Genomic DNA, 144,179 nt, shown 5'->3' with positions numbered 1-144,179 from the left:
GCAGTACACAGTTTCTGTTTCAACATTTCCATGACCTTTTCTCCAATCTGTAGCAACTCCCCAGATTGCAGGTGCTTGCCCTAGACTAGCTTTTCCTATTATTTCTGTTCTATGATTGCCACAATTAATTTATTATAACTGATATTTACTCCTCCCTCCACTTTCCCACATGATTCATTACCACCTTTGAGCTCAACCTTACAGATTTGCCAGTGCAGATATGACGAAAAGGCGTGGGCCCAATGCTTCCCACATCACACTTGCTGCACGTGAAGAGCACAACAAATGTGTACACAAGCTGTAAATCTCCATAATCTACTGCTGAATATGTTACTGACAGCAGGTCCTTTCATAGCCAACTCTGTTTAAGGTGACCTCAGCATCTAGACTGGAGAAAATCTGTGTGTTCTTTAGCATAGACATGTTACCTACCTGTGTTTTTTCAGGGCATTTTTGCCCAGTTATTTGGTATCAATTACAGTGTTCTTTCACGTAGCAGGCAGAAGTAGAGAAATTAACCTTTACTATTAACCTTTACTTCATTCTTTGTGTATACTCCTCCAGGCCCTGTAGATATTTGAGTACAGTGTTTTTTCAAAGTATCCTCTTAAAAGTATATTAATAACTCCGTGTAAATTTGTCCTGACTCAGTATGGGTGATGGAGGGTGAAGAAGCAATGGAAACTGCAGTGCTACCAGCCTGGCTAGAAGGACTCCCAAGGGATGTTTACAGGTTTTGTCGCACCAGACCTGCATTTTGTCAACTACATAAGCACAAAAATTACTTCCATCCAGCACTGATTAGCAATAGTATTCATAATTTGTTTCATTACTCTTACTTGTTCTTTGTTAAAGAGGAAACTGTGTCATTTCAATTTCTTTTGCAAAATCAGTCTCTAACTAGAAAGGACTATATCTGACAAAAAAATATCTTGGTTAAAGCTGACTGCCTTCTTCACTCTTTAGCATTTTGTAATTAGCAGTTTACAAAAATGCAGTTGTGGAAGTAGAGCACTACTTTTTCCACTCTTAACAATTTTTCCTAATTACCATGAAACCTACACAAGTGATACTGTAGTTCTCAGTCATACTAGAGTTTTCTCTCTGAACACTCAGGAGCCTTTCCCCAGTGGGGCAGATTAATACAGTTTCCCAGTACCTTTCTGAGTTTTCCTATAGAAGAAAGGAATTATTTTTGCATGTCTCTTTGTGATCAAAATTAAACCTGTCCAAGTCAGAACTCAGAATGACTTAATTTTTTAATTAAGACATTACACACAGGAGAGAGAGCTTTCCGTGGAAACTTGATTCAGTTTGTTACTAGCCCCACAGGGTGCCTGAGATCTAATGAAGTGAAGTAGGCCCTAATTATACAGCCCTGTGACAAAATATCACTCCCTTCAGGGCAGAGGGATGAAAAGGTCATCCTAACCTTTTCATCCCTCTGCTTTGCCCTGAATGGACCTTTCCTGTACGAGTCTTGATAACCTACAAAAAGGAGAGTTGAAGTCTGTATTGCTTCCAAGAGAGACCAAACTGGAGGAAAAGCAGCAACCTTAAATGACCTTTTGCTGAGAAGGAGAAAGGTTATCAAACCAAAAGGTGAGAGTTTATTTACTTTTAGGCTTGAAGCAAAACACATCTAACTGACTCAAATGATACTAAGCATCACATTGTCTCAACAGTTTACTTAAGACACTTTTGATCAGTGTTTAACTGATCAAAGTATTAACTCAAGTATTTAGCTTTGCACTTTCAATGTAAGTTATTTATCTTTGCATTTACAACAAAGGTATATAATTAATTGAAGAGTTTCTTGCTGTATGCAGCTAACATTTCTTTACAAGTCAAATAATTTTTGGTACCTAGGGACGGTGTTTCATATAGGGAATAGTTTTCATAACATATTTAATTAACACTGAATTCCTGCATGCCTTAAGTTTTGGTTGGGGGTAAGATGCAATAGAGGATCTTGCCCGCTTCTAAGAGGGAAGAGGTAGAGAATTTAAGTTCAGCTTGATAAAGTAATAAATGCAGAAATGTTAATTCTTTTTGGTTCCTTCGATATACAATAAAAATATTTCTTCCATGTGTCATCTTTTCTAGAGAGTAGAAAATCAGTCCAGAAACACAATGATTAGGGAGGTGTGCAAAAGCAGACAAAAAGCTTTGTTTTAACTGCAGACCTTTCAATGTGGTAAGTTGTGTGACAGCAAGCAACTTCATGCACTATTTAACTTGTAGAGTTCTTCAAAGAAAATAATTAATCCAAAAGCACCTTTCTGTAGCTTGTCTTTTGCCTTTCTTTTGGTTCATGTACTATTTCAATATGTTAATTTCCATATCTTTTATTCCAACAGCAGTACATCATTAATTAATGGCAACATGGTTTTCAAATTGCAGACTGAGGACAGTTACTCAGAATATGTATAAGACATCCTCCTTCACTGAAATGATGCCTCAGGTATCATATTCAAGAAAGCAAAGGTTGCTTGCTAATTCAGACTTAAGATAACTGTTCAGTAATTGCTGTCCATGTGAGATACAGCAGAAGTTTTATTGGTTTTCTTGTATTAAATTTTCTAATGAGTGTAATTAGGGAATATTTTTTACTAAGTTCTTCATTTATTAAATATACCTGTTCCTTAGAAATGCCAGAGAAGCTTGTTACACAGATAATAGTCTTAAAGTAATTAAAGTTGATAGGAGCCTATCAGAATTCATTTTCTAGTCAGATAGTATTTACTCTGGTCCTAAGGGCTTTCTAGTTCATTTCTGTGTAAGATTTTTGATCTTTGTTCTTATCATCTGGGAACATGTCTGAGCAGTCAGCTAAGAACACCTCTCATCAAAAGACTCACCTCATGTGGAAGCAGAACTGATTAATTTTTTGCTGTTCATTCTATTGCTCAGAAGAAAATATGATGCATGATGTAAAAGATCCACCTCTTCAAGCTTCAACAAATGATCTATGGCATGAGAATAATTCATGTCTTAAATTCCCAGCCATTGGTTTCCACCTCCATTTCTTGATTTTGTTTCAGGAACTTAAGAGTTTGCAGGAGAAAGACCTATCTCTGTCTAGATATTTCCTGATAGGCCCTGCCAGTGGAGAGACTTCGTATGGCAAATGTTTCTGGAGATAAATAGTTTAAACCTAGGGCCTGCACCTATACACAGAAAGGAGGAGAAAGGGAAAAAAATGAGCTGTGTAGCTAAACAAGTATCTCCAACACAAGCTGAGAACATCAGGCCTGTGGCAGCAGCTTGCAGGGGGACTGACTGCAAGCTACCAGCACCTGGAGTGCCAAACAGCCTTTCAGTAAAATTGCTGTCACCTTCCCATGGGGCTGGTGCATTAACAGGCTGTCCTGGGACACCCCTCCACCAGGGCCAGCCAAGAGGTGCCAGCAGCCTTGTGCTTACAGCTGGGTGTTGGCCAGGGGATCTGTAACCCTGCGAAAAACCCATCTCCCCTAGAACATAACCCTGGCAGCTGCCCAAGGGATATGTTCTTCTGCCATCCCTCAGGCTAAAATTATGCTCTGAGCAGCTTGAGGACTGGGCAGGAGGATCAACTGTGCCCAAGTCAGCTTCAGGAGCTCCAGCAGACTTGCTGAAACAATGCCTTTTTGACAAATGTTTCTAAGATTCCATTCCTGAGCAAATCTGTTGCACTTGTGGGCAATGGAGACAGGCTCTCCACAAGGCAGAAACGGCAGTGCGTGCTCACAGGCTGGCAGAGCTGCAGCATCTGTGCCCCTGCTGCTCTGAAAAAGGCTTTCCACTGCCAAACAAGATGAGAAGTGATGTCTGCAGTACATAACTGAGCAGGGCTGGGGCCAAGAATTATGTCTTCACTTCTGAGGCCCTGAGAGAACTCCAATCCTTGCTCATCTCCAGCATTACCAAGAACCTCCATTATGAGAGATTTTTAATTAATTTTAGATAGGGCTGCCAGTGGTTTCTGGTTACCTGACAGAGAATAGAAACTTCACTGCCCTTACAGCTTCCCTACAGCCTACTATACCCCAGGCTTGAAATCTACTTTTGAAAAGCCCTGGGTTTTGTATGCATTTCTTCCATCAGTAACTTCTTGCTGCTGAAAAGAAGAGTGAACTCTTTATTCAAGTTTACTTTGGAAAGACACATACAAGCTAATGGCATTTTTGTTTATCAGTATTTGCTCCTACTCAGACACAAGGTCACTTTGCTCTCTTAGTTTATTGCATGGATCTAGGGTTGCCTCCTGCAAGCTTCTCTAAGATAAAAATAAATCATGGTCCCCATTAGGTTGTGTATTGACAGTATCTCATAGCTATCTACTTGCCTGCCAATACACAAATTCTTAAAGCACCTCTGGCTTGTACAACAGTCATTACAGTAAAAAAAAATCCAGATCTGGAGCCATAATTACATGGGGCTTCCCTCAAACGTTTCACATTCATCTGAATCACTGATGTTGGAAAGTACCTGAGGAAAGTCATGTACCACAGGAAATTTACTGTGGCTTCCATGTTTCCCAAACAAACAAAGTCTCTTCAACACAGTTATTTCTCCTGACAGGAACCAACAAATTACTGAAATCCAAATCTAAAAATGCTACTCCAGGGCACAATTTAGAATAGAGCAGATTTGGGAATCCCTACATAGGCTTTACATATCTACTTCAGTACACTGAATGCATCACCTTTAACTCTTTCAATGACTTATGTGAAACTGAGAAAACACACAGTTTCCATGAGCCTAACCATGGATTTAAAGTCTGCACCCAGTGATGTACAAACTCCACGAGACTTGAGTCAACAGAGGCAAGTCAGGGGACATAAGATCACAGTCATGATAATGGTAATTCAGAGAAAGGGCCGGTTCAGCATCCAGTTCCCAATCGTGACCATATGTGGATACCAAATCAATAAAAATACGAAAGAAGGACAAGAAAAGGGCAAAACAAAGGATCATAACTATTTCATATTTAATTTGCTTCGCTTATCAGTGGGCAGCTGGTGGAAGGAAACCACTTCAGCAATTCCTTGCTGTGAATGTTCCTTAACTTCTACATAGTCCAAAGCTACAAAAGCTACTGTGTGTGCTATATGTTTTTATACACTGCACTTGTTTCACTGTGAGATTATGGGACATAAGGTCTCTGAGACATGATTGTGTTGCAAGAGGTGAATATTTGGCTTCCACCTGGGGCAAAATTTTCATCAAACTGCTCTGTTTTCCTCACTTACTTGTTGAGAAGCATACAGTTAATGACACATCATTTATTCATTTCTTGCTCATGGCAGTAACATCTACTACATGATACTAATTGTAGAAGTGAGCAGCCTTTGTATAAGTCACTTTGTTTCCTTTTCACTCTTTAAGCCCGAATACAAATTTTAGTTTTATCCGATTTGGGGAATTTTTTCTTATTCAACTAGTGCATACCAAGCTTAGCAATTCTTACACTTTATAAATTCCATCAAAACATTTTTCAGGTTAGATTTTCCCTCCATTGATAAGATTCCTTTGCCAAGTGTTTGTGATAAAAGCAGATTTTGAAAAATTACTTTCAAATACTCCAGTTCAAACTTTAATATATTATGTTGCAAATGACAAAGATTTGCTATTGCCATTAGAAAATTACCCTTTGAAGAAAAGGTCTGACACGTTCCTCCTCATTTTGTTTTCCTCTGTGACCTTGCAAAGGAAAGTAAATGGAAAACAAGGACAGACAATTTGAGCACAGTGCATTCAAAAATTAGGCATTGTACACATGTTTTATCTTAACCTTGTGTACCGATACATGTTCAAGACATGGTATTTTAATGGGTTTTAGTTTGTTCCAAAAGTAATCGTACTTTCATATATATAAAATTTAATATGTTTTGTCCAGTTTTAATGTCTTTGGAACTTGAAGACAGTAATTGCAATAATTTCAAGACTTTAGCAAAACTCTACATTACATTCATAGTCATAATTGCAAAATCTCTGAATGTTAGGCTGAGTTTTGAAACTACACTCACCCAGGGCTTTGGAGAGGAAAAAGAGTAGTTGCTGTGTTACAATAGAATGTGTGATTACAGGTTGCTAAGGCTGACTTGAAAGCAACCAGGCCAAAATGTCAGAAATAGCGGTGAACATGCATGAATTATTCCCCAGGTGATTCGCCTATACCTCTTTTCTGTTAGTCTGAATGATTTCCTATTTCTTTAATCTAGAATTGTCCTTTCCTGCAGCTGTTAGAGTAGTATCTTTTTCTAATAAAAAGAACTTTGTATTTGTCAGTTAGAAAAGAGTTTGCTTGTTTAAGTAACATTTTAAAATTGGAATTTTCTGTCAGCCAGCATCTCATTAACACATAGACAAAAGGCACAGTAGTATAATAGGACAAAAATATGAAGAATTTAATTGGTATTTCTCTTCTGTCTTTAGCAACTTTTTGGGGACCTACTTTCCTGTAAAACGGTATTATATTCTCATCAAGGGGTACGATATATTAAACTATGTTGCTATTAAAATTGTCAGACTAAAGACAAAGATCTATCATATAACATGTAATGTTCAGCTGTAGCAAAATAGCAGAATAATTACTAACCTAGTTATGAGATGTACGGACAACTGTGCAACCCAGCTTATTAACTGGCATAGGGAATTGTTTAAAAGGCTTCACATGGATAGTTTATTTCAGGAATAAAGACAGCACCAGAACTTGCATAGCTTCTTCATTTCATTGTCTAGAGAGTATTATACTTGAATGTCAATTGCTGATAGTGGGTTTTTCCACTTAACTACATCAATAAATAATCAAGAGTTAATTAAATCATTGGTTTTTACTCATGGAGTACTGATACTTGAAGTCCTACAAGCATGAAGTTTTCGAGTCACCACAGGATAAGATGATTTTTTCTTGCATCCTGGAGACCTCTTGACTAGTTGCCTTTATCAAAAGGCACGGGGAAGTACTCACCTGGAAAAATATTGCTCCATATCCTGGCATTCAATGCACCCACTCACAGAGCTGGATGAGAAAACTCCTCTGCCCTGTCATTCTCTTATTGTCTGAGATAGCAAGCAGTCAAAACACTTTTCTTCAAAGCTCCTGTTTCTCCAGAAACAATGAATGCCAGTGACATGGGCTTTGCTGGCTACGTTACCCCAGGTAATAAGACACCAGGCAAGCTTAAGACTGTGTTTATTCTTGGACACAAGGGACTGAGTTCTTGATCACAACTTGGAAATATTAGAAAAGTCCCTCAAAGTACTTTTTTGCTCAGCAGTAACCTAAATATATAGCCAGCATTAATCTCCAGCTATTATTTCCATTTGAGACGCCCCTTAGCCATGGGAACAAATGACCAACTCAACTGCAGTCTGTCTTCAGAGGGCTACTTTTAGCATGGGACCCCAGCTCCAGTTTTATGGCTCCCATTTGTCCGGGGTCATAGGTTTTCATTGCTATGGAAGCAAACAGATTTTCAAATGCTGCTTGGCATGTGCTAGTATGCCAAGGGAATACTCTTAAAAGTTTGTCAGAGACTGATTCCCCTTTCATAGAGAGGGATGCTTGGCATTCTGTTACAACTTCCCACATTTACCTTCTTTTAGGAAGACAGCTGACACTACTGCATTGTGGCAATACAACACTGCTGTTATAATTAACAATTTCCAAGCTGCATGGCACATTTCTTATCTTACAGGAGATTCGGTTCTTTTGTCTACTAATTTTCACAGAAGCCAAACATACATACTAATATAATGATGAATAACCGACACTTCATTTTAAAGATTTTTGCATCACAGATCTCATTTTTTGCATTTTCTTTTTTAGCCTTGGCTCCTCTCTGTTTCTCTTAAAATTTCACTTCTTAACTGTATGTTCTCATGGTCTGGGTAATTTTTCTCATTTCCTTTTAAGTTACAGTTGTCTGACGCCTAATGGTTTATTATCTCTCTGAAACCTTGGCTCCTTAATATATTTCTCATCCACCTGAGAGAAAGACTCCGAGCTTAGGGAAGTGCTGTTCAATTAGCCTGTGCCTGAGATAACAGGGGCCAAAGGTAGTGTTCATAATTTGTTTTGCAACGGCTTCCTACAGGTCCACAGCTTACCCTGACCTACCTTGAACTCTTGTCAGCTCCAATCTGGTTATAAATCAGTGTAATCATATCTAAGAAGAGGTTTTGATTGAAAACCTCCTTTTTCAATGGGCAACTGTACAATGTTAAGCCTCCCTGAATTCTGTTTAAATCTTCTAACTAGTAAAGATGAGCCAATTTTTTACAATAAAATTGAAGCCATGTTTTATTAATGGCATGTTTGGGATTGTTTCACTGTTCTTTCAGTTGATCATATCTATGGTAGCTCTCTGGTTTCTAGGTACTGTATTTTAGGTGATTTTAATATGTTCATAAATGTCAATGAATATCTTGGTACTTCTGTAACATTTAGCAACAGGCAGATCAGTTACATTTTTAAGCTAGAAAGCAAAAATTTAATTAATTTGTTTGACTGAAAAATGGCAGCTTTTAGGACACAGTACATAAATAGAGGAACTGTTTTTAAGACATTTGAGTTAACAATAAAAATGTTCAATATTACTTAACATTATTAAAGGTTTTCAACTAAAATAGAAGATGGGCCCAGTTTATAAAAGGCATTAACTTGCATGTGGTTTTTACTGTCTAAAACTTGACATGGTCCCCAAAAATATTTTCTCCTCCTTTCTGGTCATGCTATTTGCCATGGTAGGAAAACAGTAGGGTTTGGGTATGTCTTTTCCATCCTTGCTTGTAGCACCTCCTTGCTGCTAAAGCACCATTATAATTTTTCATTATAGGCTGAAGTTAACATAATACAACAAGACTTTTCTGAAAGTTTACTGGCTTTCTAAAGGGTCACCTTCTTAAAGTCATTCTATGACTCTCTCAAGCGTGAGAAGTACAGAACATAAAGGCTATAATCTGAAGGTAATACTGAAGAGGGAAAAGTACAGAATGGTCTTTTAAAGTAGTATGGTTAGACTAGAATCACTGAACTAAAGGCAGGCTTTCATTCAGAAACGGGCTGATATGAAGATTCTTAACTAAAATTTTCCTATATACTTGCTCTGAGAGAAATTTTCTGTTGCTTATTCTGTAGGAGTTTGAATATCAGTATTTCATTAGCTAGCTTTTGTAAGCGGGCACTGCCTTCAGATGTTAGCATAATTAAGCTAGTTCAGGGGGAAGCAAAAATATGAAATTCAAATGGTCTTTACAGTCTTCACCTATTAAACCTTCCTAAATGACATGCTTTACCTCCTAAATGAGGCAATGCATTTACTTTAATGTGAAGAAGATAAGATACATTTAGAAAGAGCTACCTATTTGCATTGAAATCAACATACCTATAATTTCTGCTTTCCTGAAAGAAGGCATGACTATGGGGAACACAATGAAAATTAATGCAATAAGAATCTGGTAATGCATTCAGAAGGAAAGATAAAAGAAGAATAATCCAGTGAAATTCTAGGTCTCTGGAGATGAGAGTTGTTTCTTCAAAGTGGGAGTAATACGGCAGCAAACCCAAAATGGTTTTTTCTTCAGATTGCAAAGGAATCACATATCTACTGTTAGATGATGGCAATAAAGTAAGTATTTATATGTGCATAGCACTGAGAATTCAAGCTGGAAAAGACAAATTAATAGAGTAAAGACTTGGCAAGATGAAACAACCTGAAGGGATATCCACTTGAGTAAAGCTGGGTAAACAGTTTTTACTCTGAAATTGAGCCAAAACTTACAGGAAAGTGGGAAAGAAGTAGAATGAGATAGCTACATTTTCAAGGCTGGGTTAGCAACTGGCAAACATTTGCTTATTGAAGAGTAAAGGAGAGCTGACACAGCCATGAATCCAACAGACCTGGTCAGTGAGTTCATCTAGGGGTTCTTCGGAAAGGAATCAGAAAAGCAACACAAGATTCTGAATAGGCACACTAGCTGTCTGATTTTATCAGTCTAATGTTTCAATTTTTTAACAAGATGAATGCTTTGGGCAACCTTGAGGTGGAATGCTAATGGAAAAGCTCAGGAAAAAAATTAATAATATTAAGCGTTAATTCTTTATGAAGCCCTTGTAATCCCCAACCTGCAGCTTCAAAAATTCAGCCCTTATAGTCTTTTGACAATTTATGTGCATTGATTAGGATCTTGACTGGTGATTGCAATTAAAGGAGAGACAGAGCCCCAGAAATGTGATTTTCCTTTCAGCTTTTTTAAAATGTCCTTTCTGCTGAATTCTTAAATTGATTTCAATGCCTCCATTTGGCATCTGTCTTCCAAATCAAAACATGCAGGAGTGAAGATTCAACACCATCTTTTCAAACAGGATAAATAGGTTTGCATGATGTCCCCAGATGACTCAGAATTCCAGTGGAAAAGTAGTGGCCTCCAGTTCCTTCTGTGTATTGCTGAGCAATGTAAGTCTGAGTCTGTGAAAAAGGCAGTGATGCAGCTTGTTCAGAACAAGTAGCAAAGAATTTGATTTCTTAGCAGATGCGGGGAAGGCAAAGAAATGCTTAGTCAAATCTATTAAATTTTCCTAACTGGGACAAGGTATTCTTGTTTCCAGTGTCTAAGCAACAGAATATGATAAAAATGTCTGAAAAGAGTGATGGAAAGAAGTCTTAATCTAATTCAAGTGACTGTGTTTATGTACTAAAGAAAAAGACAAGTTAGAGCAGCAGCTGAAATGGAATATCAGGCTCCTGATTTGCAAACAATTAAAATTGGAAATATAGGGCATTTTTGCTCTAGTATCTTGGAAATCTTAGTCAAACCTGTTTAGTTCCACCATCACAGACCTTAAAGAGGCCATTGCTTAGAATTGCACAATTTTAAATAGTTCTTGAATGGAAAATGTGGATTAATATTACTTTTAAGAAAAAATACATCATAAAATTTGAGAGCAAAATGTAGGGAAAATCTGATGTATAAATGAAGCTAATTCAGTGATTTTGACAGGAACATAGAGTATTTTTTTAATTATTTGAATATAATTTTTTTTTTTAATCCAGGTTTTTTTTGCATGTGGGATAGGAAGAAAACCCTAGAAATGTGCATTAGGTCCATCAAATCTTTCAGCATGAAATCATGTAAATCTTTCTTCAGTGGTGATATAGATGGACTACTGCAGGGTATGTACTAGTATGGATTTAAGAAAAACCAAAACCCACTAGGAATTCCAGAATAAAATTACTCTAGTGTGATATTCCAATTAAAATTTCCTTTCTAACAGAAAAATACTCCTTGTAACTGGGCATGGGACGAACATTCAGCCTTTCCCTAGCAAAGGGATTCTGATTCTCTAGATTCTGATTGTCAGATTGAAGTTACGTATATTGCCTTAGAAAGCAATATCTTTATCTCCTCACTCCTTTACTCTTACATGTGCTTTCAGCTGTGGGGCAGGCTCAGGAAAACCAGCCAAATTGGTTGTTTATTTAATGGAACTAACTCTCTTCTAATTTGGGCAACAGAGCTGAGTCATGGCTCACATAACTGCTTAGCCCTATTTCTCTCTGTTATTTACAACTCAGGTAAAAGAAGGCCACATGATGGTGTTTCAAATAATGCTGATATTGAAGATCAGATACCTGATCAGTGGAGTGGAGTGCCCCAGCAGTGGAGATATCTTTAGCTGGAAAATGAAAGTAAGAGATTATACCTGTCACTAACACAGGCTCATAAAAGTATTCTTGTTAAATCTCTCCACAGGACTAAGGAACTAATAAATTAGCTAGCTCCTTAAATGAAAACAACTAAGTATCAAACCCAAGAATCAATCTCACCAGTAAATTCTGAATTGTTTCTCCTGCTTCAACAAAAAGCAAAGAGCCTGAATATTTACTTATCTGTCTAATCCTAATTGTCTGTCAGTTACAGAAGGAAATTCGAGTGTGAAAATGTTATTCTAAGGTTTGCTCAGCCTCAGGCAGGTTATTTGATGTACCACTGCTCATGCAGCCACTGCATATTAAAGACAGGGTAAGGTATGTGGAGCTGGAGGAATGCAATATGCTGTCAGGTGATGCCCAGAAATACCTCCTAGTGTTTTGTCTCAGAATAACAATGCAGTGAAATATCAATAAGTCAGGGTGAACCAGCTTGTTGCAAAGTTTACCTAGAAAATGTGTCTCAAATATTTTCTAGATTTGTAGAGCTGTACAAAAGCTCTGAGGTTATTAGAGTGCTCAAATAGTTGAAAGGAAACAGTTTCAACTTATTACATCTCTTTCAATTTCTTCCCTGAATTCATAAAGGCAGGGACAATTAAAAAAAAAAAAGAAGAAGAAGAAACAACATAATATGAAAGAGTTCTGGATGTGATAGTGTGATAGGCTCCTTTGAGGAAAGTAATGGGACAGTCAGGGAAGTACTGCATCTCTCTGGCAAGATAGTCTCCTGAGCTGCTGCATGTATGGGAAAAAACACACTGGGTTGGGTAAGTGTCAAGTTATCTGCTTTTAAAATCTTTCATGGTTCTCACTGTTGGTGTCATTTTTAATGAGAGTCTTGTATTGTGTCAGGAGAAGAAAAGACAAGAGTGCTCATGCTGTTTAGGATGAGCTAGAAATTAATCAGTATTGCAAATAAAGTTATTACAGCTTAAAGGTGGTGGTAGAGGTGCTGTGTATGTCATACAGGAGGCAGCAGATGGGAAGGGACTCTTGGCTATAAGCAGGCTCCTGACAGTATCCAGCAAGCCATGGCAAGGCTGCTTATTGCTGCGCTGCACTGCAGCACAGAGCTGGCTTCACTCCTGGCTTCGGGGACTGAAGCACTGCGGGAACTCATCGGTGCAGCAACTGCATCTGCAGAACAACCTCTGTACAAAAGAGCGAGCATCCCCTTGTGCTACTGTTTGTTGTTTTCCAGCTTATGCTAACACTTACAGACCTCTAGCACTTTATAGTACTGGCTGGTATTAAGAGCATTGCTAAGGGTCCTGCTGCAATCTTTTGAATGTTAGGAGTAAAAGAAGAGGAAAAGTTGAAAAGTGAGACTAACATGAGAATCTCCTGCTGGTATGCCAGAGGTAAATGACTTCAGTACGGGACCAAGCTTCATTTTCTCCATAGAAATGTGCACATCCCCGAGAGCCCTGAAGGATAGCTGGGTGTCGTGCTCTTGGTTCCGGGGGTTATCAGTCCATGAGTCACCTGCCCCTAGCGGATATTATTAGCCCCTCCTACCACTGAACCCAAGCATGTGAGCAAAATGATCCAAGCACAGGGCGGGTGTAGCTGTGCCTAAATCTATCAGTGCAGGTATGCAGCAGTGCACTGGGGCCATTACACAACGATGGCCAGGAATGTGTAAGAAGATAGCCAGCACCAAATTAGCTGACTGCTCCTCTGAAGACCACTGGACACAGTGGAATGGAGTGCTAAATAAAACACTGAGATACTGACTTGTCATGCACGCCAAGCATGTGGCCACAGAGACCAAAAGTCAGTCAGGTGTGCCTAAATCCCAGGACTCTGCTCAGAAATGCTGGACGCTCTTCTGACACATGGATTAGCAAACAAAAGGCATCAAAGGAGTCAAAAGTTCAAGTGTGTTTCCACACAGCTCTATATTGTGCTTGTCTGTACTCTTAATTGGTTTTGTTCATTACTGCAGCTTCTTTACAAAGAAATTATAAATTAGTAGTGAAGGGCATAGAAACTATTTTGATCCAAGATATCCTTTGATTCGCTTGTATCCTACAGTGATTACTAGCTCCTTTGTTCTCCTTATTGCTTATTCTAATATGGATGAAAACACTCATATTTTGTCTTTATTCTGACTGGGCCAGATTATCACAGCATTGTTAGAGAGAAAAGTACTTTAAACAGCATGTGGCCTTTTAGTTTCACCACCACTATAGCAAAAGAAATGACAGTAATATAGCTCATTTAAAACAATTCACCATTAAAAGGCATATACAGTGAACGGCCTTTCCTGCATGCATGATTTTGCACATTGATTTAACTTCTTTCCTTAAAGACTTGGCAGTATTTTATGTATGTGATATATTGAAACTTCACTATTAAGACAATTAAAACATTTGAATGAAGACCTGTGAGACAATTCTCTGGTTTTTCTTCTCCAAGTTACTCTGTCTCCTTTGTTTTTTAGCCAAATGCAAATGCTGCAGATTGAGAAGACTGGAGGGAGGGACTGAAGTTAACAAAAATTATAACTAGCATAGACACTGACAAGCAGAAACAGAAAATTATTTTAAGGATATTTTCATTAAAAATTTGAGTCAAGCCTGCTTGTATCCTGTAAAAAGATATATAGAGCTGTTGTCAACCCTTTCTTAGTTTCAGTTCTGTGCCTGCTTGCTTGATCTGGAGATTTTTATGTTACATTCCACAAACTGAAGACTCTTTTTCAAATTTTCACGTGCATTATTTTCTTGCTTCCCATACTTTAATACTTTTATTTGTACATTTAACAGTTACAGATTTTTTAATGGAAGATATTAAAATGTCTATTATAAGCATTATCATTTTATCCAATAAGCCCAGTGTAAGTGCAATTCATATTTCCACAAGCTTTTGTAAGTGATCAGGATTAATAGGAAATTCTATGTTGGTTTCTTTTGCTCTTCTTCTATATGAACACATTTTTCTGCAGAATGTTTCTGGCAGCTGGTGCTGTCTGTACTACTAGCACAAGGGAACTTGATCTTGCCCTTGGCTTTCTTAAATGAAGGCTATTCAGGCTTTTCTAAATCCAATCTAGTTGGCTTTGTTTGTATAACAAGATGGACTTCAAGCTTCTTTATTTAAAAAAAGTTACCTATTTATCTTTATTCAACAATATGGACATAAAGTGAAAGCAGATGGAGTTTATTTCAGACACATCCAATATCCAGATTGTTTTCAACTGACAAAGGGAGTTTTTTTGAAAGCCAGAGAGGCTATGAACTACCATGAAAGGCTGCCTAGGCTAAAGGTACAAGTGGCCAAGCATCCATGACTGCAGTGCAAAGTCAAAGCTTCCCAAGTCTCACTTCTATTAACTGTCCCCACTTTGTTTAACAAGTGCTTCATTTTGTATGACCTGCAGTACTTTTTACGAAGAGTACAGATTATAGGCCTAGTTTAAGCTTTTAAGCTTTTAATTGCCAATAAACAACTCTTGGCTCATTTGACTTATTGCCACATTAGCAGACTTTGCTTTACTTCCAAGTTTCACTTGAGCTTACCACTGATTCACAACTGCTGTCAACAGGGTTGTTCTTGACACAGTGGCTCCAGAGAAATAACCTAGGGGTTTACAAGCAAGACTTCTGAAGAGCTGAATCAGGATAATTATCCAAAAGGGTTATAGTGTTGCTGAGATCTGAAGATCGGATTGGGTTGAGGAGGGGACTTCTGTCCACAGGCAGCAGGTCCTTTTAAGATTTATCACAGGAGGTCACTAGAGAACCTGGTGACATCACTGAAATTCAGCACAGGCAAAAGTTTTGTGTAAAACTTTTTATTTTATATTAGAGAAAAATAGCTGTGGAAAAATACCAGTGTCTATCAGGCCAGCAATCAGGGAAAAGGTCAGAAAATGATTCATTTGCTCACCAGACCCAAGGGTGAGCCTCAGGTGATAATTTTACTCAAAATAACAGAAGGACAATATTTTCTAATCTGTGTAATCAAGAATCTAATCCTTTCTCTTTGCTAGTAAAAAATATGAGGTTTTTTCACTGTAACCTTGTGTAAATGTATAAAACAGACTAAAATAAAACTGACAGGAAGTAAGCATTCTCTGTTTTTCCAACACTACAAAATGCAAACCCTAAAGGACTGGACACTCCGAACAAATTAGATGCTCTCCTTGTTTGGTCTGTCTCTCCAGAAAGGGACAAGAATAATTTTGAAAAAAAATCTCATTAATAACTCTGATCTTCAGTTCAACTACTTAGCTGTCACTTGGGCAAAATCTCAAAAAGTAAATGCTACTGTTTCTTCATGAGAAACATATCCTGCTCTTTTTAAAAACTTTTACACTATTAACTGTTAAAATATAGACTTTTAAGTTTTGCACCTCATTTCTGTACTACCTAAAGTACTGCCCATTAGTACTAACCATGAACATGCTTGCTGTGTAGTTAGAAGCATGGCTAAAAACAGTCTAAGGTTCTCCTCTGCTTAGGTATCAAGACCATATTTGTGCATCTCATCTGAGGTAGCTAAATGCTTTAAACTCTTTCAGGAAGGCTGTATTTTAGGAGTCAGATTCCACCTCTCAGATCTTTCTGGACAGTTTTGTGACCCGATATCTTTTTGTTCAGTTGATTCTTCATTAAAATCTTGGGATTCCTACTGAATGAGGAGGGCAGAAAGGGTTACTGGTGTCTGCTAGTGTAGTTACAGGTAGAATTTTCTTCCAAAATCTGGGAGAAGAGGAACAGATGTGTAGAGGAGGAACGTGTTCTTAAGAATTTCACTGTATTCACGGATGACTAGACTTGGTGGCTCCACCTTATAGTGCCAGAAGCTATTTTTGATGACACACCTCCCTTCAGCTCCATGCTAATAAACCCTCCTAGCTCAAGCATGGTTTTGTTAAGCTTAGTGTATGGGCTCAAGTAACTTCCACCAACTCAACAGAAGCTTGAAACTAGTGAGACACTGAGGATTTTCCAGCTACTAGCCTTATGGGCTTTATTTCTTCTGAAGAGTCCAACCTGGAATTCAGCTTCAGCGCCTTACACTCTGTTGGAGTGAATGAAGATGAAGAAAGACATCATTTAGAGCCTGGATTTTGTTGTTTTATTTTTTCTTTAACCGAAAGAAGCATCTGATGCTCAAGGAAAGAAAAACACTAGTCAGGACTGACTACTTTTTATCATTTTTTTTATCATTTTAGGGAGTTAAGGTGTTAATTTATGCTACTGTCACTACCTATAAATTTGCCTTGTATTCATATACATATCCTTCTCACATTAAATTATGAGACCAGCTGTCCTCTTTCTAAAATCCAGTTCACCTCATTATATGACCTTACTTCCCCAGGTAGGTGCTTCTCGTATACCTGTCAGCAAGGTCTCCCTTGGGCCTTCAGCTTGTCTCTCTCTCTCCATCATCCACTGTGGCTTTGCAGCATAAAGGCATCCCTGGAAAGGCATGGGGAGCAGCTCACCAGATCCCAAAAACACATCCTTGTTTTTACCACCCAATTGAAAAATCTGGTCACGAAATTGAACACTTATGCCAGGAAACCTGCAGGCAGCCTCTGCTGTGACAAAATCCAAAGATATCCCTCCTCCTCCCTGCTCTGAATAGGCAGAACACAAATAAAGAGTGGTGGGCTGCTCCTTACAGATCTGTCCCTGCCCTTCACCAGCCTGCTTCATTGGAGCTACAAAGTCGATCCTCAGAGTGATTTCATACAGTGGGGTCGGGGAGAAACAGAGATGTATTCCTAACATGCATGCAGTAAGTAACACCCCTTTTGCCAACTTCACCAGTTTACATTACATATTTATGGTAAAAGCCCTAAGGAATACCCAGGAAGCTACCTGTCGTTCTGACAAGTTGTATTTCATCAATAAGCAGAGATCTCTCTTCCACTCAAAGTGTTCTTGGGAGGTAGAGCCATGCATGAGGCCATTAGCAAGCATTCTGCAGCCTTAAGTGTTTGCACTAGTGAACTTCGAAACCAAGATCATCATAATTCTTATGCCTTTAAAAAGAGCTGTAATTTCTGTATTAAGTCATGATCTTTTCAGCATAGAAATCCTAAGTTTGCTTAGTTATCTGAATTTCCCACTAATTTTCACAGTATTTGCCCAGCCCTCATGTTTCAAGCTGAGTTTTGTTCTGAGCCTTAAGTAATACCTGCCTGAAGAAGGCTGGAGTCAGAGGCCTGGTCTATTGAACATGAGCAGAAGTGTGGTAGCATTACCTAAGATACTTTTATTTTCCTTATGCGTTTCAGTAGCAGAAAGGAATCACCAGAGCAAAAATTTCTTTTTACTGTGGCAAATGCTAGGCAGCAACATCAACGTACTCTTTAAGACAGTTAGGCAGATGGGTGCACCCTTGGAGATCCCTACAGAATCTTCTTACCATTTCATTCCAAGTAGTCTTTTTTTTTTTAATACTTACTTTCTAATGAGAGATAGTGTGTAGCACTGTTAAGCTTGATTACACAAATTTAATTGGCTATAGTTAATGTATTTGTGCAAAAGAAGTATTCATCTTAAGCGTGGTTCTTAATCTTTCAGTAATTTAGAATAATTTTAAAAACCACAAATTCTTTAACTTGTAATGGAATGCATTTCAAGTAACTTCCTCTATTGTCTCTTCAACTGTCCCTTAAACATTGCATACTTCCATTTCCGACATTGGCGTTCCTCAGTGTCCACGTCTCAGATAGACACAGCCATATCCCTTTCCTCTACCTTGATGGTTTGGGCTCATTTCCTGTATACTCTGTATGAAGAACACATTTTATGACTATTTGGCATTCTCCAGTTTAGAGTTTTACCATTCCCGATTGCAGACACCAGATGTAATTTGTTTCTCAGCACACCAGCAGTGCTTGCCCTGAAATTTATCTCCTTCATCTTCCTGTTCATTAAGCTGCTGCATTCCCAGAGCTCCTTCCACCATAAGGGTCTGCAAGAACATGGAAATCAGAACAATTGAACCTTATACCATAGAGCTACATCAGTATAACAGATTTGCTTGAGGAGTATTTCTAATCATCACTTTCCCTCCAGGAACTTATCTTCCTTTTCCCTAAATTTGCTCTGCTTCGTTTTCAGTTTGGCAATGCTCAGCAGAGAGGTGGCAATACAGCCGGACACTCAACATTTAAATAGTCAGCTACAAGAAACTGCAAAAGAACAATCCTCCTTAAAAGCAATTGTTTGCATGACTGTTGTTTCATACTTCCATCCAACTGTTTTGACGCACCTCAATACAGATCTGCTCTGGCTACTCAATTCTAGTTATTATCTCCTCTCAACAAATAATATTCTTGTTCTGTTCATGGTTCTCCTGTTTCTATCTTATAGGCTTGTGTTAATTCTCACTTAATGGGTAAAGGTGTTGAAATGTCTTCTGATGCCTGTGACTTAATTTTCTTTTGTACTTTATCAAATGAACACTTCAATCAGTAAACTTAAACCTCATATTACTTGAAGCATGCAGCGTGGATACTAGAGAACAAACAGCTGACTGAAAAGTGTATCACTGCTTCTACATATTCTGTATAGTTCATCCCTAATCACAGCCTAATTGAAACCAAATTGAAACAAAATTTAAGCAGAATTTTGTTTCATTGCTGTTTGAATGCTATGTCCATGCCTATTGGACTCCAGAGTACATCTCTAGTACTTGCAACTAAACAAGCCAAAGTTGACAGTTGCAAGGGGCTGAAGGTTTCAGTTTGCTAGATGTGTCCTCCTGCCTTCAAAACAGAGCACCAGCCTGACATTGCCAAAGGGCAAAAGTCCTCTAAATTTCCACTGGTACCAATAACACAGTTTTAATACCAACCATGTTAGGTATTTTCTTCCTTTCTTTTACAATTAAATAAGGAATAAGCAGGACCAATGCCCCTTTAGTGATCAGAGTGACATCCAGGTTATTACATGATCTACCATTACTGATATATCTTCTGTGGTCCCATTATTTTATAACCTGCTTCCTGTAAATGATGTAGAAATACATGTTCTTGTCTTGGGGTGGCTTTATGACGCTGTATCCCCTATTGCCTGCTCTATGCCCAGACATGAATCCTGTGCCTTTCTGTGTCTTTAAACCGGGTTCAGGAGAGGGGGGAGAGAAGCCAGGCAAATTCTTCAGTGTTTTGTGCTCAAGAACACATACACTCCCCTGTGTTCTCACTGCAGCAGAGCCAAGGAAAGAACTTTCCTTCTTTTCCCCGACTTTTGGCTCCTTTTCTCAAGAAAGAGACAGAGAACTAAAATTCTTTGCTTTTTAGCCAGCCTGCTAGTTGAGGCAAGATCTTTTGCTGGGACTTTGTTTTTGTCTTTTTTTTTCTCTTCTCCTGGGACTGTTTGCTCTGGTCCAGAACACATCACCAGGCGGTCCCACACCGAGGCCCGGAGGGGCCCACGCCGCACCCCAGCTCCGGACAGAGAGAGCCACACCCACAGAAGGGACTCTGAATCTTCCCAGGTCTTCTCCACAGCGAGAGGTTTTATTATTTAACATTGTTCATTCTCTTTTTTTGGTGCCTGCGAGCACCCTGCTTGTTAAATAAATAGGTTTCTTTCACTTTTCTCCGAGAAAAATTCTTTCCAAACCTGGTGGGGGAGGGGCTGCTGAAACCTGCCTTCTATCAGAGAACATTCATCTCGGACATTTTCCTCCAAATTTGTCTCAAACAGGGACAGGTCCACACCATGTTCTTCATAAGAAAACCCTCCAGGCATCAAATTCAGCTTATGCTATCATGGACGCAGTACAGAAAACATCCAATTCTCCCTTCTCATTTCTATTCTCTCCTGTGGTATACTTTTAAATGTACCTGTACATTAGAGACACATAATCCTATTATTTCTGCAAGGTTTCATTAGTATATGAAATAAAACTCCCAGGTATTATGCTGGTCATCCCTATCCTTATGTAAACGAACAATCTTTTGAAGCAACAGTGCATAAGTTTCTCTAAATGAGGTTGAAGTCTCCTAACTGCAATATACAGTGTCATTATTGCTTCATTCTCTACAAAGAACACCTCTGGCAACTTCTAGAACTGTCTATAATAACCTTTGCTACAGCCAAGCTTTTCTCTCTTTGTGCTGTAATAGACTGAGACTACCAGCTTACATTAGCCCCTATCACACAAGTACAAGACCTTGTCTTTTGTGCTGCGAAATTTTTTCCATTTTTGCTATATCGATTTTTTGCAAAATATTCCACTTCTGGTTTCTGTTAAAGATGCCCCCAAGCTTTTTCTTAGTGCATTTTATCACCATGCTCTTACTAGTTTTGCCTATCTTATTCAATATACGTATTTACTAAAGGTCCCATGACAGATCTTTGCTAAACTCCCTCTGAAATTTCTAACATCCTCTATTTTTTCTCATTAATAAAGATTGCTTATTTAATATTTCTTCTGCTAATTTCTGTCTTTCTCTGCTCTGCATCATTTTGATTTCCTTGATTTGTCTTCTTGCATACTGACAACTGCCCTGTGCTTGCAATAACCCATATTCACTCCTTTGCTACTGCAGCACAAAAATGGCCTGAAAAAACTTCCTTTCAAGTGTTCAGCTTCACCATCTAATTTCTTACACAGTTTGGAAAGACAGTGAGTTTTTCAGTAAGATTTGGAGGGGTTTTATCTCTACTGTTTCTTTAGAAAGAATCGAAGACTTTTTTTGATAACAACACTCAAATTTATGATAGAAGTTCTCTCTAAAACATGATTTGTATATTATATTCCTTTCATACAAGACTTCACAAAATAAGTGCTTCATTAAGGGTCTTTGATGCCTGTGAAGAAAAACCTCTATGCAACTCAGCAACATCAAGGTGCTATAAAAAAGCAAATCCTCCAAGTAAGGATTACATGTTTCCCAAGAGGAATAAAGAACATCCAATGATTCCTTTTCAAACAGAGCAAGAAATTGTTTTGTGTCCTGTTTAGAGAGTTAATGGGAACTCAGTAAATCAATTTAAAACTTCTGATGTGGATTACTGTTTCAGTCTTTTAAGAGAAGTATTCAGAGGAAAAATGTTTTTATATTCCTGTTGGTGTCACTGCATGGCCTATTGCTTGAAATTTTAATGCTTTCCATAGTCTAAGGCTATATGAAGGTCACTGCCAGGCTACTCTTCCATTTGCCTTCTTCTTTGTATCTTTAGTAATGCACTATATTGCAAACTAGTTTAAATCACGAAGCTGCTTCTTTTTAAATAACTATTGATTCTGTCAACCCATTAAATTTAACACCTTGTCAAAGCAAGTGATGCTCAGTCAATCAAATTATGTAAGTTTATATGTCAGTGTACAGTTTCTTAAAAGTCTAATACAAGTTGTTTTTCTGGTATCAAATATTTTGTTGTTGTCAAGCATTTTTCCCTTAAGTTTCCTGTTTAATCCCAACCTGCAGCATGAGTTACCTTGCCTATTTCCACTAATTGTGGTAAAGTTTTGTGTACAACTGGTTCTCATTATAACATCAGTTCTAGATATGTCTCAGACAAATAGGCCTCACCCACGATGTAGACACTTGTTAAGCAAAACAGTGTTCTGAACAAGTTAACTACTGAAGTGCTACACACAAGTCAAATGAGTCAGTCCCAGTGAAGACCTGTCACAAGTTTATCAGGATACCATAAGTGCAGATACTGTTTTAGAACCTCATGCTGTGATTTGTAACCTCCTTTTCAAAGTTTCCCTACCTGTCCCTTTGTAATCTCCAATTAATGGAAATAGCCCGCCTTTGAGCAACAAGTTCCTTGTTCTTGGCAGGAAACATACCATGTGTGTGTTTGAACTCATTCAACAGAAGTGGGTTTTGCATTAATCTGACAGAACTATATATTCAGCATTTTATATGAAGGATGAACGTGGAGCCACGTGCAACCAACAGAAAGCACGAAACAAAAAAAGAAATCTTACACTTATTGGTAGACTCATTTCAATTTTTACAGAATTTCCAAACACTATATGGTGGAACTGACTAAGTGGCCCTCATCTGGCAGTTCCTGTTCTGTAACTCCTTCATCTGAGGATCATGGCAGGCTGAGGTCTCTGCAGGATATATAAACTCTTGTTCACTGTTGCACACAACCAGAACTGAAACTGCAATGCCAGCTCTCTGTGCCATGGATGACCACACAGTAGTAAAGGGTGCATTTTCTCATTCTTCCTGGCACAGGTTGCAGGTGGAACTCCCTTCTAACTCTGGCTCATCTTGTCTCCCTCCCTTATAACCCTGGGCAGCACTCTAGGAAAACATTACTGATGCTCTCTGCCAGGTTCCTTCTCCCTGCCTGGCATGCCAGGTGCATCTATGTACTTTGTGCACAAATATTATAGTTTCTGGGTTGAATATCTTACTGAAAATCATGCAGTCTCTGTGTGATTAACACTGGAGGTTTTCATTTTCAGTTCTTTTGTCCTTCCCACTCCCAGGACAGGTCTTCTATTTATTGTTGCTTTTCTTGGTTTACAGTGTGCCCCAGAAAACCTGTTCAGCTAGTTTTTCAGTTTCTTTGATTGATTAACTTTTCTGTTACTAAGCCGGGATCAAGCCTGCTTTCTGGCAGTACTATTCTGTCTCCTTGTGCTAAACTTTGCAATAGGATCAGTGAACTGGAGAATAATAGTGGAATATGCATTGTTTGGTGGTCTAATACCTGACCATTACTTTTTTTTACATCAAATTCCCTACAATCATGTAAGTTTTCCTAGAACAAAGAATTTAGTATTCAATTTGAAATAAATGGCTATATCTCTTTGCAGAACATAGATCTGTAGTTTTTAGTGGCAATCTTAACATATCACCTTAGAACTTGCCTAATTTTCTCTTTTGCTGTAGCCCACAGCTTTCATGCCAAGTATCGAATGACAATAATTGGCAAATTCTGGAAACCTGAAAGATACTAGATCGTTCCATAGGCATCCTGACTCCTTTTTTTTGGTTTTTTTCTTAACAGGTGTCTATCCAGGCCATGTTGCTCTCCAAGCCAGAGGGCAGAGACTGGGAGGGACTTGGATCTGTGCCGTAGCACAGGAATTTTGCCCTAGCAGCTAACAAGTGACACAGAAGACTGCAGCTGAAGTTAGGACACTGGAGCTGCATAAAGGTGCTCCCACTATGCTCAAAGCAGAAGACAGTGTGGCGATCACTCTGAGAGGCAATGTGGAGAGCCCTCTGAGCTCTTTTGCCTCTGGATCCTGGCAGTCCTGTTTTCTCAGAAGCCTGGGGTAGCACTTACACAGGAGGATCCACAATTTAAATTGTGTCATCTCTTCCATTTCAGTGCTTCTAGACACTGATGTTCCCAAAGATGGTCAGCTACCTACCCCAATTAGTATTCAGCCTTCATTAATTTTCCTTATAGATTTCTTATCACACTCTGAGCCATGTTAAGGAAGTTGTTATTCATATGCAACAATGTTTATACTGAAGGGTTTTGTTTTAGTTTTGCTATTGGCATAAAATCTAGGACCATGTTTTTTTCCCCCTGTACAGCCTTTGGGGCTGTTAGCAGCTTTCAAGTGCTCCAGGTATGTCATTTTCAAGAGTTAAAATTGGGCAATTTAACTTTGACAAAAATTCCTCTTTTGTATCCTGAAACTCAAAATGTTTGCCCTCTCCTTTTCAATCCTGCTCTTTAGTACACAGTCAATTTGTTTCGCTTTTGTGTTACTTACACACACAAAGCTCTATTCTTAACCTCTCCCAGAATTTGCCTACACAAACAGTCACATTTAAATTTCATAGCTCCATGGTATGGGAGGGCAATGAAAGTTAAACTTCCAGTTTAACCTCTTTTACAGAATTATGACATATTTTTTGTGACATTTTGTTGGGCATTAAAGCATACAATTTTCTTCTCTCACTGCAGCAGCAGCAGCAGTCATTTTTTTGCTCTTATTAAGTAACAGAAAAGCCAAACCATATGGTTCTTCTATTACTTTTAGAGATGCAAGAATATAGGAAAAAAATCTGTTTTTTCATACACTTCAGGGAAGGGAAATACTAATTTTTTTCTGATATTTATTTTGTGGTGACACTGTGGCATATTAGAATATTCTCTCAAAGTATACTGGAAATACTAAGTTTCAAAAGTCTTCAAGTCACAAAAATCATAATGAACATGGTAAATCCAGGTTTCAGTTAGTTCAGGTGTGACCAAAATAGAATTTGAATACTGCTCATTCATTGCAGCACAGACGCAGAATTTTCAATAAAATTTAAATATTTGCTGATGCTTTTAGTTACTCTTTAATACAGTGCTGTGCAAACTAGACCACAATATGCCTAAAATGTCTTGATCATTTCACAGGCTTTATCTTTGAAAAGAATTTTTTTGTCATGTGCATGACCATTCTGCTGATACTTACATACCATTTCTAAGTCCTACAGTAATGACATCTCTTTGTCTAATAGTCAAAAGTATCAATATCTCCTCCTCCACCCCCCAACATTGTTTTTCTATTTCTTTAAAGATCAAAATCACTCAAAACGAGCAAACCATACATTAAGTATCTTGGCATTCGGTATTGCTCCATCTTTGGTAGCCACATAATGACACACTGTATTTGTCACTATGACAATGCAAGCTCAGGGTATTTATTTCAGAAATCTGTTTTTCGCATGTGAAATATAGGGAATTATCTGTAGTGTTTGGGGGGGTTTAAGTCATTATTGCACAAATTTTCCTTCCTGTTCCAGCAAAATTCTTTCAGTGCTTCAGGACTTCTGGAAACCACCTGCAGTTCAGGTTATGGCTCTACCATGGTCCATCTAAGTCACTATGATAGACACACCAAAGCTTTCTTAGTTACAGCCACTTACCATATTTACACAATACAATCAAATATTTGCATCAGCTTTCTGCAACATTTCTGGTCAGAGTAACTCAGAGAGTATTTCCACATTTTAGCTTTGCTAGAGGCAAGTCAGGTTCAATGGCTGCAATGATATAGCCATTTTGTTGCCTTTTTTGCTCCTATGCTGGGAATTTAGAAGTTATCTTCCATGCCCTGTCACCATCCCCATCCCATAAGCTGCTTTTCTTCCCTGTAGAGATTTTTCACATCTTGGAAGAGACTGAGTGTCACACAATATTTAAAGGTAGTATATGCAGACCACTAATTTCTGGCTCTTTGTTTGTGCCCCAAGGTTGCTTCCTAGACATCTAGGATGTTGGGTCCAAACTTTTCTAGTGCATGTTTTTCAAGCTTACAGTGCAAAGTGAATGCAGAGTTTGGCATCCTCCTCGTCTCCACGGGTGGAATCAAACTCTCACAGGAAACAGACATCACGTACTGTGTGAATAGAATGGCTTCACAAAGTCACCAGCAAGATGACATGCCCCAAAACTGGGGACAACCCATCCTAATATGGGATTAAAAGCCCAAGATGAATACCTCACACGATGCTGACAAATCGAAAACATCAAGGGAAAGAGCACAGTAAAAGGCAGATTTTAGACGACTATCCTGATATCCCTAGTGTGCAAACTAGGGTTTGACACATACTGGAGGGCAAAATATCCTCAAAAGGAAGAGCATGTAATGGTCCACTTTTTCAATACAAAAGTAATAGTTACACCGGAAAAAAAACAAGCAAAAAACCCCAAATGACCAAATTTTATTTTTGGGCTTCCCAGAGAACAAAAGTTGTAACAAAAGTTGTAACAAAAGTCGTCTAAGCTCATTTATGAAGATGAACAACTGGACTTATTAACATTGGCTTTTCCTCACAGTGGTAATATCTGTTTGCAGTTAGATATTTTTCCTTTGTCAAAGTTGCTGTTATGGTAGTTATCAAAATTAAAAGATGTACTCATGTCTTGAAACCACCCATTCTGTTTTTTATTGGCTCTCGTGCTTGCCCACGCAATGCATTCCTTGTTTTTAACTGGCTTTACTACCAGCAGATGATAGTGCTCTATTTCTGAGTTTTCAGCTCTCAAGGACAAGCTGGCATTTAAGGGCTGGTGACTCCTTTTTATGCTGCTTTGTGCCAGCCCTAGAAAGGCCTGTGAGCAAAGGAAAGCCAAGCTGCTCCCTAACCAATGATCCTTTAACTTATAGCAAAAGTGACTTTCATCACATGCAGGAAGAGAGTTGTAACTTGTCAAAATTTAGCAGGGCTTGCATTTTAATCTGCATGCATGAAAATAATTTGAATCTCTGTTTTATGTTAAGACACAGTGCTACGTATGGTTTTCTATGCTTGTTTTATTGTGTGGATTTGAGCAGATCTTAGGCAGCCACTATCTCTGTCCCCTTTGTGCCTCAGGCTTTATTAATTGTGAACAATAGGTCACTGTCTCTGAGAATGAAGAGAGGCTAATGCTTCCTAAGTACATTATTGCCTATTCATTTGCCCTTAAAATCGTTTGGCTGAATTTCATCTGTTCTTCCATCTGTGAAATCATCATTTAGCTGAATGGTGATTATGCAGAGTTGCTTTTCAGTTCTTCATTACTGTTTAATAGCTGTGCTGTCTTTAAAAGATTGTCTTATTTATACCATAGCTCAAATGCTTCAAACAGCTGTGCCTTCATATATGATGAACCCTCTCCTTTTCCCATCACTGAGTTCACTGGTGGGAACACTAGGGTAGCTCTAATACTGGGAAGCACTAGGGATTTTTTCGGTCTCCCTCTATTCAAACTGGAAGTTTAAGTTTGTTTCTCTACACTGAAGCCACCACTGCAGAGATTGAACTCTAAGCAAATCTGAGCTAGGGTTGAACAGGGTTTTAAGTAACAACAATTTTAAATAATTTTAATGTAATTTGCCCATCATTCTATTTCTTCTTTAATCACAGGGACCTTTTCTGGCCCTAGAAAGCCTTAGATTAGAGGAAATTAACTCCTATCTAGTGCTATCTTTTAATGCTTGCAGGCAGTACCAAGACCACACTGTGAAGTTTATTTTTTCACTGCCTGTTTTAAAATCTCATCTGTACAGAATACTTTATTGTGTTCATATTTGCAATGTATCATCATATTACCATGCTTTTGTCATCTATTGAAGCTAGTTTAAATTTGTTCTATCTTCTTTTGCTGAAGTTAGCGAAAAATTACATTCCTCTATTAATACAACTAATCTATTTTAGAGCTGATTTCCTGGGAAGAGACAAACATAAAAAGCAAGTGAAGGCTGTATTGCCCTGCTTGTCCTAGGGCAGGCAGTTTCAGGTTATTAAGCTGTTAGCCACCAGCAGCTTGTGACAGGTACACTGCACTCCAAAGACACAGCTCAACCGGAGCCAACAATCCCTCCCCCATCCTTGACTATCACTTGTCTCATGGCTCAGTTCCATCAGCAGCTTCAGGGTACCTTTTCTGCACAGACAAACACAAGTACTGTCTTCTAAAGCTCTTTTGCCACTGGCAAGCAGATCTCTATTTTCCAGATGTATGGTATTAATAATTAAGAAAAAGTCAGAAAACTTTTACTTCAAGTATAGATTCTACATTCTACCTTGTCACAACTTACTTGCATATTTGAGAAGCATGATAAGAAGCCAAGTGTTTTCAATGTCTTTCAAACAAATGAGCCACAGTCCTCAAACCAAGAAAAAAAGTCTCCATTTGGGGAGGAAGAAAGAGTCACTTTGTTCCCTGCCACAGGCTTTCCTACCCAAATGGAATTTAGGTCTACACAGCAAAATCAAAGAAAATTGGATTGCAGGAAAATAAGGCACATCTTATGCAGCATCAGTAGATGTCTCATGTCAGGCTTATAGCTCACTGAGGATCCTGGGCACTTGGTCTGGGAGCAGGCTCTGGTACCTGCATTTCACAGTGAAGTTACACAGAGCTGGCAAAGCCCCTTACAATGACCACAGTCCCTCTTTCTGCTCTTTAGTGGGTTCTTCAAGGAGGTTTAAATACAGGTATTAACTTAACTGAGGTTTTGCTCAGTGGGTATAACCCTAGAATATATATATTTGTGTGCGTATAAATTATGCTAAACTTCATAATTTGAAGATCATTAAGCTTTTGGTAGAGAATAATGAGATCTACTTCAGGTCACAGATAAACTATCTCAAAATAATTTCAAGTTGTTACGTTAATGTAGATTTTCATAAACCAACTTTGAGCTAAGCTATATTTTGAAATTTGTCTTGAATTTCAGACAGTCACATCAATGGTCAACTACATTCAAAACTACTTGTATATATCTCATATGACAAAGTAGAAAAGGGAAATATTTTTCTTTTTTTCCCACAGTCCATGGTGGGCCTGTGCAAAGTTGTTTCTTTTTAAATGCAAACATCCATATTGGTGGGACTGACTACTGCTATAAAAGACAGCTAATTTTAGGGAGATTATTAAGGCGCACTACAAGCCTACTAATGGAAGTTCATTTGTATTGCTTGTTGATCACACTCCTAGGATGCATAGAGATAAATGCAATATGCCCTGTACTTATAGCAGTATGAGCTTGTATTTTCATAGGCACAGACATTCCGAGGCCAACCCCCATTTGGCTCTGACCAAGTCAGGTCTCTAAGCAATCTGTCTTGACAACTCAACAGCAAGAGGCTAAACAGGTTAAGTATACATTTTATCTTTATTGGCTGCTAGGAAAATTAACATCAAGCTTTACTTTATGGGATCAAAACTTCGGCCCATAAAGAGGGTAAGGAAAAACTGAAAGTGATAATGCTGCATATCTATTAATCAGTCAGAGTAATAGTCAGCAAACACCGGTGAGATCACAGGAGTCCTCTTCATATTTCCAGCTCTAAATGGGTGTAATCAAAGTGTAATCCTAACTGGTTTACTCTACAACACATCCTTCCCTTTCCCTACCTCCAATAAATGTAATGATAAGGCTTCTCTTGATGATATAACTCTGTTTGTCTTTACAGAGGTAAATTTATACGTTGAAGTTCAAGTTTCCTTAAAATAACAGACAAAGGCCACTGTCTTTCATTAAGGCTTGTTCTTTTCATAAAAAAAGGGCCACTATGAACAATTCTACAGGTTCAGTATAGTTTTTTCATTCATTTTGGCTTTGTGACTTTTAGTGAACATTCAGCTGTTTCTGCTAACCACACTTTATTCAAACCTAGCTATCAACATCATGTACGCTACAGATGAACAATGTGAACTGAAATGACCATTGAAAGCATCCATGTCAATGTAATTATTTTTGCATCAAATATCTCTGGGCCAGCTGATAGCTATGCTTATACCATGTCTGCAGTCTTGTGAAAAAACTGTAAGTATTGATAGTCCAGCTCTCACCATTGACAAACAAACTTCTCACCCACTTCAAAAGAAGAAATGGGGACTTTAGAGAGCTTAACAGGAAGGGATTTTTATTAAGAGTGAAATCTCTTTTGGGCTACAAGATTGTTATAAAGTGTATCAATTCTTCATTTTGTGTCACAGTACAGCTCAGCAGAAATACAGAGGTTGGTAAGCTAATTATTTAGCAAGATCTTTGTTCCAACCACCAACAATCAGCCTCTCTTCATCCACTCAAACAAGTTTATCAGGGCTCCTTGTGCTTTTTAAATAGACATAAATTGTTTTGTCCTTGGGACATCTTGCTTAAGACTAAAGCAGGCTGGAAAGCATCTGGTTACCCTTGTTTCAGAAAGGGTTTGGCAGTCTGTAGTTAACTTCTGTCTGCAGGTGTTTTTTTACCACTTGTCAGTTTACCTGCAATGCTGCTTCTGTTGTCCATGGAGGAGCCAGTAGGATGCATCCACTACAACAGACATTGCTCCAACAGACTTCCAGGTGAGCAGTGCAAATTGGCATATCCTGCCTGACTTCTGTACCTCTTGATTTTGTCTCTTTTGGGGCTTACTCTTTATCAGGTCCCATATCACACATTAGTGAGAGCTTGAAAGTATTCAATTGTCAGGCTTCAGAAAAAAGCACCCTTTAAGAAGGGAACTACGTTATTCCAGAGTTACCAAGATAACCGACTGAAAAATACCTGAGTTTGTAAAAGTCATGCCTGTAATATGTGGCACTGTGGAGCAAGCATTGTGGAACAGATTAGAAAATTTTAAAAAATTGGTGTTAGAAAAACATAGAAGGGAATCTATGACGAAGCACTTTTTTTCTCTAAGATTTTTTAACCTGGTCATTTGAAGAGGTCTGCTCATCGCCCACACTTCTCATCAATAGCCAAGTAATGACATCTCTTATTGAATATTTATATATTATAATAAATCTCTAGTACATTTTACTTATAGGAGGCACTTAAATTTTGAGGAAGGTTCAAGAAAAATCCGTAATTAAAATTTTCAGTTAAAAGTCAGCCATGGCACCAAGTACGATAGTCAACTTTCAAATAAAAGTAGCATTTTATCAACACTGTTGCAATATTTATTTCCAGTCATTTCATGATAAAGTCTTGAAGTTTGAGGTATTATGTCAGCACTTTTGAAACAACTATCAATTAAATGGCAATAGATAATTCCCTGCCAAAGGCAGAAAAAAACCACACACTCAAAATATGAAGGCTTTAGGAAGCTGAAAGGACTGGAGCAATGTTCTTTCTGTTACCTCAGCAGAGTTCCAAGGAGCACGAGATAAGTTTACACATGAGACTCACATCAAGCACCTAATCCCTCATCCCAAGAGAACTACTGCATGGGTTTATATTTTACTAGTATTTGCTCACATGAAGCAATAAAAATTAACAGATAACTATTCTTCTTTTTCTAAAAGAAATATTTCACTTCGCTCTTTGCATTACAATATTGGTATGAGAATCTTTGGCTTGCAGATCATGCCAGAAAAAAGAGAAAATGGAAGAAAAACATTTGGTAGGAGAGGAAAAGAAACTGCCATCTTTTCAAGGCCAGTCACCATGCAAACCCTCCCAGAAATAAAGAAATCCCATCACAAATCTGTGCACTGGAGCTTTAATTTTAACACTGAGGCTTTGAAAATTCTAGCAATGGGAAGTGAAGAAATTGATTATTTTTAAGGAAAAGAACAAGAAGTCATCAGTGGTTTTCTCCCTGTTATATCCAAACACGATTTTTGCACCTGTTCTCACTGAAAAAGTGTTATTCATTTTGTGTCTAATTTTCAGTGATACAGGCGCATTTTTGCAGAGGGCATGCTGGGATAGACTTTGTAACTCTAATGTCAGCTAACTTCTAATGAGAATTAGGCAATATTTTCAGAATGAAGTATGCACATATGTTTTTCCTTTCTAACTCCAGAGAAAGAAAATGCTTTTTTTTTTTTAATAAACTTTTATGTTTGAGCAAGCAGCTATCTCGCTAGAAGCTTTATTGTTCTTATAGTATAATTTACAGTGCATGAGAAAATATTTTAAGCATATTAGAAGGAAATTAATTATAATGTCCTTGTGTCAGTCTTTGAAATATACACACATCCATGCCCAAACACATGTTTAAGTTGGGACTAAAATCTACAGATGTTTCTGTTTATGGTAACATTTCTGTCTTTTTGAAGGATGTATTTCCCAAACTAGAACATACCTTCCAAACAAACTCAGACTGAGAGCATAGATTCTCATCACAGAATTTTGAAATGTTTACATCTGGGAACGCAGATCATGGAGCCAACTAATTCACCTCCAGTTTATGTTACATGACTGTATAACAAATAAGTCAGAAAACTGGGTTGCATTCCTGATTAATGCAGCAATTAAAATAATTCTGCAAATATAGCATCACTGAATTCTCTCCCAGTCATTTACATTTTAGCTGATCTGGTTTTCTAGGGAAAACAGTGATTTCATGGTGTCTCCATCAGCCACCTCAGATGTGTCCCTCATTGGTGAGTGTTAGCTATCCACTACAGCCCCAAGCTCCAGGGGTGTTGATAGTACAAGAAAGTACCTCACTATTGTGTTAGCCTTAATCTTTTCTTATAAATGCTGACTTACATATTAACTGAAATAAATTATAAAGGCATTTTTAATAAAGAAAATGGAAATTTATCTAAAATTTTTATAAGCCAACATTTTAGTAATGTAATTTGGTTTGGTTTATTTTTTCATGCAAATACCTCAAAGTGAGTCCCAGGAGAACACAGATCTTCTTTATCCATAGTTATATCCATAGTTATATCCACAGTTTGTGTGTATATATATATTTAAGTTGGAAAATTGTATAACAAACTGACATTGGATTCTGTTTTTCACATAGTAAGCCAGTAGCACTATACCAGTGATTTTCAGGTGTGGAAGAAAGGGTCATACACAGTTACCTCTCAAAAGCCAATGTATCAAATATCCATAAGTAAAACACTTTACCTGTTGAAGGTTCTGTCCCTCTAATTTTGCTGGAGTTAAACAGGTGTAGCTGGAGGAGAATGTCAGCTGAGCACAAGTATAGCAGGCAGCACGTCCTTTCCTAGGAGAGAAACACAAATACTCTCAACCAGTGCACATGCATTCGTTGACAGGACTGAAGGAAAAAATGAAGAAATTGAAAGAAGACTCTTTCATCACAATATAATTCAGACGGGAGGAGAATACCTCATTCAAACAAAAACTAGAACACTCTTGGAGAATGAGAGGTTGAATACATTCTTTTTAACCAACTTAAGTGTTCTGGCTCCCTTTTTAATACCTGGGAGCATAGCAATGTTCTATTTTGCTTGTAGGAAGGACCTCGCGCAGACCTCACGCAAAGCACATGTATGTCTGCTTTCCAATGCAGTGAGGTGTGGAAAGTCCACCTTCCACTACTGAACCCAGTCATATTGTTTTAATGTCCTGGATTAACAATGTGAAGAACAAAAGTTATACAAACAAAATGTCCTTCCCAAAGTAGCAGGAGCAGAGCTCCCCAAATTCACAAGACTTATACAGACCAAGCAGGTAACTCAACTCAGAAAAGAAGTTTTAATGTAATTTATGTTGTCAGCAATGTCCAAGTCCATTTTAAAAAGATTTTGACATATTAAATGGGCCTGTCAGAATGCACTGACAAGTGAAAATCTCACATAATTGAATATCTCCGTTTGGACTTGAGCTGTTTGCTCTTATCAGAACTGATTTATCAGTTCACATCAGAGGAGTCTCTAGGACTCCTGGAATAATGTGTTTTCTCATATTATCTGCATGAGCACATATGGTATCTCACAAAACACAAGATGAGAAAAGTATTTTGCTACTGTACATCACCAGTAATCCATCTGTTTTCAGCATGGCTGCAGCAGAGAGACTGCTACTCAAAGCCCTCAGCTCTTCTAAAAAGACTTCATTTGAAATGTTGTTTAATGTAAAACATAACAAAGCAACTGGCAGACCAGGAAAATGCCTAATACAGTGGTCAGCACCATCATCTGCCACTCAGTGATGAAGTGTATGACAGAGCATGCTAATTTCCACTAAAAGGGATAAAATAAGAACTCCTTGTAGGATTACTCACAAGGTATGGGAAGAGAATTTTGTTCTGGGAGAACATGGAAAGAAAATGTTCATGCTAGCAGAACCTCTGTTATTCTTTGCTTTCTTCCTTAGGTCTCCCCAGAGCCAATAAGAATCTTTGTCATCTTTCAGACTTTCTGTCTTCCCACTTTCAACTATTTAGGGTCATTTTTTTGCTGATGACTATGACAACTTTGGAAAACAGCATCACCAGGCTGAGAACCCTTCAGGTAGGCACAGGTTGAAACTTCAAACCCATGATAAAAACTCGCAGGACTATAGATTGACTTGCCAGCACAGTACAGACATACATGCATGGATTTTCACTTCATTTGTTAACACAGTGAAAAAGGCATGCCTTGTTTTTATGCAGTCCTGTAATTCATCTTCAGTAGAACTACAGCTTCATTTTTGCACATGAACGAGTGCCAGGCACTGGCATTTTAACATAATCATTTCTATCTAGCTGTGATTCTAGCAAGACTGGTAAATGTGTACACATTTTACACATAAGCAAAGAAACACTGTCAAGAGTTTATGAACACAGTGATGAATTTGTAATCTAAAGCCAAGCCATGGTGTACTAGTGTAACAAGAGTTCATAATTCTTTATGCAGGCTAAGGAATGTCAATAGGCTGCTTCATAAAATAATGAATGTTTGTAGTAATAATTTCATGGGCTTACTCCAATTTGATAGCCTTTATTTCCAATATAAGTTCATGAAGGATATCATTGGTAAACAGGTTCTTATGAAATACTTTTATCAGAATTACCATTAAGCTCTTGTTGGTGTATTTGGTGCAGTTTTTACATGCTGTCACTGTTTATGTGATGATTCTGTTTCATAAAATTTTATGTGCCAATTAAAAGCTGGACATTTGCAATGGCTTTACTGAATATTCTTATTGATCAGCTAGGAGCTGGCATGACTCTGTGTTGCATCAGTTTTATGCTTGTCCAATACAAATTACTTCTGAGTGGCTTTTGATTTATGGAGCGCGAATCCATAGACACTTTGCATCCTTTCCCTCCATCTGCCTGAATCTGTGGTGTCAGAGGGTGTCACATTCACTACCCAAGGGATTAATTTTCTCATTATTCAACAGGGACAAAGCAAGCAGCAGACCTGCCAATGTGCTCAGCCTTGACCTGCCTCTAGGACAGAGTGGGTAATGCATTCCCTCTGCTCTTGCCTCTTTAATAAGGGAACTAAGAGCAAAAATCAGTGCTATTAGAACTCCTCTGCTATGAAATGGACCTCAGATCTTTTACTTGTAGTTTGAACTAGAGACCTGAAGATAAAGACTTTGTATGTTTTTCATTGAACCTTTGCAATACCTAGGTTCCACGTTTAAAATACATACTTGTTTTCTATTCACCATGTCCAGGACACAGCTAATTCTCTGAAATATTCATGTATTTTTTATGACTAGCAAAGCTGGAGAGGGCAGTTCTCACTGCCCATTGCCCGTCCCTCCCCGCATACCACTCTCTCTGTTGTGAATCAACAACTGTTTGTGCAGTGAATCAGATTTAAAAATGGAGCACCATGAAAAAGTTATACAAGAGAACAAAGTGAGAGCTACGTAAGCCAGTGCTGATGCCAAAAGAAAAATATGTGCTACAAAGTTCTTTGTTCTTCCTTGACTAGTTCTGATAAAATTGGCCCTAATTAATTGTAAATTACAATGGATAGTACAGAAATTATTTTTACATTCCAAAGCTTGCAGAACAAATCCATATAATGAAATAGCAAATCATTCCACAACTGCTGTAAACTTATCCTCTGTATGCAAACAGCAAAGAAACTCAAACAATAAACTATTAAATTGGTAGTGAGGAGGATGCAGCAACATATGACAATGACAGCAAGAGGCTGGCCAGAGTTATGACTCAACTCTGTGCAAGTAATTTCCAAGTGCTTCATTTCTTCCTTTAAAATATAAGTAAAGAAAAACATCACTTTCACTGTTAAGAAGTTCTGAGCTCTGGAGGACATGAAAGGAGTTATATAAGTGCAAATTACTGTGCTTACTCATTTATATTAAGAAAACATCAGTTTTTCATTAAACATTTTTCTTTGTTCAGAAGTCCGTATCTTGATATAAGAAACCTTAGCCCACTCAAATAACCAGAATCTGTGATTCATTCACTGTGTGCAGCAACACTAAAGCTTTGCACAGCTTTGTCAGTGCCCCATAGTGAGATGGGCTACGATGTCAAAGTCTGGCAGCCTAGGGCATGATGTGAGCTTGGATGGGAGATCTTTAAGAATCCACGTTATACACTTTAACATTTACTATATCCTTCAACAAATGTCATATTTTCTTGAGTCCACACTGAATTAAGACCTCACTTTGCAGTGTGCCTTTGGAGGTGTTCCTTACTCAATAATAAAGCAATGCCAGAAACCCAGCTGGATAGGTCATTTTCCGTGGTGCTGTTATAACAGGGATACTTGTAGGGCTCAGGACCCTTATTAGCTGCAAAGAAACATCATATACTTGCTCTCTCTTAGAGAAACACCAAATATTACAAGGTCTTATCTTAACTGCTTTATCTTATCTTAATCCCCGTGTGAAAAACAGGGTTTCTATACCTCCCAGCTGATTCTTACAGTGTGCTCGGCCAGCCTGTTGCTCAGTGGTTCAGAGGTTGACATTCATTCTTTTCTGATCTATTCCATTTTTATTACTGTTTCTCATCTCAATTCTATCAGCAACCTTGGATTTGCTCCTCTTTAATCCACTTTGATGTAAGACCAGCCACTAACTGACTCACAGTTAACAACCACTGTCAGGTAAGATCCTGTTTTCAGGGCAGCTGTTTCCAGCTCTCTGTAGCAGGATTATATGTAGTGCTTGTCCAGAACCATTTATGAACTGTGCATTCCAAATATTTGCATATGCGTGTTTTATTTTTTTAGTTACATTTTATTTTGGCTACTACATCTTAATAATCAGTATCCTCCAATGTGATGTATAGCAATATTGCCAACAGTAAAAATGAGCTGTGCCCACTAGAATGGTCTCAAAAGGTTGAACTACTGAGGTGAGAACTCCTCAGAAGCAGTTACAAAGTGCTACAGACAGAACAGCAGGGAGGGGAAAACAGTCTCAACTTGCTTGAAGCGTGTTTGACCCTACCTTGTGACCTGACCCATCAGATGTTGATCTCAACCCTCGTGCATCAGACTAGCCTCAGAGATGCTAACGTGAGCCGCTCATAGCTGGGTGGAGTGAATCTACCCTCCCTGGAGACATCCTGTTATTTTACAATGTGTCCACTGGGCTGGCAACAGAAAAACAAGCTAGAAGGAGGGTGGCAGCTCTGGAAAAACTGGGAATTCAGCAGGGGAGGGAGAGGTTCTAAGCGGACAGACGCACCACACAGGGGAGTCAGGAGTAGAAGGTTGTAAAGCAACCTGTACCGCTTACAAATCTCTAATGCAAGAGGTATTTCAGGAAAAAAGTTCTATAAATGCAATGTATTGTCAGGTTTCATCTAGCGTTACTTAATTTCTCATTTTTCTGATGTTTATCTTGTAAAAAGTAGTAGATGTGCTCAGTATGCTAAGAGTAATTAATGCCTACTTTTCATCTACAGAGACTGCTGTTGGTATCCAAAAGCACATCCAGTCCCAGGAGTTCTAGCAAGTGTATGCACTACTAAAGGCTTCCATATAGAAACCTTGCTTATCCGAGCAAATAACCCTTAGCTGCTTAACACTTGCTATGCAAGTAGTTGAGCTTGCTAGTTCTTTCACACCAAGCTCAAGAGAGACCTAAAATCCAGCCTTAACAAAGTTCAAACACCTGCGAAATTGTCAGTGTCTCTTAAAGCAGTGGTTGAGTGATGCAGTTCCCTGGGGATCTATTGGTGAGACTTCTGCAAAGGCATCAGAAAGATGGCGCTCCTCACTTTTCCTTCCTTAGGATTGCAAAGTATGTATATGCTTAGAGCTGGTGGCTTCCTTGATAAAAAAAATTAACAAAACCGTGACACGATTTTCTACATGTTGTGCAGAAAACCCATACTCCCATATGTAAGATATGTCTCACTTCTGAGGTTGAAGAGGGGGTTTATACTTGAGCTTTGAACTCAAATATGGAAATTTTGTTTGGGTGTGTCAGTGATGATGTATGTCATCACGAAAGATTTTGAACATGAATGTCATCAATGGTGAATGCAAACAAATAATTCAAAATGGTAAATGGAGATCAATACACAAAGAAATCTTTCCGTGCACCTTAGATGAATAGAAACCCAAGTTTGGAGTTATAAATAAAGGTCTGTATCAGTTGAAATCTGAAATAGATTTTGAACTGAATCCAAGTCTGAAAGTTTCATCTTGCCCTTCCCCACATCTCCTTTTGTGTCTGAAGTTTTGTGAAGTCAAAAAGTAGGTCTCAGCATTGTTGAAGCCAAGACTATTTCCTGTACAGGCTCCAGAGTTGGACTCCTTACCCCAGAACATCAGATGTATAAATGCTGTCTCTGTGTGCCAGAAATACCACCAGGGATGGGAATAAATGGCATTGCTTCTATCAGCCAGAGGGCTCATTTAAACTGATCATGACATTACAGAATTTTCCCAAATTTGGTCTTCAGAATCTGTAAAGTGAAATAATCATATTGCATGAATCAGTTAAATGGTTTGGTAATGATTTAAAAGTTGAGCTTTGGGCCTAGACAATAAGTTTTTTGTTAAGAAGTTAACATGTTTCAGTTTAGCAGAGCAAAACAGGTATGAGTGAAAACACATAAATTAGACCCTTAAACAGGCCTGTGACATCCCAGGGCAGGACTTGTAAGTCTTCACAGGTCGAGTGACCAAAAAAGCAAGAGGTCTGAGGATCTCCTATCTATGCCTGAAGCTGCTGAAGATGTTGCCAGTTGTTGAGAGTTATGAAGCCATCAAGTTGATCCCTTCTGCCAAACATTTTGGGTACATTTTGACTTAAAAAAATCATCCTTACATGAGTAGCCTGAGGCCATCTCATGTAGTTAAAAATTGGTTTGTAAGCATACGCACATGCCACTTTGCTGACTTCTTCATTCTTACTGCTTGCAGGAATTTGTCAAATCAATAAGATCCAAATGTATCAGGCCATACACTTGTGGTGTTTATATTTTTATTAGGAATACATATATGCACTCTTTTGTCCTCTCCTTCGTTCATTTTTTCCACAGCAGGAAATCTCAGCATATTTGGCATGCAGGCACATCAGCACAGTACCACCTCCAGTGAGCACCAAGAGGCTTTCCAACTTGAAGCTGATGAATCCACAGAACTGGAAAAAGAAATATGAGAGGGGAAGCTCGGTTCAGTTTGATCACACTGCTCACTCGGGAGATCATTGCCAGGCTGCTGTTTCCCAAAGGCCCATCTCCCTGCTGCTGGAGCTCCTGTGCCAAGCTGGCTCTGCAGCTCCCACAGCACCACTCCCCTGTCAGGGTGTCACAGGGCCTGTGACAGCAGGCTGGGGCAGTCATGGGGGACAGGGATAATTATTCATCAGCAGTAAGGGAAATCCCCACAGAGAGGACTCTTTACAGCAGTTCTTTGCCTTGCGGATGACCTCTATCAGTCACTGCACTGGAGGCCTAATTTATTGCAGCCCTTAGGGTAAGTATTTCTACTATATTATTAAAATATTTCTACTTGTTCTAGCGGCATTTGCTCTCCTCAGGTCCCAAGAGAAAATAGAGAAGACAGTCACTGGCTTTATCTTTTAGTTTCCTCATGTGTCACCATGCTCAATGTTTCTCTGCTGAAAGAGTCCTTGGGCACTTCTGAACATTCCAGTCAGTCACTTCCCCGTGCTTTGCTGGGTGTTCCTGTTTGCCTTCAGGTATTGCTGCCTCATTCTTTGTATTGTTTTCCGCAGTGAGTGGAAAAGGCACATTACCCTGCAAGCTAAAGGTGGTGCAGACTCTTCTCAAAAGCATCACCTTAACATAAACTTGTACAGGTTGAGATTTTGGTATTTTGGTTTGATCTGCACAGAACTTTCCCTGTTTTGCTGCTGCTGTTACAAAGTGTGCAGCTCTCTGAAATGGCTGTCTGCCTGCTAAAGGCTTGCTTTCAGCAGACAGGAACTAGCATTTATCATTCATTCCTGCACAAGGCTTTAAAGGAAAAGGTGCTTTTTGACTCATTTTGACATGTAGTTTTTATTTGTTCTTCCAGACTGAAGAAATGTTAAAATTAGACAACTGCAAGACCAACATGCCACTTGACCTTCATAAATGCTGTACTTAAACCAGATATTTTTCTGCTAACCACGTCTCATGAAGACCTACTAGAAAATAAATTACTGGCTTTTTAAAATGAAAATGTTTGTCTTTTTTTTTCCTTTTTGCTTCTGTTTTTCTCTTTTTACGGAAAGGAAGATAGAAAGAGGGAAATAAAATTGAGTCAGAAAATGATGAACGATGTCTAAATGAGTTGCATGGGAAAGTTAGAAAGCTCCAAAAATAAGGGCACTGAATTAGGATCATATGTGTTAAGAAGAAAATGTAATAGAATTACAGCAAGATGTAGATTAGAAGTTCACATTTCTGGGGTATTTTGAGGAGGCAGCAATGCATATTAAAGTTAATATGGTTTGAAGAGAGAGAAAATTAACAGCTAGGATGAAGTTTTTTTGATGGGGTGAAGAAAGAGAAAGAAAGAAGGAAAGAAGGAAGGAAAGAAAGAAGGAAAGAAGAAAGAAAGAAAGAAAAGAAAGAAAGAAAAAGAAGGAAAAGAAAGAAAGAAAGAAAGAAAGAAAGAAAGAAAGAAAGAAAGAAAGAAAGAAAGAAAGAAAGAAAGAAAGAAAGAAAGAAAGAAAGAAAGAAAGAAAGAAAGAAAGAAAGAAAGAAAGAAAGAAAGAAAGAAAGGAAAGAAAGGAAAAGAAAGAAAGGAAAGAAAGGAAAAGAAAGAAAGGAAAGAAAGGAAAAGAAAGGAAAAGAAAAGAAAGAAAGAGGTGCCTGATTGTGGTATGCCTTCCACATGAATGAGACAATTGAAGATCTGAAAAAGCTGCTACACTGATGATAAGGCAGGAGGATTAAAAAGAAAATTGCTGTATTCTACTTGCCTGTCTTTGCCGCTGAGTGCATAAGCTCTGGCTGATTCTTTGATGGCACAGCTTCAATGTGGCTGTGAAAGGGGCAAGAGGAGAACAAGCCTGGGCTCTGAAAACACATGAACTGCTCAGGGAGCACATGCCAAACAAGGAATCAGATCTTTTTTAGGTGAGAAAAAGCAACTTTGGTCAGGGCAGGGAACGACTTTATTTTATTGCGGGCTGAGAGTTCTAGTTAATTTATGGTCATTGTAAAATCTTTAGACAATATTTTCAATTCTAGGTGGTTAAATGAATGATTTTAGTCCATTTTCACCACACAAATGAAGTAGGCCTGGTTTTCAAAAGCCATGACTTCAGTGGAGCTTACTGGTGCTCTGTCAGTTCCCAGCTAACTGCCAAAGTATGAATTTAGGAGCCCTGCCATAGTCAGCCAATACAAAAAGACCGGCCACAAAATATACTGCTGAGCTCTGTGTGAGAGCCTTAACAGCTCAGAGCAAAGCTTTGGAGAAAAAGACCCTACATATAACAGCTTTTATTTCTTGTTAAACTATCTGGGCTGTCTTAGATGATTATTTTATGTGTTACACTACTTTTAACAGTATGTGGATGTTGTCCCTTCGAACAGGTGGATTTTCTCTCACCCCCTTTAAGTCATCTTAAAACTTTGGCTTATTAAAACCTCATGGTGCATCTACTGCAAGAGAAATTAGTCACTACCATGGCCTGGTCCAACCCCATCAGCTGGATTCAGGTAGGGGGATGAGTGCGGGTTCCTGAGCAATGATGGGTGGAGATGGCAAGCCTTGGACCATTGTTCCCCAGCACAGGGCTCCATCCCCAGCCCAACCTGCTCCTCACACAGCTCTCGTTTCCCTATCCTCATGTGAAGCCTGTTGAGCTGTGTCAGCAGCACAGAGAGAGACTCACCTGTAGAATGGACAGTGCCTTCTCCCTTGAGAGAGGGTCACAACGACTCCCTCACCGCCCTTGCTCTGTGTGTGCCCAGCGCAGACAAACCAGAGGTGGGGACAAGGGAGGACAGCAGAGGGGAGAGGGGTGGAGCAAAGCAATTGGTACAGTTGTTACCTGTTTGAATTTTGTGCTCCTGGGAAAAAAATACATGACAAATCCTAGGATTGCATATGTTGCTTTTTTTCCAAATGTATTCCCTTAAATATTCTTATGTTTCTCTATACACATGCAAGGAACAAGCAGCTCAAGAAAGAAATTAAATTTTTATTTTTTTCCTGAATTTTATTTGCACTTCTCTGTGTAGAATGAAAGTTCCTGTAGGCTTCCCCTCTAATCAAAAGGCCGAAATATTTTACAATATGGAATGATTAACAAATTAAGAGAAAAATATTAAAAACCACACCCAACCAAACAGGATAGAGGAAGTACCATTTAATTTACCTAAGACAACTGTAATTAATTTATTCTACCTCGGGTTGTTAAAAACCTAAGATGCAGCTATTTGCGAGAAAGATTAGATTATCACTCCTTGTTGTCTCATGAGTTTTCACATCATTAGAACACACCCTCAGTTAAAAAAAAAATTAAAACTTTTTTTTAAGGAATTTCTAAGGTTTACCCGAAAGCAGCTTCCAGCTCAACACTTTTTAATATTGATCTGTCTGAAAATCACTGAGAAACACTCAGCTACCTGAAGTCAACAATAGGTAAACTGAGGGATCAAAAAAAAATGTTGGTCCTTGCTAGACAAGGAGCATTGAGCACCCAGTTATTCTTTTGTCAAATTAGGAGAAGATATGTGACTTACAGGCTCCTGGAAACACTATAAAGGAGCTCAGGGGAGTTATGAAGCTGCAGGAGCGCCTTGTTGAGCATGATGCATTTGATCAATGAAGAGCTGGCAGCATTCACACTGCAGATTACACTGGTGTTGCTGCATCTGTGCACATCTTCTGCCATCCTTTAAAGGTCCAAGTTAACATTTTACATATCAGGATTTGAACATCTCCTTGTGAAAGGGGCTGGAGAAAATGAAGACCACCAGAACAAAGGAGTCTGAAGTGCAGTTATAACTGTCCTGTAAATAGCTGAAAGAGGTTTTTGATAGAGACATTATCCACACAACTGCGTTAAAAGCCACACTGAAAATCCTTCAGTGAAACTGGCTGCAAGATGAATTTGAGCACCAGTTGAATAGACAGTTAGTCAGGACACGATATCCACGTTTGAATCCCTGGATTAGTCTCACAGTTTACATAACGCAATCCCTGAGGTCCACTTTGTAACAGTTCCTCATCATCCAAGGATTTCCTTTGGATTAATGAAAAGATTAATGTCTGGAAATCCTTCGAATTTCCTTTCAGCAGCATAAGCAAGCAGTGAAGTTATTTGCCCAATTAAACATCTCTGTTTGACTTCCCACCCTTATTTTAAAAGTGGTGATTTGGCAACATAGATAAATGAATATTAAGGACAGTTGTCCACCCTTCCTTGGCTTATCTGTGCTTCATCCTCAGCTGTTGCTAAGATGATTTGCGATTTTATTTGTATTTAAATGTATGTAAATAGAGGTGTAAATTGGAGTTGCAGTTTCTGACAAGGCCTATAAAAACCTCATTCCAGAGATGTTTCTTTTTAAATGCACACATGTGAACATGAGGATTTTTCACAAAGTCCTCCCTAGACAGTGAACTGCTGCTCTCCCTCACAGATTTCTATCAGAGGATCTTTCAAACAGCTGACCACTTTCAAATCCGGCTATTGTCCCTACCTGCTACAAATAGCTTAGCCAACTTTGAACCAAAACCAGTCTTTTCACTGGATTATGCATTGCAAAAGGCTTTGGATTATTTTATATGACTGGACTCCTTATTTATAACAAGAAGATTATGGTTTTAAACAACAAAGAATTTTTGGACTCATGAGGATCCAGATCTTTTAATTAATTTGCTAAACACTTCAGGACAGAAGGCTCTTGGTAATCTTCTAGTGCAATTGATACCATAGGAATTCCTACTTTTATGTGCACTTTGAAAATTAGTATGTGCAGCCCCTCTGATACCCGAGGTGGCAAAACAAATCCCGCTGACTTATGCTGTGTAGATACTGACTGCAGCACTCAGGCTTGTTAACTTGGCTATGAGTTTAAAAAAAAAAAAAACACTTGAGAACTGATAAATTCTAGCATTAGTTATTATTCTGTTGTTATAACACATGGCTGTCTCACAGCTTTTCCATTTATTCATGGTTATTTACCCATGGGATTTGTAAATCAGATGAAATTCACAGTGGTAGAAGAAGGTCCCCAGCGAAAAGTCCATTGCACAGGAGGTTCCACAAGCACCAGACTGATGAGGCTTCATTTTCTGTGAAGTGTTGTCTCATGGTTGACTGTCTCTGGCTTTTTCATTCTGAGACCAAAGTGAAATTTCTGCCATGGACAGATATTTATCACACCCTTTAATGTCTGCCTTTTCATGTCCATATTGAGATTGGATTTTAAATGCTAGCATTTACGATAAAAAATGCAAAAACAGGTCTTGTTCACCTCTGTGACCCCTTATTTTCATTACATTTGTTGGAATTGGACTACCTTTTAAGCTTGTATCTCTGTATTCAAGATTATTGAAACTGGCCAGCCTAGTTCCAGTGGCAGGAAAGGATTTTTTTCAGGTGGAATAAGTGCAGGTGCCCACTAAGAATGCGAACTACTTTATTTACACCACCATTGAAATCAGTTCATGACCCACTGCCTTGTAGGAGTTTTGGTCCAGCCTTTGCTTTAATGAATGCAGCCCCATAGGGCAGTAACCTGGAGAAATGTCCTGCTGCTGCACCGTGCAAACTGCACTGCCTCACAATCTCTTCTCTTCCTATAATAGCCAGCAACCTTGGAATGATTTGAACTGTAAATAACTTCTGGGGCTTATCAGACAAGGAACAGTGTGGAGAATGATAAAATTGTTACTGTACATAATAGTCTGAGAACTCCAGGTCAGCCTCACCTCCAGTGAGGCAACTACCTACCTTCTCATGAAAAACAACAGCAGCTCCCTTCCCTGAGACAAGGATTCATGCTTTGAGAACAGATGGTGCTACTTTTTATGCCAAGCATTCTGCACTTCACTGTTTATTAAATTGTAAGACCAGCTCTCAAACAACACACATGAGCCATGATGTCTGCACAGTGCACACTGAACCCCCAGTCACTCTGAGGACCTTTTACACTGTTAAGACATGGAATATGCACGAGTGGAAATGAGGCCCTCTAGGACTTTTCCACCAGATGATTTGTTTTTAACTCTGTTTCTATTTTATTCATAGACTTTTATTTTTTTCCATTTAAATAATTTCTGGAAGATCACAGCAACTGCTTTATAATGCCACCAGTGCAGATGGTGTCACTGTCTAAAGCTGGTGGAGAGGAAGCACTACTGCTTTGACTTCACATCTTTCTGGCTCCCCTTTGAATCCCTCCTGCGACTTAGTTCTTAGTGACAGAGTTCTTCATGACTGCTCTACTTCTTCCTAAAATAAGTGTCAAAACTCCCATGTCTTCAACATTATCATGCCCATAATTTCTAGCAGAGCAGAAAGAAAACCTCCTAGCTTTCCCTCTGCTCATCTCTCCAGCAGTGACCCAGTGTGCTGAAGTTTGGGATACCCATACAGTTTACTGATATTTGCTGTTCTAGAGGTAGTAATTGAGATATTTACACAATTGGCATACCTCAGGATTCAGCTTGGTTAGCGTACTCATCATCTCAATTTCAGTTGCCTTTACAGCACTGTAATATACCACAGTTTTATGATCCAAACCAAAAAAAAAAAAAGAGAGGCCAAACATTTAATTTCTGTGAAGCAGAAGTTTCTGGAAAGAACAATTCATGTTATTGATTTTGACTATTTGGTTTTTTGTGTTTTTAGAGATTGTACTGAAAAGAAAGTATGACCCTGAAATAGGAGTTTATAGCCCTTCACAACAGCCTCAAGTACTTGACAAATGCAGTTATGCATAGCCTGTAATCATCATCTACAGAGGGGTCTACTCTGCCCTCAACTGTGAAAAATTACACAGCATTTCTTTAGGAATGCCTGGCAGTAGTAAGGTTCCTGGGAGAGGCTCTGGACTTTCAGCCTGTGCGTGTTGACTGCTGAAAGATGAAAGTTGTTTAACAGGGCCTATGCCCTCTGATCACTTCTGCATTCACTGCTTTGGCCTCCCTTCCTTTTCCTTTTTTTATTTAAATTTTTAAAAAAATATGCCTTGTGATGCATTAAATACCATATTTATGTTTTCAGTTTGAGGTCTGAAAATGGATGTCATTACAAATAGACATATTTCTGGACAACCTATCTCTTCAAGTAAAGGTTTTCCAAGTCTATGAAGATCAAAGTAGCTAAGAACATACTAAGTTGGGGAAGTTGTTTAGTGGTCAAAGTTAAGATTTACAGGCCAGTGGATCCTGCATAATCAAATCAGGTCTCTTACAGTTGGTTCCAAAGTCACACCAGCAGGCAAGTTGGAGGATCTGCAGGATGGGTTTATTGAAACCCAGCAGTCTCTGGAAAAGCAAGCAACAGTGAGAGGGGAGGGAGAATGGAACCAGCTGAGCCAGCAGGGAAGCAGCAGAGGAACTCTGACCTAAGATTGCTCACTTTGTTCCATATGGCTGGAAGCCATTCTTATTTCAGGTTTATTATTCTTCACTGGCCAGAGGACTTCAGGAAATCAGCTTTTTTCTTCTTTAGTCAGTTCCTGGCTAATGCACAAGCAGAGCTTTTCTTGCTAAAAAGAAAAATTATTTACTGGGACTTTGGCGTAAGGCTGGGTTTGCATGGGCAATCAAATCTACCAAGCAGGAAAATCAGTCACTGGCCAGTGGCAAGGGGGGTGTCTGTTGCAAGGGTTCTTGCAGTGTCATCTTTCTCTGGGTCAGGACAGACCCCTAAACCCACAGTTTTGCTTAGTTCTTATAATCCAGCAGGCCATGGCGCTGCATGACCAGCACAGCACATGCATAAGTCATTGCTATTTATACACCCTACATATAAAACATTTCTTAAATATCATAGCTACAGACACAAGATATTTCCTAATGGCCATTTCTGGAGGAATGGTTTCTATTGTCTATTTACAAATGTTTTATCTATGTACAATTCAATCACTTCAGCAACAGGGATGTATTGGTACACTGCAGCCAGGATGTCAATTAACATATTTAGGCACAGAAATTAGACTAGACATGAGCAGGAGTTTCATCAGTGAACATTTCTAGATCAGTCCACAATTCCCGCCAGGTGGGCTCTGGTAACAGTCAACTATTGCATTATGAAGGTCCAGTTAATCACTTAGTTTCAGTCTGGTCCATTGTCTCAAGCTTGTCCATTATCTCATCCATGCGGAGACAGTTGGGATATTCCTGAACCCCTCAAGAAATCCATGATTTGGTGTGCACACAGGCACCCTGTTACCCAGCTGCACCATGATTATAACTAAAGAACAAGCTTGCTTTACCTATTTATAACTCACAAATTAAGTCTCATAGCTCTTGTCACACCTAGTTGTCCTGTATGGGAGGGAAAAATGTGGAATAATTTACCTGCTCTTGATGATAAACAATTGTCTGTATTAGAATGTCTCACTTGCAAAGAATTTTATCAGCCAAAGTGAATCACTCAGATATTCGCCTGCCCCCCTTCTAGGTAGCTGTGGGGAACTGAACTTTGAGCTGTAAGTTGGAATGTGGTTTCTGACTTTTGCAGTTTGAAGGGAAGACAGCAGTTCTAGCACACCTGTTATTTCCTCTGCTCTGAGAAAAGAAAGAATTGAGAGCACAATCTGGACTTTGATTAGGGTGCTTTAATTAAAACATACTGAATCTTTCAACTCTCAGCCAGGCTGAAAGAAAGCTCAGATTCAGTCTTCATTCTTCTACTGGAGATATAATTTATTAGTATGAAGTTAGCTTCTTCATATTTGAGAATTACAATGTCCTATAAAGTCTATTACTCTTGATACTCGTATTTCATAATGAATACATTTCTAAAAAGTGAACCAGAAAATGGTCTGAGGGGGTGAGAGGGAGAGGGAGAGGGAGAAGGAGAGCAAGGAAAGGAAGGGAAGGGAAAAGGAAGGAAATGTTAAAGAAGGGAAGAGGAAATAGGGATGGAGGGAGAAGGGATGGCAGATGAGGGGAAGGGAGGAGAGAAGGCATTTTCTATATATTTCAATGTAGTATCATTTATTCTAGCAAAACTGCCCTGTTTTATACTAAATGAGAATCTAAATTGAGGTGACTAAATTGGTATATGAGCCCAAATCAAACAAAAACAAAAAAAAAAACACCAAAAAAACCCTAAAACAAAAACAAAAACCAAAAAAAAAACCAACCTGAGCGCCTACTGATCCTGACACTTTTGCTTTTGATATGCATTTATGTAAAACAATCATTAAAGGTTTTTATGGGAATGCATTTACTTCTTTCTCTCCAAATAATGACATTCCCATGGTAATCTTTCTTATCTTCAAAGCTTTTATCCTAGCTTTAGAGGATTTTTACTTACAACAGCAATGTTCACTGAAAGCTATCAGCAACGATATAATTCATCTAGTAGATATTCCAGTAAATGTTCTTTGGGATAGTCATCTTCTAACATGAGAGGAAAGATGTAGTGAGAGGGAAAATAATATGAACCTCTCTCCTTAGAACCACATTCTGCAAATCCTTGAACATTCTCAATATTAATTGATCGACACATGAATGTACAATATTCAGTTCCTCAGTGGAAATGATCTGCAGCTCACAGAATCAGATACCTTGTTTTAATGTTAAAGTGGCTCATGTAAATTACATGTTGCCAAAAACCACTCCCTATTCAAAATTATATGATTGATTTGCATCAAAATAGCAAAGTCTTAACCATAGGTATTCAGACAGCTGTGTCTTTTTACATGAATGTAAATATTCATTAGAATGTCCAATAGCTTCCCAGGAAGATTAGTGATATTTTACTCTGGGGGTAGCTAAAAAAATAAATTGTTGAAAGCAAAAAAAAAAAAAGCAAGAATAATTGTCACAGGAATTGGATAGAATTATTCCTGATGTAGTTATTGGGGAATAACTCCATTCCTTCCTCTTTCAGCAATCACCTCCTGAACAGTACATTAGTCTGAGTACAATGTCATGTGTGATTTCACAGAGCTTGACATCAGCTTCTTGTTTCTACTAATTGCCAGCACCATATGATGGCATTTACTTAAATTACAAACCTATTGGAAGTGATTCTTAGCTCAACCTATCAACAACATAGTCACAGAAGAAGTCACTTGAAGTGTCAATATTTTACTTTCTACATATCTGCATTTGTCCAGCTATAAAGAAATTATATTTGTCATTTATTAAATCACCTCAAGTAACCAGATGAAGTTTGCTGGAATGAACAAATATAATATCAGGAAAACACCAATGACTTTAAGGTGTATGCTATTATTATTTTAGTGTTTGTATTCTATGAATAAAAGTATTTTCTTATTAAAAGTTTTATACTCACAATTGCTATAAGCCAAGGAGATCAGAGTCCTAGCTAGCCAGTTGTCTTAACTAAAATTCTTTCACTAAGCTTTTGGTTTCTGCTTTTCTGTCCTCATTACAACAAAGATCTTCAGATTTGAAGTAATAAAATGCCGTGCATTCCCATGGACAAAAACAGAGCTTAAAAAAGCTCAGAAAAGATTTTGCACAGTTCACATGTCAGACAAACTTGTACAGGCTCATGTCGCAACAGAAGACAAAGATCAGAAATTCCTAGCAGCTTGTACGTATGCATTCACTGAAGTTGTCCGTAATTCTCGAGTGATATTGGCACAATGTTGCACAGGCACAGAAGAAACCATGAGCAGTTTACAAAAATCTCGTTTACTAGGAGTCTGAGAAGACAAAAGCAAGCAAAGACAATGAGAAGCCTGCATGCAGGTTCCAAAGCTATTTCAGTCATGGAAATGCAAACATGGGTCAGTCCTGTTTTTCAGTAAGATGTAATGAAGTGACTCAGAGACCGAGTACAAATTAGCATGGTATTACAATGGCGTGGATACTGAAAATGTGAGAATTACATACAAATATTACTAGGTGAAAGAGAAATCTCAAGTTACATCATTATTTGCATAAATAAATGTGAGTATGTACACCATATGCAGACTCCCTCTCCCTGACATCTATCTAGTACAGAAAAACTTAAAGAGAAATTGTTTTTTCTTATACTCTTATACTTTCTCTTGTGTGTTGGGCCACTTTGTTCTCCCTTCAATCCTGTTTCCTACAGATAGGTGGAAAAGGAGGTTCCATCAAGAAAATCCAGTCACAGTACACTGAATGGTGAACAGAAGTGACTTTCATCTAGCAGATAATTTACCTATGAGGTTTACTTTCTTTAGGTACCAGTTCTGTAACAAACATCATTCAAATGATAATCAGAAAGGGTGGGGGGCACTGTCTTTTCTTTGACTATATAAATCTGTCAGACTGCTTCAAAAACATGGTCTGTTATAGGGCTCACATCCTAGATTTTTGATGCTTTGCTTGGCTACCAACTTTATGTCCCCCAGGAGAATTTCGAAGGATGGCACATGCTTCCATGATGCCGGAAACATTGCCAATATTATCACTGCTGCACACTATATAAGCTGCATTGTACATCTCTGGGGTCTCAGTGAATGGCAAGATTATAGAATATTTTATATAGAGTGCTTGAGTGTGCACTTATATTTCCTAAACTTATTCTGAAGTCCTGGACATACCTGTGGTATAACTGATAGTAATGGCAATGTAAATTACAGTCTGGATAGGACTTATTATATCTGAGGCAGAGATCATGTTTAGTACTGATGTGGCTTCAGAGTTATATCAATTTGGTTTCAGAGGTCTGAACATCCAGAGTAACTCTAATACTGAAAGTCTAGTGACTACAATGGCTGTTTTGCACAAGAATTGCAAAAGGAACATAAACTGTACTCTTGGAGTACAATTCTTTCTCTAATACATATGAGTATTAAGCAGGAGTAGACACTGAATTTCATTTTTCAAACTGGTCATTTTGTAATTTTGCCACACATTTCTTCATAATGAGAAACACAAATAAGACTCAGTTTTTACAGAGGTATTCACCATAATATTTATGACTAGAATACTTTCTTATTTTCACTTAGCATCCCTGTGTGGCAGATTGCAGTTCTTTACCATCATTACCCTGAACAGTAAGAAGTATTTTAAAAAATGTTTCTATTTAAAGTGAATATCACTTAGACAATAAAGATTTTTACCTGTTATATGTGAGAAGTAATGACCCAAATGGAAATAATGAAAACAAGCATTTGTGGGTGATGAACATAACATTTTAATGCACCTTGTCAAGATACTGATTTAGCTTGAACTCTGGAGGGACTACAGCATCTTTTTATACATCAGTATTCTCTATGTTTTTTAATTGGCCTATCTTTTAGGTTCCTGAGTGACCCGTGACCATAAGTAGTAACAGGATAAAACATGTTAGAGCACATTTAGGTAATTATAAGATGTTCAACCAAGACATCTTTCTGAGACAGTATTTAATTAACTCTATCATGGCAACAGGAGATCATCTCTGCTTAACTTGCTATGTTTTCCAGACAAGCTTATCCAAAGAAATCAAGCTTCTGGTCATTAATAATCATAAAAGTGCTTAATGAATAAGTTACACTTATAAATTTCAATATTCTGGTCAAACCCTATTTTAGAAAAATATGTTTCCATTAACTCCTCTCAAATTTTCCATTGGGGTATTAATTTTCACTCCTTTAAAATATTTCAGCCACGGTACCCCTTCCAAACACCCCCACCTTCACTTGTTTAAGTTGACATCATAATTTTGACGTCTCGTGATCACCTGTGAAACATCACCATGTTTGATTGTAGCTTGGTAATATTTCTTAATTATTATTTTGCTTCCTGTTATTTATTTTGGTAGGTAGTTTTGCTTCTTCAACAGAAAGTATCTGCACTCTATCAAAATATCAAGACATATCATTGGCCATCTCAATATTAATCTTATTTGTGGTAAAATGGTGAAAATGTTTCCTCTGGAAAGTACAGAAAAGATGTTAAAACAGCCAGTGGAGTCAGTTGACACTGAACCGCTATTGTTTGATATGGGTAAGAAATTGTCATAAAAACCTGACAAGTCTTACATGGCTCAGGTTCAGAAGATAAACTCAGTGTCATGACTGAAGTTTTAGTGCATGGCACTAAGCTGGAAAAGAAATCAGTAGGAGGTCAATAAAAAATTACTTTGATTGTATGTCAGTGTGCATAGGTCTCCAAAATGTTAATCTCTCCCGAACTTTATCCTTCAGTGGAACTAAAGGGTTTGTCATGTGGATTAAAAATGTAATAGTATATTTTGCAAATTACTTCCTTACTGGGGTGCCAGAAAACAGAGAAAATACCATCCAGATTTCCCATTTGAGATGGATGCCTCTGAAGGGAGAAGTCTTACAGTGGAAAATGGGTTTGTAGCACCATTTTTTATAATTAGTCAAGGGTAAATCTCAGAAAAGAGTGCTTTCAGACGTGAACTCATGTGCACGTGTATGCTTATGTCCTCATACACATGGAGAGAAGAGTAACAGCACACAACATTATACCAACATCCAAACGAGCCCCTGTGTCCTTTAGAGGCTGACACCCCTGAATATGTGTCACACTAAAAGAGGCATATACTAGACCTGCATATGTATAGTTATGCTTGGGATTCATGTCAGAAAAAACCTCAGTATGGAAAGAAGGCTGATGGAACTAGAGCCTCCAAGGTTTCAACACAGGCTCTTCCTCACTTCTTGTGTATGCCTTGAAATTGTTGCTCTCAATATTTTCCCTGTATGCTAATAGTGTTTGTGTTCTTATGGGATAGTAAAAAATAAGAAAAAATCTGACAGGAATAAGACAACTTCAGATAAGCAGAAATAAGTAAGGAGATCCAGAACTTCCAAAAGGTAGAGCTACTGTATTGCTCATGCATGTGGGAAAACAGGAGTTGCTTCTGGCAATTAGTGGAGTACTCCACTAAGGAGTGGATCAAAGATTCAGCACTGGGACACAGATGGCAAGAAATCCTGCACCTTCTCTTCTGCAGCTGTTCTGAGTCTGGGCTGGTTACAGCGTGCTGCCAACAACTGGCATTACAGCGCCGCAGACAATGCACGGACCCAGCAGTGACGAGAGAGGGCTGTAACAGGTAGTCAGACAGGGTGCAGCATCTCTTCCCTTTGTCCTGTAAACTGCAGCCCATTTCTGGTTAAAGGATGCCCACACACTTTTCAATTTCCTTTTCATGCCTGTGCAGAGGACATTGAGGTTGTCTCCAGTCACATAAAGTCTACTCAGGTGCAAACTTCACATTTAAATGACTTGCACAAATTACGATGAATATATTCATAAGACTTCCCTTTCCCTAATTTACTTGTCTATCATGCCAATGTCTGCACCTCAGCTAGTTAGTTCTGGTTTTCTAATTGTTCAAAGTTAGAAGCAGACACTTTTAAAGGTATGTTCATCTACTTTATTGTCCACTTTAGGATGAGATGCACTGCACCACAAAGATGTGTTTTCGTCTACACCATCTTTGAAGGAAATCCAGAATGGAAATAATAAACTTACTTTTCATCAGATTAATCCCTCTATGTTTTTCAAGTCAAAGAACACCTTGTAAAAGACAGGTCCTCTAGGTGCCCACAGGTTCATCCTGAGGCTCAGTCTTTATGTACAATCCATGTGACAGTTTAATCACCTTAGCCGAGTTTTCCCTATCCTGATGTAAAATTTTTATTCTGGAGGATTATGCCAGGAGAAGGGGGGCACTCCTTGTTAAATTACTAAACTTTTAAAGAAGTTATCAATTGTTACATGACTTCCACAAAGCCATGTAATATACCTTCAAGGGAGGCTGTTGTAACCATCTGACAGGCAATTAGCCATAAACTGCGGCTGCATTGCCAAGCACCTTTACAAGCTTTCCTAGTGGCAGCTGGATGTGCTATAGAGATGCAGTCCATGGGTGGGCAAGTGCAGTTTCCCTAGCTCTGTGCTGTGCTTCTCTCCAGGAAGAAGAATCTGTCTCAGCCATTCAGAGGCTGAAACTAGATCTGTTGTGTTGCTGGGGCTCCATCCAGTAATTACCCTGAGGATTATGTTTAAAGCCTTCAGCTGACTTTGGAAATGGTTTGGAGCCAAAAGGAGGAGAGTGGCATGAACCTCTCTTCTGCAAATGTCTGAAGCTAGTCAGCAGAAGGTGCTACACTTTACAACGCGTGAATTTGTCATCTTCACCTACAGCTGCAAATTCTGTGAATTATAGTTACTCTACATGGAGGCAAACAATATAGGAATCATTGTTCTATTTTTTTAATTACTCCCATGAATTTTTGCTCATATAAAATATCAGAAAGTTACACATTTGCACCTACTTGGGTATTTTAATATCATTAGTTGTCTATTCTGAATGAATCTGATTAACTTTCAGCTGAATTTTCCATAGAGAGCAACAAAGTTCTTTTTGTTAGCAGGAGAGTTGGTTTTGAATGCTCACATTCCTGTTTGGAGTGATCTATGGGTAGTCTGGAATCCTATAACAGGGAGGATTTTGTAGAAAATAGCTGGCTGCCTGATAGAGTCAAGAAGTAGCTGCTGCAGCAGTAAATCTCTGCCATAGTTTAGCATAAAGGCAAATCTAAGTGTGGAAACAGAGCCTTGCATTTTAGAAGTGTATATGAGAAATGAAAGTGTCATAGGTGACAAAAAATGGCTATTTCACCTGGGAAGGGATATATATAAAATCAAAACGTGCCATGAAATTGGATTCTATGATACATTTCAAAATGAGGGAAAAACCAGCAGATTAATGTGGTTTGTACATTTTCAGCAGTCCTGCAGTCACCTTGTACTTAACATTGGCTATGAAATGATGGCAGAATCAAACTCAGTAAATATTTATTTAGCTCTAAGGTATTAAGACTAATCCCTTCAGTTTTCCCCTCTGTTGTTCTTTCACACAAATGTAAAAAAGCTGGCACATGCAAACTTTAATTCACTAGTGGTAAGCTAAGGGGATATAGAGCCATTTTAACTTACAGAGGTACTTGCATAAGCAGTTACAAAATCACTACAGTGTTGCTGTAATATAGGAGAAAAGGTTTAAACTTTGTAGTGTGGTGGCTCTTAACTGACTGGTGGATCACAGGTCTTGTGTACAAAGGCCTGAACCCCATCATTTCATGAGGAGAATTTTGTACTGAGGATTTCTGTGCTGCACCCAGGAGCTGACAGATGCTTGGTGGGGTTTTACTGGATCAGCCTTACATCAGTTCAGAAAAAAATAAGTGAAAGAACATGGTCCAAATCCTTTTTGTCTTTTGCATCAGCTCAGCTCTTTTAATAGTTAACACTTGTACACTCTGGAATTGTGCCACGTGTCTTAACTCTTCTCTGCCCATTTTATGAGCCCTGCGTGTTCCACTTCCATGCCAAAGCTCTGAAGTTGGCGTCTGGTGTGTTCCAAACACGTCTTCCAGATATCCACTTCTGAGTGCCATGAGCTCTCTGCTCCTGTAGCTGTCCCATTCTGCTTCTTCAGCAGATCTCTAAGACTTCAGGAAATAAAGCATGCCTCCCCTTATATCTGTCTATGCAGGATGGCCCTAAGTCAGTCTTTCAATGAATTATGTGGGCTCTTGATGAGCTTCTTACCATGGCAGGTTTTTTCTGCAAAGCTGCCTGGTCATACCCTGTACATCTTTCAAAGGACAGTTTGAATTAAGCCAGGACTATTTGCAGTCCTGGCCTCATTCCTTGCTCTAACATACTTCGGTTCTGAGGACCTGGTTAGTCTGGTCATACATTCACCCATGGTCTAGCCACCTTTAGTCCATTATGTTACCTGTGAACATTGAAAAAACAAATTAATTGCATTGTCACACATTTATGAGGTGTTTTTTTTCTTCCAAAATATAATTGGGTCTAAATTGCTGTGCATACATTGGGTTATTGACACCTACAATTATTACTAATATAGCAGAGCAAATCATGATTATATTTAGTTCAATAATTTCAATAAAAATATAGAAAAAATCTTCTACATTGAAACAGGAATGGACTTATTCTGTGTATTCTACATTGAAACAGAAATGGACTTATTCTGCCTTTTGTTCTCAGATTATGTACCTCTAATTATTTTGTCTTTAAAAAATATAGACCACTTGCCAATAAAAAAATGTTGTTTGAAAGAAGAAACCCAAAATGATTCATTAAAATATGTCAAAATAAGCAGTTGGTGATTTTAAAATGAAACATTTCAGATCTTTTTACACTGCTTCCATATTTTTCAGCTGTAATTATTTGCCAAATTACATTCATTGGTGTGAACAATTTTGGTCATTTTAAAACTGTACTTTCAGTGACTTTCACGGTAATTGAAAAAAAAAATTACCTCTCCCTGCTGTTATAACAATAAAGGATGTAAAAATATTCTCTGCAAAATGGAGCAGGAACAATAGACATAGTCATAACAGCTGAATAAGAAACAATATTTCTGTTTCATGAAAGTAATCCAGTAGGCATTTTCCAACCTGTCTGCATTTAACAGTTGTGAGTGGTCTATAGCTATATCTAAAAGCTTTCTAGCACCTCATGTAAAACAATTTTTCATCTCCCAGGCTAAAGTTCCTCTCTTGCCTAAGTTACAGTCTGCATTTGAGTCTCAAATACATATCCCTGCATACGTACTTTAGTGACTTCTTTCTTTATCAGGGCCCACGCTGTCTTCTCTGTCTACTGAAGATGTTTAACGTAGTAAGTATGATTTGGTAAATAAGGGTTTACATGTTTCAGATAACTTTTAGTCCTGGAGATTCTGACTGTCACCAGAAATTCCAGCCTTTTTGGAAATAGTATATACTCCCTTGTGAGAAAATCTGATTTCAATTCACCTACATTTTCTGAATATAAAAAGTGGTTTTGGTGTAATTTTCCAACTCACTGTAATCAAGTCAGATCAGCGCTTCTGTACTTGCTAAGGTTGACACACACACTGAATTCTACATGTGCCAGAGACGTTGTCTTGGTCATATCAGGCATAAAAAATAAAGCACAGGATCAGGTTACTCATAAGACAAGTTGCATCTAACACACCTATTTAGATAAATATATTTATACACAGGTAGAAAGATGCAACATATGAGAATGATGACTGGATTGCAACTATAATTCTATTTTGCTTAGAACACAAGAAATGTTCCTCTGGTAACATATAACTAGAAAACCATAAATTACTGTCTGTCTTCTACCTCTGTGACCTTAACTTTTAAAAGACATACTTATGTATTACTGGTCAGGGACATATAAATATTTAATGGCATAGAGCTCTGCTCATAATACACCAAAATTAAGAACTCCAGCATTTTTTTCTCCTGGAAAGGAGTTGCACAGTACATAATTTATCCTATTTTCCACACATACAGGGGAGGGCACAATGTCTTCTGTTTATTGACTGAACAGTGCACCAAAATCACCTTTTTGGCCAGAGTTCTAACACCTCAGTTCTCATGCAGGGTTCACATCCTTACAAGAGAAGTTATTGATTAGTGCCTCACTTAAGTTGTTTTCTCTCCTCATGGGTTCCTTATGGGTACAAGTTACTCCTGATTACACACAGAGGAAAATTTTTCACAAAGAGAATAATCAGCCACTGCAATCCCGCCAGGGAATCCCCAACACTGGACACTTCTAAGATTCAGCTGGGCCATCTTTTCCACACCATGCTTTTGCCAGAAAAGATTGGACCATATGATCCTTGATGTCCTTTCCAAGCTGGAATTCTATGATTCTATGAATCTCATTTCTAAGATTATTAATAAGAATATTATCAATCATAATACAAGTCAGTCTGACTTTGGAGAAACTTTTTTATTCATTTGCCTTTCTGAGAACTTATGACCTTGATGGAGGGGCCTCACGGGAAATTAAAGTGATACAACCAACAAACAATGCAGCTAAAGATGGCTGTCAGGGTTTAGACTGAGTATTTTAGATCAGAGTCAGCCAGGAATCCTTGGAAATTTGATGACAATCATCTATACTTTTGTGCTATCAAAATATGAAACTCTTCTGTCCTGGTGAAAATGTGCTTGGTTTCTCATTGAATATCTACATGATTTTGGGGGCTGTTGGCATTTATGCTTGAACACCGCCTCTCCCCAACAAGATCTGTTAGAATCATTCCGTTACTGATATAACCACAACTATTTATGTAGTTTATTTAAACCCCATGCTAATAAAAGCATTGCACCATTATACAGCTCATGACAAGCCATCCGTTTCTGATACGTTCAAAAGAGTCAGACTTGAGGTGTCAGGGGTTCAGGATGACCAGGACTATCTGTTACTTCTCTGTACTTCCCATTTTATTTACTGTGAGTTTCACTCAATTGATTGCCAGCAGAGGAAGAACATAACTGATTAAAAATAAAGAATTGCTAGAAGTAACATAAAATAATAATTGCAGTTTGAAATGGATAAGTTAAATATCCAGCCCACTCAAGCCTAGTGGCAGTAGTCTATAGTGGAACATGCAATCTTCCCTGAAAATGCAGTTCATGAACCGGATGCTGCCCTTCCTGAATCACATGAAATCATTTACACAACAGAACTGTAAATATTAAAAGTTTTTGTGATCATATAATCATAAACAGGTAAAAGATAAACTATCAGAAAAAAACCCATGAAATCCCATGCCCTGCAAAGCCATGAGGTAATGGCTTTTCTCAGATTTGTCATTCTAGATGTCTCTGCCCATGGCAGGGGGATTGGAACTAGATGATCTGTAAGATTTTTTACAACTCAAACCTTTCTGTGATTCTATGATCCCATGGTTCTGTGATTCCGTGATTCGATGATAGCAGGGCTGACAGCTCTCATTGCCCCAAAAATGAATATGGCCACCATCGTGGTGTTTCACAATCAAGTAACTTCAGGAGAAAAATCTGAAAAACAGGATTTGTCAGGTTGGCATCGTTTTTCATGCTCATCAAACTGTTTAGAGAGCTTAGCCGAAGTAAAAAGTGAAACAGCATAGCAGCTGGTGCAAAAAAGATTCTTAAACATTTGATAGACGATGTATGTGAGAGAAAGCATTGCTCTGGCTGGGAGAGGGAGAATTGCAACAAAGACCCCAATTTATTTTTGCCATTCTGCCCATTATACCTAGGATTACAGCAGAAAACAAAGAAATAATGGCGTTATTCCTTTCAAGTGCAAAGCATGACTGACTGCATTTCATTCTGCTCCATCCCTTCCGCAGATTAAAGCCCAAGAGTGACGACTATGTTTTCACATCAAAATATAGATACATAAATAAATCACTAAATAAAACTGATCATCTGCTGCAGGACAGATGTTAACAAAACACTTGTGGTGTAGAAGTGAAATTGATGTTAAAAACATTTGCAAATAACTCTGTGACTGGAAAACATCAAAAACCAAGAGATTCATATTAAATGTTGGTACTTTTCTCTAATTCAGATGTATGAAAAAAAGAGACACCATATGCTCAGGGGTGGGAACAGGGTGGATATACCAAAGTGACATTATATAGAAATTATAATAAAATCACTGTTGAAGAATTGATCCCATATGACATGCTGTTGAATGTGCTTGGATGTAAAGGAACTGAGAAAACATAGATAATTAAATATATAATTCGGCCTTAAAACTTGCTGCTGAAGGTTAGTATTGAGGATGCAACTAATTTTATGAGGCATTAGTAGGTGTGAGTTTGTGGGCAGGAGAAATATGTTTTACAGCCTGTGTTTCTCAAGGTATTTACATCTACATGTCACTTAGAGCGAGTTCTCTTTTAACAGGGTTCTTCTCATTCCTAAAGTCACATATGACTGTGTTTTACCAGACAAGCCTCTATTCCTTCTTGATCATGTCTGATAAAGGATGACATTTGAAGAATGTCAGGTGTTTCAGTTACTATACACCTCATATAGAATATTCCTTTAAACTGATATATTTCATGTAAGTTGAAAAAAGGACTTTTGTATTTCTGTTACAGGATGGGCTGATTTGGATTATTTAATCCTTTCTGAGTGGATTGCTATAAATTAAGGGAAAAAAAGCTAAGGCCTTGTGAACACTTAAATAAGGTGTAGTTGTACCCTTACTCCACCCTCCACCCCCACCAGCTAAAATATTGCAAATCCAAACCTCATTTTTGCAGAATCTGAAAACATTTGTGAATTTGGGACAGCTTCCAGAAACTTGCAGAATGTCTCATTCTGGAGGACTGCAACAAGGAAACAGTAAATATTTCTGAAATGAAACACTGATACTTCACATTTAAATTATGCTTTTGTTTAAAAACTGACCTAATTTGGAGGGGTCAGAAATGTGCATAAAAGCCAAAAAATTGAGCAATTTTTTTTTTTGGCACAACTGAAATTACACTTTTCCCTGGACGACCAAAGAAAAAATCCACTATTATGTGCTCTTAACCTACACAGATTTTGTCCTTGTTACATAACAATTTTGATCGGGAGGTGATTTCTATGTAAAACAGTTAGATAATTGAAATTCAGGTCTGGTTATTATCAATAAAGGCACTTTTTTTTCCTTACAGGTATAAGGCTTTTTGCTTCTTCATAAATGCAGCTTTCTCTTGTATATGGGAATAATTGAAGAGGTGCAAGATATTTAAGTAGATGAAGACTTCAGCCTCAGTCATACCTTCATGTGCACCAGTGTTGCTTCTCTTGGTGTAAAGACACACCTTGGGATGGATCTCAGGTTAAAGCAGAGCTTTTGAGGCTTTCAGTGTGCTTCTAACAGTCTATTAAAAAGACGTGTAGAAATTAAGAACTCATTGTGCACAGAGAATTGCTTTTAAAGTTTTATAAGGTTCCTTCAGGGTTTTTTTTTCTCAAAGGATCAAAAAGTTTGTAGGTGCATTCTGGGCTACCTTTTTCAGGCTGAAAGTAGAAGGGGGAATTCAGAATTCAATTACATATGTAAAAGTGCAAAAGTAAAGTCTAAAAGCTGTCTAAAATTAATATGCACTCCTCTTTGCCACTCAAAGTTTTAAAATACTTGATCTGTGAGATAAAATGTGCTCAAAAATCATTCAGAGACTGAAACCTTCATTTAGTTTCAGGACAAGACCAATTTTTAGCAATACTCATAAAAGGCAGAATAGAAAATGCAATGTACACAGGCTTCATAACAGTAGAAACCTACAGGAAAACAATGTGAGCTTTTATGACTGAACCATGCTATGTTTCAATCTTATGCTGGTTTTTGAATTCACAGAAGTTAAGATGGTTTCAAGTATCAAACATGGATGTAAGCAGCAGGAATACAGCATGTTACTGCAGTTACCTTGTGACTTTACCTTGATGCATCTTTCATACACCACATCTCCAAGCTGTATCCATAAGGCACAGGCAGGCATAACCTTTGGGTTCATGCACTCCACTCATCACACTGTGGAAAACCTGCTGCATTTAGCTATCAACCCACAGAGGAAAAGATGAGGGAAGAGAAGAAAAACAAAGTTTACACCATTTTTAGTAGTTAATGTCTTGCCAAGATGTGCTCATTTCTAAGGATAAGAATAAGCACTCTCAAGGAAAATGAAAAGACTAAGGGAGGAGCAGTTGAGAAGATGAAGAGAGTAAGTCTAAGAAGAAAAAAGAGCAAGCTCCTCCAGGGAATTCTAAACCTGCTTCTACTCCCATAATTAAGTGAAGCTAGTGTAACAGCACAGATACTAAAAATGAATAAATGTTCGCATTAAAATGAATGTTAAAACTGCCTTTTCCTTTTTCTTGAATCAGAAACTAACCTCCTGCTGGGGCTGAGATCATGTCAGTGAATTGGCATAATGAAAATATCATTGCAAAATGTAGGTATGCACTATAAAATTGTGAGCTCATTGAGAGATATATTTCTTTTTTTGGAAGTCATATTTCTTCTTTTTGACACTGTAGAAAAGAAGACTGATTTTGGTTATCTTTAGTTGTGAGAGAAACCTCTTTGAAGACAGCAATAATCCTTTTACAGAGCTGGACCAGGACCATCTTGGAGAACCATCCCTCCTCCACACTATACCACGCAGGGGCTGGATGAAGCGGCAGGTCAGTGTCTCTCCCTGGTGCAGGGAAGTCAGCCAGACTGTGGAGGTGTGCCTGGAGGCGTGTTTGGCCTCTGGAGAGACCAGTGCCAAGGGCAGAGAACTGCAGTATAGGGATGTCCAACTGGCACCAAGCAGACTGGCAACACCCTCAGCTTCTGGCTAATAGTTTTGGCCAGGGAGCAGCCCCAGGGTGAGTGACACCATTTAGTGCTGCACCAGCTACTCCCCAGCTACAGACCAGGGTATGGTCCTTTGGGTTTCTTCCCCTCTTTCTAACTTCTAACCACACTCCTGCTTTTAAAATGTCATAGTACCATAACAAGCCCTCACTCGCTCATTCTCTCTTTTTCCTCTCTTCTCCACCCATTCCCTTCACTTTTCTCTTTCTTGCCTTCTTGTGCTCTTTCTGGTCATCTTAGGTACCTAATGCTTGTGCCTAGAAAGGCTGTAGTTTTAGAAAAAGGTATGCAAATTGTGCATCTGTCCAAACAGACACGTATGAATCAAGGATGCTTTGTATTTATTAGTATAAAATATCACACTTCAATAAAAATGTAAACAAATAGTTAAAGAGGAAGAAAGAAAGGCAAGAAAACAAGCATACAGAAGGAGAGCAAGAGACTACAGTAAAGGGAAGCAGAGCAGAAAGAAAACAGGGAAGCATTGTCTTGCAAATATGAGTCTGAGAGGAATCCTGAAGTTTTCTGTTCTCTTTGTCAATGAGGTAAGTGGAGAGAGATCTAATTGGAAAGTCTACCATTTCCTCACCTATTATTTTCTGTCTGCCAGAAATGCACGAGGAATTTACTTAGTTGGCTGTGAGTTTTAAATCTCTTGGCTAAGACAACAGGAATCACAGTTGCACTGCAGACTGGATGATATGTACTCCTGATCATGGGTATAAAACACAGTGCTGGAGAGTGATTATTGTCAGTAACTGCATTATTCTTTTGTGACAAAAAGCCTGAGGTCTGGAACTTTTCTGAGACACATCGAGAGCTTGACCACTCTGTGAGCAAGAGAACCAATTTTCTAGTTGTACTTTGCAATGCAGAAGGAGTCAGACAATCATATTTCTCTTTAAAGGGATAGTCTTTGATTGAAACAAGATTTAAGTATGTCATCTTTAATAGGATTGGCAAATAGATTTTAAAAATAGCATATACCATGCAACTGTATGTATGTTATTCTTGGCTAAGCTTGTTTACAATTGGAATCAAAATATTATGATAGATATTTTATGAGATGACAACGCAGATTGTTTTTCATTATACTGTATGCAAAGAGTGGGAAACATGAGAATAATCCAGTCTTACAATATATTCCTAATTTTAATCATTTCTTGATAATAGTCATGGTTATAAAGCATCCTTCCCCCAAAAATTCCTAAGAGTATCCAACAGTATTAAAAACATACTCTACCATTGGTAAGCCAAACTGTGTGCTGTGGGGTGTTGCCTGAGCCCTTCCCAAACACATCCATGGATGATCAGAGCAAGGAGTCCACCACTGGGTCAGGAAATGCATGCATATAAATATGCAGACCATGTCCTTTGGTCTTGCTGGCACCATTGTCAGTCATGCCTACTGCACAGCCTTCAGAAATGCTTTTCCATCGTTTTCTAGACAAGGAATTGGACAGGCACCTTTCTCTACACAGCACAGAAAATAGTCCCTCAGGCAGCAGTTTTGCTGAGGCACACCCAGAGACACAATTACTCTGACTTCAGCTGGAGGGACGATGCAGAAGCACAACCACCTGTTAGCAAATTGCAGAAACTCCGTGCAATAACAAGCTAAATATCTCACCCAGCTGGAAGCACATGAAAAAGAGGCGGGTTTTGTTTGAGGTTGGTTTGGTGTGGTTTTATTTGAAAGGGTCATAACGGGTGGTGGTGTGCAAGGATCGCCAGGGAGGCCCTGTCCCATCCATTGGAATGGAGGCGAGAGTGTTGAGAAAAGCACATTGTTCTGCCACAAATCTATTTGCCCATTCCCACTGAAGTGAATAGCCCTTCATTCCAGCGGGAATTTGTGCCGTCACTTCAAATGTTATGCACATAAGTTAATTTCACACTGCTTCAGGACTTTGTTTTCAAACTACCAAAAGGGTTAAGAACTGAAAAAGAAACGCTTGCCAAACTCCCCAGTCTAAACCAAGGGTGAGGGATTTTTTTTTTGCATGGGGGGAAGGGCAGGTGGATGGACAATGGCCAGAAAGTGAGGGAAATAGGGACTGGAAATAAAGTACAGTCTTTTGTATTTCTACAGCTCAAAGATGCTTTTGAAGAGGACTGCTGCCAACCATGGAAAACCATCTTTTTATGGAAAAAATATGCTAGTAACAATGGATTTACAAGAACTGAACCAGTGTGTCCTATATGCATTTATTCCATATTATGCAAGATTAATTGTTTGGAGCATCATGCCTTCAGGAGTGTTCTAAGCATCAGGGAGCCAAATTTAGACTTGATATCATGAAGTCAAATTTCCTTTTGTACCACAAAGTCCCCAGGATGCCTGATTACAACAGTGCTGAATCTGGCACTGGAAGATGTTACCTACAGACTGGGCACAGTTCTGCTTAAATATGACAAATTGCATTTGCTTCCTTAGCCTGCATGAATCGATGTACATAATTTGGTGCTAGACCTTCAAAACATTTTATTTTAAACAGACTTAATGTTTTTTGTTGTTTTGAAATGAGAAGGAATAAAAATATTATAGCAGATGGCAATTTGAATATAGTTGTCACAAATAGGATTTTAAGGTTGCACTCTCAATTACACTATGGCCCCATTATACTTCCTACCCATCCTAAGAATGCCTTAAACTTGGTGTAAATGTAATTATAAAATGTAATTTGTTTCAACTGCTAACTATAAAATGGGATTTATCTGTATGGGACTCGTCTATACAGGGAAATGGAGTAATTACACCCAATTAATACATCTACCTGGGATGTTACATCAGCAAAGCCATAGCAGTATAAATTATTCTGCTACAATTATGCTCATTAGTTTTCCTGTGTAAAAAGGCTCTTATCATAAATAAAAATGGGTCTCTAATGATTAATTCAGTATTATATTTATCCAGGTTTATTGGCATGGAGGAATATATTGGTTACCATGGAATCAAAAGGCAGAGTCTAACAGCAGAGTAAAGGACCAGGCATCAAAAGTATCAGCAGAGTGAGAAAACCTCTTTTAAACAAAAAGGTTTGCCATATGAACCTATCTATGAACCTTTGGACAGCATCCTGTGTATCACCTGAGCGACCCCACAGCTCTACTGCAAATTGGAACGAGAACAGTTTTGCACTAGCTGAAAATTAGACTGGCAAAATTACACTGATTTCATAAAACTTTAGGCCCTTTCAGTTATGTTGGTTTTCAAAGCAGAATGTTGAGGAATGTCCAACATCCGTCATAGCCAGCAATTTGCTTGTAGTAACTCTTCGCCTGAATTCTGTTTTGTTTCAGTTACAAATTAATGAGGCCAGTTAATTGGCAAACAGTGTGGCTGAAGACAGAATGAACATACTATTGTAAGCATCTGATAAACTTAGCCATGTGTATCCTTGAGAGAAACTGCTCATGTCCACTGTTGAAAGAAATCATCAAATATTACACTGTTTTGGGGAATATGTGGTGCTTACATGGAACCCATTCGCCATGGACATTTCAGCAGCAAGTATTTATAGCTATTCAGTATTTTCCTTGAGGTTTTGCAGGATAGTGCATCAAAAATGAAAAAACCACACCTAGATTGTAAAGGGGCAAGACTCTCAAACCAATTCTTTTAAGGTTCTGTATTTTGCTGTTGAAAATCTCATTTGGGGATACATCCATTGACGTTGTACCCACCAAACTGACGATCAGCGCCGAGATGCAGCAAAGGAACTGCATTTCTTACAAAAGTCACCTTTAGTTTTGTGACCTTGTTACAGACTGCTCTAATTCTGAGACGCCCTTAGCTGGACTCCTGGGACCTAGGGCAAAGGCACGAATTCCCTCTTCACCTCGAGCGGCCACTTTGCTCTGGCAATACTCGGGAGCATTGGTCTCCGCCCGCGGCTGGGGCACCATCGCTCCCTGCGGAGCAGCTCTGCCCTCCTCTGTGACAGCCTTTCCCAGAGCAAAGTTATGTGCTGTGCCACAGCCAAGAATCCCTGCAGGCATTAGCGTTACAGAAACGCTGCCTGCTGCCCCCGGACCCCTGCAGGCCCCTCTGCGCGGGCTGCACACGGCCGTATTTGGTATTCCTCAGTGAGCGCTGCACAGGGCTCGCTCTGCTCCCAGATGGTTTCAGACCTTCGGACCCTGCCACCTCTCGCGGGCTGGGGATGGAGTCCGCACCGCCTCGTAGCCGTGCGCTCCACGCTCCCCGTGCGCCGCCCCGCTGCCCGCACAAGCCCCGTTGGGAGGTGCTGCGGGAACGGAGCCCCTGCCCGGCACCTCGCTGCCCGGCTCACACTGCGCGTCCCGCACGGGGCTTCGCCAAGGGCAGCGTAAGCGACGCGAGGACAACGCCGGGAAAGTTTACTGTCGGCAAAACCACGGGGCACGGGCTGCGCGCCCGCGGCCAGCGGCCCCAGCGCGGGGTTCCAGCCCAGCGGGCAGCCGCTCCCGCCGAGAGGAACCGGCCTGGCCCCTCCGCGGAGGTCCGGGAGCGGCCACGGCCGGATCTCCCGGCTCCCGGGAATGCCCGCACCCAGCGCCCGGCAGAAACGGCGGCGGTCGGTCCCTCGCCGCTCCCCGGGGCTCCCCGCCCGGGACGAGCGCTGCTGGCCGGTCCCCAGCCCACGGGACAGTGGCCGCCCAGGCCACCCCGGCCCGCAGGCGGCGGCAGGGAGCGGGGGCGGGAGCGGGAGCGGGGCGCAAGTGCCGAGTCCGGCCGAGTGCCCCCGACCGCGCTCGGGGCGGCGGCGAGAGGGACGGGGCGGGGCGGGACGTACCAACAGCCCCCCGGGGAGGACACCGTGGCGCCCCCTCCCACCAGCCTCCCGCGGCGCTGATGCCAACGGGAACCCCCCGATGCGCGGGGCGCGTCTGCGAGTCCCACAGAGCGGACCGGGAAAGACGGGGGCGAGGCGACTCGCCACGGGGCGGGGGGGAGGTGGTGGGGGTCGCGGTGGAGGCGCACGACACACGCGTCCCTCCTTCCCCCGGATCCCCCTCCCTGCGGCGGGTGGTGCGGCCCGCTCTGAGAGGGCGGGAGCGGCGCGCCCCGCCCCATTCAGTGACACAGGCATCGTGTGGGGAGGCGCCGGCGGCGCGGGCAGCGGGACCGGGCGGGACTGACCGGGCGTCGTAGCGGCGGCGACTGCGAGCTGAGCCCGGAGCATGGCAGGGGCTGGAGCCGCTGTGGAGGCTGCTGCTGGTTTCCCCCCTTCGCCGCCTCCTCCCTCCCGCCGGGAACTTTTCCTAGCGGCTGGTGGCGGTGCCTCCCCCCGGTGGTGGCAGCGGCGGCGGCGGCTGCTACGTTCGGCGGTGCCTCCCGGGCCGGGGCTGGGGCTGCTGGGGCTGGTTTTCTCTCGTTTCTGCTGCAGTAAGTGGAACTTTTCTCCTTGGCGGACGGGCGAGGGGGCGGGTGGAGGAAGAGGAGGAGAGAAACCCGAGCCCCGGCAGCGCTGGGGGACGCGGCCGAGTTGAGGGAAACTTTGTGTGGCGCCCGGCGGCGGGGAGGGGTGGCGGGGGCTGCCGGCCGCCCTGCGCTGGGGGAACCGGGAGGGACGTGGCCGGGATGGCGCAGAAGGGGGGGATATGAGGCGGGGTCCAAGCTCGAGCCCTCACCGCGGAGACCCACAGGCGCTTTCTCCCGGGAGCACCCGCTGCGGCCGCCGCCGGGAGAGCGGGTGTCCCGGGAGGCCAAGTTTCCCTGGCGGTCGGGCTGGTGTGACCGCGGCCCGGGTGGGGCAGCAGTGTAAGTTTATTCGCAGTGGCTGGGGCTTCCCCCGGCGGACGGCAGGTTATCCGCTGTAATTCCCGTCCTAAGCGGCGGGATTTCGCTTGTTTGCGGGAATTCACGGGTTCTTCCCTCCCTTCTCCTTTCCCATCCTGTGGGAAGGACAGAAGGATCTTGGTGTTACCCGGGTGCGCCTCGGGGGAGGACTAGTACGCACTTTGCCTCTGGCGGTGTGGGCTCGTGTCATTGTTCCTTCTCACTGAGAGTGAAACCCGTGCTAGTTTCGGTGTTGGGTCGCTCGCCGCTGCTGCCGAGGTGGGATTGTTTGCTTGCTCTACATCACCCGCATCCTGAGCAGCTGCTGCCGGGGGCACTGCGGTGCGGGGCCCCGCCGGGCTTGGCGTGACCACTTCTGGCAGGAAAATGCCATCACCGACACCCCCTTCCCGTTCATCTTCCTGTGGGGAACAAACAAGCGACGTAGCAGTTGGAAACTGAGCAGGAATTTATTTATTTATTTATTTGTGTTGTACTGCATGCGGTGTAGTGTGCGTAGTGTCATTTTTTTACAGCAGTGGAAGATGAGAGGGGATAAAAGTAGACTTGGACAAGAGCAAATCGAAAACCATCATCCTGCCGTTGTATTCCCAACGCAGTAATGAATAGTTGGCAAGGATATTTTTATTATAGGAGACGCTGTGTCCCTTCCCTCTTTAATGAAGGAGGAATAAGTTAGAGGAGGTAGTCTCTGGAGGTTCATGTGATAAAAATACCCAGGAACGAGCAAGCCATGCCACCGTAAAACACTTGTGTAGTATCTGAGAAATGCTTTCTCAGGGAGGGAGTTGAGGCGCTGCTGCTGTAGGATTGTGCTCGTGTATGTAATAGTCTCCCCCCTCTGGCAATGATGTAGATTTCAAAAAAGATGATTGTTACTAAGTTTGTAAATATTGAGAAGGCATCACATTTCAAACTTTAAGGCTTGAATACTTAGTTTTCATATAGTTGGCAAACTTTTTGCACTAGTACTTTTCTCCCTTTCCTTTGTTCAGGGTTATTTCTGCTCTTTTGCAATTAGAAGAGTGAAGCTGCAGACTTGACATAACCTTGACAAGCTATTTTTACATCTAAATGTGAAGATAATAGTAACAATGAAGTTAAGAGCATCCGTGCCTAGTGTCATACAGCGACTCAACCATTTTAGTCTTGATGAGTGTAATTCGGATGCCAGTCTTCCCGGTTTCTTTTTTTTTTTGCATACGTGAACTTGACTGATAACACTTCAGAACATCCGCCAGAAGTGGCAATGTTGTGTTGAAATAATTTTGTTCTTCAAGCACAAAGTTTTGAAGTATAATCTCTGGATAAAAGCGAAAACTTAAAAAACCGCTAATGACTTCTGGACTTGGAGGTTATCAGCAGGGCAAGGGGTTTTTTGTCAGTATCTTAGGTTTTAGTTTTCTTTTCACCTTGAAATTTCCCACAGTTGTTTTCAATATCTCTGTAACTGTAACATGTGACTATGAAGGAAAAATATTATTGCTGTGGCTTTTAAGAGTTCTCCTAAATATATTTTGAGCATGTTTACATGTTGATGGAACCCAAAACTTACTTTTGGTTGTCTTTTGTCCTACTACTCAGCCAATTCTGATAATGCTAGCAGAAGGAAGATTTGAAAATGGTACCACAAAAAAATCCAAACCCTAGTAGAATAAAGTCACTACAAGACCAAATCAATTTTTATCCAGTCATTTCAATTGACAGTTAGAAACAATGATTTGAGCTGTAATTCCTCAGAGAAATATTGCCAAAAATATCTTAACACTCATGCCAAAAAACTGAATGGGGGAAGAGAAAATATATCAGGACTCTGAAATAACAGCAACTTTTCTATTTTTGAGTAAAAATAGACCTGCTTTAATAAATGCTGCTGCTTTTTTGAGAGCAAGACTGTTGGATTCAGGTTGTATGTACAGGTGCTTCTTCCACTTCTCAGTCAAACAGTGCACAAGACAGTAAAGTGCATACTAAAGGTACATGATCGAACTAGGTGCTAGATCAAACTACATCCTTGAACTAGGAGAGATGTATACCATCCATAGGAAGCATCATCATAATCTTTAATTTATGAAGTAACTTATTTTGCATTGCAGCAGATATTTTTCAGCTAGGCTGTAAATGAGGACCTGTGTGCTACTAAGTAACAAAGTCCTCCGAATTCCAGTGCCTCGTTAGTTTGCACACAGTGAAAAGTTCTTTGCAAAGTTTTTTTGATGTAAGTATGAATTAAAAATAAGCAAAACTGTAAAGTGACGTGAATAGAAAGATGTACAAGATGCATTTTTCAGGTATTTTGCTGAAGAAATAATTATTTTTTTTCAATTTGAAGTGCTGGTTATGTTAAGCTTCTCAGTAAGGCTAGAAAAAGAAGTGTACCTATGTCTTCTAAGATCCCAGTGATTTTTTTTTTCTTAAAGCAGCCTGGAATTCAGAACTCCAGACTAGTAGTAGAGCTGGAAGGATTTGATTATAAAGATGTAGATAATATAGGTGTGCAGTGTACCATATACAAAAATTAAAAAAAAAAAAAGAAAAAAGAAAATTCCCAAGTAATTATCGATCAGAACAAGCTGACTATAAACCTTTTTTCTCATTTTTCGGGTTAAGTCATGGGAAATCAGAATGTCAAGCAAAGCAGATTACTGACTTGGAAATGGGAAGGTGTAGTAGAGTGTTCAGAAAGACAACAGAAGGTGTTTTTTCCTTGTTGTATGTTAAATGTAATTATAATAGTTTAGAAATCCATGTCTAAATATGCTTTTTTTTTTTTTTTGAAAACTATATGGAAATAAATGCACATTTGAACAGGTGTTCAGTGAAGCAATGTCATAGCAGTGAAAGAAGGAATGGGAATGCTATAAAGGTATTTGAAAAGTTGGAATGAAATAGTGGTGAACCATGTAGTAGGCTGGGTGGTGTATGAAACTGCTGTGTGAAGAAACAGAGCAGGTGCACTGGTAGGAACAACAGATAGGAGAATTTAAATCTGGATTGTTTGATAATTAGCAAAAAGTTTTAAAAATCTGCCAGAAGTTTGTCCAGCCTGTACTTGAGGATAACTTGTTGGAATATAAGGTGTGATCTTTTGAAAGAATTTTTAGCTCTGTTTCGTTGTGGTAGATCTGTTGTTTTCAATGTTACTGTTACACTGTGATGCTTCTGGCGTGCAAGAACTCCCATATATATGGAAATGAAGTACAGTGTTATTTGAGTTAAGATCTGAACACTTGGAGTATCATAAAAGAATTGTAGTGATTTAGCCACTTGTGCTACATAAAAGTTGAATTTGATTTAAACAGTATTTCTCTCTTGCCTTTCTAACTTAATTTTATGTCATGGAATATGAATGTTATTTGACAGTGAACAAGAGGTGGCTCTATCAGGATTTTCTTTTTGCGAGATTAGAGAGAGAAATATGGTCAAATCTAGGTTGTTTTCTTTTTGATCCCTTTTATATAGTATTGCTGGCAGGACGATATTGAGAAACAAAGGACTGTTCTGTAGCAGGAGAAGCAAAAATGTGTTGCCTTTATAGAGCACCTGTACCAGCTGATTACTGTTCAGGTGCTGGTAGTAGAGCTTTTAAGGTAGGCACAATGAGATGTAAATTGCATCTGATGTGAGAAGGGAAAAGGAGTTGGGAGTGTGTTGCTTCAGAAAGCAGTGTGTGGGGCTGGTGAGTGTAGCATTTGTGGAGTTCAAAGGAAAAAGAAGTTGGAAACTCTAGAATCAAAAGTCTGAATTTCAATTTGTAGAAACAAAATCCAGAGTAAATGAAATTAGGGTAAGAGAAATAAAAAACCTGGTACACAGAAGATAATCTTGTTAAGTGTCAGCTACCTGCAGTGTTGTTGGTAACTGTTGTCTTTTTTTAGTGTTGATTTGGTTATCTGTTGAAAAGCAGTAAGCTTTCATCTGGTGTTACAGCAGCCTGTTGCTGTGGAGGTGGCCTGCTCTGCTGTTCTGTGGCTGAATTCAGCTTTGTCCAAACAGCTCTTTATCAGAAGGTACGGCTGCAGACTGGTTGGATACGTCTGCAAAGAAGTGAGAGTGCTGAGATTGTGTTGTCTGCTTGCTCGGGAGCCCCCATACACTGCCTCTTAAAGGTGGCTGTGTGATGACAGATTACTTTGCTCTAGCACTATTTGTATTTGTACTTCCTATTTCCAGCTTTGAATGAATGTGTTGTATTGAATGAGGATTATTGGAACTTTTGTTGTTTGGTTGGTTGTTTCTTTTACCCTGATGACTTCTGTTCTGAGTGGTATGTGGATTGTAATGCAGAAGTTTCTGTCAGGAATTTTCTAAGGCACCTGATAGTTGGAACTGAGTGACCAGGTTTGCTAAGTGAAAAATAGGTATAGGTGCAATTATTTAATTATTATTATTTTGTTATGCCCCATGTTGTTGTGTTTTATTGTCATTAGAGGTGGAGGTCTTTAAAGGTACCTTTAACCAAAACTCTTCTGTGTTTCTATGGTTTGGTTTTGGTAGGGTTAGCCTGTCTAAAACAACATTTTTGAACAGTACTTATTTGAAGGGCAGTTGTATTCAGTGCCTCAGAGTTCACTGGTATCTGAAATGCAGTAATGGATTTTTATTGAGAGGATGAAGATGAGGAATTCTTTGATTAGGCATGAAATAGGTTGATCAAGCTTTCTTGTTAAAGGTAAAGGGATTATTCTTTATTCCTGGTTAGAAAGCAGAAGGATTGCCTAGAAAAGAGTATCATCTGAGTACAGGAAGAAATCACAAGAGCTAAGAAGGAACAGGTGGGAATAGCTGAATGTGGAAAAAATACAAGGAAATCTATGAGAAGCAAATAAAGAGCAACATGTGCAGTAAAGGAAAAAAATGTGTCAAGGAAAATAATTATTGTGTTTCTGTCTCTGTTGTGGGGAGAGATGATAAAGCTGTTGGGTGAAAGCTTGTCTTACTCCCCTGGATGTCCTAGATGGTGAAGGTGTAAAACAGTGTGTTAAAAGGAGGTGGAGTGAGGTATGAGTTAAGCTCCTGACGGGGCTCATGGCCAGTATTTACACTGACTCTAGAAAAGCTGACCTGTGGTTGCTTATTACACAACTTAGTACATAAGTTTGTGATGAAGAGCTTCAAGGTGTAGCACAACTTCCAAGTCAGTGAGAGCACCAAACCAGCTTTTTTGTGTTATCCAATACATGAATACTTCAGGAGTTACTTTTGAGGTAATTAACTTTCAGACTTTGGAGTGATTCAAATGTGAACCCAAAAATTGGTCATTCTGTCCAAAAGTTAGCAATAGAAGAAAATTAGCAGCAGGAATGGAAAAAATGTTAAAGTCTTAAAACTTCTGTTGATGTCCTCTATCCTTTTACCTTGCTTTTCCCAAGTGTATGGGAAGGTAAAGGTATGTAAAGCTTAGCATGCTATCAAGAAGGTCACTTTTAGTTCAGGTAATGAAAAGCAGTAACAAGCTTCCAGACAATCCTCTTATATCATAACTGCATTCTTCTGTTCCGTTTTTTTTTGCTTCTTTTCAGTTGTTTTTCAAGTAGTGTACAGGAGTAAAAGCAATTTTAATTTTTTAATAGTGTAAAATATTATCCACTTTATTCTCAATATGAAGGCTAGTTGAGTGTAACTCGCCTTGAGTTGACAGGGATACTAAGATTATCTGCAGCAGTAGACAGCTCTTGCCCATTCCCCTTCCCCAACCCCCCTCCCACATCAGATTTTCATTATCTGGCATTTAAGATAACTTTTTATGTCTACAGGGATTTGTTGTTTTCTCCTTTTCCATTAGTCAGGGTTTGTATAACATGATAGCTCTTAAACTAGTCCTGGGATTAGTTTGTACAGAGCAGAATGTTTTCCGAAAGTGACCGTTGTTTTGAATACTTGGCAGGTGTTAGTGCTATCAGCGTAATGCAGTGGCATGTGCAAAATTTGTAGGCATTGAGATGGCAATCTCCTGCTAAAGGTGAATAAAGACTAGTCAAACAGGTCTCCGTAGCTGGTATGTGTAGAGATGAGTGGAAAAAAACAACTGAGCTAGCTTGATGAATTTATTGGTTACTTTTGAATTTATTTTTATTAGCCCCTCAGAAGATTAAAGATTAGTGTTGGATTTAACTTTTTCTTATTCCTGTGTTGTGTGGGCACTCTTTGCCCACTTATGTTGCTTTTTTTACTTGAAATACCACCCATGCTGCATGTGGTTAAGCTGAAAACTAATTATTACTGGGACAAGCATACCTTAAACTAGCCTGTTGGATGAAGAGATGCTGAAGAAAGAATATGAAGAAGTTGAGATCATGTTCAAGATCGGTAACTTAATTTCTTTTCAGTGTACATAATTTGGTAGAAAAATAGTCACTTTAGTTAAGTATAAGTTAAATTACATCAAATACCAAGTAACTTCTTAATAGCAACAGAGTAAGTGAGGGAGCAAGACTTCTAACTCATACACAACTTGGGGGTAATTTCTTTCCCCAAATTCCTTTAATTTCTCCAACATCATCTGTTGGCCCTTGCCACGATGAATAACTAACTCTGCTAAGATTTGTTACTAAGGGTTGGAGAACTGAAGTCAAGAGCTGTTAAGCTTAATATGATTTTAAATTTATTTGTGAAGATTCATAATTGCATTATAAAAACCCAGTTCCCAGCCCTTTACCAGTGCTTCTGTTTCTGTGTTTTAAACACTTCAATGTGCTTTTGATTTCAACAGATAAACTTTCTTGAAAGAGAAGTAATGTTATTATGACTTCATTAATCACTGTATCATTTAAAAAGACACTGTAGTTCTAAAGATATCAACGATGAGAAATTGATGGTTGTGACCATACCATTAATCACTTTGTGGGAAATTTAAATGCATCCTGTTGAAAGCTTCAATGTGTTATTGATAGCCAAGGTAGCATAAAACAATCTACCTCTGGTAGCTAGCAAATGTGTAAATAGCCATTTATCCTATGGTGTATGGTGTACAGGAAGAAGCATAATAAATTCTGTGTAGCTGTTCCAGCAGTTTGAGGTATCAGAGGTAGTTCAGGCTTCTACATGTGGCTTATATGGTCTAGTTCCAATCTTTAAGGTCCTGTCCAAACCAAACTATTCTATGATTCTATATGTCTAACACAACTGTCATGTTCAACAGCTGTAAAACAGTAAGGTATTTTACTATAACCAGATTATCACAGTTGATGTATCAGTGTTTTCACCTGAATATTTAATAACTTATGCTACCTCCTGATAAATCAGAATGGAAACTATTGTGGAGAAGCAGATTTGTGTAAGCTTCATGGAAGATCTTTAAATGATTCTGCAGAGAGTGTTCTGCCTTACAGACAGAGGTGAGGACTATGTGACTCTTTAGAACTGTTAGTGAAAGTTCTTGTGATGAATTTCCAGAGCTACTCTATAGCTGTGTCTTTTGAGTCTCAAGAGATATGGTTTAGGTGTAATAAATTGATGTGGCTACATATGGGTGAAAACTGAAGTGAAATGAAGAGCAGTTATGGTGGTGTCTCCACAACTGAGACTGCTGTGAAAAGAGGTCCTGAATTGATTGCTGTAAGTAAGTAGGACAAGGCACTGGACAAAGGAAGAACAGTGAGTGTTACTAACCTGAAACTTGTCACTGGTGGCACCAGTGCAGGGGCAGTTCGTCTGCATTCTGACCTCTTTTCCAGATTGTAAGGCACTTAAAGCAAGTTTGTGGATACTGTGGATGACTGTGAGGGTCAGTTCATCTGCTGGAGACTGGGGCTAATTGAGTGGCATGTCCGCAGGTCAGAAATGACTGTTGGAAACCTTGTGAAATTCTAAAGCAAGTGCCAAGCCAAGTCTCTCTGGGGAGGAATGACCCCATGCAGCAGCAGAGGTGTAGGCCAGACTGGTGACAAGTACCTTTACAGGAAAGAACATAAGGGTCCTTATGGGACAGTATGTGCCTTTGCGGTGCAAAAGCTGAAGAGCACACTGGGTGTGGTCAGCCAGTTGAAAGAAGCAATTATTCTCTACTATTTGGAGCTTGTGAGACTGCATCAGAAGTATCGTGCACAGTTTTGCGCTCCCAAATGAGGTAGGTGCTGAGGTGCCTGTGAAAGGCCACTAAGGTAGGGAGTCAGCACATGATGTATGAAGAGGACAGGAGAAGTGAGTTTGTTCAGCTTTGAGAAATGTCTGAAGTGGGGGATCCTAATTGCTGCTGGCTCTGTTTAATAGGCAGTGAGAGGGAAAATGAAGACAGACTCTCCTTCGCTATGCACAGGGAAAGGATAAGAGACAGCAGACACAAGCTACAACAAGGGAAATCACTATAATGTGTTAGCAGTATGTTTTCCCACGCAGAATGAAGCACTGAAACAGGTTGTGGAATCTCTGTCCCTAAAAATATTCAGAACCTGACTATGGTATGACCTCTGAGCAATTTGATCTGTCTTCAAAGTTGGCCTTGCTTTCAGTTGGAGATGGGATTGGATAACCTCCAGAAGTCCCTTTCAGTCTAAATGAACCTCATACTGTGCATGGGCAGGCAGGAGCTAGTATACTATAGTTGCTAGCCCTGGAAGAAAAGTAGAAGTAGTTGGGAGTCTTCTATTTAGATTAAAATGTCAAAGTAAAGTCTGAAACAAGTTTTTCCTACAAATCAATTTGACTTCTAAATACTTACTTTAAAATTGGATCCCGTTGTTACTTCCTAATGTAAGTTTTAACTGTTAGAGAATTTGTTAAATAAAGATCTGCCTACATCTTTTTTGCTACTTCAGTAAGTAGCCAGTAAGACCAATCTTGTACAGCACAGAGCTGGGTGACAGTGTGAGACATACTGAAAAATGTAGCTCAGCAGTAAATTGAGCAGCTATTAAACAGCATTCCCTAGGCTTACTGTCAGGATGCAGTTCCTGGACAAAAAAGGGTTAACTTTCTGGAATGGCCTGCAGCGAGCTGGCCTTAGGAGCTAAAAAAAGCCAGCAGTGTCAGCAATGCAGGGGGCAGCAGGCATCCCATAACTTTGTAATGTAACTGGTAACGCATCAGATTTTGTTATGGACAGTTGAGATTTGCTGCTCCTGACAAAATAAGTTTATTTCATATTTCATTGTATGACCACAGTTGTTCAGTATTGGCAGATAACACTAAAACTTTACAGGTAATCAAAAATGTGAAGTTAATATTTAGCTGCCTTTCTGAGGTTATTTGAGACTTTGCTACATTACATAGTGCAGAGTACAGCTTCCCTTTTTACACAGTGCAAAGTACAACCTCCCTTCTCTTCCCTCAGACCTCAGTTCTCCCGAGAGTAGGTGGTATGTGGAAAGACAACATATAAAAAGTGAAGGAGGGATCTGCTTAAGGCAGTCAGGGCTTTCCTAGGGATTGAAGGTCTTGTTCCTTCCTCTAGAAGGACATCACACACACATCAGTGTTCCTGACCAGTTTTTAATGGCTTTCTGGTTTCAGTGTGGGAAGTACAGTGCTGGGGGCAGGGAAATGCTGCATGTTTACAGCTGTTACTGAACGCTTAAAATTTCAGGTACTACTTACTAATTTCACAGAAAAACAGAAACTCCCCAGAACCCAAAATCCTGATAACGGAGTGTTTATTTAAAGCAATTCAGAAATTTTGCTTGTGCAGAAGTTTTTGGTAGCCTTTGGTAGCTATGTGGACCACGTACACTCATACCACTAAATGCAGTGGGTGGTCTCTCTGATTCTGCCATGTCCATTTCTCCATTTCAAGTTGAAGTGATGTTCAGTTCCATGTGACTTGAATTTTTGCCTTATTGTTCCTACATAAAAATAATATCCTACTAAAGACAAAGATGGTAATACAACAGTATTTTTTCATTTACCTTGTTCTCCCCAAAATGGCTGAAATGCCCTAGATAGTTGGTTTTGTGGGTGTTTTTTTTTGTTTTAAATTATCCCAAGTCAGGAGGTTTGTGCTTAAAACTTCTGTCTTGGTTAAGTTAGGAATTTCAAAGACCTTGCTTTTTCATCTTGGTTAGGTTAGGAATTTCATAGACCTTGCTTTTCATCTTGGTTAGGTTAGGAATTTCATAGACCTTGCTTTTCAGTATGGCACACCTTTAAATGTCGATAGTTTTGGTTTGTCAAAACCAGCCAGCATTTCTGGTGGTGTATGTCAGAGTTATTTGGGGGTTTTTGTTCATTTGTTAAACTGCTTTGTGCTGATACTGAATGAACCAAGACAAAGGAAAGCAACCTGTGTACTCTTTGCTTTGGCTTTGTTGTCTGTTATTAACTGAACAGCTCAGAAATCCTTCTCCTTTTGACCCCTACCTTTGAGTAGGTAAAATATAGCACAGTTCTAGGACATGTAGCTTGAATGTGATCACATTTGTATTAAACTTTGTCTGAACATAAAGTTAAACAGTAATTGTGAAATGCAGAAATTGACAGTTAATCGGTTCTCTGCATTGACTTAGGTTTGCCTTGATAATGAATGAAGAGGTGGAGTCTGACAAGTGCAGTGTAGTATGGGAAGAACAGAAAGTATAGAGGTATGGAAAATTAAGTTACTGAATAACAAAATAATTAAGTACTGATATAGCACTGCACAAGTCTATAAATACAAGCCCAGAGATATGCTAATTCTTGATTTGTATCTTCATTGCTTCTCCTAGCCAGCTGGGCTGTCATTTCAGCTTGTGTGCTGTGCAGTTTTATAATTAATATGTAGATTCTGGCTGACCATTACACCTTTCCTGTGCTGCCTGGTGTAAATACTATGAAATGCATGAAAGATCAGGTATTAATTAATTTGACTTCCCTAGTCACTGAACTTTCCCTGAGGAACAAGGGCTACTGAACCAGAGGCAGGGTCTGTCTGATGAAGTAAGGCGGAGGGTTCTTTTCCAAAAGCATTCCTGACTTGTGAGGAGGGTTTTAAGCTATACATGTTGAGATGGCCTCTGATTTTTCTCTAATCTGAAGAGAAGCAAAGATGCAAGGAGCAATCAACAAGTGTCCAAGGGGGCTATGATGGAAGTTGGTTTTATCCCTTCCATTGTGAAGGCAGCACAAATGAGCACAACTGTGAACTTAGGATCTCATTGGAATTCCAGCAATGTTGTGGAATAGCTTGTATGACTGGAGTCATGCAATTTGCTGGATTTGTACCTTTCAGGGAAGGCAGGCTGGCAAGGTGAGGAAGAGTGTCTAGAATGCTTGGAGCTAGACTGGTGTGGCTAAACAGAGACCTGGAATTCAGGAAAAGGAGAGTTTATGAGCTTTGGAAGAAGGGGCAGGCGGCTCAGGAGGATTACAAGGATGTTGTGATGTTTGCAGGTAGAAAATTAGAAGAGCCAAAGCCCAATGGGAACTTAATCTGGCTACTGCTGTAAAAGAAAGTAAAAAATGATTTTTATGAATACATGAGCAACAAAAGGAAGGCTAAGGAAAATCTCCATCCTTTATTGAATGTGGGGTAAGGGTGACGTATATAATGAATTCTTTGCTGCAGTATTTAATGTTAAGACTAGTTGTTCTCTGGGTACCCAAACCTCTGAGCTTGGAAGACAGGGATGGGGAGCAGGATGAAGCCCCCATAATCCAAGGATAAATGGTCAGTGACCTGCTGTGCCACTTAGAGACACACACAAGTCTGTGGGGCCAGATGGCATCCACCCAAGACTACTGAGAAGTCTGTCAAAAGTGCTCACTAAGCCACTTTGAATCATTTACCAGCAGTCCTTGTTCTAGTTCACTGGAAGTTAGCAAATGTGATGTCCAGCTACAAGAAGGGCTGGAAGGAGGATTTAGGGGACTTACAGGCCTGCCAGCCTGACCTCAGTGCCAGGGAAAGTTATGGAGCAGATCATACTGAATGCCATCACTCTGCAGGTGTAGATATGGCACTTAGGGACTTAGTTTAGTGGCAGTCTTAGCTTAATGGTTGGACTCGGTGATCTTAAAGGTCTTTTCCAGCCTCAGCAATTCTGTGATTTTTAAATCCCACGTCTGGACTGAGAGAACTCCATTCAATATAGGCTGTGGTCCAAGGGACTGGAAGACAGCTTGGGAGGCACAGGTACAGGGCCCTGGTGAACAACAGATTGAGCAGTATCTGCAGTTTGTCCTCACAGCAAGGAAAGGTGACCTCATCCTGGCTCTGCTAAGCATGACAGCAGATTGAGGGAAGGGATCCTTTACCTCTCTTTGTCACTGTAGCACTGTGTCCAGTTTGGGGCTCACGGTACCAGAGGGACACTGAGCTACCAGAGTGGACAGCGGGTCACTGTTGACTGGAGCACAAGGGTGTGTGAGGAGAGACTGCAAGAGCTGCGCCTGATCAACCTGGAGAAGGGAAAGCTGAGAAAAAGGAACCCTTACTTTGCTGCCTGATGAGAACATATCAAGAAGGTAGATCTACACTTTCTTCAGAAATGCCCCCCAGAAGGGAATAGGAGCAAGCTGAAGTGTGGGAAATTCTGAGCCAATGTAAGGAAGTAAAACTTCTCTGTGAGGGAGCAGGTGCCCAAAATATTTGAGGAATCAATCTTCTGTGGTAATATTCCAAACTTGACTGGATGAATTTCCAAGCGGTCTGATATAACTCGACCTAGTTTGAGCAGGACTGAGTGGCCTTTTGAGGTCCCTTGCCGCTTTACCTGCATGAAATCATTATTCTCTACATCAATATTAGAGCTTGTTTGCCTTTGCCAATGATAAATGCATTATGAAGAAACCTGTGCCTAGGAGTTCACTTGTGTTTGTGGGTAATTGCTAGGTGACCTAGTTGGAAATGATCACTATAGCTTACATCTGTGTTTGACATGATCTGTTGAACACTTTGGAGACATCACAGGATTTCTTTGGAAGTTTGGTTGGTTGGTTTTTTCCCTCCCCTCTACAGGCTGGTACTGATGAATTCCTGGGACTTGAGTCTGAATGCTTCTGTCTGACAAATGAAGTCAGAGTGATTAAGTCAAGAATATCTTAATAATGCTCATAAGTTAGACTCTGGGATAGACATGAGCTTTTTGGGTAATCTAGCAAGATGCGCATTATAGCTATCCTCATGGTTAGGATGGCAGCTTATGTAAATACTGCTGTGTAGCAGAAAAGTGACTTGCTACTTTATAATGAAAGAGAACAAACAGCAGTGACAAGAATCCTATAGTGAACATTTTGTATTGTATTTTTGGGTTCTGATTGAGTTGCCTTGTTTTATTTCTGTTAGTCTGTGAAATGGCAAGTTTATTATGTGGTAGTATTGAAACAACAACCATTTAACTTGGAAGGAAAGCTGTGTTTTGGACTGGGTTGGCATCTGGAACACCAACCCATGTTTTTGCAAGTTTGTGGCTAGGTGGAAGAGAACATGTTGCTGTGTTACTGGTAAGTTCCACATTTTGAAATGAAGCAGAAATGATGGGCAGTAACTCCTCATACTTCTATGATATTTAGTGCCCAATCCCTCACCCCCAATTTCTCTTCCCCTTGAAAAAAAAAGAAAAGGTGGATATTGTGATAGCATTCAATAGCATTAAATTGCCTCTCCAAATAAGGAGTGGAGAGGTCTGGAGTTTGGAAGGAAGTGGCAGGGTATTTATCTGACCAGACCGTTTAGCAGTCACTGTGATCTGGGAAGTTTTTCTGGAAGAATTCATGTGCTGGAAGCTATAGTTGTAGGTGGTGCTGGAGGATAGTAGGATCTTGTCTATTGCATTTCCTGGAGTATGAGGTGCCTTTATTATCACAACTACTAGTTGCTGGTAACAAGTTGGAATGAAGATGAGTTACGGAGTTTTGAAGTACCTTAAGAAACTGAGTGATTGAACAGTTAAGCAAGCTGAAGTGTAGATGGATGTTCAGTGATGCCCATAAGGCATCCTTTGTGGAGGAGAGTATTAAGCTTTATGTGTATGAATTATTATAATACATAGTATTTGTATAATTGCAGAGAAGGCCTTGAGTATGTGGTGGTCGGTTCTGTGAACTTTGCCAGAGGTCTGTTTTGAAGGCAGCTGCCTGTACAAGGTCTGAACTAGGCAGTGCACTGTTGCGAAGCGCGTCCTCTGTCATGATGTTGTATTGGCATCCTCTTTGAACTTTAAGTGTAGTAACACCAGCTTTGACATTTCCTAGCCTTGAAGAGTATACTAGAATTGAAACCTTTTAAGAATAAACTGATGTCCAGAAAGTGTTAATTTTTGTGTAATGTGTGACATTGTCTGTATCATGAAAGGCAGTTTATATATAGAAGTCAGAAAAGCTGAAGGACTAGCTGACTAAAACTTTGTGATTAGGTGTTCCTGTATATTTCCTGAATGGAATTCCTGTCATCACCTTAAACTCACAGCCCTGCAAATAAATGAAGAAATTGAGCTTTTAAAATAAATTTTAAGCAAGGAACATTAAAGTTATGTCTAAGCATAAGGTTATAACTCAACGTATTATTGAGCGTGCTCAGAAGGAGTTACTTTTCTCAAAGCAGAAGGCTGTAATTTTTCTTAAATCTTACTTGTTGCTGAGAATAAGACTTGCTTGTAAGGAGTGATTTGAGGATGCCACAGTGACTTAACTAAGGACAAACTGAGGTTAACAGAGATTTCATGGGCACTTAAATATACAACTTTGAAGAGTTAAAAGCTTTTTACAAAACACATGATTAAAGATGAATATCTGCTTGTGGATCAGAAGACAAAAAATTAAGTCACAGAGGAGACTGGTCACCTGCTGTGAGCTGGCTGTTGTTCTGATGAAGAGGAGAACCTTTACTGAAAAAAGTAACTAAAGGATACAAACAGAAGGAAATGAGAAATATATTTGATAAGAAAGTAGGTATTTATTTGAACAAGTTGCAATATTCAAGCTAAACCCAAATACAGCTGACCTGAGGATGAAAAAAGTAGCTGAAAGTGCTCTGTTTTAGGTAAGTATGTGTTAGCTGAAAGCACTGGTGATCTGTTTCGTAATGTATTTTAAGTTGTACTAACAGAGCATTAAAAATGAAATTAATTTGCCATTCCAGATATCTTCAGAGTTAATGTCTGTTTTGTGTTTTTGTTATTTCCTTCATGCGTCACTGGGTTGGTTTCTTGATTTGCAAAGCAAGTGGAGGATAGTTTTAAACACAGGTGAAGAAACAGCAGGTTGCTAGGAAGAGGACTCAGAATGAGGCTTGTAAAAGCAGTGTATTCTGAAATCTTCTCACAGTAGTAAAGTCTGGGTGAACCCAATGGTCATGCTAGAGCAAGTGGTATAAGTGTAGGGAATGGAATGTTGCAAGTAAGTTCCTGAAACAAGAACTTTTCGTTAAGTCCTTCAGCATGTGTGTCATATTGGCTAACAAGAACTTGAAGGAAGACTGGATTATTACTTTACTAAAAATGTCTGTTAATCTTACAGTAATGAAGCCAGTAAAATCCTTGCTCATGTGCAGGATCATCTTAGGTTAGTTTGGGAGTTTGTTTTGGGTTTTTTTAATTACTAAATATCAAACCTTTCTAAAGGTTGGGGAGGTTTGTCATTTTGGCCAGGGTGTTCATATGAGAAATTCATGTTCTGTAGCTCCAAAGGTTTTCTTTATTTCGTTGGACTTGGTTGCTTGTTTTTTGTGCTTCTGCTTTTGTTTTATTTATTGCTTTACTGGTTTATCTCCTTCCTAATCTTCACAGGCATTCTCAGTATTGCAGGCATTCTCTTTTTGCAGTGTAAGTACTTCAGGACCTTTATCAGGTTACTTTTTATGAGAATAATAATCAGTTGTTCCAGTCCTTTCTTGTAGGTCATGTTTTCTAGGCCTTTGAGCACACTTTGCTTTCAGACTCTCTGGATGGCTAATATATGATGTGTTCTGTTCAAGCTGAACAACTCCAGATGGAGCCTCATTGATGTTGGCTGGAGCAAAGTATACTTCTAGATTAGCATATTCTATAGTGTCACTTTCAATTCTTGAAATGTAATCACCGTACACTTGCTGTAGCTTTCAGAACACTCTTTGCTCTCTAACCAGTTATTTAACATCCTGTATGTGTTACTTAGACCTATTCCTGCTGGCTGCTAGTCTAATTTGGACCCACTACCGCTTGAAGGGTTTTGTCTGCCTGACTGGGAGAGGTTTGTTATGTGTAACTTCACTTGTTTCTCTGTATATAATGCATTAGTCAGCAGCCCCACCAAGATTCAGATGTACAACTGTCCTTCTGACCTCCAGTTATCTGTTACGTATTTTGGTTGTGTGTTTAAACTGGATGCTATATAGGAGGACTTCAACCTTTCCCACCAGATCAGTTTGTCAGAACTATTGACTCATCTTTTGTGTTTCAGAAGATTTGTAAGATCATCTGGAACTCTTTAACGAACTTTCCAGTCAGAGGTTTGTGTTACATTAAGGACTGCTTGTTTCAATCTCTTTTGCATATTTATGCCTACAGCTCTGATGCTCAGGGATTTGAGTTTATTTAAATGGCAGTGTGAAGCATTCTGTGGTGGTTAGGAAGTAGTGGTGTGTATATGGATAACTTTTGAGCTACTTCTTTACTCTTACTACTAGTTTTTTGAAGGCGTGGGACTTAGAATGAGATGTTCTCCTCCAGTCCTGCTTTTGAGCCTGGCTCATTTGTTGGAAAAAGAGTACCTCATTGTCTCACTTTTTTCCTTTTAAATGAGGTGGGATTGGAAGATTTGGTTAAACAGAGTTGGAAATATTCATTACAGAAGAACTTCCAGCTGCCTCATAGCATGCCTTAACTATTAGTTCAACATGTTTTGTAAACATCTGAAAGCTTAGTATCAGGATAAACATGTATGTCTTAATTTGCTATGTGTTAATATGTATAGAAGATTACAATGTAAGAACATGTAGAATGGACATTGATGTTAATATGGTTTAAGTCAAAATTCCAGACGAAGTTTTAAAGTTCATGGGACTTTGTAAACATTCTTAGTGAGTAGTTACATTTAAAATTTCAACCCTATAAAATTGGCTAAGAGTATCCTTCCCAACCCCATTTGAATCACGAGCCTTACATTCTTTAGCTTCCTATAGTGTCATAGATTATCCTGCTGCTTGATACTAAAGGTCTGTGCAGCGTGGTGGGAAGCAGAGTAGGCAGGGGCACAGGTGCTGTCTTATGTGGAGTTAAACTAGAACAGAAGGACCAGTTCACATATGAAAATGGCATTCTGAAATAAGAATGGTGGGTAACAGCCATGTCTGACTTCAAGGGCAGAGCTTTTTTTGAAGCTCCAACTCATGCCTGTATGAGTTGTGCTCAAGCTGATAAACTCTGAGTTGCAACTACTTTTTCGTTGACTTTGTGTTGCATTTGAAAGGAATAAGATGAATGTGTCTTTACAAACAGACCTGCAAATCTGCTTGTAGATAGGGCTAGGAGCTTAGAGATAGGGAAGTAACAGAAGAAAACTCTCAGTTCTAGAAGATGTTACTAATCAACATAGACTGTTGCTCAGCCAAGGCCATGTTACATTCCTGAACCTAGAGAAAAAGAACAAAGACTTAATAGAATTATGAATAGGTTTTTTTCTTTTATATAACAAAAGGGGGAGGGGGTGGAATGCATGTTAGAGGGGAGCGTAGAATAGGCGATTCGAGAAGTCTGTACCTTCTGAGTACCTCAGCCAGTGCAGAAAGGAAGAGGGTGTTGTGGCCAGGAATTAGGATAAAAAGGGGGTTGCATCCCCCAACAATTCAAGAGACCCCAGGAGAATGCCCCATGGCCTCTCCCTTTATTCGAATAAATTTACAGGACTTCTCTGTCTCTTTTTTGGACATAAACCTCTGGTGTTTGTGAATTAATTTTCCTGACACATTTAATTTTCCTGACTCCTTTACATTGGAGTAAAGTGTCTCTTTGAAATCTGTTCCTTTGCTCTGTGTTGCAAATGTCAGTCTTGTTGATGGTTGTTTATTGTGGAGCTGAAGAGGTTTGCATACTTTGTCATCTTTGACCCCTTTGTGCTAGGATGACAGTACTTCATCCAGTATTGCAGTACCTGGCCTTTTAACAGGCAGTGTGAGTCCTCTCTCTGGGCTCTGCTCTGGTTGCTGTCTTGCAAATAGTAGCTGTAGCCTTCCCAACAATTATTACTATTCCCTGCTCTTTCTATGTAGATACATATGTTGATTCAGCAACTAGAGAGAGTTGAGAGAAGAGCTGATGGAAGAACTGGCAGTCTCTTCCATCAGCTGTGGGGAATAAAGGAGCAGAGTGACACAAGCCTCCTGGCTCAATGGTGTGATATCTTGTCAGCTGTACCCTTAGGAGCAGCCAGATGGAGGTTCAGAGTATTTCAGAATTCTGCAGAACATCCTGTGATAGCACTTAACTGAGAATCCGTCTGTCTTGAGCTTGATGTTAGTAAAACCCTTCAGCAACAGTTAACTTTTGAGACAGCACTGAAATTAAGAGACTGACCTCTTCATGCATTCCCATGCTCAAGCAGTTCTCGTTGCCAGTCTCTTTGATTTTTAGGTGTACTTGGAAAAGATACAACTTTATGTAACTTTATTTTATAATTTTCAACTAGAAATTATGTTCCTGTTACTGTGGTTTTTTTGTAAGATGTCAGGCTAAAGTCACCTAGAGGAGAGCTGCTCATACCACTAACAAAGTTAAGACTGGATTCTCATTTTGGGTTATTTGCAGGTGTAAAAAGGTAACATTCAGAAGTTAATAGAACCATTTCCAAGTGGTGGGTTTGCATGAGCTACATCATAATGTTCTTCATTTCCTGTTGGTATTAGATAAAGCTGACCTCTGATTCAAAAGATAGAATCCCTTGAACTTCAGTAAAATGAAAGAATTACCTGAGAGCGCCTGAGAGTTCCAGCGGTCTAGGCTTCAGACTACTGAATTGCTATGCCTCATTTCACCAAAATTTTTGCATTCTGGTAGGCTTTTGTATGCGTGTTATATTGTGTGCTAAACACTGAACAGGGTTTTAAGATTTGCTCTCTGAGGTGGAAGTAATACATCCCTAGTTTTCTTATTTAAAAAAATGAGGCAAGTACTGTAGAAAAAAGGGAACTTGAGCTGAGTCCTGTAAATGCAATGCTTATGGTTGCTAATCTTGCACTGTTTTTTAATCCCAGCTCGCTTTCCCCCAAAAAACTTGTTGACAAACTAGCGCTCCAAGCAAGGGTTGTGACAAAGCAGATCCTTAGGTAAGAGTAACACTGGGTTGTAATACTATCTCTTTGATGTAAGTGCAGTTTTTTCCTAAGTCCTTTCTTAGCACTTCTAATTGGAAGCTACTGTTGAGGCATTTTGTACTACTTAATCTTGAATCTCTTCCATTTCTTGGTTCTGATCTTTTTTTGACACAGTAATTTGATTGTGCCCTGGTGGTCAAAAGACACACTGACTTCGTCCCAGTCATTTAAGCATATATTTTTATAAAGCCTCAAGTTGAGGTTTCAGCTTGTTTTCTGCAGTCTCTTAAAGCTATTTGCTTTTCCAGCTAAGCAAATCTCAAAATGCCACTAGATTTGTGCTCATTGCATCTGTTACATTGCCACTTGTGATTGACTGAGCTAATTCAGAAGGTTAAAACAGGAAGAGAACAAGTGAGGTTTTGTAGGTAGGGGTCTTTTAGGTACCTGATGAGTGCTGACACAGGAGGAGGAGGACTGCAAGAATAAGCTTTCTGATGTCAGCTGAAGTTAAACGGACATAACGATAATGCTTAGCCTGATCTTAAGAGTGTTCCATGGGAAGGTCTACTGACATGGCAACTTGCTGTCACCAAAATGGGATGTTCTTATTCTGAGCCATTCTTGATTGGAACTCAGAGGAGTTCCCTGCCACTAGTGTATGCTAAGGCCACATATCCATGAGCTGAATAACTTGCGGATAGAGGGCAAAAAATTCAGTTTTCTGCTCTTCTGTAGTTTGGCCATGTTGTCTTGTGGAAATAGTTGGCAGGTTATGGGAAATCAGTGGCTAGAAAGTGTCAGTATGGTCACCTTGTCTTGCCAGAAGTGTGCTGTTAAGTGGGTAACAAAATGCATTTCTTTTATAATTAGACTTGCGCATGGCTGCTTCATATAGAAAATCTAAATCTGTTTATTGCAAAATATAACAAGCCTGTAAATCTGGAAAGTATTCTGTCATTTCATAGCATGAATACTTTGTTGTTTTAAGAAGGTTGTTTATATAATTCATCAGTATCTTTTCTTCAGTTAGTGGTAGAAGCTTAATTAAGAATTGATATTGAACAGATTGTTATCATGGTCAGCATTTGATAGATAGCACCTAGTTCTGTGGCTTTTAATGCTAGAAGTGAGCCTTAGGGATTTGTTTGGTTTTGTTTACTCTTCAAACTTTTTGTCAAGTTATATGAGTAGAGTCAGCGCCTTGCTGTTTCAGGTAAGATCCTTGACTTTATTGCCGGCATGGCATTGGATCACTGTGATCAAAAATCAGTTGGTGCATAGGGACTTAGCTAAAATTGAATCATGTAAAGGCACCTAGGATGGCGATCTCATCAGGCTGCATGTGAAACAGTACAGAACAATCTTACGTCTTCCAAGGGAGCAAAAAGGAAAGGGAAGGCAGATCTGTAAAAACTTGGAAAAATATAAAGAAAAAAGTAAGAAAACCTTGTGATGCTGTGTTTACCTTGAGAAGTTACAAAACATCTTAATTACTGATTGAATACAAAGTGTATCCATACGGTTTGTTGAGGATGACAGACTTAAATACTGTGAACGTGAAGCAGAGAAGGTCAGATTTCAGTATTAGATTTCAAGAGGAAGAGGGCTAGGCCTCATTAAAACCAGAAATGTATGTCCTATGTGCTAGTACTTTGGATCAGTTAAGGACCTGAATAGGGTGGTCTTGAAGTGTCTTGTTCTTCAGAACCTTGTGCATTGTAAGCCTCTAAATGTGTTATTTTGGAGGAGACATGTAGCTCATTATTCAACTACAATCTGTGAGCAAAATACTGACTCTTGAGTGGAAGTCTTTATATCAAAGGAAATACTTACCTTAGAGTCTTGAGTCTTGGAGAGCCCTGAATATCTGCACGGTAATTAGCTTGCTAGTTTGAACTATTAGCTTGATTGCTCTGCAGCTAAAGCTAGTTAAAGAATAACTGGATGGAGATTAAAACAAGAGATACTGTTCCAAATTAAATATGTTACATTGCATTGGCACTTCAGATTTAAGCTGTTTCTAGAGCTTTAAACACTTTGGAGTCTATATGCTGTTGTGTGAGCTGTATGTAAGTTCAAGTAAAATGATCCTCATAGATAAGCTAATTTTTTTTTTTTGGTCTTTGTAGTGTGAACATATGTCAGAAGATGGGATAAATGTAAAATTGTAAAATTTGGAGTAGTGATCTGTTAGCTCTACCTCCCTTGCTGGAAGTGAAGGAAAAAGATCTAACTGATCAACTAAAAGTATGTTTATGTCTATAAATATATATGGGTCCTGCTCAGTTCACTCTGTAAATCTTGAAAATAGCAGCAATGAAGAAGTTTGACTTCTGAAAATATTCATGTAATTCATGTGAGAACACAATGTTCTCATTGCACAAATGAGCTGTTAGAAGTATTCCTTGGTGGGAAAATTGTGGAGTGTTGACTTTTTAAATGTACTATGGTCATTTTGATGTTAAAGCCTCCAATTACTGGGAGCAGAGTTGTCAAAAAAAAAAAAGGAAACATAAAAGCTTGTGTTCAATTAACTGGGATGTTTTTCCAGTTCAGTTTGTTACGTTCCCCAGAAGTCTGAGCAGTTTTTTTAAGTTCACTTGTGGGGGCTTTTCTATACTAAGTTGTTTGGGGTTATATATAGCTAATCACTATGTTAAAGCTTAATACAGGTTAATTCAGTAGATTTAAATGTTGCAAAAAGCTGATTTCTGCATGAAGGTGTGTTTTTAATTACATTACTTAAAATACATTACAGGATATACATATCCTGTACATTCTGAAATACATTTCAGAAATGTAACTTGTGAGCCTTACTTATAAGGTAGAAAGCAATAGTCAAATACTTTTTAAGGAGCACTCCACCTTATGCTTAAATGTAGCAATGGCAAGTGGAGACAGTTTGGGCAGAACTCTGCACATGCCAGTTTGCAAAAAGTTTCCCTCTTTCCAGTGTCTGTTACCATAATGTGTTAGATAAGAGGCATGAGGAGAATAGCCAGAATGTTCTTCCTCTACTTGTCATGGCAGATATTCTCTACATGAAACATATTAGGAGTTTTCTTACTTGCTATTTTTTGTCCCCTCACAAGCCCCACTTAGCCACTCATGCATCAACAATATTGATCTAAAGTTCTGGCTTAGTTTGATTTATTTGTGTAACTTAAGGTGTTCATCCTATTGATGTTAGGCAGTAGTTTTATACTGAAGAAATCCATAGCTAAATCACTTTTTTGGGTGACTTCATTGACTCAGAAATGGTTTGAACAATGAAAAATCAATTGATGGGAAGCAGAGAGCTATTAACAATGGACTTGTACGTAAAGGTGTATAGAGATATTTTGCCTGAACACATGGCTTGCCTTTTGTGTGAACTTGGTGAGTGAAAAGGCAGCTCATGTCTCAAGTTGAATGACTTCTTCATGCTTAGGAGAACGGGGCTACTAAAATTTATACTTGGCTTTTGCTTCATGGGTGAACTTCCCCAGTAACATCCTGGATATTGATTTGGTATCTGAGGAGTGAATCAGCATTTGAAATAGCTCTGTTAAAATCTGAGCGCAGGAAAAAGAAATACACTGTGAACTAAGAGTTTGGTTCTTTTTCATCAGGTTAGTTTGCTCTGAGAGAGCTAATGAGTGAAGTTTCTGGAGCATCTGTTTGGCAGAAGAAATTGTGAACCTGTGTTATATTGAACTGCTTTGTCCTAGTGGATTTCAGTTTTTGAAAGGAGGGTGGTGTAAAATGCTGAGTTCAGAATGTAGTTGCTACTGTGGAAGGCATTTTAGGTATTAAACAGAAATACATTGAATCCTAAGCAAGTGCTTGACTATGCCTACTCTTGCATATTTACTGTGTGAGAGAAGATCTTGTGTAAAGACACCCCACCAGAGTGTAGCAGAAAGATTGCATATGTATGATGGTAAATGTCTTCATTAGGAAGTAGAGTAGGAAAGTTCAAGTTGAGTTCTTTGAGTGACTATCATTGTAAACATGGAGGTTTGTGGGATTTTGATAGGGGCTTTTTTGTTTGTTTTTTTAATTGTTGCTTTGCTTTTGAAGTATTTACTGGTATGGTAAGTGCTAGAAGTTTCACTTATTTCTACTTACAAAAGATACGACTTAATAAAGATTATTTAAGGAGAAACGCAAGTGTAGAAGTTTAACTTAAATTTTTGCTTGATGCTCTGTATCAGTAATCAGACTGCTAAAAAGTAACATGTCTTGTTACTGGTTTTTTGATAAATGTGAATCAACAAAATGTTCATGTCTAGTTAAATTCCCAAAAGACTGTTACGCAATTGTCAGGTCATTTTTCTATGAAGTTGTGTATTAGTGGTAGTATTCTCTGAAAAATGGTTGATCTGTGCCTAGCTTTGATGGTTTTGCTTGAAATATGTTTCTGAAGTATTTCCATGCTATTGTGAATCAGTTATTCAGAAAAAAGTGGGAATTCTCTTCTAAAAAGGTAAGCTAATTACTGAAGAAGGCTTCCTGTGAAAAGCAAAAGACATAACTTTCTTCTGTAGCAACTAACAATTGCTTTGTTTTTAGGTGCCTTAGCTGGACCAGTTGTTGATCCACATGTGACAGCAGTTTGGGGGAAGAAGGTTGCACTGAAATGCATAATTGATGTAAATGAAACAATAACACAAGTTTCTTGGGAGAAGATAGATGGTAAAATTTCACAGACTATTGCTGTTCATCACCCTGAATATGGAATATCTGTTCAAGGAGAATACCAAGGAAGAGTGGCATTTAAAAACTACTCACTTACTGATGCAACAATCATCTTAAAAAATGTAAGCTTTTCTGATGCAGGAGAATATATTTGCAAGGCAGTTACATTCCCACTTGGAAATACACAGGCATCAACAACTTTAACAGTACTAGGTAAGTCAGCTGCTTTTTGAAATGAGAAAAATTCTTAACTTACTAGTAAGTTGTATTTTACCATTTAACTTAATGCAAAATATGTGTTTGCTGGTCTTTCATTACAGGTGTGTTATTTTTACTAATGTCATAGAGGAGACTTCTTTTGGGTCTTGCTTCTTTAGAACTTGACTAGTTATTAAAAAATAAATATTTTTTTAATAAATTAAAAAAAGCTCCTTTTTAGGCATTGTGCTTATACAGACATTTAGTTTGTATTAGCACAGTGCTTTAGAACTTTGAGAGACAATGTTGATACCAGGGACTTGTGTGTATGTGCTGAGAAGCTGCTAAACATGGCTTTAGCTACCACCTTGGCTGAATTCCCTCACAAATTCCCTCAGTTAGTACTAAGTAGTCACTGGTCTTCAGAAAAAGCAGGTATTTCTGAACCCTGCTGATGACTGGTTGTCTCAGTGAAATAACCCATCATCTGTAATTAGGTTAGAGTTCCTAGTGAGGTGGTAGATGTCCCATGCCTGGAAACATTCAGACGGGACTCTGAGCAGCCTGGTGTAGTTGAAGATGTCCCTGCTTATTGCTAGGGGATTGGACTGGATGACCTTCAAAAAGTCCCTTCCAACTCAATTGCATGATTTTATAGATGTGTTGCTAACATGATAGTTTAATATAGCTGCTTGGGACTGGTGGTGTAAACTGTTCTTTGCACAGTGTAAATGTAAAGCAAAACTGTCTAGATGACTGCTGGGAGTTGTGGGAAGAGTCACTTTAAGCTCTTGACTGCTTGTGGATAGTCATAATGTGAAGCTTTTATAAACTTGGGGGTTTGTTTACACTAATTTTGTCCCTCTTGTTGAGGGTTGAGTATTGCTGTCATAAGGAATTAGTGCTGAAGTGCTAGTAACTCAGGTGTTACTGCAGTGTAACGTAATATAATTACTCTGGAACTTGAAAGCCTGTTACCAAATTGCCCTCTCCTTAGAGTAGTATCCCTCTTGTACTAGTGTAAGGTACTTCTGTATCTACTTCCAGGAGTCCAGTGATATTTTCTGTAGCTGAGGTGGTCATCAATACCTACTTCTGTAAGCAGAAATGCTTTTTAGGATCATCTCTTAGTCTTCAATACCTGCTTTTCATAGTAGTAGAATATTCAATGGGGTTAATCAGACAGCTTTAGCACAGGATATAAACTGGTTTTCACCACAAGGGGGAGCAAAATAAATGCATCAAAGCAACTGGCTTAATCCAACTTGAAACCAAAATTCTACGTGATGCACAAAGCATGTGGTCTTATGGCTCTCTTTTTCATCTGCCTTCCATCTGTACTGCAAGTGGCTGTCTGTGGTTATTGTAGCAGTCTTTTGACTTCAGGTTTCAGCTATTGTGCTTTACCAGTTAGCAGTGGGAAGTTCTTACTGTCTTGCCTCATCTTTTCTAGTCAGTTCCTCTTTCTAAGATTATTTCTTTTTTTCAGATAAATTAGTAGTTGTGTCCATTTTGCACTTGTAATCTCAGGTATTTGGAGGAACTTGGAAAGCACATGTATGTCCTGTGTGCTTATTATTCTACATTTGAAAGTGTAGAGGGACCACAACTGGTTTCATTAGATATGTGTTATGAAAAATTGCAGTTGAAATAGGCAAAGTGTTGGTCAGGCGTACAATGGTTCTGATCATAGCTTTTTTCATCATTGATGTAGATGGTTGCCAATTGCTATAAGTCTCTCAGGATTTGGTATCAACTTCTAAATGGCAAAACTCAGCTGTTACTTGGCGAAGATGCCTTTCCATCCTAGCTAGCATCAGCTTCACTTGCATGTACCGCTAGGTAGCCAGCCCTCTGTTGGACTTAAGCTCTTTGGTCTTACAGTTTTCTTCCGTCCTTCTAGAAACTTTTTGCTGCACTGACATGCAGGCTTAAACAGTCAAAATACTGGAAGTAATGATTTTCAGAATATGCTGTAAATTGTGAACTTTGCTGGCCTGAACTCAGCAATTCAAGCTCATCAGAATCTTAGGGCATGCAATAGCTCTAATTTAAATCTTAATGTGACTTAAAAAATCTTCAATCTGACTGCATTCTTCCACTGGTCTAAAAAACTTTCCCTTAAGTAAGGAAAGAAGTTCCTGTCCTAATGCTGAGGCTGTTTCCAGTTGAAGCAGGACTGCCTTTTTTCCTAGTCCCTGTCTGTTCTTATTTAGCAAAGAGTTTGTTTCCTTCCCATGTGTAGTGGACATAGTTAATCATGTAGTAGATGCTTTTACACTGTAAGGTAGAGACACTGAAGACAAATGGAAGGAAAAATTAAGTCCAAGGTAAAATGCCCTGTGTTTTGCCACAGTGCACTGATCATTTAAGACCATATTTAGAACCTCTTCTGCACCCTGAGTTTAACAGACTTGCCATGTTTCGTGACTTTACCCACTCGCAGTTTGCTTTGCTTAGTGCTTCATGTTGTCTTAAGGAAATGCACTGTAAAGAAGAGGTTAACACAGTGAAAATATGAAAATGCTTTTAAGGTCAAACAGATATATTGAACTTTGCTAAAACTTTGGTTTGTCAAACTTACCTTGTTAAACTTGTGCAAAAAATGGCAAATAATTTTTGTGTCAAGCTGTTGGTTTCCCAAGTTGCTGACCAAATGAGGCAAACTGAAGTCTCAAGGCAGAAGAGATGCCTTGTCACAGGGTAGCTTGCGGAGCTGACATAATTTTTATGTTCCTGACTTGAGTGCTGTCCACGACTATTTTAAGTACTTGGTTTGGTTTGACTCTGTCTTGCTAAGTTGGATTTCTCATCATGGGTATTGATAAAGTAGGTCGTCTTCTTCTGCAGTCTAGCTCTTACCAATGCTACAAGTGAAGGATGAGTGTCAAGGGTGTAGGTCTATCACGATGTGAATTAGATCCCAGACACTCTAATGCAGAAATTCTTCCAGTTAGGAATTAAAAGATGATGTGTGTCAGGCAGTATAGACACTGGATCCTCTCAGACAATTCTAATGAAGTAATGGTGTTCGAGAAGTGCTAGTTGATGAGATGTACATGTTCTTCTTAAGTACTACAGAATAAATACTCTGGGCCAAGAAAAAAAATCAAGTAGATGACAAATTAGTGAACTGACTGGCCTTAAGACAAAAAAGCAAACCCCCCCCCAAAACTACTAAAACAAGAAAACAACCTTAGTAAGTTAATAATTAAGCATTAATTAGCAAACAGGATAAGGTACACAGAAAGATAGAGCTGCTGGTTTTGAGGCAAGAGAAAATAAGAACTTGAAATATTCTTTTAGAAAGAGGTTAATCAAGTACATGTCAGTTGTGATGAAGGGGATGACAATTCCCAGTGTCATGCTGTTGCCAAGGAACTAGTGAATTTAATGACAGGAAGAAATAATCTTTTTTGTGTTGTAATCATGCCAATTTCATCCAGACCTCCTGTGCCCAGTATGTGCAGAAGCAATTGAAAAAGGCTTATGAAGTACATGAAAACCAAGAAGCAGCTTTTTTGCTTCAAAACGTAATGCAGTAGAATTTAAGGCTCTTGTCTGTATGCTGTATTATGTTATTTTTTTTGTAAAGAAGTGTCAGGACTTAAGCAGTGAGAGATTTCTGATTTGTCCATGTTGAACATAAGGTAAAGGTAGAATAAGCAGGGTTAAATTAGGTGGTGGTCATGAATCAGTGAAAGGGCAAGCACAGATTGGCAAATGAGTTGAGACCTTTTGAACAGCTGCACAACTAGCTTCCATGCTTCAGCCATCATGTCTTTAATATTCAAATGCAATTCATGCCATAATGTTGCTTTAGATGGAACTCTTACACTGTGGAAGCAGGTCCTGCTTTTGGCTCTAAGGGGGTTAGTCTCTTCCTTTGCCAGACATTGTCCTCACCATATTTTTCATTTGACCTGAATAGAGCATAATGTTCCTACTGAGTGGCTGTAGTAGCTTCTCTAATGCTCTTCCAGCTGCCTCATGTGTCCTCCACCAACACTGTGAGGAGTGAAAGTCACTGAAAATCACATGATTGTGTGATTCATGTGGCACGCTGAATGGTCCTGGGATAAGAGGACTGCATATAGAAGTTACACTTTCAAAAAAAAAAAAAAAAAAAAAAACAAAACCACAAAAAAAACTTCCAAAGCCCATACTTTTTGGGTGATCTCTTTTCCAAACTGAAAATGGTAAAACTGTTTCACACTGTGAGGGATGAGATGCCAATGGCCCCTTGTAATTATGGATTCATTCACCAGATACTTCTCTTAATCCATGGCTGAAACATCTAGAAAGGCCATAGAATAAGTAGCTGGGCTTCTGCTGGTTTTGCTTCAGTTGCTGGGACAAAGTAGTCCTAAATGATAAACTATAGAAATAAGTATCCTAACAGCAGCTGCTTTCCATTTTTCAGTATGCAGCTATTTAGTTATCTTGCAGTTGGTGTGTAGTACAAGAATCACAATTTATGGGAAGATGTGACAGTAGAAGCCTTTTATACATTTGTGATGTATAAAAAAACTAGAGCACGGAAACACATAGGACTGGGAATAAGTATATTTTATGAGGCTGAGTAGTTTTGAATAGTTCACCTTTGTCTCTGGTTGACAAGTGTAAAACTAAGTATTACACAATGAACTCTAACAAATCTCTGGTATCACTTGAGAAAGTAGGTTTTTTCCTTATAATGATAATTATATATATAAATAGGAGAAAGTAGGCATTTTAAATTAGTCTATCATGCTTTCTGGCTAGTTGAAGACTTTAAGAGTCCAGTACTGACTAGTCTACTTTGGGTCTGGAGATGTCTGCAACTAAGAGTTCTTGTTTACTTACGTATCCTTTCACAAAGAGGTGGAGGAAAAATTATGTAGTTGCATACTTTTTTTAAAAAGAAAAATCAAAGGAATAGAACATATCAAGCTTTTATTCCTATTAGTTGAAATTATTGGAGTCTACAGTTTTGGCATGAAATGCTAATGATAGCTGCTAATTTAGTTGATTTTACTGTTACGGAAATCTTGGGAAGGAATACAGCAAAAATTAGAATCTTCATGCATGTAAAACTCTAAATATAAATTTGGGTGTTTACTTCTGCATTTTAGTAATACTACAGAAGCTATTGAAGAAGTCACTACCAGTGAACGAGGCAGTAGTGTTCATGTTAAATCAGGAAAACCAAATTGTGGGTCAAATAACAAAGCTATGTAAAGGCTTTTATCCAGATGATACAATGCCTCATATGTACATCAGTTCAGATATCCAAGCTTATTGCAGAAGGCGCTAGCTGTTGCTGGTGTCGGAGAGCAGGGAATCAGATTTTTAAAGAAGCTCTATTAGAAATGCTTCAGATCTAGAAGAGTGAGTGTGGAACTTGGCAGAAAAAAACTGTTATTGGTTTACTTTCAGTAACAAATCTCAGAGGGCAGCCATTCAGAGAAACAAAGTAGAAAATAATTTGCTCTCAGTATCTGCCCGAACAATCTTCAGTTTCATAACAATTTCTATTCTTCAAGCATGTCTAAGCATAGAACAGAAAACTCATTTTATAAGGTTATCCATTTAATAGTTGCCTTTCCCTTTAGCATAGTTGAGAAATAATAAACCACCTTGTTCAGACATGAGCAGTGTTAGACTGAGCAGAAAACAATCAAAAACTGATCTTGGCACTGAAGGGGCTCAAGCTGAAAATATTTAGTAGCCAGTTATCTTTGGAAGGTGTAGGTAGTTGGAGAACTTGCCAGGTACTGTGAACTTTGCTCTACTCTGTTACAAGATGTATGTGTGGGTCAGCTTCAATTTATTGGAAAGAAATTCCATGATCTAACTTTTCTCCTTCTTCTTGGATGCTGAAAGGCACAGAAGTTGCAAGACTTGTCTCTGCTTTGTGATTAGTGAGGGCTGATCCACTGAGGTGGATTCTGAAGCATTATGGTGAGTAGCAATGACTTCCCTTCAGAGGACTTCGGTAGCCAGATTAGAGTGAAGGACCAGGATTGTGGAATAGGCTGGTGCACTACTGCAAACCTGTCCCTTACAGAACTGGTAACACAAATGGGCCAGTCTAAAACAGCCCAACTATGGTTTGTATCTGAAGCACCAGGTAGTTTTTCTGACTTGGGCTGCAACTGGTGGGTGGCTCATACAGGGCTGAAACAGATTTGCTAAATCAGAAGGAAATTTTTTAAAAGCTTTTTAGTCTATGGCTTTCAACAGTAGACTCGTACATGAGGAACTCAACTTCCTTCTAGAAAAAGGTGTGTTCCCCAAGTCTCTAGACTTTTGGGGTGAGCAGTGGCTTTACAAAAAGGAGATCACATCCTTCCACGTGCAGATTTCTTTAGACTTAGACTTAGTATTGAGTTCCATTTTTTAAACTTTTATAGGGATTCATTCACAAGAACATGCGTGTGTGTGTATATATATATATAGGCAAAATTTTATTTTATATAGAAACAATTACTTTGTATATTGAAAACTTAGATAAATTTTATATACAATTATGTGTATTTGTACATATTACGTCCTTTATTTGATGTGCAGTATGTATATATAATGAAGATGCAGCATGGAAGTAATTTGTATTGTACTGATCAATAAAAGCTTAAACTCTTAATGTTGGGTGTTAGAACTCTGAAGTAGCTTTCAAGTGGCACAAACTGACAGATTAATTCTTGAATGCTTGAAAATGCAGCAGAATCTAAGCTTTTTGAAAAAGAACCTGTGGTGTAATTTCAGTCTAATACCTTAAGCTCTCTGTTGTCAGACACTGCAACTGGAGCACTGCAATTGGTATTTTGGACCTAACCACTCTGGAATTCCCTGACAGTGCATTAAATGTAGTGAATGAACAACACTGAACTTGAATGAGTTGGACAAGGGGGGATAGTGTCATTAGGCCAAAGCCTTGTAGAGCTATAATCTCTTGAGATATGCATGGTCTTATGTCTAGGATGTCTGATTAACATGAGCATTTGCAAATGGATTAGATTTTGTCTAACTTTTACATAGTGACAGTTTCAAAGATGTGGAGTCTTTCTTGTTTAAATCTACTTTTTCTCCTTCTTCTTAGTTGAACCTGTTGTGAGCTTAACGAAAGGACCAAACCCTCTAATAGATGGTGCAAATAGGACAATAGCAGCCACTTGTACAGCAGCCACTGGAAAACCTGCTGCACAGATTGACTGGGAAGGAGGCCTTGGTGAAATGGAATCCACCTCTACTTTGTTTCCAAATGAAACAGTGACAGTTGTAAGTCAGTATGTGATTGTCCCGACACGATTTGCAAGAGGAAGACACATAACTTGCATTGTGAGGCACCCTGCCTTTGAAAAGGAGATACGATACCCTTACATGCTGGACATACAGTGTAAGTATTCTGTGAGGTAATTACTGCCTGGTACATATCTTGCAACCACCCCCTTAATCAGTGTATACCTTGCACAGAAAGGAGATGAGCACTTTCTGCTTCAGGAAAATAAAGGAAGTGAAAACCATATAGAAAATCTGTGATAAGGGGCAGGTCAGGCAGGAGTAAAAGCCTAGGGTCTCTGTATTGAAAATAAAGTCATGAAGCTAGAATACTGTTACATTTCTACTGTTTTGGATATTGAATCATGGGTAAACATGGGGGTTGATCCATAAGCTGTTTATAGTGTCTTACAATTTCAGCAGAATTAAAAAAGAATGCTAATGAAGATTCATGTTTGAGATGTTAAGTTGAAAATAGATCTTGTGGTGGTCAATAAGTTATTTTCAGGTTATTCACCAAACTTTGTCCACTCTAACTAGTGTAAGGAAACAAGAACATAGTACATACGTGCCTAGCGTTTGTTATTCTGCTTCCGATGGCTCATATAATTCAAATCTGTACCGGCCTTCTTTAAAAAATTTATGGCTTTTAAAACACATGAATGCAAAGCAAGGTGGCTTACAATGTTGCTTAATTAAAACCAGTTAAGACAAATAAGCTTTAGGCATGTGGTCCATTTGTTAGACACTGCATATATGAACAAAACCAACTATTTTCACGTTGTTCCTTGGTGTTCTGTCTTGGCTGTGTGCTGCTTTAAAGTTCCTAAATCACAGAAGTCTGTCAGTTCAAGCAGAACAAATGTAGTGGCTGGAAAAAGTAGATTTGGCTGTTTTGATTTGACTAGAATTTGATTTTGCTTTGGTTTTGTTCTGTTTGGTAAAGAATCACTTATTTTGGCATAAAATAATGATTAGCACTGCTTTATTTTATTGATCTTGAAATGAAGTTCTAGGTTGGAGGGCCATTGATACAGAAATAAAACTAAAGAGGATTTGTTCCCATCATTGTCTCAAACAGTGAATTAAGAGAATTGTTTCCTGTTGAAAGTAAAGTGAGGATGCAAGTTGGTCTTAATATTTTTAGCTGAGATTAGCGTTAATGCATGTTTCAGAATTTCTAACAAAATTGTATAGTAAGGTACACAGCAGCAAATGAGAAGCAGTGTGTGCTCTTCAGTCTTCCCTGACACATAGTAGCTTTGCAACTGCTCCTCCATCTCCGCTTCAGAGCTTGTCCCAAATCATACTGGTTCATCTGTTCCTTGGCTTTTGAATATTTTGCCAAGGCCTCTCTAAAATCACCTCCTGGCTTCTTAGAGCCATAAAATAATTCTACATTTTGATGCCAATGGATAATTTAATCTTTATAGTTGGCGTCTGTGAATTTCTTGGTGATTTCCTAATTACCTGCTTTCTCCCAAGGTTGTTTCTGATCCTTTGCTGTATCTTTTTAGTGAAAAGTAGTTCTAACTTACCATTCCTCATGTCCCAAAAACATGAAACTGATTCTTTTTTTCCTGAAGTCCTCTCACTTCCCCAGGGTACTGTGTGGTTGCTGAAAACACAATAGGAAAGTTGCACTTTAAAACAATTTGTTCACTGCTGCATATTAATGCTGTAGCTTGGAGCTGCATCATGTTCTCTGTATATTTTGGTGGTGGTATTTAAATTAAAAACAAAAGGGCAACCAACAGCTAAAGCACATATCCTTCTCAAAAAACCGTCCCAAAAAGTACCCTTCTGTTCTATTGATCTTAAATGCAATTCACTTTTAATGTAAAAATTGTGGTTGTTGATAGATGAAGTCTTTTTTTTGTTAGATGCCCCAGAAGTTTCAGTAACTGGCTATGATGGAAACTGGTTCATTGGAAGAGGGAATGTTCAGCTCAAATGCAATGCTGACGCAAACCCATTACCTATGGAATTTATGTGGACCAGGTAAATATTTATGAAAAGGGACTTCCCACACGATTCAAGTGATATAATAACTTCGCTTACAGTAAATGCATGTTTTGAAAACAAAGATTATATGATTTGTATTGGTCATAATGGTTTTATTCAGCTTTTTAAAAGGAGAATACAAGATGTGTGTTTGTATGAATACAAGTGAGTGGATATCTTGAAAATTTGTGTCTGAACAGTTTGTCATTACTCTCAGGGTAAAGTCTCTTTAGTTACTCAAGGTGGACTAAGCTCTGTGTGTTACATGTAGAGCAAAGACCAGTAAATCCAGAATGGATCCAACTGTTATTTATATATGCCTCTTATGAAAAAATTAAAAAGCTTACAAGGCATCCACATTTTTTGAATTTATGGACTGCCATCCCCATCCCAGGCTTAGAAATTTCAGCACATAAAAATTCTTATGTTTAAAAAAAGCTTTAGCAGCAGTACCATTTGCTTCTTCAGATGCACTGGGTTCTCAGTTCTCTCATCTGAATTTCAAACATATGTAAGAACTAATCAATACAACCACTGTTTACAATTCTAGAAGAAATAAACCTATTTAAATACATTTAAAGCCATTCAAGCTTCAGAGGTGAATATTAGATTTCCTAAACTTAAAATGGAACAAACTTGTATAGGAAATCTAAATTTTCTGGAATAAACCTGGTGTGCCTTTTTGAGCAAAACCCATCCAAAAAGCTGTAGCACTGGTGAATGAGGAACTTCATGTGTAGGGGGTGAAATCTATGTAAAAGAAGGGAACCTTGAGTTTGAAGAAATGAGAAGTGCTGTGTTGAGCTGTGTGCTGTATTACTGTTGTCAGATTACAATAGGTTGTAGAACTACCTTACTACCTTGTACTACCTTGATACTACCTTGTATCCCTTGGAATCCAAGATGACATTGTATTTACTGGGATAGTGATATTTTCATGGCTAGTAATATTTTAAAATGTTGCATGTATGAGAATTTTATTATAATAGACCTTTCAAACCAATTGACTGTTTTATGTATCTTGAAACAAATACTTCTGGTACTGTGAATTACAGAGTATGTGCCTGATGGCTTTTATCAGCTTTATGTGGCTGAAGCAATTCTGGGCAATAATCACAGCAAAGGAGTAGGAATGTTGTGTTGAACCACATTTTTTGAAGATTGCATTTAGCGTTAACTTTTTGTTCAATACTACTTAAAAATAACTTACCAAATGCTTTCAAGATAGTCATCTAGTGATCTAGTTGGAATATTGATTTAGGCCTGCTTAGATATTAATAGGTCCTTAGATAAATCAAAATGGGTTTCAATGGCATGAAGTTAGACAGGTGTTTAATGGGCAGTTGGCAGCTCTGTTAAAATAGTTCCAAGGCCTTTGCCCTTTCCCCTTTTTCTGTTGTGTTTACACAATTGTTACTGCAATCTCAGGCAGAATTGTACAAGGAAATGATAGACTTTAAAAAGTCAGCTGATAAAAAATAAATTTTTTAAACCAGTTGTTTCCCCAGGTGTATCACCAAGTACCATATTCCATTTCAGTGCTGTAATTTAGACAGAAAAGTGGTGGGAGATGAGAAAAGGCAGCTCAGGAGAGGAGAAACTGCTTGAATTCTTGCACAGAAGTTCTAGTCAAAATGTCCTCTAAATTAAGCAAGTATGGACAGAAAGATTTACTGTGATAGCTCAGCTGGATGCAAATGAACAGGCAGATAATCCTGACAGCGCAAGTGCTTCTTAGTTAGATTGTTCGTTTTCAGAGCTTGCCTTGTCTTGTTCTTCCAAGTTCTTTTGAGGTGCATTTTTCTTAGCTGTAGTAGTGCTGGTTTTAGACAGCTTGCTAGATCCAGCAGATCTGGCATTTAAAGGATTTGTCCCAGAAATTAAATACTAAATAAATCTTCAGGTGTACACTGAGAATATTGAAGGAAAGCCCATGGGAAGTGTCAGAGCACAGTGAAAAATTCATTCTATAGATTACTGGAAAGATTATTTTAAACTTCTATTTAAACTAGTTGTAAATATACGCATTTGAAGTATAACTGTTCTTTTAGGTTGGATGGACAATGGCCTGAAGGACTATTGGCTGTTAACAATACTCTGCAGTTCAGCAGCCCTTTGACTTACAACTACACTGGGACTTACGTCTGTAAGGTGACTAATGCTCTTGGTCAGAGAAGTGATCAGAAGACTATCTACATATTAGGTAAGTCTTACTTCTCAACAAAGACAGTATGTTAACTTGGAACTTTTTTTTTGTCAGTGATTGAATTAGAAAACTGAAGAGCCAGTTGCTGCATGAAGTATATGAAATATATATGGTTTTTGTGTGAAAAGCTGTTGAAAGTGTGGATTTAAAAGCTGTAGCACAATTTGGGATTAAACTGACTCTTGAACAGCAACATACAGTGGAAATTCTCAAGGTTAAGGTGCTTCTGAGATGATTATTTTCTCTTGATAGTTAAACTGATGGTTTTTTGCAGTGTTAACCTGTGTTTGACAAGACTTACTGACTGCAATAAACAGTACTTCGTAAAAAATTGAAAAAACAGCTGTTGGTGGAAGGGGAACAACTACATTTAGAAAAGCTAAAGATGCTCTGTTTTAAGGAAGTTGGGGTTATGTTCTGAGTATCTCTGTTGTACTCCAGTTACTTGTGTCATTTTCTCAGGATGCAGATACCCAGTAATCATCAAGTTAAATACCTCATGCAGAACTCTTGCTGATCTACTTAGTATCATCTAGCAAATTTGTGTGTCTGTTCAGTGCTACTGCTGTTCGAACATGCATCCTTTTATCATTAACACAATGTAATTAATGTTTTACCATGGCACCTTTTTTGTGGAAGAACAGCATGACTTATCGTACACATGAATAGTTCTGTGCAAGTGTGGAAAAGCTGTTCAGATTTCCATAAGGCATTAGCTAAATTAATTTAATATTTAGCTTGAGCAATAAATGCTCCTATAAATATTAAAGGATTTTTTGAGGAAGATAATAGACATGAAAATTAAAACTTCATTCTGTTGTATTATGTTGCTGCTTTTCAGTAAGTTCTTGACATTAGTTATTTCATTAAGCAACATGTCAGAGTGCATGTTGGCCTGTTAGATGATACAAAGATGACTGATACAAACATAAATGACTTCTTTGTTAAAACTCCGTATGAACACTTAAGGGTTAAAATGAGAATGAGAATTTAAGTACTGACCACATCAGTCAGAATTCACTTTTGACAGTTGTCTGCATCTTTAGAATGAATGATGGTGTTGCAGTCAGTGCCGTAACTACACTGTAGGCTACTGTGGAAAGCTAGTAAATTCTAATTAACTGTAGTCAATGAGCTAGTTAACTGGAAACTTATAAATAGTTTGAGACAGTGGAATCACTTGTAAACAACTTAATGGCTAGAATTTTATGTAATTTAAAAGACTTCAAGTGCTGCCAGTTGTTATGAAAGTTATTTCTGTGAGTGTTACTTTTGAATGTTTTGGTTCTAATGCCTCTTCTGTGGAGGAGACTTCATGGCTGCATAGCAGTCTCAAAGCAATTACAAAAACTGGCACGTTTTAAGAAATATTAATTTAAAAAATCATAATATCTTTAAATAGGGTGAAACATTTGACTAGAATATAACTTTCAAATACACTTGCTCAAAAAATAACAGTGCAGTTTATAGCTCTGTTCTCAGCCCTATTCTAACTAAGCAGTGGGGAGAAGTTTTTAAAGTCCCCTATTATTCAAATTGTCAGTTTTGTGAATATCATCTGCTGTAAGTAGACCTTACACTTTTTACTGTGACTGTCATGAATGGAAACAGAAGGCTGTCATTCAAATTATGTTTTCAGCTAACAGACTAAAACAGGCCAACTAGGAAGTCATAGATAATATTTCCTAAAATGAATCAAGATTTTGAAAAGCAGAGTAGGCATACAGGTTAGTCAGGCAGTGGTGATGGTTTATGTTCTAGCCTAATGCAAATGTTAGACCATTTAAACCAGCTCAGTGCAGAGATAGATAAGCTGCAGTCGTTGGTCTTTGCTGTGAACTGATGGACACTGTTTACATGTGTGTGGCTTTTCAGCTGTGCTCAGCAACTTTGTCGTACTGTAGTAATTTAACTGCAATTAGCAAACCTTAGCTGTTTTCAGGGAGCGACAAAACTGAGCCTCACTTAGTGAGGAATCATACAGGGTCATGGTTCTGCCAGTTAGGTGCACCAGTAACAACAAAGGGTTTAGCTGACAGTAAATTTCAGTCTTTTGAAGTGTTATGTGGATCATGCTGACAAACTGGTTTAAAGTACTGCATATAAACTTTTCATATATAGGAGACTTGATAAAAATGGGAGAGGTGAAGCAATTATTAGTGTAACACCTGTATTGTTTTCAGAAACAAATACTAAGCACAATTTATTGTAACTGTTCAGAATAACTTCTCAGCATGATTGGTTCTTTAAATAACTGAAATGCCCTTAAATGATGCAGATTGGGCAAGTGATTAATAATCAAACCACTTACCACCTTTAATATTTGACTTAACTCACCAGGTATCTATTAATGGCAAACATGGCAGTGATAGAGCATTATATTGCAGTGTAGAGCAGATATTGCAGTGTAGAGCAATAAGCTGAAATAATCAGTTAGTTTATTTTTCTATCTTTGCTCTTAGCCACTGTATAAAGCTTGGCATAAAATGTGAAGTGAAACATGAAAGTTAAGGGACAAAGCTGTATGATCACACCATCTTTCAAATTTTAATTATGACGCTGTCAAAAAGGATTTATGAAGTTAATGTTTCTGAACAGTCACGATGCTGGTAGTTGTCAAGCTTTTTAACTGCTAGAAAAGAAGTTGAAATGTGTTTTAGAATTGGAATGCAAGCTGAGCAAAAACTTGCTTTTGGTCCTGATATTCATTGTTAAAAAAGTCAAAGCTATATTCTTAATAAGTTCTGTTGTTCCTAAACTTGGTTAATATTCTTGGAGTACAGAAATGAAAGACAAGTAGTTGACCGGAACTAAATGGTAAATTCATCAGCTTTTAGTTTCAGGAGATGATACATCCTTGTAGGAATAGAGAAATACTGAAATGGCACTTGAAGCCTGATACTTCTTTTTATATTGCTTTTAAGGCACAGCTATCTTTGGTATTTTTATTAATTTGATGATGTAAAGTTAAACCTTTTCCATAGCTGTCCAGCAAAAGCAAGTTGTGCTCCTCGTGGAGTTCAGGTGTTGAAGTAACAGTTTACCAAAACAAGCTGTCAGCTTGATATATAAAGCACTTCCTCATACAGTATTGATTTACTCAGTTTTCTTACACAAGGAATTGAACTTTGTTTTCTTGGCTCTGTGTTTCTTCACCTTCATGCTGTTTACTGAGGCTTTCCCTTTCTCCCCTTGCAAGGGAGAGGTGACCTGTGAGACTTGCCTTAAGGTAGGGCCATACTTCCTCTGTCATGACAGCCTTTGGAAGAGATTACTTTTGTTAAAAGTAAAGCCAGCCTTTGTTAGGCAGCAGTCCTAGGAAGGTGTTGTTTTTAAGTACAGGGTCACCTTCTTGTAGAGTGGGCATTGTCAGGATTAACAGCAGAAGCTGATCGTTGGTTTTACTTTTTGCTGCTTCATATATAAACCTCTGTTCTGAGAGTGCACTGTGAATACAGGCACTCTTTTATTTTCTAAATTACATATTGGAAGGGATGTTGACAAACTGCTCTTTAGCAAAGGGCTTTTGCTTCCTGGTCTAGCAGGCTTTGAAATTTCAGTGGTCTTCCTGAATATTCTTCCATGCTGGAGGTTAAGTTAATAAAAAGTTTCTCTTGTGTCCCAAAAAAACCGCCAAAATCTTTTATTTGGTGCATGAAAATCCCAGCTAGAAACCACAGAAGCACACTGAACTTTGAAAGTGGATGATTGATGAGAGAAATCTTCGTATTATGCTGCCAAAATAGATGTGGGGGGACACACACTGAAAATAATCCTAAGGCAAATGTTTAGCTCCAGTGTGGAACCTTTGTAGGCAAGACACTGTGGGGAGGGGGTTATGCAGTGTCCTCACCTGTTACCTAACATTAGAGTAGCAATGGTTGGAGAAAGAATGATAAATTTCAAAATCATTTATTCTTAGACATTTAGAGTCTTCTAACATGGAAAGCTGACTTTCCCTGCTGTCATAAAGGAGTTACTACATAAGCTTTCCAGAAGTTGAAATAAAGGGGCAGTTTTTAAGACCCAGCTGCACAGAATTATTATTTAATTTTTAAGTACTTAACATCTAAGGGTAATTTAGAAAGAACAGTAAGACACAGTAGTAAGTATGTATGTATCTCTGCAAACATACAAGTAATACATATACAGGCAGATACTTGACACTCAATAAAATGACAGGTACAAAGAGAGATCTTGTAATTTGTGCAAAGCCAACTCACTTTTGGATTAGAAGTAATTGATAGATCCTTGTTTTGTAGGAGGCAAAAAAAGGGGACATTTGTATCTTGAATGTTGTGGGGTTGTTTTTTTTTCAAATAGGGAGAGCTATTTTTGGCCACTCTGTTGTGGCTTTTGCGACCAGGCGGACTTTGACTGTATGTTAATACACAACAACTCTCCAAGGAACCTTTCCTTCCAAAACTTTATTTCTGTAATGTTTAAATGACAAATTTAAACCCAAGGAAATTGTGCCAATATTGAATTATTTTATCTGTTACAGAGCTGGTCACTTTACCTCTCAAATACTTCATAGTGGGCTAAATCCAAAATGGTTTATGGTTTAAGAATATTGTGTTCTCTAGTTGATTTTTTTACAATGATAAGCTGATAATACCAAGACAGGACTTAAACGTAAGACTTTGAAGATAGCGACGTGGTTTTAAGGATGATTCATCCATCTCTTTCTACTTTCATCTCACTGACATTTTGCTTATTGTTGGCTTTGAATTGGTGCAGAGGCAGAGGTGAGTCCCAGACATTTGAAGGATGTGGTACTGCAGGAGGATTGAAGCGGGAAGATGTAGTGTTTGGGACACGAAACATGTCATGTTAGTTGGAGGCCTGTACTAAACTTAGTTGTAGAAACTCACCTGCTGAAGATAAGGTGTTGGAATTGCAAGAGCTGAGAAAACTATATCAAGAGTAGGCATTTCAGGGAAAAATAAAAATATCAAACTTACACTTGTGGATACAATATTGCTGCTAGCAAGAATTTTTCTTTCTAAGCCTGTGAGACTTTTCTCTCACGCAAAGATATTTGCAGAGTTCTGTAAACCATGAACACCTGCGACCTTGTAGAACTATGTTTATGGTGCAGTAGAAAAATATTTTGACAATGGATGTTTTAGGATTCTAGCCAATCACCCCCAAGGGGTGGCTGATCCTTTGTTCAATTAGACTATGAAGAAAAAAGTCTATAAAAGAGTTTGTAAAATAATTAAATCAATCTTGCTGCACAATTCCTGTCTGCTGGATCTTCTCTTCTCTCCTTCCTACAGCTGTAGGATACAGTAATAGACACTGTTGAAAGTTGGTACTGACTTCCATGGGAAACATCTGGAAAATAATTATTAGAGTGAAAACTAAGCAGTGCACAGGGAACATGGTCCTTTAATTTGAGGTGGTATCAGGGCTTCATTTGAAGTCAAGAGTAAGTCTTGCTTTTATTGGCAGAAAACTGTGTTAAAGGCTTTGAAACCAACTAGGGAAGCTTGGCTTCTTTATGTGTATGGAAGGAGCCAGCTGACTTGCTATGTTCATACCAGAAAATTGGTTTTTGCTTTCTTCAGTTATGTCTCTTATTTTAGTGGGGGTGGTAGCTATGTAAAAGTAGAAGAAATTCTGAGGTCTTTGCTTGTCCTCATCATTATTACAGGGTGCATGTACTAAGGATTTGAACAGGGACCAGAACATAGTAAGAGACAAAAATTGAAATCAAGATGCATTTAAACTAAACCCAAATATTTTTCCAGAATTTCTTCTACTTTTAGCTCCCTGGCCTGCATGGATATTTTAATATGTTGTTGTGCTTTGTGCGATGACAGAAGCCTATATCAATGAAAGAGACAAGAGCTGTTAAACATTGGGTCCCAAGTAAAATGTTAAAGGAAATCATCAGGAGGAAATTGATGCTTTTCAATAAAGTGTCATATGAAACAAAATTTAAATTATGCCCTTAATGTTTTGTGGAAAGCATTAAAAACTCAAACATGTCATTGATTATGTGAAATATTATAGTTAAAGAACTTGCTGATATGAAATGATATTGTCTTCCATAGCCACAGATAAGAGTGGCATTTTCTTGATTTGGAGATGGCATTTGAGATATGATTTGCAAGCAAAATGTTATGGGGTAGGCATCAAACTTTGGCATTCCTGATCTTAATGTTGTTCTCTATTTGGGAAATTTGCTTGGTACAGGAAGTAAAAAAAAAAAAAGTTAGCTTTACATTTAGAAAGCCCTGGGTGACATGAGAAGCTAACTCAAATATTCTTAGTTGTAATTGGCCTTATAAACAAGAAGGGACGGTTTTAATTTTGTCATTCTTCAACAATAAAAGGTACCAAAACAAATAGACCTTAGAGGTATCATGTTGCAGGAATACATATAAACAAATGCTTAATTGATCCTATGTTTGCAATTGATTTAATGTTAATTAGTTCTTGTCTGTAATGCAGCTGGACAATCTGACAAATTGTAGATGAATGGGAAGTTTTGAAGGGAAAACTTTCTGTAAAATGCTGACTTTCTAATATATTAATAAAGTTGTAATTGCTACTGTGCTTATTTCACATATGCTATGGTTAAATTTGCCAGGATGCAAATACTACATTCTTGTGGATGTGGAGGATAGGACTTAAGACCTCAGTATCAGAGGCAAAACAATTATGAATCCAGTTAATTAAAATCAAACAAGTATATATAGCCTGGAAGGATTTTGCTGTTACTGTTTGAAATTGTATTTTAAGCTCACAAATCTTTTGTCTAAAGCAAATACCTTTTCAAGGAAGAGAGATTTGAACTTCTTGACCTAGGGATGTGTGGGACATAGAACCCTGGTAAACTTTATTCTTTAATCTCTACTTCTTTGTTAAATTGTCAAACTCACTTCAAATCAATTTTTACTAAAATCATAATCTGAATTCTTCTTATTCATTTTGGTAGTGCATCTTTCTCGTTCCATTTCTTGTCTTCTGTCAAATTAATTCCATTTACGTATAGTTCCCTAATGAACCATCACTTTTTACATAGCTAAGGAATATAATTATGCCCTCTGAAAATCTGTGTAAAACTTTACTTATGTGATGCTTAAAATGTTGCATTCAGCAGCAAGGTGTGTACTGATCGTGACAAATGTGAGAATTCTGTCTAGTATGAGAAAATTTTATGTCGTTCTCTCAGTAGCAAGGTTAAAAATCATATTTATGGCTATATAATTGTGATTTGTCAAATAACTGAAAGCTTGACAGAGCTCTAGTTCTATCTGGTTTACTCTTTGTGGTGGTAAATTTAGGGTGCCTCTAATGTGGTGGTAGTACTGCTTTCATGAATCTTGCTTATGGGCATTTAACTAAATAACATGATACAATGAGCTACTTGGCTGTCCATGTAATATTCTCTCTGAAAGGTTCAAGCTATAATAACATGTTTAGTATTGCTTTATTGGTTTTAAAATAATTAGCTTGCATTGGGCAAGGCAAAAAGTAATTTTTTTTCAGTGTGGCATAGAAATAAGAAGTGGAGTTGTATGTAATACTATGATTGACTGGTATAATCTCAGTGTCATCAGCCTGTCACTTGGAACCTTGTCTGCAATACAGATGCATACATCTCCAGTAGACCTAAAGAACACAGGAAAAATCTGCATGCTGGAGAAGCTTGGTACCTGGCAGTCTATTGTTTACATGCATAACCTGACATGAAATCAGTTGATATTTTATATTGAGGAATAAATATGGAAATTTCTTTGTGCATGAAGGATCAAATGGCTTATAGAAGGAATGCATAGAAATAATTTTTGGTTCAAATGTTTAATTTTTTTTATTATTTTAAAAACCTGAAGTCTCCTTGCTCAACATAAGTGTTACTTTGAGATTAATACATGCCATTTTTAACTATGCTTCTTTCACTAATCCCAAGGTGAGGCTGAGTAAGTTTTATTAATGAAACAAATGTTTTTGGAGAGAATAGCTTAAAAATCAATAGTTCATGTGACTGAGCATACAACTCATAGTTTTTCATTCTTATATTCAGTGCCCTGAATCATTTCTGAATGGGGAATTTAATGTAGAATAAGTGACTCAGCAGCATAATCAGTTAATTTGATCCAGAATTCCCTATGGCTGGATGGAAAGTTAGAGGACTACTTGGGTTTTTCCTCCTTGGAGGAGGTAAATGATGAACAGTCAACATCTGAGTGGAAAAACCATCTCCTTACTTGGAGGAGGGCAAATTGTCTGCCTGAAGGTTATTTTTATTTTGTTCGCTCTCCATACTTTCTGTCCTGCTGCAGCTTAACTCAAAGTCATGTGTCAGGAAGCTAGTTCAAAGCTTGTGAGCAATTTAAGACTTTTATAGTGCCATGAAGTTGAGAATGAAAAACTATTCTTGTAGAACATACCCATCAACTTTGCTTTCTTATAAACCCTTAACTGATTTAGCTCGCATTGACATTCTGTGCCTTTTCTGTGTCTTGTCTACTTCTTTGCTCTTTCCATTAGATCCTCCTACTACTACCACTCGACTGCCCACGGTTCCCTGGCATCCTTCGACTGATGGCACCACAGGTTTAGCCACAGAACCTAGAATAATAAATTTCCCAACATCAAAGCCAACAAAGCAGGACGACACTTGGGGTATCATCGTCGGTTGTGTGGTGGGTGGGGTTCTTTTACTGTTACTTCTCGGTACTCTGGTTGGAGTTGCCTGCTATAGGAGAAGAAAGACATTCCGTGGTGACTACTTTGCTAAGAGCTACATTCCACCATCAGATATGCAAAAAGAGTCCCAAATAGATGTCCTTCAGTCAGATGATATGGGTTCTTACCCTGGCAGTATAAAAAAAGAAACAAAGCACCCAATGAACTTAATATCTAAGGATTATTTAGAAGACCCTGGAAAACCTGAGTTGAACAATATAGACAATACTAACAGGTACCAGGACCGTTATGAAAGACCAATGGATTACCATGAAGGTGGAACATTTGGAATGAGTTTCATGCGTGGTGAATTTTACGACGATGATGACTTTGTTTCTCACTTAGATGGCGCGGTAATATCTCGGAGGGAGTGGTATGTGTAGTAACCACTGAAAACTAAACATGTACCTGCAGTTCACTTCATTGGCTGGTCACTTTCAGATTGTTTATACTTACACAAGAGGAGGAATAAACTTTTCGAAACTTTTTTTTGAAGGTTTTTATATTGTGACTTGACACAATGGAAATACTGAATCTGGGGAAAATGTATTTGAGCTGCTTTTTTTTCCCAATGCTGTACTACTGTTTGAGATTTGAGTTTTAACACAGAGTGCTTATATTGGTCTATGTCAGAGGTAAAAAAAAAAAAAAAAAAAGGCTAAATTAAAGTTGCCATTCAATATTGTTTAAGAATAAAAAGTGGCTCTCTGATTTAAAAATAAGTTTACCCAAGGCAATGATCAAATATAATCTTTGGGGGCTTTGAATTACTCCAGTCTAGGTACTATCCATGGTAAACTTAATGCTTCTATGTAGAAAATACTTTACCAATTGAAATGAGTTACAGCAGAATTAAAGCTTTATTTTCTAGGGTTTTTTCTGCATAAAAATGAATACCTCTTAGCATTTTAATGAGCCTTCTTATAACTATATACTTAAAAGTTAAGTTATTGCACTGAAACTCGCTTATGAACAACATTTTGAGGAGTAACTGTAAACAGGTCAAAGGCTTGTATTTGAATAAGATGAAAAGTTATTTTTTTATAGTCATTGATTTCTAAAGCTTATTCTAGTGTTTGGATATATACATACAGTAAGGTGTTTTGTTAGGCCTGCAGTTGGCAGGATGTCAAAACTCATTAACATATACAAGATACTCTTTGCAAGTACACAGGGTGCAATTTTTGAGACCTGTTTTGGAGGCTTTTTGGGAATCTTACCATTTAACTTAAAAGCTGGTTAATTGGACACAACTAAGGAGAAAACACCCATATAGATTGCGAAGCTGGAGGCTAATGTGAATGTGCTTATTTTCCCAGGTGCCAAAAAGCATTAGAGTTTCTATGACCAGAATTTAAAACAGCGGTTTTACGCTGCTTCCGCCTAAGTTACAATGCCTGCTTTGAAGAGGGTAACCAGAGTTTCAGATTATTAGTAGGGAATAATAGGACACTTGCACTGCTACTTCAGGTATTGAAAATGCACTCTCCAACGGTGCAACTAAAGAGTCTAAACAGGAATTCAGATGATTTGTGCAGTCTCTGTACCGCAGTGAATTTGTTTTCCCTGCGAATAATCAATACTGATTTTACATGTTCTTTAAAACATCTTGTCTGACATCTGAAATAGTTCTACTTTGTCTTGAGCAGATTCACCAAACTAAATCTGCTGATTTTGTGAGGCGGAATGAAATAACTTTAGATGAATTGCAGAACAACGATAAATTCATAAGTAGAATAGTAAATCCTTTGAAGTGCCATTTTTAAGTGTTTAGCTTGAGGAAATTGAAGCTGATAAGGCTATTAGTATTTGAAACCTGAAAAGGGAAAAGTCTCTGCTACCGTTGACGTGAAATAGGCTGCATAATTACAGCTGCTTCATGAGCATTCATGCTGGAAGTTCTTTTCTATCCTCATGATGTTTGGTAGCTTACAGCATTTAGAGCTTCACAAAAATAGTTGTATTGAGCGTTGTAGACAATACACTGTGATTGCATATGACTGCATGTCTTTAAAAAAGATTGAGACAACAGCTTTATTTGAAATTCAAATGGAAAAGCATCCCTAAACAACTTAAGTTTGGGTTTGGATTAATGGAGTACTGATACATGATTGACCAAAGTCCCAAAAACAATAGCAAGTGATATTGCGGTTATCTGTAGTTTGAGTGCAAACACAAGATAAGCAGTGAAATTTCTAGCAGAGGGTTCTGATCCAAATTATTTCTGGAATAAAGAGATTATACCTCTCTTCAAATAAAAAATACTTGATATATCATCTTTAAAAGATGGTGTTACTTGGAAATAAACATAACCATAAACCAGTTTTCCACATGGGATATCTTGCTTTTGTCTCTGTGGATTTTTTGCTTTGATTTTTAAAATATATATATATTTAATTCATATGGGTTAAGAAGTTGAAATGTTCTGGAGTTGAAGTTATTAATAGGGATAGGGCTTACGCGTGTTGCAATGTTTTGTACATTAAGTCTACTGTAAAAAGAATTGATTGTACGTACAAATGGCTGTTGTGTGAATAAACTTTTTCTTACATTCTGGAACATAGGTAGTGTTCAAAAATGCTTCACAGGTATGTTCTTAAGAATTGGAGATGGAAAAGCACAATAAACCCAGAGGCTGGATAGAATGTGCTGAAGTGTTCAAGCTGTTTGAGATGGACTGTTTAGTATTGCCCCTTGGAGGCCCTAAGGTTATAAAACAAGCATCTTCAGAAACTCTTTTAAGAAGATTAAGAGAATGATAAATGGAGGTGGTTACTGTCCAAAACATTTAATTTCAAGCACAGCTGATAAACTAACTAGGAATTGCATACTTAAAAATAGCCTTGTTTTTTCATTCTGTTGTCTTTGTTAGCTTCAACCGTATTTCTTGGAGTTAATCAATTCCCATCTGTTTCTGGTGGTTAAAATGCTTTGTAGGTGGCACCATGCATCTTAGGTGCCCTCTGGCTTGTTCAGCTTGGCATGGTGGTCTGGGTTTATGATCATTCCACTGGTTAGACTGATGTTTTGTCAAAGCAGTTCAAAAAACCAAAATAAGTGTGCCCTGTGATAATTGCCCTTAAGTTTCTGTGTGTCACTACACTTGCTGGCATATTACTATTTTTCCTGGTGTTCAGAAGCCAATGGGTGGTTATTGTCATCTCACCCAAAATGAGACTCAAAGGCTGGACTTCGATTGAAAGTATAATACTTTTTGATGCTTTAACATTATAGCAGAATTTGCTAGAAGAAAAGGCACCATGAAGTTAGGATGAAGCAGTCAAGAAACTCTCCTGGTGTAATCACAAGACCAAGGCATCTTCAGGAATTCTGGACCTAAGAATGTAATATTCATTAGTTGAGACTTTTTCACTAAAAGAAGAGGGCACCCAGTGTAAACTAAACTTAAGCCAGTTAAAATGCAGTGGTTAGGTGAACTCCTCATTAGTAGAGCATAAGACACACACACAAAATAAAAGTCCTTGACTTAGGATAAACACAACTTAATAAAAACTAAAATGTGGGTGGGTTATCAACATTATTCTCATGCTGAATCCAAACAACTGTACCCGCTCCTGAGAAGAAATGAACTCTATCCCAGCCAAAGCCAGAACAGTTTGTAGTGTCCAGGCTGGTATCTGACAGACACACGGAGCTTATGCCAGGAAAGCTGTTGTGTAAGCCAAAGGTGGTGCCTTGCGTTCATCTTGAGGAGGGAAGTAAGTTCTGCCAGTTTTTACTCTAGGACTTTATTCCTTAGCATTAAGGAAATCATAAAAAAAGCTTTTTTCCATTTTTTTCAAGTTATTTAAGTATACCTTTGTGAATGTGATCCCAGGGGAATATTCATGTTAGATCTTTCATAAGCAGTGAGGGGACAGGAATTGCTGTATTAGAGTGCAAGTGTTGTATTTTGGGTTTCTTTTTTTAATTGAGAGATTTTGCTCAGCTTTCCAGCATACAGACAGAACACCATTAGAGCTCTGAGGAACTGATAAATCATGTTGCATAGTTTCAGGGTTTTTATCTGTGAATAGAACATACAGCTGAAGAGGCTCTCAAAATTTCTTTCAGTAAGAGATTAGAGAATAGTTGTGTCCCGTTTGGATAATAGCTGAAGTAGACTGCTTTAGAAATATGTTGCAGGTATAGAACTGTGTTAGTTTTCAATTTCTTTGCTGTTAAAATTTCTGATTTGGTAATCATTGTAAATCAGGGCATTATTGTAGGTAAGTGTTTAGTGCAGCTGACATGAATTATTCCAATTTTGAATTTTTTTTTTAACCTCTTGGTGCAAGTTTGAAGCACTGATGATTTTAAGTTAAAGTATATTAGGTTTTTCAGTTTTGAGACTTAAAAATTGATTTCTAAGCATAGCGAAAGGAGTGGCCTTTAAAGACTGACAAGTGTGTTAATTCGGTATGAGAGTTGTTCAGCATTGGATTTGACAATGCTAAGGTCAAAAGAAAAATGCTTTGAAAGGAAAAAACACAGCTTTTTCTCTCCCCTTATTAAAATTTATTTATGAAAATTACTTTCTTGTAGCTTGAAGTGTGAAGTCCTGAAGATGATAGGTGGTCTTAGGGGTTGCTTTGACAAGTGTAAGCCAAGTATTTTGTGTTCCTTTGCGTGTTCATTGCTCCTAGTAGTATATGGTTTTTTTTACCCTGACTTAGTTTTTCTTTTTTGCTTTCTGCAGACTTAAGTGTCTTTAAAGAAAGATTGTCAATAAATCATAGTTGCCCAGGTTTTTGAATTAACACCTTGTTAGCTCATGTAAGTGCAAGCCATATGTTTTGTAATGTCATCTTGCCTTGAAATTGACAATGAAAGCATACTGCTAGTACTTACTGAAAGTAATCCATGAAATTTTTGAAATCAGTTTTGATTTCATGAACTCTCTTAATTCCTCCAGTTTTTTAGTTGGGTAAGTTGAGGCAATACTACAAAGATGCTAGTGCAGGACAAGGCTTTCTGTTAGGTGGTGGAAGGAAGAAGCCTTTCTCAGAACAATGCTGAAGTATCTTATTTGAGTATTGAAAGTATATGAACTTCTTAAAGTTGTAATCTATGCTATCACATTGCAGATGTGCCCTTTAGGCAGACATCTTCTGTTGCTGTAGCAGGGGCTGTGATTGGAGCAGTCCTTGCTCTTTTTATCATTACCATCTTTGTGACAGTGCTGCTGACCCCAAGGAAGAAAAGGCCAGCCTATCTTGACAAAGTGTGAGTATGTGTTGGACTTTTTTTTTTTTTTTTTAATTCAGTTGAAAGCAATATGCAGAAAGCATTTGTTTTATACATGAATTTAAGTGTCTGACTTAATTTAGCAGCTGTTCAGCTTTCATAATTTCAGGGCTCTATTTTCAGAGTAGACAAATGTGAAATCACACTAGTATTTCTGAAAAATAAATGAGAAAGGTAAGAATTACTTCAGGGGTAATATAATGCTTTACCTCTTGAGAAGTTTGGGTTTCTTGAAACAAAACTACTCATGGATTTAACTGGAGGGCAAAGGAGAGTCCCTTCTTGACTGATGCCAGTGACTGCTAGTTTGTTGTAACTGTGGGTCTAACTTGAAAGTAAATTGTCCATGCTTTGGAGATGTTGAAGGCCCCCTAAAATGAATCCTGATATGTTTGTAAAATTAAGCAAGCTCCCACAGATACGTGCTTAGAAATTACTGACTTCTTGTGCTTTCTGGAATGTTGGTTGTTTCTTCAAGTCTCTGGCACAGATATGCAATTTACTTTATTCAGCATCCAATGTGATCAAACAAAAGAAGGAAACAAAAAAAGTCTGAAAAGATTTTGTCAGTTAAAGTGGATGATGTCTAGATCCTGTTTGGAACATGCATAAAAAAAGTGACGAGGGCTTAGAATATATGTAAATATGAGTCTTCTCACATCCCATATACAGTTAACACTTAATCTGAATGAGAAATGAAAATGTTGCTCATGTCTGTACATATAGTTAATGAGAATTAGAGTAAAATAACTTACAGCCTTTAGCATAAAATAAGTTTCTTCATTTGCATTGAGCTAGCAAGATGAGTCAAGAGTCTTAAGCAATTTCTAACATGTTAGAAATGATGTTTTCTTGTTTGTTTCTCTTAAATTCTGTATCTGAAGCATATTTATATGAATGGTCTTAAACATTTAAATTCTGTTATAACCATTTGCTTTCACTGAGAAAGTTACAATAGAAAAAGTCTTGCATGTAAGAATTGATAGTAAGGCTTTCTCAAAGGCTTTTTAAGGAAAGGCTGTAGTTAAAAATGTTGTTCGAGCTCTATGTCATAACTTAGAAACTGATAGATACCAGTAGTCTCTAATCCTCAGTTGGAGTGTATGGGGGGAAGCTCAGTCTGCTTAACACAGTATGGAATAAATAACAAATTATAGGTGGTGCTTCTCTACAAAAAGTGTGTGGCTGAATAATAGTGTGGTGGACATGTTCCATTACAATATATCCCATCTGAGTTATTGCTGACTGAAATGTGTTTGTCCGTGAGTACTGAGTGTTGGGTGATTTGGCAGTTAATATCTGACCATTCAATTGGACTTCACAAACAAGATGTGTCATATTTCATTCTTTCTTTACTACAGGATTGATCTTCCACCCACTCACAAACCAGCTTCATTTGAGGAGAGAACATTCTCAGTACCACAGAAAGAAGCCATGCTTCAGGTGAGTAAGTGTTTATATGCATCTTAAATTGACTTAAGGAAAGCATTAACTTTGCTTTATTATGTTAATTTAGTCTGATTTTGCTTTCCTGGTAATATATGGAGCCTTTCAATTGTTTCACAACCAAGCTGTTTCCCTATGTATGTGATATCCAAATCTCTTATCTGTAATGTTAAAGTCATCCTTAGAGGTCAGGAAACTGGTAGACAGATCATCTTGTATTTCTAACAGGCACAGATTCTTTTGAATTAGAAAACCTATAGTTGAAATTCTCTGGTGAGAGAATATACATAACTTTATAAAGCAGTGTTCATAAGGGGAAAAGTTATGTTTGGTAAACTTACAAAGTGATCTCATCAGCTCCCTTGCTAGTAAACAACTGCCATTCTTTTGAGTTAACAACATTTGAGGGGTGGGCATATATTGGAATTCGGGCTTTGACTAATTGGTAAATTGGTAATTTACCATTTGGTAAATTGGTAAATTGGCTAATTTACCAAAGTATGGGTTAGATTCTTGTTGAAGGTCACTAAATCACTTTTAAATACTTGCAATTATGTAACTTATAATTTTATATTTTCTTCTTGTGTTTACCAGCGACAAAAGACCCATACGAATTTTGTGACAAGTACTTGAATTTTTAGAGTGCTTTCAGGGGTAGCTTCTTGTCATCCAAAGTAATGCTGCCCAAGCAAGACAGCAATAGGCAAAAAAGTTCTTTACCAGCATATAGTGTTTGTGTGTGTGTAGTCTGATCAAACAGGCTCATAGAGGTCACACTGGAAAGCTGATTCTAGCAAATGAAACAGTTTGAATAAGTGGGGAGCAAGGAAGGATAGGGCTACTTTCTTCCTTACAGCATGGTTTTGAGGTGGGTTGGACTGCTTGGGAAACTCCAGGTGAATTCAGGCTTCTCTTGCACTAGGCATTATAGAGGAGATGTGTTCATGAGAGATGGCTTAAGCTAATATCATTGATTATTACACTTCATATAATAAACCAGTCAGCTAATGAAAACTATAGATCCTGGCTATGGCCCCTGAAGTGCCTTCAGTGTGTGTGTGTTTATGTTAAATTAGTCAGATTTTTTTAGATTTCTGCTTACACTGAAGAAAACTTCCGTCACCTATCAGTATTTGTAAGTATTAGATTATAGTTGTTTTTAATTAAATTTTTGTTCCATCTTCAGTACATAGCCTAAATAATGTGATTCTAACCACTGATGTGCTGAATAACAACACTGAGGTAATGAAGACAATCATTTGTTTATAAGGAATATTGTTTTTTCCGATACTGTGGTGTATCTTTGCAGCTTTAAGGACCTATAAAAGTCCTTTTTCATAGAGGGAAAAAAATCTTCACATACCTTTGAGAAGGATTTTGATGGAGTTCTTAATAACATTGAAAATATTCTTGTAGATTTTCTTTGTGATTGATGGTTACTAAAGCTCACCAAATATCAGTTGCTGATAAAAGCTTTCCTTATGTTGTAAACGTAACAATGAGTAATACTTGTGTATATTGTTGCTGAGTGAGGCAAGAAACTATTCTGAGATCCATTGCTGCTTTTAGTAGCAGCCTGATGATTATAACATTGTGAAGGTAGAAAACATTTTGTTGGCATAAAGAATAATAGGTTTTCATCTTTTTACCTTAAAGGTGATAGAGCACCAAAGATGACACAAAAGAACCAGTGCTTTTCTGTGCTCAGGTTGGGCATCTTAGCTATTTCTTCTGTCACTACAGTACTCAACAATTACAATTTTTGATGAATCATTCTTCTGCTACTATTTTGGCTTAAAGTATTTGAAAAATATTGTCTTGCTTATAGAATCAAAAGATATAGTTTATTGTGCTGTTTGTGCATCTGTAGTGCTGCTAGATGGCAAAATGACAACACTAGGAAATACAATTATTTGTCCTTTACAGAGCTACTTATAAAGGAGATAGACATACGAGGATGTGTACCCTATTGCTTTCCTCTTCAGAACTTCGCTGTCTTTGAATTCTTTTCTAGGTTGTGTATACCGTGGCTTCTGTTGATGGGTACTAAAGAACTTAGGCTGAAGCTGACTGTAGTCTTGGAATGGTTAATTAAATGTTTTATGAAAATTTACTTTGTAAATAGAGAAAAAACCGTGAAGAGACTGAATCGAATATTCATTTTCCTCAAATTGGATAAACAAGAGTTTTAAGTTGTTTTGGGAGGAGAAAGATTCCTCTTCAGGTTAGGTGTTAACTAGGCTTTATTTAAGAAATGGATGTTGGCATAACACTGTTAGTGTACCTGTCTTTTTCTCTCTGTGGAACTCCAGAACTGAAAAGAACTGGAGCTGGAGGCTGTCGTCTTAGCTGATACTGCCTCTAATCAGTATGTACTCTGTTATGCTTGAGGCAAGATCTTCATTTTATCTAACAGAAATAAATGTCAAAATACTGGCTTTAGCCAGGAAGTGATTGGTTGCATTGTTTTGGTGTAACAAGCCAGCATTTGGATAGCTGTAAAGAGGCAAAAGAAACAAGTTAGCAGCCTGTCAGGGTGTCTTGTCCTGTGTGACTAAATGTCTGTGCTCACTACTGTATTACCTGATGTTCCAAATGCTGCCTTGCCTACCAGGACTGAGAAGCAGGTGAGCCTCTCACTGGGAGTTCAGGTGCAAACTTCTGGATACGCTGAAAACAACTGTAGGGGAATTGTCACTGCTTTGTCAACCACAATAGATGATCAGTTCAGTCTGAGTGGAAATGATAGGCTGCACAAAGATGCAAAGTAAAGAAGAATGAATTTAAATGGTGTCTTCTGCATACTCACAATAACTTAGAATTGAAAGTGGATTGATTCAATTTAGGCTGATTCTGGTAAATTGTCATAAATAATGTTCAAGTTTTTCAATCATCTGTACTGTTATTGTTCAAATCATGGACAGTAGCTTTTTTTTGATCTTGTAAAGTATTTGAGATTCAACTGATGATGCTGAAATTCTCTTGTTTGTATCCCAGCAATCAGTATTTAACTAATTTTATGCATGTCTGAGTCAGTAGATGATGGTATTAAAATAAGGGGAAATGTTGTAGACCTGGGATAATACTGGCTAGTCAGTATCTTTCATGGGTACTTCTTGAGACTTGGAAGATTTGAGTTTACTTTAAATATATGTTATCATTTACATGCTAGTGTTAATAATGAGCTACCAGTATGTACAAGTACTATGTAACTGAGTACTCATAATTTCTCTGTAGTGGTATTTGCAGATACCAATTCATGTATTCATGTGAATCACCTCAGAACTGGGAAAAACTGGTTCACTTAAGGCCCTAAAAGAGTGAGGCAAAAGTCCAAAACATAGGAATACCATGGAAAAAAATTACATTATAGTTAAATTTACTGTGAAGACTGTAGGTTCATCTTTGTCAACTCTTTTGTCGACAGCACTCCTGCTTTTGTCTGGGTGTCCTTTTAATAATCATTGTCATGGAAATACTATTCTGTTACTCAGAACTATTTATTGCATGTAATGTGAAAGAGTGGTGAGAGCAGCCTGAAGGTTACGTCCTTGGTAAGAGAGGAATCTCTGCTTGGCAACGCAGTTTTTGAGGCGATTCAGGAAGAAGTTGAGCAATGCAAGAATTCCAGTGGCTTAAAGAGGAATTTTTCTATTGCATAATATTTTAAAAAGGAGTGGAAGAGGGTGCACTAATTCCAGCAGTCCTTGGAATCATTAGAGTTAGCTTCATTGTTTCAAACAATACAGTACTAAGAAGCAAAAGCTTCTTTATTTTCCTCTAAACGTGCTTGAGACAGGCAGTCTTGGACAATGTGAAAGAACTGAAGTTATTATTACCTTGACAGGTGCTTATGAAGGAAAGAGAAAAAAACGTGTTTTGCACAATGCAGTGCAACATTCAGAGTTGTTGAAGTATTCAGAATTTAACAGGGTTCTTCTGTAGAAACAGGAATAAGAGTGGATAAGGGAAATGCAGCCCAGTAGGTAGGTCTGGCCATGAGAAGACTGACTTTAGACTTGCAGCTTGGAAGAAAGCCTCACTTATTTAGCCAAGCAAAGTTCTTTAACAATAATATTTGTATTACTGATCACAACGGGAGAGAAAAAAGTGAAGTTGTCTTAGCACCATTAAAAGCGTAAAACACCATTTACCAAATGATATTTCTGAATCAAATTTGAAAACATCAGCCACTGAACCCTTAAACCTAATATAATATTGATTCATTTATAGATTATGGCTCTCTTGCATTCTTCTAGTTCTTTTCCTTATGCTTTTCATAGAGGTGGGAATATCTCTTCCTTGATGAAAAAGGAAGCATTATTGTTATCATTTGCCTTAGACCAAAGAACTGTTTAGGCAAACAAGATTGAATGGAAGGGAGCACAAAGTGTGCATAGATAAAATCATCTGTACTGATCTTCAAATAGGAAAAAAAAATTATCAGATGGGGTTAGAATGAGGCACAAACTGTTTTGGTAGTAGATCCCTTTGTAATGGAATTTCTAAACTGAAAAGTATCAGAAAATGTAAGATGAAGTTTTTTGCTGAGATCGTTGGTTTTAGGCTTTTGAAGAACTATTTGAGAAGGAGAATTCTCAGAATAAAACAGATTTCATGAAACTCTGCAAAATGTAATGGTAAGACAGTGCAAACTTCTGTTAAGAATCCAAGCCCAGAACCCCAGATTGTTTCCATGCAGGAAGACACAGACTATGTAGCTCAGCACATTTGTCTGACAGAATCTGTAATTTTGGTTCTGTCACTTGCTCCGTGGCTGTAAAATGTATAATTTCATTATCTAGTGAAGGTGCCATGTGAGATGATTTCCTTTGACTTACAGTTTTAATTGAATAAATGGACTGACTGGAATTTGCTCTTCTGGTTTCCAGTGTGTGTCTAAATCATGTCCACATCCACTGTTGGTAGAATTTCTCAAGCAAGCAGATTTTTTGTTTGTTTGTTTAAAGAACATTAGCTTTTGGTGGAGATGGGACTGTTCTTGTTCCCCATCTGTGTTTTACCTTCTTGTGTGGTGAACTCATGCTCTTAGCTCAGGTGTGAAAGAGCAATGCTACCGGCTGAGTGGTAAATCACAGAAATGCAGATTGCATTTAGGACTTGAGAAGCAAAAGCAGTGTGACCTTAAGGGCAGGAGAGGACACTTTGAAATGGAATTACAAGACAAAAAGTTTGATAAACTAAAGTTGGAAAAATAGACCTGTGAAGAAGGTGAAAAATAACTGTTGGAGGAGTGGAGAAGATAGGAATTATTATATGATTTTTTTAAAGTAATTTTACAATGCATGTGGGGGTCACATTAAAACTTAACTCAAAATTGCTTCAAAACTTGAACTAAACAAATGTGGAAGGGTAAAATGTTAAGGGGAAGGAGGATAAAGTAAGAAAGAATGAAACATTACTGAGACTGGGTTCTCTTCAAAATAATTTTTGAAGGTGAGAATATGGACGTGTGATGACTGCAAATGTTACCTACCTGTATGAATACTTGCTGTGGAGGGACTTCTGCACAAAGACCAGCAACCTAGCTACTTCGTGTTCTTGCTACCACTGTGAGACTGTTGGGAAAAGAAGGAATTGCAAAACAAAAAATACATACAATTATGCAAAGATGTTGCTTTGGCCTATTGTGCCCCTATACTAAGTGTGGCATAAAGGAAGAACTTAATTAGGAGTGATGATACCACAGTGCAAACCATGCCCTAAATCATAATTCTTAGATGGCATTGCTTGGTGTGACTTAGATTGGCCACTAACTCAGGTAGTTGGTGAATTCTGGATGTTTGGAAACAGCCCATTTCACAAATGAAGTTGTTCTATCATAATGGTGAATAAAAAAAAAAAAGTTTGAAAGAAGGGAGACTTCAGCGCTTCTGCATGAAGTAACTTCTCATCCACTGCCATTCCCAAGTCCTTCTCAGGGCTGCCCTCAGTCACTTCCCTGCCCAGCCTGTGTTTCTCTTTATGATTGCCCTGAGCCAGGTGCAAGACCTTGTGCTTGGCCTTGTTGAACTTCATGAGGTTCACACAGAGCCACCTCTCAAGCCTGCCAGGGTCCCTCTGGAGGGCATCCCTTTGTGTCCAGTGTGTCACCACACCACACAGCTTGGTGTCATTGGCAAACTCACGGAGGATGCCTTGATCCCATTGTCCACATTGTCAAAAAGATGTTAAACAGCATTGGTCCCGATACAGGCCCCTGAGGAATGGCACTTGTCACTGGTTCTTGCTCAGGCGTTGACCCACTGATGAGCCATCTCTTTGAGTGTGTCCATCCAGTCAATTTTTTATCCACTGAGTGGTGCACCCATCAAATCCATGTCTCCTCAATTTAGAGACAAGGATGTAATGTGAGACAGTACCAAATACTTTGCACTGGTCCAGATAGGTCACATCCATTACTCTTCTTTCATCCATCAACGTTATAATCCTGTTATAGACAGCCACTAAATTTGTCAGCCTCAATTTGCCCTTAGTGAAACCATGTTGAGAGTCACCAACCACCTCCTTATTTTCCATATGCCTTAGCACAGTTTCCAGGAGAATCTGCTCCTTCACCTTGCTGGGCACTGAAGTGTGACTAATGTGTAGTTCCCCAGGTCATCTTTGCTGCCATTTTTAGAAGTGGGGGTCTTATTTCCCCTTTCCCAGCCAGTGGGAGCTTCATTGGCCTGCCATTACTTCTAAAATAGGATGGATAGTGGCTTAGTCACTTCCTTTGAAAGTGTCTTCAGAGCCTGCAGATGTATCTCATCAGGTGCCATGAACTTGTTCACATCCAGATTCCTTGATGGTCTTTAACCTCATCTCCTACAGTGGGTGGTTTGGCTGGGGTGGAGCTAATTTTCTTCGCAATGGGGCCATGTTTGAAATTTGTGCTGAAAACAGTGTTGATAACTCAGGAATGGTTTTTATTGCTGCACAGCATCAGGACCTATTCTGCTTCTTGTACTGCCCTGCCAGCAGATGGGCTTGGAGTGTGCACAGGAGATTGGGAGGGAGACAAGATATTGGGAGAGGGAACACAGCTGGGCCAGGTGACCCTGACTGATACCCATCTTTTTTCCACTAGCCATTGGATTGTAAGAAGGATTCTGAGTGAATTAAGACACTTCCTAAGTGTCTTAGGTGATGACTGGTGTTTTTTGTATTAACCAAACCTGTTCTGCAGTGTTGAATCTTGACTTGTTTCCCCTGTAACTTTTCTTCTTTCAGAAAGAACATTTTGTGTTGCAGAGCCAGTACAGAGAGAAAGATGCTGGAAACTTGCAGCACATGGTAAATAATAAGATGGCTTGAATTCCTGATTGAAGCTTTGATTTAATCTCATTCCATAAAATAAGCTTACAATGTTGTTTTTCATGAACAAAAAAATATTTGACCATCCTGGTCAATAATTGTTGGATGTGTAGGTTAAGTGGAAAGTGGCAATACCATTTTAATATCCTATAGTAGTTTTGCTGACTAATTTAAATACTTAAATACTTAAATACTTCAGCTTTCATTTTTTGGTGAGTAACATAAGGCAGAGGAGTGTTGACAGGCATTTTCTTAGTTGGTGATTTGCTCTTTAGATTTATTGAGCTTTGAAACAAACATTTGAGGTTGACTCTGTTAGTGGAATTTTTAAGTCCCTATTTCTTTATTCATAGGATTGTTTTGGAAATCATGCATCTTTGATTTTGCTTAAAGCTTTACCAAGAATAGGAATTGCAGGTTCTATACATGAACTATGAAACTTATTACTCCTTGTGTGTGTTTAGAAAGCTGTGAATGGAATGCAACTTACTCGTGAGGCTGAAGAGCCACAGGAACAAGAGGGTCTTCAGCCTATGTATCCTGTTTATCAGCAAACTTACTATAAAAATTGGAGCAACAGATACCCACAAAACTCAGGACCTGGAAGAGTCTACATCAATCCAAGGGAGCATTATGTATGATTCTGTACCCAGATGTCTTTAACAAAGGTTTTATTACCTGTTGACTGTATGACCTTCATGTCTTGTTGGCTTTCATCTCTAAAATAATTGGGTTTTTTTTTCATGTGTGAAGAAATTGTATGGAGAATTTTATATAGGTAAACCATATGGAATTTGAGACTTAACTTGCCTTTAGTCTTTGGTATGTCTGTGTTTTTGTAGTACTGTCAACCTGCCCAAAGAGGAGAGCCACTTACTTTTATTAACCTTCACAGTCATAAGATGTATAACCTATATTAATTGTTTGGCACATGCTGAAATGTGGTTAAGCTTTTTCACTGGCTGTCTCTGAGAGCATTCTCTCTGGATGTTTTACAATAACCTTACCTGTGTTAAAGTGACTAAATATGAGCAAGGCAACTGAATCCCGTGTGACATTAGCAGTCTCAGGCTGAGGCATTTTTTTTCCATCTTAGAACACTTGGGATTATTATGATTTTCACTGGCCTTAGCTTTTGATTTCTTGACTAGCTCTACCTCTCTCAGTCAAATGAACAACTAGACTACCTCTCAAATACTGACTGGCTGTTCCATAAACTACACTGTTTGTCTTCCCACCTTGTTAAAAGTGAAGCAATTGCCTTTACATCAAAAGCTTTTTATTATCTATTGATTCTGCCTGTTCCTGGGTTTGGTTTTACAGTTACATTTATATGAAACTTAGTTGAAGGAGGTAGATGACTAGCAGACAACTTTTTGTAAGTGTCTTGTGAAGCTACATCTTACCCTTAAACTGTTATTTAGCTGTTTTCCCAAGTATGACTCTTATTTTAAATGCTGCAGAGTTAATTTTCCTTGGTAATAAATACATTCCTTGTTTTTTTCTCAGTTTGCAACAAAACTGCCTGTGATGTGTTCTTATGTCTTAGCAAAAAAGAAAAGCTTCAGTCAACTTCAAATGCTTGTCAGCAGTGTCCTTTAATCTTAACCACTTGTGTGAAGTAACTGGAGAATGTCCTGATGTTACCCACAGGAATCTTTGAATGTCTGTGGTAATGGTTAAAAAATGTGCTCAGGATCTTTCTAGAAAAATTAGTTTTCCTGTGGACTAAAAAGTAAATATTTAGCAAGTAAAAAATGTGTATATAATGTATTAGTGATGAAATGAGCTCACAGGACAATCTTAAAATACTTTAAGACAGCAGAAAAATGAGTTGTGTCTAAAATTTACCAGAGAAACTTAACAGACTTTTGTGTTCTCTAAGTACGTGTGCACGTAAGTACAGAATGGTGATTTTTGGTCCGCTGACCTGAAGTACAAAATGTTAAGAATGGCTGTGTCATGCTGAACTAGCTGTTGTACAGAACTGAACATTACTTCTGGGATATTAGTGTGTTCCTCTGCAGATGTTTGGATTTTTTTAATGGTAAGAGTCAAACGGTAGAAGTAGCAGAATTGAAAGCTAGCATGGGTAAGTGTGCTGCAGGCAGGAGGCCATTGTTAAACCTGCATTCAACCTGCATTTATCTCCATCACAGGACCAGTTAATGAGATCCCTGTCCACAATAGGGCCAGGTAAATTAAATGCTTCTAGCTTGTTACGGGTGGCAGCTAGAAGATTATGGCTTGGGTGCCTGTGTTCTGGACACTGTAGAAGTAGGTATTAGCTGTTCTCTTGCTAAGCAGCTTTCTGTTAAATGATGTGGTTGAAATTGACAACTGAAGGAATGGCAAAGAAAAAGGTTGGAGAGAACGTGTTTTTTGGGAGCTATCTTTGAAGCACTGTCACCTTGCTTTTCTCTTAAGAACTGGGCATATTCATGTAAATTGAGCAACTGTTTTCAGTTTTAAAGTTTCCTGCTATATTTGAGACCTAAAGAAGGGCTTTGTGTCCCCCAAAAATGTTTTTCCGTAATGTTAGTCAAGTGGCTACCTCTTTACGTGAGCATTGCCTCACCTGTCCTTACATTACTGCAGCTCCAAAAAGCATCAACTGTCAGAACATCGAAAGAAAAGAGTGTCTTGGCCAAACGAATGGTAGAACATTGAGATGAACTATACTGCTTAAGATAATTTGATCAATATTACTGAGCAAAACTTCATACCAAAAGTACTTGAGTAGACATTATGGAGTGGTTCAAAACTGTTGCTGTGGCAATGCTTCCTCTGCATTCATTAGTACAATGTAGCGGTATTGAGCAGGTGATCATTTCAGTGCCTTTTATGTTGGCAGATGGTGCAAAAAACAATTATTTTGGGTTCAGACCTCTTTTACTGCTTTTTATTCTTATTTGCAGATTTTTTTTTTTGAAGAGTTATAACTTTGAGGGAAGGAGGAAGGAAGAATGCTATCAACAAAGCTATAATTGGTTTTTTAATTTGTAAATTAGCTTAAAAAAGAAAAATATAATCCAACTGTGTTGTTCAAGTTATGTATCAACAAACTACAGAAAGCTTGACTTGCAAACTACCAATCAGGATATAGTTTGCCCTAAAGTCATTAGGGAAATACATTATCACCTACAGTTTTATTACCTGTGAGAAATGGTTTCTTTGTAATCTGTTCAGGGACATTTAGTGTATTAGGTTTTTGAAATGTTGCTTTTAGTTTTAAGTGTGGCTGGATTTGGGGAGATTTTGGGGGAGAGGATTTGGCATAGAATGCTTAGAAGAGAACAGAAACAATGTCTTCTGAGTAGGATTTCTCACCAGTAGGACTGTACATATAGAAGTAAGTTTGATCTGCTTTTTTAAGATGTAGAAAATGTCCTTTTTTATTTTTGTACATTTTCAAATGCTTGTATTTGTATTCTGATTGGAATAAAAACATTCAAAATATAAAATTTTCTTCTGTTGTTTAGATTTAAGATAGCTTAAGGTCTGGAAAAATGCATCCCCTTTTTTGGTGACATGTTTCTTCTGTGGTTGTATATGCAGAGCATGTGTTTTTTTTCCTAACAGTACCGCTTTGGAATATTGTGGTGTTGCATGCTGAAATCCTTTCAACATTTGTCTTACATAACAGGAAGCATTTAGTACTGTGTGAAAATCCAGCACTTGCATGAATTGAATACCCAGAATCACTGGTGAAGGAGGTAGGGAAGGAGGAGATGATTAGTAATTCACATCTCTACCACTGATAAATGTAAATTGTCCTCTGCCCAAGTATCTCTAAAATTCTACAAGGTAGTCTAATCATAAAAAGTGTAAGATTTAATGTTTGGACTATGTCCAAAGTCGTCATGGATACAATACAAATGAAAACTAAGAAATTGTACTACTAGAAGAAAGGAGGCACTCAATGAGATATTATTAAAGGACTACCACTGTTCAGTCACAAATGATCTAATGTATTGTGTATCCAGCTCAAGGAAAGCCCAATAAAAAGGTGTGATAATTCATGAAGAGTGGAGGGAAGGTTTTCGCCTTCAGAGTTGTTAACTTTGCCTTCTTTCTGGCCATGTTACTGCTCTTTCCTCCTCTGAGGGATGCAAGTTCAGGTTCCATGTTGTTATATAGGTGATTAAAATGTATTACAATAACTTTTTAATGCCGCAGACCTGAAACTACTCTATCTGAACCACTGTGTTGTATGAAGGGTGAGTGAGTGCCGGACCAACAAATAGTTGCAGAACAGACAACATTGTTTTGACAACTTGGGTCAGTTCAGAGGTTGCTGATGAGGACAGGTAAAGCTCCAGGTGAAAAAAAGAAATATCTGTGGTAGTTAGCTGCTCGATTGCCCTGTGGGAGGTGGTCTGGGGTTTTTTGTCCACCTGTGGTACATGTCCAGAGTATTGGGAGACTGGGTTTGACCTTCTGACAGAAGGTAAAGATGTGGTATTTCTGCATTTATTGAAAGGTATGGCATTCTTCTTGGTGAATAGCTTTATACCTTTAGCTGAATCATATTGAAAATGCACAAAAAGTGTATTGTGAATCTTAGTAGTAATTATTCAAACAATGTGATAAACCCAATAGGATGTGTTAGGCATTTTAATCTGCACTGACAACCCCTCAGTGAAATTTTTTCTATACTTGTTTTCTGATCTTAGTTGAGTTGATTTTATGCTATATCTAACTCTGGATCCTTCAATTGTCACTAGAAAATAAATTATATTTAAAAGCCTGCAAGTCAAACTGTGACTCTATTACCCTTTGTGGGACTAGTAATCGAGACTGTAAATTGGAATTTACCTCACTATTTTGAGACCAAGTTGGAAATCAAGTAAACTCCAGCTTCCTCATCAGCTGAGATAAATTTGAATTTCTGTGCAGGGCTACACACTGAGTATGCTAAATATATTAAAACGTCATTTCAATTTGACCGAGTTTAGCCACAGATGTATTGTATTCCAATCTAAAATGTACTAGGTTAAATTAGACTTATTATCTAACAGGCATTTACAGGAAATAACTTCTCTAATACTGATTGTCAGAAGAAGTTTGATATGCTATAAAAGATTCCACTGTCTTTCTTTTTTTCTTTTTGTCCTTTTCCCAATGTTAAATTTTATTTGTTTATTACTGTCTTGGATCTCTGAATTATTACTTCTAATGGTGTTGCTGCATTAGATCCTGTTCCTAGGAAGGTGTGCCTGCAGGTTCAGTTTCCCTGACACTTCATCTTGCCTGTACTATTAAGAAGTCTTATAGTCCTCTGTATGACTCAGATATTCTGTACTTCAACAGCTCCATTCCTTGACAGCAAAGTACTTTGGGCCAGTATTGCTTACCCAGTTCAGCTAATAACAAACTCCAGAAAATGACACTTTCCCTGCTGATGTATTGGCTGTATGCAGTAGGAAGTTGTGTGCAATGCAGCAGTGTACCCACAAAAGATGCTTCAGCCCTGCCTTCTGGCTGGTCAGGGGAGAGGCAGACACCTGTCTAAGTGTGGTCTCCACTATCACCATAGTGTTTCGTACTAACAAGAAAAAGAATTCAGAGATATACATAACTTTTCTGGACTGCCATCATAATATGGGAATAATTGCTTTCAGGCACTATTTGTGGCAAATGCTTAATTCCTTATCAAGTATGGTAGACTAAACATAGAGCATTTGAATTTCTGTCTTATGTTTGACTAACCTGGCTCTTTTAAGACCAGACTTCAGCCATTGATGTGACTGCTCCTATTAAGCATACAAACTGAAGGAGCCTGGCTTTAATCCCACAACTAACAAAGCTCTTTGCTTCTTTGACATGAATTGAGAGGTAAGAGAGAAATGGCTATGGGCAAATAAAATGTCTTTGTATTAACTTTACAATTCAGATTGGTGGATAGCATCAAATGTAGATTGGTTTATCCAGCTAGGCTAAGCAAATGGACAAAAGGCTTAAGGTGGCCAGAGGAAGGAACACACTGCTTCAGAGTACAGTGCTTTGTTAGTAATGCTTGTGACATCTCAGTCACAAGCATTACTTTCATCTGGATCAATTTCCCGTGGCCATAAATACTGTTAATGGCCCTGCATTAGTAGCAAAAAACCCAAATATTGGGCAAGGCAAAACAACTCACCTGTTTGGATGTGTTTTGTGTTGGTTCTTCAAGAAGTTCTAAAATTGGCTACTAAATGTTTGGTTCTTAAAAGTCCCACTACCTTTAACTAAAAAGTCAAGCCATCTGCTTTACACTTCCCCCTACCCTGAATTTTTCCTGGGTGGACTTCACACCTTAAGTCATATGGCACACATGTATCTACTGCACATAACAAAATTGAGTGGTCTCTTAATTTTCTAGAATTGGTGTGGCCATTACCAGGGTTTGTGTGGACAGAAATACGGTTTTCCAGAATCTCACACTGTGGGATTGTTACTTGATCACCCAGCAAAGCCCCTGGTGTCCTCTGACTTCGTACACTCAGTGTTATAAACCAGAACTTGCAAGTTCTCCTTCTTGCCTCTGTTCTTTAAAAGGGAGCTTTTCACACTGTGTTTCATTCGGTTCCATTGGGGATTAGTAATGAAAGTATTTCACACTGAAAAGTTGTCAGCCATCTTAAAAATGCCTACTTGTTTCTGTTAATTCGGCAAGTTGTCTGTCTTCTATCCCTGCCCTATACCTTTGCTCCTTCTATGTCCTTAGGGTTTTTCTTTGTTCAGTCAACTCATATCTCTTTTTCCAGCTGGGAGAGGTAGCAGTCTCCTCCCTAGGATTTCCATTTTTGTATTCTTGGCTAAATTATTTCTCACTAATACACCTAGTTAGGGCTTTATTAACAAGAAAATACCTAACGCAGTTGTAAGATGGAGAGTAGGTTCCATTTTGTTCCATATTTGTCTCTTACCTTTCTGCTCTGGCTTCTTGGGACAGTGTTAGTTAATTTTCAGCTCTATATGGAAATGTTTGAGATCCAGCGTTGCTGAATTCTTTTTCTCCTCTTTCATGTTCTGTAACAGCTTGAGGGCTGTGGTGTGTCTATGTTTAACTCCAAGAAATTTTCAAAGTGGAAAATGGGAAACTTGTTAACATCAGCTATTCTCGTTATAGCTGGACAAATGAAGATGATGAGGCATTGCAGATGGTTAAATCATCTGACTTTCAGGTGATACGTGACGTAGAGTAAGTAAGGAAAAAGGCAAAAATGGAATGGAGCTTGGAGGAAACAGTTCCTGCTTACACAAGAAGGTGATATTTAGACTACTTGCCTATTGCCTTCTTGAGGCAGCATAGGTGGTGATAATAAAGCATAATAAAGTATAGTATAATAATAACATAATAGTAGGGCTACAAATCAGCAAACAAACAGAAAAATATTGTTCTCTGTCAAAGCAGTGACTCTCTGTTTTCTGAAACAATTTCAAATGAACCAAAGGTAACCACTGTCTAGAAAACTCATCAGTTTCGGATGTGTCCTAATAGCAGGAAGAATCTGGTTAATTTGAATGTTGATGCTACTTAGATGATTGTTGCAGGTTATAGCAGGTTATCCCAAAGCCAGTTTGGAGACAAAGTGAGAGATTTAGAATTGTCACTTTCAAATGTGTTACTATGAAATCACATCCAAGTTTCACCATCTGCTTAACATGGGTTCTGTGTACAGATTAATTAGCCACATAGCTGTGCCCTGTTCCATCCAAAGATTCATCTAGAAAGCCAAAGATAATTGAATTTCTAATGTCACTGATCACACTCAAGTGCATGATTTGCACAGCAAGTGTAATTGACCCCATGGGTATCTATGTGAAATAAAATGCCCAGTGGATACTTGTATCTAAAAGCATTGATTATACAGTAAGTAGTTTGAGTTACTGTATTGGGAAATATTCAGTCTTTTTGAATTAACTAAGAAAATCTATTCTTTAAAGAATGCTGAGGGAGGGGTGTGGAAGAACCTGCTGTCAAGACCCCAGAATACAAAGTGTCAGCTGAAAGTAGAAAACAACTTCAACTGAATAGCTACAGCAAGTAGTGGTATTGGCTTCTCTTGTAATGGAAGCTTCAGCTTTTAGATAACTTTTCCTCTTGCAAGAATACCTGAAGATGATTCAGAACTCCGCAAGCCTTTGCTTGGAAAAGCCATCAGCCTTTTGTGTTTAAAGACAAAGCCAGGGGATGCTCAGTGGAGATGTCCGAATGCTGCAGGTGCTCACTGCACCTTTGGCTTTCCCTCCCACTGTCCCTGTCTTGAGGCTGCCTGGGAACCTCGGCAGAAGGGCTTCTGCTGCAATTCAGCTTCTCTTGACATCAGCAGTTGGAGCTGATACTAATTGACTCTGGACTGCTTTCTGATGCCCCTTGCTCCACCCCATGCCCTCTGCTGATGCTTTTAGCAATATTTTGAGGTTTTTTTTTTTTTTTTTTTTTTTTTAATTCCTAATGTTCTAGAGTTAAAGGAGCCAATGTTGGCGAGCTTCTGAGTTGATGACTTAAATAAACTATGGCAGACTACGGTATGATTATGTAGTAGCAGGCTAATGGATGCCTGTTTGGAGCTGCTTTGGATCTACTCCAGCACCATTTGAAAAGTACTGTTTGAAACACTAGCTGATGTGTATTAAAAGGAAGAGCTTCCTTAGGAAACCACATGGAGTCATAGAGGTGGTAGTGCGTTTTTTCTGCTGTTAATGTTTGATTGCAGCTCACAGCATAATGTTCATAGACAGATGACATCTTAATTTGATCACATACAATTCATATCTTCCGGTTCCTTAATAGACATTCGGTAAAGAGGGGAAAAAAAACACTGAGGTGATATGCAAGTAAACTTGAATCTGAAATGAGCACATTAAGGGCTATGCTTAATCAGTTTATATGGGAGTTTACTGATAGTTTAGACAAAAGTCAGATGAGCACCTACCATTTTGTGCTGAACCATAGAGGTGCCAAATCTTTCCAAAAACTGGGAGGAAAGGTTTTTAAATTACATTGAACTTGCCCTATCCCAGTTGGCCTAGTTGCTGCCTATGCAAATAAAAATATTTCATAGCATCCATTGATGCTACACAGTAATATTTCTTTTTTTTTTTTCTTTTTTTTTTTAAGATTCAGGGAAATAAGCAGAAGATTCTTGTAAGCTTCCTACACACGATATGTATATGACGAGATGTATGTTGATTGATGCAGTTCAGGAAACCGTCTGTTCCCTGTCACAAACTCCATCTTGGCATTTCTTACAAGTTTAATTGTATCAATAATAGCACACTCCAACAGCAAATGTTTGCTGGCTTTTATAACTGGAATTTTGGAATCCTCTTGGAAATCTAAGTATTTTTCATATTTCTTCTGAAGCCTGTTTACTACTTCCTCTTACAAAGATAGGCTTGCTGCTCCTCTGCATTTAACTAAGCATTGCTTTGTTTACTTGGAGATGGAAATTTAATTTTGAAAGATCAGGTCATTCTTGCCCATGCTTGACTGACATAATTACCAAGTTCCAAACAAGACCCCTCTATTTAGGGCTTTTTATTAACCTGTCCCCTTCCCTTTGTGACTTGGAATATGAAGTCCTTTTACTGAGCTCTGTATTTTCTGTAAGTCTGTGCATTTAGCACGTGTATTTGTTTCGGTTTACAGTTAATTTAGACTTACTGACACACCTGACATTTTTGAAGATGAAACTGAAAGAAAAGGGGGAAAAAAAACCCACATCAAAAAAAGTTACCAAACTGGATGCTGGCTGGTATATGCTACCATCCAAGTGCCAAAAGAGCATTTTAAGGGCTGCCACTGAAGTCCCACTTGTTTACTGGAGCACTAAACAAATAAGGCTGAAGGGAATAGTGATTGTTGAGGACTACTGTGCATCTGGATAGCACTCACCCTGTCTCAAGATAGCTTCCGTTGTGTTAAGAGCTTGTATCTCACCCTGATTAGCAACAGGAAATAATTAAAATATAATCAGGCTCTCTTCATTAGAAATGTTCTTGAATACTTCGAAAACTGTCAAATAACTGTCTTCAAAACCAAATGTTCCTATAAATAAAGTAAAAGAATAATGCTGTGTCTCAGATTTTCTTTTCATGCATGTTTGACTCTAATACCTGGATAAGCACACACCGGTTTTGTAAATGCAGAAGACTGAAGCATTTTGGATATTTATACAGACTCATGCTAGCAGGGCCAGCTCTTCCATAAGGCTGAAATTCACGAAAGTCACCATTTGAAGTCAGTTGGTGAAGGGATAAAGATGGAGTTCAACCTAAGTGTAAAATGTATTTAACTCTGAGCCATTGGTACATTAATACAGGTGTGTTGCTTGTCCTGCTGTTTGGATCTCCCCTGCCTTGGGTGAGTGCCCAAACTGAAGTCTTTTGTTTAGACAAAAAGTATCAAAAGTACCTTTTTGTGTTTTTCCCTTTATGAATTGCTTTGCTGTTATTGAAATGCTTCTTGTTCACAAAACATGTTCAGTGAACACATAGGGCTGCCTACAATAGGTTTTATGTATCTTCAATTAAAACAATAAATGTCAGGACAAAGTGATTGTGCTTCCCCTTAGGCCTGTACAGGCAGTTCCAAAGAAGCTGGTGGTTACTGCCAGGTAGGTGGTCAGTGCTGCTGCCCTCATTAGGTCTGTGATTGCCTGGTGTAATTATTGAGCAGCTTAACATTTGTGCAGTCAGCTGGAAGATAAAGAGGACTATAAAATGATGTGACCCTCATGACGCAATGCTGCTGTGCCCCTTCAAGTGAATTTTCTCTTTTGAAACATAGCTTTTTCCAGTTTTTTCCTATTTGAGAGAGCACTGTGTATATAGTGAAGTTGCTTACACGTAACTGAAACACATCTTTGTTTCCCAAATTGCAAACCTTGGAAAAAACATAGATTAAATTCTAATTTGCGCTGATACTGAAATTTTTCAAAAGAATCTAGGCTTTCTTTCAGCCTTTGTGAAATCTGAAGATGCGTGGTTTTATCGTGAAGTGAAACCTGGTTGCATTTTGCAGTCTTTGTGAATTCTGCACATCAGATTACCGGGAAAAAATTGTCCTACAACAGGAGTAAGTTTTAGGTTTATTTCTGTGCTGTATCAAGTTTGTGTTCTTCATCAGTATCCCCCATCACTCATGTCTTTGCCCTTAATAGCTGTGTCTCAGAAGTTTATTCAGCTATAATATTTCCTAATAATTAAGATTTTTTTTTTTCTGAAATTTTCCATGGTTTTTTTTCTGGTAAGTGAAAGTTACAGTCTAGCCAGAGAATAGATCTCCCTTCAATTATGTATTTGCTGATAATGCCACTTCTCCCCACTTGTGTGAGTGCACCTTGGGGTGCAAGAGTGAACTGAGGAAAGAAAATCCTTTTACATCAGGATGAGACACCTTCAGGAGCTGCAAATGGTACTGTAAGGGACTCCCTGTGCCTCCGTGTGTGGTGGTCTGTCACAGGTGCAGAAGCTGTGAGACAATGCAGCGTCTCTGTCTGAAGCTGATGGCTTAGCGGGTGATTTCGGTTAGTGTGTCACCTGTGTGAGCCACGCTGAACGTGCCCCGTGCACCCCACACGTCCCTGCTGAGCACCAGGATGAGCTGTCAGCCCTGGCAGGCTGCTCCTGTGCCTTTGAAGCTAAACCATATGGAGTGTGAGTGCAATTAAAGCACTACTGCTTTTGCAGTTGCTTGCAGTTCCAAGTGACTAAAGATGCCCTGAGTGCTTAAGGAATTGCTTAAAATATAATGATGATCATCTTAGTGAAAACGGGAGAAACTGGTGGGATGATTTTCTCAGAGTTATAGATGGTGCCAGAATAGCCTCCAGAGACTGAGCTGATGGTGTGAATTTACAAATGAGGAGAAGGTTCTCTGAAAAAAAAGTGTCCTACTTTGGCTTCAACTGTACGCTTGCTTCATTTTGGAAGTCTGGGATTTTTTTGTCACCCGTAAGTCACTACAAGAGACTTGCCAATTTCTGTCTTCTATTGGAAGGGCTGAGATAGAGTGCTCCATGATGGGCTTCACAGAGAGAGGCCTTTTCCCTTGGCCTGCTGACCGGGGCACGCTGCTGCAAGACGGGGTTCACCGAGGCACCCAGATGTTTTCCTGCAGAGGCCAGCACTTGCTCTGTGCTTTCCCAGTTCCTGCATTTTATAATGTATGGCTCAACTTGAGCTCCTGTACCTGAGGAATTGAATCCTGCTGTACACCTGGTTTGATACACATGTGCTGTGCATAATAGTTCTGATGGGTAGCAGTCACTATACTTCAACATTGATAAAAATGTTGACTCTTAAAAAGGGAAAATTTTCTTTGTGTGTTTGGTCATGCTGTGGGTGTGTGGTTTACTTGTCACACTTCAGGGGTGTGGTTCACTCTTTGCTGCCATGGTAATGAATCAAAGATTATCAGCAAACCAGCAGTTGTGGTAGGTGTAGCTGCACTACAAGCTTGGTCTCTTACAGTGCCTTTAATATTACTTAAATGTGTCCAGAGACCTGCTCCAGCTAAAATATTGTATTTCAAAACAATAAAAATAAATAATTTGTGGGTAGAAAAAGGAGCAATGATGTCATTTATTGCCCCTATTTCTTCATAATTCTGTTGTAAGGACAGAATTACTTTAGCAAGTGATCACACAGCTTGGCTTATTGTAACATGTAGCTTCATAACAGGGATAGCTTCTAGAAAATATATGTATTGACGAGTATAACTAGTCTTTTAACTTTCTCACGTATCTTGGGTAACTAATTTGTAACTTAGACATTTTACACAACTTTTCCCAGAGTTTAGGGAACTGTCTCTTAACTTGTAGGTGTATTAAACTCCTTGTACAATAAAATCATCTTTCACAGTACTATCCCTGAATCTGCCTCGCTGCTGTGTGCAGATATGGAAGGTGGAGGTACTTGAAAGGCAAAGCAGCCTGATACAGTGAATTCTGCTGTCCTGCAGGTGTCATCCCCTATTGGCAGAAGTTGGATATAATCTGGTTTAGGTTAAGTCACAGGTGGATTTTGCTCTCAGAGTCACTGGAACACCCAGATTCAGGGTTTATGGAAAGAAAATCCAAGGGTTATGAGTGGAAAAGGATATGGCTCGCTATTTGTCAGAATAAAGACTGATGTACTTTGTGTGTGCCAAGTCTAGCTAAAAAAAAGCCAAACAGCAATGTGCTATATACACACCCCAGCTTCCAGGAAACAGCCCCTGAAAGCAGCATGATGGAGTTGGGGAGCAAATTGTATATTGTTGGGCTTCATAAATAATTATGTCAAGGGGGAGCACACTACAAGAGTGCAGAATTTTAAATGGTGCGTTTTATTCTTTTCTCAACTGTTGATCCATTCTGCAGTTTCTGAAAACATGAGTTTTGACCAGCAAGGAAAGAGTAAAAGGTGAAGTTTGCTACTTTGGGTGAGTGGCTCAGTCTAAGGAGATGTGTTCATCCCATTTGTAGTGCTAGCAGGGGAAGATGGCTGTTCCCAGACTTTACTAAGGCTGCCTGAAAGTAACAGTGCAAACAAGCTTGTGAATGATGTGATGAACAGAGAAAGAGGGACAAGGATTAGTTTTAGATTGCTAGTTAAACATCCAAGCAGACTTCTGTTGGAAACTTACTTAGGTAACATTTATGAACCTGGGGACAAATGCAGTTTGAACTGACAGCAGCAACTGAAAGCATGGCTGCTGAATTGCCCAAGCTATAAAGGAAATCAGAGAGAACACGGGCTACTTGTTTCTTTGGGTGTAACAGATCTTGCACTATGTAACTCTCCAGCCTTTCAAAGTGCTTACTGTGGCTTTGAAATTTTTTGTGTAGTGCCAGATATTTTATCTGTAGAAGTAAGTAAGTAAGTAGTAGCTGTGCTTCCTAGAGAGCTGAAATGCTTTCATCTCTGGTTTAGATGATGGGTAGATCAAAAGCCTAGAGGGTGAACTGTTTCCCTGTTGATAAATGATTGAGCTCTGAGGCATTGGTGCTTGGGGGAGGTGAGTATGTGAAAAATGTCCCAGTAAATCTGCTGGGACATATGGAGTACTTAAGAACTTAAAAGTAAGACAAGAAAGATTTCTCAGGCTGTGAAAGTAAGCTTCCCTACTGTCACTTCTAGCTGCTCTTATATTCACTTCACTGACTGGCATCTATAAAGCTGTTATTTTGTGGAAGGCTGTTTAAACATGTGGTGGCTCTGCTGGCTGGGGACATCCTGATGCCAGCTTACAGGTGTATTTGGTAAATCCATACTATTTGCTCTTACGATGAATTGTCTTCAGTTTGAATTCTGCCTTCCTGGTGTATGGCCTCTGTAGCCAGCAGCTGTATTTCTCCCTTGCCCTTCTCAGGGCTGGGTTAAGGAAGTTCATCTCTCTGTTTGCAATACCAGACTATTGCATGTAACCCCTAAAAGACAAATAGTTCCTGAGCCTTCGGCTCGCCTGCTTCATTGTGAGCACTTGCAACTTTGGTTTTCAAATCTCTTACCAGATACTGCATCAAATCTCACACATAGCATCCATGCTCTAGTTAGTGTTATTTATTAAAATGCAGAACAGGGTGGGGGTTTTTTTCCCCATCCAGACACATGGGAAACAGTATGAGGTTCTTTAGCTGCATGTGGTTCCTTTGCCACATGTGGTGGCATTGTAAGTGTTCCCAGGGGCTGACGGAGTAATTAACCTGGCTTTAATTATTTGAAATACTATATTTGGAGGAGGAGGATACATAATATAAACAATGAGGCATTAGGATGAAATTAATTCCATCAGAATGGCCAGGAAGTCCTGCAGAGCAGAGTTGTAGTGCACTTGAAATCCTACCAATTAGTGCCATGAGTTCTCTGGGCCTTGCTCATGTCACTGGCTGGTAATCTGCCGGTTCAGTAGAGCACCTTAAGTCAGGCTTGGCTGGAACTGTAATTGCCTGTTTGCCCTCACCCACCATTCTTCTGTGGCCTGTAGGGCACCTGCTGCCAGGGGCTTACTCAATGATCTTGAGCTGCTATTAAAGCCTGGATGATTTTGTATTTGCAATAGCTCATAGTTCTATACAGATGCTTTGTTCACCAACAACAGGGATGGGAAGCTGGTGGTCCTAACAGCAATGGTGTCTTTGGAGGAGACTACTTCAAGAGCATGCAGCAGGATCTGAAACCTTGTTTAACTCACTTAGAAGGCCCTGCTGTTAACAGTGCACAGGGTGTCTAAATGACACCCCACTCCCAGCATTTTTCACAGTAGAGGCACGTCTAGTGAAGATCAGGGGTTAGCCCGTGCTTCCAGGGACTGTGGGGTTCCTGTGGCTCCCCTGGCAGGGACAGAGAGATGAGCCGCAAGGAGCGCTCTTGAGATGGGGAGGCTTATTCTGGTGGGGATCTATTATTTTGTACAAATAATGAGGTGTTTGCTATACAGGCAAGAGAATGTAGCCACCCTCATTAAGCTACTTGGTGGGCAGAAAGCAAAGCTTTTGTCCCTGCTCCAGTTAATTTTTCACAACAGAAAATCTTCAGTAGGGGATGTTCGGAGCCAGACTAGAACAGAGTAGCCGTTGTTAATCCTGATGTTTAGCAACCCCATACAATGGACTTGTATGGAAAACGAAAATTTGGGGTTGGCTTTTTTGACTCCATAGTAAGCATTCTCATATTACTTACTCTCCTGAGGTTTTGTGTCTTCTTACAAAATAGCAATAGATGCCCAATTTATTGAAGTAATGAGGAGATATTTGCAACTTTTAACTTTTTCAACATCAATAACTCTTTACAAGCCAGGTAGGGTCATGGTAATTCTGTCTGATTTTGCTATGTGAGTTTAATGCTTTGTGGCAGCTTTGATGTCTGCTAAGCCTCTATTGTTCTGCAACTCAGAGGATTTAAGTGCTGGGCAAGTTATTAGGTGTCTTGAGTGTGTTTCACCAAATGTACAGACTGTCTTAGGATCTTCCAACATAGCACCTAGGCTTTAGACTGTTTACTATTTCTTATTATTGCTGCAAAGTATTAGGTGTCGGGGCATGGTTGAGCCAAACAATGGGAACATTTTAAAACAGGTCCTCCTGTAAAGGGGCAAGAAATAAATGGTAGCTCAGCTGTTTAGATGAGGATGAAACCTGAAATGTTCTATCCCTTCCTGTTGGCTGGCTATCTCACATGTCTGAAATAATGAGTCAACACATGACTAATGAGCTGCAAGCCCCTAGCAGAGGGCCAGCGAAGCACTGGGCTGCCAGGCACTGAAGCACAGCACAAGTTGGACAAACAGCTCCTGTCTCATAGGATTTGCAGCCTGAGCGCTCTCGCTGCTGGTGTAGCTGAAATCTGAGGGTTTGTGGGTTTCTTCTCTTTCTGAAACTAAACTTCACAAATCAATGTTGCCATGGAGAAGCGCCACCTCATCATCAAGGGCAGACGATGAACTAATTAATTGCAGAAATCTGACTGCAATAGTGATAATACCCCTGGGATATAAAACAGTTACCATTAAATTCAAATAGCCATTTTCAGGGAAGCAGTATTTCCTTCAACATAATGTAGTGCTGGCTAATCAACTATGATATGAAAATTTAGGCACTGATGGATGTGTAACCAAGAATGTGGATGCTCAGCTAGTTATGAGTGAATAGATACATCTGATTTCTGCCTCCATTTCTACAGATATGGGTATAGGAAAATGAAAAGTTTCTTTTATGCACCTTTGGAGCGCAAACTGAAGATATGTAAATTTTTCTTCCTTTCCTTGATATTTTATTATTGGTAAAAACATGATACTCTAATGCATGGAACTTTCTGATTGCCATGGGATTTCTACATAACAGTTCTCCCTCTCTTTTTTTCTTGCTTTCCCATTTTGTTTTTGTCTAGGAAAGTCCTTAGCCTTGTCTCTGCTGTCCTAAGCTGCTTGCTGAAGAGCACTATTAAGGAGCAAAATGTAACAGGTTTAAATAGAAGTGTTATTTTAAATCTTGCCAGCATGAAGACATTGATCAGATTATATCAAGGGCAAATTAAGAATGTTGAACTGGAGGAAGAGGTAAAAGATCAAGTTTCTTGCAATTTGAAAAGGAGTTTTTAGTTGTTAAGGAAAGCAGGTTAGGCATGGGAGGGAGCCTGCCTTTGCCATGGCTGTGGGAGGAGAAAAATGAAAGATGCCCCAAACAGCACATGGGCTGGTGTGTCAGATGGGAGCTGGGATGTCCTTTCAGTGTACTCTGCAGCTCAGCACATGCAGGCTCCTCAGTCACTGCAGAAAAGGGCAGAGAGCATTTCTTTACCTAATGTTCAGAAATGCCTCTGAAGCAAAGACTGAAGCTTTTTTAGAAGAATGCAGGGATGCATCCTTTCTGGATGTAAGTCTAAAGTGGCATGTGCCATGCTTGCCCTGGTCTGGTTGTATCCCTTGCATGTCTCCTCCTGTACCTCAGTAAGCAATGTCAATCTGTAATTACAGTGGCAGTATCTGGAAAACCAGCATCTGGACCTTTTACTGAATAATAAAGGAAGTTCCAACTAATTAAAAGGTCCACAAGAAATCCTTCACAGTGCCATGGCATGTTGAGTAGGATGCTTGCAAGGCTCTTTAACATTCTGTGTAAATTGAGAATTTGCCCAGAGTGTCTGAAGATGCATTTCTGCAGCTGCTTTAGTGTTTGAGCTT

At 38.7% G+C, this 144,179-nt stretch overlaps 1 protein-coding gene and 1 long non-coding RNA gene across 5 annotated transcripts; one reads left to right on the top strand and one right to left on the bottom strand.

Annotated features, from left to right (window-relative positions):
- Positions 1 to 52,151: 52,151 nt before the first annotated feature.
- LOC109144138 lies at positions 52,152 to 61,739 on the bottom strand. Of its 2 annotated transcripts, none has more exons than XR_002044687.3 (4): positions 61,601 to 61,739; positions 60,434 to 60,512; positions 59,069 to 59,205; positions 52,152 to 56,105 (listed from the first exon to the last, which is right to left on the bottom strand). It is a non-coding gene; the product is annotated as an uncharacterized LOC109144138 (long non-coding RNA). The 2 variants fall into 2 exon arrangements; XR_002044686.3 differs by lacking the exon at positions 61,601 to 61,739 and adding an exon at positions 60,953 to 61,234.
- Positions 61,740 to 67,614: 5,875 nt separating this feature from the next.
- On the top strand, positions 67,615 to 130,485 carry NECTIN3 (nectin cell adhesion molecule 3). 3 transcript variants are annotated; one of them, XM_039557497.1, is made up of 9 exons: positions 67,615 to 67,907; positions 92,014 to 92,352; positions 99,419 to 99,715; positions 101,481 to 101,598; positions 103,653 to 103,804; positions 117,598 to 117,736; positions 119,119 to 119,200; positions 126,440 to 126,502; positions 126,988 to 130,485. In XM_039557497.1, exons 1-9 carry the CDS (start codon positions 67,703 to 67,705, stop codon positions 127,162 to 127,164), a joined length of 1,572 nt encoding a protein of 523 aa, XP_039413431.1. In that variant the 5' UTR covers positions 67,615 to 67,702; the 3' UTR covers positions 127,165 to 130,485. The 3 variants fall into 3 exon arrangements, with proteins under 3 accessions (XP_039413431.1, XP_039413438.1, XP_039413422.1); XM_039557504.1 differs by having other exon boundaries at positions 126,992 to 127,078; XM_039557488.1 differs by lacking the exons at positions 117,598 to 117,736; positions 119,119 to 119,200; positions 126,440 to 126,502; positions 126,988 to 130,485 and adding an exon at positions 112,313 to 115,069.
- Positions 130,486 to 144,179: the final 13,694 nt, after the last annotated feature.

The sequence above is a fragment of the Corvus cornix genome, chromosome 1 (genome assembly GCF_000738735.6).
Source record: "Corvus cornix cornix isolate S_Up_H32 chromosome 1, ASM73873v5, whole genome shotgun sequence".
NCBI lineage: Eukaryota > Metazoa > Chordata > Aves > Passeriformes > Corvidae > Corvus > Corvus cornix.
This window is presented reverse-complemented; position numbering and strand designations above follow the sequence as displayed.

What these genes read in the sequence shown, in the direction of transcription:
- NECTIN3 (XM_039557488.1), top strand. Translation starts at nt 67,703, where the DNA reads ATGGCAGGGGCTGGAGCCGCTGTGGAGGCTGCTGCTGGTTTCCCCCCT. An exon ending in TTACATGCTGGACATACAGT is followed by an intron (nt 99,716 to 101,480) that starts GTAAGTATTCTG and finishes TTTTTTTGTTAG; the next exon opens with ATGCCCCAGAAGTTTCAGTA. An exon ending in ATGGAATTTATGTGGACCAG is followed by an intron (nt 101,599 to 103,652) that starts GTAAATATTTAT and finishes CTGTTCTTTTAG; the next exon opens with GTTGGATGGACAATGGCCTG.